Raw genomic sequence first — 144,179 nt, forward strand, 5'->3', positions numbered from 1 at the left:
GGATGCCATAGTGTTTCCCGACACAAACTTCTGTCACCTGCCCCATCTCATTTCCTAATAGCAGTTCAAGTATTGCACACTCTCTCACTGGGACTTCTAAATAGTGATGAAGGAAGCTTTTCTGAACACATTTGACAAACTCTATCCTATCTAGTCCTTTTAGAGGAGTCCCAGTCAATACATGGAAAGTTAAAAATCACCTACTATAGCAACCTTATGTTTCTTGCAACAATCTGTAATCTCTCTGCAAATTCATTCCTCTAAATCCCGCAGACTGTTGGATGGTATGTAATATAGCCACATTAATGTGGTCATACGTTTATTATTCCTCAGTTCCACCCATAAAGCCTCACTAGATGAGTTCTCCAGTCTGTCCTGATTGAGCACTGCCGTGACATTTTCCGACTAGTAATGCCTCCCCTCCTCCTTTAATCCTACCTACTCTGTCATGTCTAAAAGACCAGAGCTCTGGAATACTGAGCTTCCAGTCCTGCCCTTCTTGCAATCAAGTCTCATTAATGGCTGCAACATCATAATTCCATGTGTTGATCTATCCCGAGCTCATCTGCATTTGCTGCGATGGTTCTTGCATTGACATACACGCAACTCAGGACATTAGTTGCACCATGCTCAATCTTTTGATTATTGACCCAACTAATAAATCCCTTATCACCACAGCATGCCTCTTTTCCCCCCTTCCCTTCCGAGTCATAGAGCAAGAATCAGTGTCAGAGACCCGACTTCTGTAACTTTCCTCTCCTAGGTCATCACCAACAGTATCCAAAGCTGTGTAAGGGGATGGCCACAGGGGTACTCTGTACTGGCTGTTTAATCCCTTTCCTCTTCCTGTCACCCAGCTTCCTGCGTTCTGCACTTTGGGTATAACTACTTCAAAATGTCTATCACCCCCATCAGCCTCCCAAATGATCTAGAGTTCAACCAGTTCCAGCTCCAACTCCTTAACGCAGAGTGTAGGACTTTACAGCTAGATATACTTCTCATAGGGGTAGTTATCAAGTTACTGGAGGTCTCCCTGACTTCTCACAACCAGCAAGAGGAGCATTCAACTATCGTGTCGAGCATTCCTACTGCTCTAACTGAGCAAATGTAAAGAAGAAAAAATACAATAAATAAACTGTGGGGAAAGGAAAAAAAAACTACCTCCAGCCAACACACACAAAATGTTGGAGGAACTCAGCAGGCCAGGCAGCATCTATGGAAAAGAGTACAGTCAAAGTTTTGGGCCGAGACCAGCTTTTCACTTTCTTTGACTCAAGCCTCTCCTCACTGAAGACTCAAAGAGTTAATGCCTCAAAACTAGGGTTAATTAATCCTCTCCGCAAACATTGCCAGTAGAAGCATGCAATTCAAGAATTAAGGTTTTATGTATCTACCGAACTTAGCGCTTGGAATTTTTATTATATATAAAATCACTGGTTTGCCTTCAATTGAAGTTTGCCTTCATTTCCAAGTACCCACCCTTTGACCCTGGGCAGTGCAAGCACCCACACTTAGCCTCTGAATGGTGTGAGCACCCACCCTCGGCTTCTAAGAGGTATGTACCCACCCTCAACTCTTGAGCAGTGCGAGCACCCGCCCTTGGCCTCTGAGAGGTATACACACTCTTAGCTTTCGTATCTATGTTAATATTTATTTGTACCTCTGTGCAGAACGGTGTTTAAACAGGCACTTCATCCAATTTCTGAGCAGTTTAACATTATCTCTTGAAGTTTTGAATTTGATAACTTGCAAACTGATCCCCTGTGTTTTCTTTTCTTTTAACCTCATTAACCCACATCTCTACTTTTAGATAATCATCATCAATTTCCACCTAAGAGAACCATTAATTTAATTTCATGAATCCCACAGCATCAGCTCCAATCACTCCTGTAGAATGTTCCATTTGTATCTTTCAAGTTGTGCATATTGGGAAATATGTTTCTTCTAAGAACAGATCAAGAGGACCTTACAATACCTTCTCCATTGGCTCTGAGTGGTTAAGGACCGTCTCCTGACACTGCTTCCCTGTTGCCATTTCTTCTGTGATGATGGTCTCTTCTTCGACATGGGAAGTGGGGACCGTCAGAACTGAGGAAAGTACAGGATTTGGCAAACTTTTAACTCTATCATTAGGACACCATTCAAGTAAATCCACATGCACTGACTTGTCTTGTTTTCACTCGTACACTGATAACATCTAGTCCTCATCACCTTACTCCTCCCGCCAGTCTTCAGTCAACAGCCTGTGCAACTATCTGCTGATGGAGCAGATTGGGAAAGCTAATGCCATTGTTTTTGTCCCCATCATCAATTCCATGTACTAGCTACTGGCCGCCTTTCTGTGGATCTTCAAATACTTGGCTAGTTGAAGCTCGGCCAATCTAGAACCAAAACTGTTCGGGAATATGTACTCCCTCAGCACAAGTTTCTTCCTGTTAATATTTATTTGTGCAGCCTCTATACCTTTATTGTAAACAGTCTCCTAATCAAGTTCCTATTTAATCCCGTTTGTGATGCTGTGTAAGAAACTTCTGTCTACAAATCAGAACCATGCTTTAACATTTTAAATCTCCCCAACTCCAAGGCTCAGCTCATTACCCACTGAAATCGCCTGTTTCTTACTACCTCTAAGGCTGACATAGTCCTGGCCTGATCTCTCACATTCTGCCCTCAGTAAATGTGAGGGCACCAATATTCTGTTACCCTAATCCCAGCCTGTATCATCCAGTTCACTCACAGCCCTGTGTTCTAGGGATCCTGGTTAAGTTGTGCCTTATTGAAATGTTTACCCTTATCAAATCCTTGCCCTGCAATGTAACTTCCTCCATCTCGATAATCCTGTCAAGATATCGGTGCCCTTCCTGATTTTGGCTTCTTCAATACCGAGAGCACCGACTTTAATACTCCCAGGGAAGAACTACAAACCATGTATATTATCAGAAGGTAAATCAAGGCATGAGATTGTGATGAAACAGGGAACTGTCTTGTGCTTGGAGAACCAAAATGGTAATTTGTGTAAAGTGCTGAGCGTTCAATTATTCCCACAAACTGGGACAGTGCTCATTTCTCTGCAAGGTTGGCAGTTCCATGTATCCCAGCTTAGATAGAACAGCGAAGCAAAGGAGTGGCCCTTTATCACACCAGAGCTATGGACCTAGACCACCCCTCCCACCAAGATCCCTCTGTACCAATACTGTTAAGGGTCCTGCCATTAACTTTACAGATTCTTCTCCCAAAATACAACAATTCACACTGGGTGACAGCTGTGATACTGAGCTGGATAAACAACATAAGTGTGTAGCCTTAGCCCATTGCTAGAAAGTAATAACTGGTGCTCTCCAGTAAGAGAATGCGAAGGTTACAAATGGCATATTTAACTGACTGAAGTGGTTCAGAATCCCCACCCACACCAGTGAAACCCAGTCCTGAGCAGGATTCATTTGCAGCTTGAGCAGACCTACCTTGCTGCCCATCTTGCATGGTCACAATGAACGGCTGACCACTACTTAGGCCAGCCTGAAGGCTGCCCAGCTGTACGCCACCATCAGTCACTATGGTGATAACCCTCTGACCTCCACTCCCTACCACCTGTTGAATTGCAGAGTCGACAGAGTCTGTAGTTACAACCTCCTCTGTCACAGCTGAAATGAGAAAACAACAGATTAGTTATTACAGCAAACTGACAGAACAAAAAGCTAGCAACCAGAAATAAAATCCAACACTTAAAAAAGCACACTGGTAACAGTGCATCTCAAATTGCAGTAATCTCAAGTGAAAGACTAGATAAGCCTTAATACACCTATCCTCATTGAGGGATCAGCAGTAAAAAGGGTGAGCAGCTTCAGGTTCTTGTTCATCGACATCTCAGATTACCTATCCTGGGTCAAACACATTGATGCAATCATTAAAAGAAAGAATCATCAATGAGAGGTATGATCACATTAATGGAATTATATTTAGACCACTCAACAGTCTGCCAGATTTACAGGAGCAGATTTGTAGAAAGATCACAGACCGTTGCAAGAAACACAAGGTTGTGAAAGAAGGTGATTTTAACTTTCCACATATTGACTGGGACTCCCATAATGTAAAAGATTATGGGGTAAAAAGCAGGAAAGAGTTTATCAAATGTTTTCAGAGAAGTTTCCTTATTCAGTACATAAAAGTCCCAACTAGAAAGAGTGTGATACTTGATCTCCTATTAGGGAATGTGACAGGGCAGGTATCAGAAGTTTGTGTAGGGGAACACTTCGAATCTAGTGATCATTATGCCATTAGTTTCAAGGTAATGGATAATAGGTCTGGTCCTCGGGTTGAAATTCTAAATTGGAAAAAGTGGGGGTGAAGTGGGGAGGAGTGTGTGTTTATATATACACACTCTTGTATAGAATTGAAATTCACATGCAAGATTACTGTCAAATCACTTGCTTGCACAACTTACACAACTGGCCTCACTTTTGTCAAGCAGAATACTGACAATAGAACTTGTCCATCAATCCACATGGATCACATCAGCCATGAGTTTGGTTTTCCTTTTCCTAACCCAGGGAAAATGACTTATTCAATAACCATCAGCATCAATTGGAATTCAATAACTGCTTCTGATGCAAGTCCTTTTAAATAAAGTGTTACATTCATTTATTACCACATAAAGCATATATGTCAAACTCAAAGCCCGCGGGCCAAATCCGGCCCGCGGTGGAATTATCTTTGGCCCGCGAGATAATATCTAATTACTATTAAAGTTGGCCCCAGTAATCGAAGCGCCTATGGCGTATGATATGGCTAATGCTGAGTTTATTCAGGTATCAGGTTTTCAGGGTTTTTAGTGTTTATTCGGCAGTCTTCTTCATAAGAAACGGAATTTGTAAAGTGAAACACTTTGTAGTTATAGCAGAGACTGAGACACATGAGAGCAGGCTGAAAAAACGGAGGCAACGAAAGCTGTGTTTGCACGCATCCGACTGATCCGGCCCACATGAAGCTGCATTTGAGCTCAATCCGGCCCGTGACCTAAAATGAGTTTGACACCCCTGAAAAGTATCTGTAGAACTAAGCACTTGCCTCCATTTTAAAAAATTATTTCTTCCTCCTTTTACTGTATACGACTCTTGATAAGTTATTGCAGCAGTCTGTGGAAAGTTCTCCAATTACAGTAATGGGCTCACTGACCAACTGCAATCTGTGCACACGGTTTAGAATATATACCTATCACAGGAAGCTGAATGACATTAGCTAGAACTACACTGATGGAAAACAAATTCAGTGAATTTCATCTAAATGAGCACAAAGAGTCTAATGTACATACAAATAAATTAGCAATTGCCAGAGTGAAAACATTGCAGTGGAAGGAATTGTTTCACATTTGTTTATATTTAAGCTTGAAGCCAGAAGTTCCAGACAAATGGAAAGGCAATGATTCAGCAGTTATGAATTTGCAGTTACAGGTGCCTGTCAGGGATGGGGAAGAACGTTCATCATCATCTAGTTATTGAAATACAGCATGGAATAGGCCCCTTGAGCCATCCTGCCCAGCAACTCCCAATTTAACCCCAGCCTAATCACGGGAAAATTTACAACGACCAATTAACCTATCAGTGCATCTTTGGACTGAGGAAGGAAACCAGAGCACCCAGAGGAAACCCACGCATCCCATAGAGAGAACGAAAAAATTCCTTGCAGACGATTTTGGAATTGAACTCTGAACTCTGACACCCTGAGCTGTAATAGCGTCATGCTAACTGCTATGTGAACATGGCCAACATCCAGACAGTTGACGCATGGAAGGTAGCAGAACAGTTTGAGGGAAATTTATGGCATCTCAGGGTGATAATAATTATGAAATTTTAAGTAGGCACTACTACTACGTCGACTCAGGCCTAGGGGGACCAGGGGGCTGGTGTCGGGTATGATGATGGACTCTCCACTCCTCCCTCTCCCTCACCAGTGTTCAGTTTATCTACATTAGCCGCGCCGCTATCTTCTAGGAGCGTGTTGACCATAGTCTTGGGAAGGCGCCCAGCATTCATCTTCCCATGCTTGGGCTCCCATGTGATGACTAGGCTGGCAGGTGGCTCAGGGTGGCATAGGCAGTAGGCAGGAGACATTGGAATATGATATTCCAAGGAAGATAATTGCTATGGTGTTAGGGAGAACAGCAATTTAAATGGGATAAAAATGGTAGAACATGTGAATAGGTGGACAGCTTTGGTAAAAAGTCATGCAAGGTCTTCAATGCATTATCATTCTTTTTTGGAAAATTAAGATGCATTCTTGAAATAAATATACAGAGTGGAGTTTGATTCAATGAGAAAGGGATGGGTGATTGACATAGCGAGTCTGTGGGTTAGCCTCCAACTGCAACTTCAAAAATTTCACCAATTCACAGGGAACATTCCCTCTGCCAACGCTAAGATCAACAAGCTCGGCATGCCCTGGGCTGAAAACACAGTTATTATACAGACCAAGCCACCAAAGATGCAATTGTCCTTACAAAAACAACCCATCCACTGGAAAGCACTGGAATCCCACACTGCCCCATCAGGAAAATTGGGACCCATAACTTTCTTAAATAAGCCCTTCAAGCAGAAAGCACAAAAGTTCTATACAGACCTGAGGTTGTTTTGGTAGGTGCTGAAGAAACTAACCCAGTCAGATTCATTACCCCCGCTGGTGCGATGATGAACTGAGGGGTTGCGACGGCAACCGAGTTTGTCCTCTCTGGATTTGTGTTAACCTGATTCTGCATGGCTTCCTTCAAAGGAAACAAGGTGAACAATTACAATATTCAATGGCAGTGTGCTCACTTGCTGAGTACCTTCAGAGAGGCCTTCATGCTACAAATTCAAGTATTGGATAAGCAAAAACAGGTTATGTGAATGGAGTCCACAGTGCCCTGCAAGCAACCTTACACAGAAAGGGAGAACCAACTGTGGGAGTGTCACTGTGATTCATTACAATATGAGGGCTGAAACATATCAGAGACTCAAGATTTATGAATATGACCCTTTGGTGCATGAAAGGAATTCTGCAAAATTAGATTAGAGATGCTGAAACATGCAGGGTGAGCAATGTGGAGTATTCGATCCCAGAACCAATACCCTTCACCTCCATGACAACAGCAAAAGAAAATTTGGATTGAAACATAAACGTCAGTATTTATTCTCCAAGTGAGCAGTCTCCTCTATTTTCACCAGCAGATCTGAGATTCCTCATCGAGGGATCAGCAATGCAAAGTGGTTTCAAGTTCCCGGCTGTCAACATCTCTGAGGCTCTACCCTGGGTCCAACATATTGATGCAGTTACAATGAAGGCACAACAGTGGCTGTATTTCATTAGTTTGAGGAGACTTGTACGTCACCAAAGACTCTCACAAATTTCTACAGATATCCTATGGCGAGCACTCTAACCATCTGGTATACACTACTTTATTAGATATATATTTTTTCTTATTGTAATTTAGTTTTTTTCTATTACGTATTGCTCTGTACTGCTGCTACAAAGTAATGCATTTCATGACATTTGCTGGTTCTGATTCTATTTTCCCTCCTGTTTATTTAGCCTCCCCTTAACACAGCCTCAACCAATCTCTATGGGATATAGTTCCACTCTCCTCCCAATCTCTAGAGATGGAGGTTTCTCCTGAATTCCCTTGTGGACTAATCAATGCCGATCTTAAATTCATGCTTTCTGACTCAGTAAAAACAACTTCTCTAGGTCTCCCTGTAATTTTGAAGATTCCTATCAGAGCAGCCATCAGCCTTCTCTTATGAACCCTAGCCTGTTCTGCTTTTCTCGACTGACGAAACAGTGTTAGCATTGTTGAAATTCCGATTTGCCTTATTGTTAGAAAATTGTTTCATGTTTTTCTTCCTTCTTTGAAAACATGCGGTGATTACCAGGCTTACCAAAGATAACTGCTCCAAGTTCGTCATAGCCAGTGGGGTGGTACTGGGGAATAAGCTTCCACTACGTATTAAATGCTCCCAATGGCGTGCATCTCAAATAGCCTCTGACAACCAAGTCCAGCTCCTGCCATTCACATGTGGCTGAGCTACTAAGCCCTCCATATCATACTACCCAGGCATGCATACCACTAAGAGAGCTAGGATGCAATATCATGGTGACCCTGACCACTGTTCAACAATAGGGAAGGGGAGATTGTGAGCTAGGCTGCAAACATTAACACACCAGTTAGCTGTATAGCAATGCCACCAAACTGGGGTTGTTTTCAAAATACAGTCCAGCAGCACCCAAGAACAGCAATAATGCATGTCTTGATTCATTTTTGATTTTCTTGAATCTACACAGAACTTTGGAGCAACCAAAATACTCTCCACTTTCACCCATTTATTAGTCAGAATGGTGCAACTTCCAAACTTGAGTAAATTGAAACATTACTAAGCACGAGAACAAATCTACAGTGTAGTGAAACTTATCTCCACATACCTGCAACATTGCCACCAGATCAGGATTGTGCTTGTCAAGGGCGATGTCAAAGGCGTTTTTATCAAACTTGCTCAGAGCATGAACATCTGCTCCATATTTCAGTAAAATGTCCACCACCTCGCGATGGTTGTGCTCTACTGCCCAGTGTAGAGCTGTCATCTTCAACATGTCTTTAGCATTTATATCTGCATTGTTCTGTGTTGGAGAAGGACAGCACAAGACTAGTTGCACATACAAACAATTCCACAACAGATTAAATTTACAACACAGGAGTAGCAATGGGCCTTTTCTACCCTTTAAGCTGGATTAAAGAAGTAGATCAATTAACCAGAGTTACATACAGAAGATGCTGGAGGAACTCAGGTCAAGCAGCATCTATGGAAAGGAATAAATAGTCAACATTTTGGGCTGCGACACTTCCATCAGGAATGGAAAGGAAGGGGGAAGAAGCCGAAATAAGGTGGTGGGGCAGTGGAAGGGGGACAAGCTAGAAGATGATAGCTGAGGCCAGGTGGATGGGCGAGAGGGTGAAGTTAAAAACTGGGAGGTGAAGGGTGGAAAAGGCTGAAGAAAAAGGAGTTTTATAGGAAAGGAGAGTGGACCATAGAGGAAAAGGAAGGAGGTGGTTTTAGGCAGCTGAGGAGAAGAGACGAGATAAGAGGAAAGCTAGTAAGTAGGAGGAAAAATTACAGGAAGTTAGAGAAATCGATGTTCATGCCATCAGATTGGAGGCTACCCATACAAAATATGAGGTGCTGTTCTCTCCAACCTGAGAGTAGCCACAGACTGATGTGTTGGATTGGGAACAGGGATTGGAATTATTTTTATTTATTTTATTTTATTACTGTGTGAAACAGGCCCTCCAGCCCTTCAAGCCGCACAACCCACTGATTTAACCCTAGCCCAATAACGGGACAATTTCCAATGACCAATTAACTTACCTGTCTTTGGACTGTGGGAGGAAACTAGAATACCCAGAGGAAACCCACGTACACACAGGAAGGAATGGAACAACTTGCTTACAGAGACAGCTGGAATTGAACCCTGAACTCTGACACTGGATAGCATGATGCTAATCACACCGCTACTGTGGCTCATGAATCTTGTTTTGTCTTATTCTCATCAGCCTCTCCTGGAATCTATAGACTAGGAGCAATTTACAGTGGCCCATTGATCTGTCAACTGCAAGACTTTGGGACGTGATAAGAAAGGCACATGGAGCCACAGAGAGAACATGCCAACACCAAACAGACAGCACTCACAATCAGGTTTGAACCCAAGTCTCTGGTACAGAGGCAGCAACTTGACTAACTGTACCAGTACTGCCTAAAGAGGGCCATGCTGGAAGAAGTTGGTTACTAAATGACAGTAATAGGAATGAAAACTGAAAACTCTTCGGGGAGCATCATTGTAAGGATAAACAGAGATTCTGTCAGGTGTTACTGCCATTTTCTGATTTTAATTTGGATTAAAATGCTTAGCTACCAGAAATTCTTGCTTGTTATGGATGGAGCTGAGATGCTTGACAAAGCAGTCCCCCCAGTCCATGTCAGGTCTCACCAATGTAGAGGATGCTGCATCAGGAGCACCAGATACAGTATATGACCCTGACAGATTTGCCAGGTGAAGGACTGTTTGGGTCTCTGAATGGAAGTAAGGGAGGAGGTGAATAGCCGTGCTTGCAGGGATAAGTGCCAGGAGGGAAATTAATAGGGAGGGATGAATAATCAAGGGAATAATGGAGGGAATGATCCCTGTGGAAAGTGTAGAATTGTTTGGGGGAAGGTGGAGGTAAAGACATGTTTGGTGTTAACATCCCGTTAAAGATGCTGGATGCAGAGGCTCATGGGGTGGTAGGTAATGACAAGAGAAATTATATTCCTGTTAAGGCAGCAGGAGATGGGGTGAGCGCAGATGTCTGGGAAATTGAGGAGATGCGACTGAGGAAGGGGTGGAGGGAACCCCATACTTTGGAGGAGGAGGAAAATTTACCAATAGCCTTTGCATATTCCCACTCCATGTTCTCTGTGATTTTTACAAATGACTTGGAAGGCTGGGTTAGTAAGCTTACAGATGAAGACTAAGGGTGGTGGAGTGATGGATAGTACAGTAGGTTATCATAGGTCACAACAGGACATTGATAGAATGCAGAGCTGGGCAGAGAAATTGCAGATGGAATTCAATCTGGAACGTGAAATGATTACTTTGGAAGATCAAATTTTAAGGCAGAATACAGGATTAAAGGGAAGACTCTAAGAGGGTTCTAGGGATCCACCTCAGTTGATCACTCAAAGTTGCAGAGCAAGTTGAAGGGTGGTTAGAAACCACATGGTGTGTGGTTCATTAGTTAGGGGATTGAGTTAAAGAGCTACGAGGTAAAATTGCAGCTGTATAAAACTCTGGTTTGACCATACTTGGAGGTTGTGTTCAGTTGTGGTCACCTCATTATAGGAAGCATGTGGAAATTTTAGAGAAGACGCAGATGAAATTTATTAGAATGCTGCCTGCATTAGAGAACATGTCCTATAAGAAAAGGTTGAATGAGCTAAGACTTTTCTTTTTGGAGAGGAGGATGAGAAGCATAGATGATGAGGCATTGATAGAGTGGATAGCCAATGCCTTTTCCCCAGGGTTAAAATGGCTAAAACAAGGAGGCATAATTTTAAGGAGATTGGAGGAAAGTATAGTGGGGGAATATTAGAAGCAGGTATTTTTTTTTAAACGTAGAGTACTGAGTGTGTCAAAGGGTGGTAGATGCAGACACATTAGGAGCATTTAAGAGACTCTGTTGGGCATATGGATGAAAGAAAAATGGAGGCTATGTGGGGGGGGGAGGGATTAGACTGATCTGAGAGTAGGATAAAAGGTTGGCACAACATCATGGGCTGAAGGGCCTTTATTACACTGTTCTATGTTCAAGAAAATCCAAAGAAGTGCCTTATAGTAATTACTATAGAAAATAGTAATTCAGTCAGCGGCTGGCAGATTTCCATTAACAGTTGTGTGGATATCTCTGCTGAAAGACCTGGCACTAAGTTTGTTATGTTCTTTTCCTTGGTGGAAGCATGCCATTTCTCTATACCCTATCAAATCTATCAACAACCCACAACGTTCTTCTAAACTTGAGGAAACAGAAGCGGAATGAACACTTTGTAATTATATAATTTCTTAAACCACAGAAAATGTGTACTTCACACCCTAAAACACAACTTTCTCAGATATAAGGTCATAAACTCAATGGATTACAATAAATCTTTGTACCAGAATTATCTTCTTGCTTCTATTTTCAAATGCAAGATAACCAAAAAAAATCCACTAAACTTTTATTGTTTACATACATAAAATCTTCCACTATTTCCTCCTTCATAATTGTAATCTGTTCTTTTTCTCTTAGATCCAAAGATCTTTCTCAAAATGAAGTCCTTTCAAAGAAGTATAATACTGCCTTTGAGCAGGAATCTCAGTGTGACAATGCAGAATTTCAGAAAGTGACTGGGAAGGAAAGATACTAAAAATTAAATCTATTCTATAACAGAGAATCTCTTTTTATTGCCTCTTCCTGACTTTTGAATTAACTACATACAGGCTGTTATTTTTTTCAGCAGATCCATTACAGCATTTATAATCCATAAAATCCTTGAATCCCTTTTCACCGTGCCTTGTTAAGAGTTCATTCCATCATTTTCTCCTGTTCATTCAATATCTCATTATCTACACCTCTAGCATTTGTCTTAACTACTCCCTGTGGGCACAGATTTCTCAACAATTATTGAATAACGTGCTTTCTTCCAGGTTCCCTGTTAGACATATTGATGATCGTATCCTTGTTCTACTCTCAACTTCAGTGCATTAACTTTATCATATCTGAATCACAGGATCTCTATTACAAGAACCTTTGTTTAAAAAAGTGCAGCTTACTCATTATTTCCTGGATGTAACTGAACAGTTGTGGTAATATTCTAATAAATCTTCCTTTTTGTACCACTTTTTTTGTAATAGTTGATAGAGCAGGGTTGTAGAAGTAGTCTAATCAAGGTTCAATACATCTTCTCTGCTTATCAATTCTAGCGCTCATAAATGCTGAGGCTCACTTTTTTAATGTACTTTGCTATCATTTTTAATTTTAAGTATATCTGAACTTCAGATAATCCATTGAACATCTCTCTGTGAATGTACTGAGCACAAACATTCTACATAGGTAGGAAATACTCAGGAAGTGTCACTGAAGAGTGAAGTAATGTTAACATACTGAGCACAAGCACTCCACGCATATGGGAAGTACTTAGGCAGTGCCACTGAAGAGAGAAGTAATACTTACCTTTCAGATAAGGGACCTTTCAATAGTTCCAAATAAATATATTCAACATCAGGTTCCTTCTTCTACAGGCCTTTATCTTTCCCACCCATCTTGCTTCACCTTCTAGCTTGTCCTCCTTCCCCTCCCCCATCTTTTTATTCTGGGATCTTCTCCCTTCCATTCCAGTCCTGTCAACTGTTTACTCATTTCCATAGATGCTGCCTGAACTGCTGAGTTCTTTCAGCATTTTGTGTATGTTGATCTATTCTCTTAACTTTCACCATTGACTGTTTTCAGAAGATGTTCTCAAACAGAGAGAAGTGATTCTGTTCAATGGTTCAAATTAAAATGGAACCTACCTATTTACCTGCTGATTTACACTGGTACCTCATTTTTTAATAAAATCCCCTTCATCACTGTCTCTCCACTATTTCAAACTGTGCTGCACAGCAATGAAATTCAATTCAAAGCCTTTGTAAAAGCAGCAGGGAAATCTGGGTGTAGTGGGGAGTGAGATGGACACATCTGACAAAGAACTAACAGTTATACAAACTTAGTACTGGAAATTAGCAGCTGGGGTGAGCACATTGCTCTTCGACACAAAAAAACAGCATTACAACCACAGCAATGTGACTGAAAAATTAACAATCACAGCAGATGCTGGGAAACTGTAAACACAGAAAATGTTTAAAACACTGCTGCCTTTGTGGAAAGAGAAACACAAATAATATTTAAGTTCCTGCTGGTGGGTACTTTACATAAAATGTTACTTCTGCTTTTCTGCATTAGAACCTGCTCTCCTCGGTGTTTCCAGCATCTGCTGCTTTTATTACTACTTAAAATTAAAATTAAACACTGAGCTTCAGTGATTTCTGAGATTACCCTGATTAGCAGTTCTACAATGCTTGCATGGCCCTCCGCTGCTGCCATGTGTAGTGGTGTCCTGTCAACTTTGGTGCGAGCGTCTCGGCTAACTCCAGCTCTGAGAAGGACTTCTGCTGTGGAGTAATGGCCATATTGTGCAGCAAGGTGAAGAGGAGAGGTGCCGAGCTGGGGAGCAAAGAGAACGATACATCAGTGACTACTTCAGAGATACCCATGGCAACCCACATCTTAAACAGCAGTCACGGGAAACTATCAATGACAATACCTTGCCTCACGAGAAATCTCAGGGTTAAAAAGGTCCATTCTCCCTTCACCTTTCTTCCACCCTGCCTCCTCTTGAAAAATCACCATTATCCCCTGCACCATTCTGTCATTTGTCCATCTTCATGCATCACCCTAAACCACAATAGGCTGTGTACACAGTGTATTATCACACTTTCTGCGACCTCTTGTGAGATGTGAGAGATCCAGTGTTCCCGATTACTCACAGGAAGGGTGTCCAACAGCAGCTCCTCTCAGAACAAATTGGTTGGAGCAGCAGCTGGACTCATTGAGGAGGATACAAAGGGCAGGAAGTGTTACAGGCAGGGGTGTCAGAGATACAGTTATTCCAAAGGTTCAGTTAGATAGATGGGTGATCACTAGGAGAGGCAGGCAGGATTGTTCTGTGGCTGCTCATCGCTCAAACAAGTATACCATTTTGGATACTGTTGGGAAGGATCATCTCTCAAAGGGAAATAAGGTGCAGCCAGATCATTGGCATCTTGACCTGCTCTGTTGTACAGCAAGGTAGTGCAAAGACTACTTAAGTATTACTGATGGGGAACTCTATAGTCAGGTGCAAATACAAGCTGTGGCTGTAAGCAGGACTCCAGGATGATTTGGCAGATGAATATGTGGCTGAGGAACTGGTGCAGGGAACAAGGTTTCAAATTTCTGGATCATTGGGATCTCTTCTGGGGAAGGTATGACCTGTACAAAAAAAAAACACACACAAAATGTTGGAGGAACTCAGCAAGCTGGGCAGCACCAGTTGAGTTTCTCCAGCATTTTGTGTGGCCTGCTGAGTTCCTTCAGTGTTTTGTGTGCGTTGCTTGGATTTTCAGCATCTGCATATTTTCTCTTGTTTGTGATCTGTACAAAAAGGACAGTTTACACCTGACCCAAGGGCAACCAATATCCTTGTGGGCAGGTTTGCTAGAGCCGTAAGGGAGGGTTGAAGCTAATCTGGCAGGGGTTGGGAACCGGAGTGATATGGCAGTTGATATACAATTAGATGCACTGCATAGCGAGACTGTGAGGAAGGACTGGCAAATAATTGGGCAAAATTGCACTTAAGGGGATGAGTTAAAGCATAATATGGGGCCAAAATCAAAAGGGGTGATGGCTACAAGACAGAAGGTGGTGTATCTGAATGCACACTGTATACAGAATAAGGTAAAAGATCTTGCAGCAAAGTTAGAGACTATGATGGTGAGGGGATCTCCAAGACCTGGCTGAAAGAAGATCATAGTTGGGAGCTTAACATCCAAAAACATACATTGTATCAAAAGGACAAGTAGGTAGGCAGAAGGGGTGGAGTGGCTCTATTGGTAAAAATTGAAATTCTTAGAAAGAGGATTGGAAGATGTAGAATCCTTTCGGGTAGAGTGAAGGACCTGCATGTAAAAGGACCGATGGGAGCCAGGATGTGGGCTACAAATTAAAACGGGAGATATCAATTACACGTAATAAGGGCAATGTTACGCTAGTCACGAAGGATTTCAATATGCAAGTAGATTGAGAAAATCTGGTTGGTGCTGGATCCCAAGAGAGGGAATTGTAGAATGTCTATGAGATGGATTTTTAGAGCAGTTTGTGGTTGAGCTCACTTGGGAAAAGGCAACTTTGGATTGGGTGTTGTGTAATGAACCAGATTCGGTTAAGATAAAGGAACACTTAGAAAGTGGTGATCATATGATGATAGAATTCATCCTGCAGTTTGAGAAAGAGAAGAAAATTGAATGAATCAGTAATACAGTGAAGTAAAGGGAATTACAGAGGCATGAGAGAGAAGCTGGCCAAAGTTGATTGGAATGGAACACCAGTAGGGATGAAAGCAGTATAGGAATGGCTGGTGTTTCTAGGAGAAAGTTGGATGAAGCAAGTGAGATACATCCCAAAGATGAAGAAATACTCTTAAGGGAGGATGAGGCAACCGTGCCTTACAAAGGAAATCAAAGGCGGCATAAAAGCAAAAGACAGGGCATATAACACAGCAAAAATTAGTTGGAAGTTAGAGGATTGGGGAGCTTTTGAAAACAAATAGAAGACAACTAAAAAGTTATAAGGAGAGAAAAGATGAAATATGAAGGTGTTAATAATATAAATAAATCATGGCTGATTTATTTTCTCTCAGTCCCATTCTCCTGCCCTTTCCACATAAACTTTACCCTTACTAAATAATGTCTGGATCAACGTGACCCTGGAGAAACCCAACACAGGCACTGTTGAGCAGATTATTGGAAATGAAGTGCTGTGTGTTGATAAGGAGCAGCAAACCATCTCTTTAACTCTTTACCATCGTCTTGCTCCATTCCTACATGTGGGGTAGAGGTTTGCTGACTGCCCATTTTCTTCCTTTGGCCACTACAGTATGCAGATGTTCAATGCCACTCCTAACCGATCCAGTTTATTTCTTATGCCTCTGGTATTTGTGTCCCCTAGCCCATCCAATATACATACCCAATCCGTGGTGAAGGGAGCACCATTTGCCATCAGTGTCCGAACTTCATCATCCTGACCCTTTCGAGCTGCCTCCAACAACCTCTTCCCCAAATCCACCAGGGACATCTGAATGGATAAAAGGGTTAGAAATATTAGCAGGTCAGTCAATATCCAAATACAGGTGCATTTTCCTTAGGATATGAAATCCAAAGAACTGAAACTCAAACACTGTAGTCTTCTGGTTGCTGACATGTGCTTTAGTGAGGGTAAATCATATAACATTGTGTTTTCAATCACATTAACTGAATGCTGAGGACATTTTGGCCGCAATATTCAGGGTTAAATATATTCAAAATTATCAGCTCATCCAGTATCAGTTTCAGAGGCACTTGGACAGATACTTGAATGAGCAAAGCCTAGAGGGATATGAAATTAATGGAGGCATTGGGGTTAGGATAGAAAGGCATAAGGGATGGCATAGATGGAGTCGGCCAAATGTCTATGACTCAAGAAAGCAGAGGAACATATTGATGTATATCAGGAGGGTCCCAGGTTTGACTCAAAATCTATTCCAAGTTTATTTAACTTATTTACCATCACCATTCCTGGGCATGTACTGCCTCATTGGCAGGACAGAACTAGCAGAGGTGGTGGCACAGTGGTATAGAGTAGACAGGGAATTGCCCTGGCAACTCTCAACATCGACTCCGAACCCCATGAAGTCTCATGGCTCCAGGTTAAATATGGGCAAGGAAATCTTCTGCTGATTACCACAAACCATCCTCCCTCAGCTGATTTTTCAGTACTTCTCTATGTTGAGCAACACTTGGAGGAGGTATTGACAGTGGCAAGGGCACAGAATGTACTTTGGGTGGGGGACTTCAATGTCCATCACCTAGTGGCTTGGTAGTACCACCACAGACTGAGCTGGTTGAGTCGTACTGGACACAGCTACTAGACTCGGACTACTGCAGGTAGTAAGGGAACCAACAAGAGGGAAAAATACACTCAACCTCATTCTCACCAACCTGCCTGCCGTGGAAGCGTCTGTCCAAGACAGCATTGGTAGAAGTGACGACTTCACAGCATTTATGGAGACTAAATCCCATCTCCACATTGAAGAAACCCTCCACTGAGTTGTGTAGCACTACCACTGTGCTAAATGGGTTAGACTTTGAGCAGATCTAGCAGCCCAAGACTGGGCATCTATGAAGCTCTGTGGGCCATCAGCAGCATCAGAATTGTACTCAACTACAATCTATAACCTCATGGCCCGGCATATCCCCCACTCTAACATTACCACCAGGCCGGGGATCAACCCTGGTTCAATGAAGCGGGCAGGAGGGCATGCCTAGAACAATACTAGGCATACTTCAATATTAGGCATCACCCTGTTGAAGCCACAATACAGGACTACTTGCATGCCAAGCACCATAAGCAGCAAGTAACAGACAGAGATAAGTGGTCACATAACCAATGGATCAGATCTAAGTTATGTAGTCCTGCCATATTCAGCCGTGAATCGTGGTGGACAATCAATCAACTCACTGGATGAGGAGGCTCCACAAATATCCCCATCCTCAATGATAGAGGAGCCCAGCACCCTTGTGCTAAAGATAAGGCTGAGATATTTGCAACAATCTTCAGTCAGAAGTGCCGAGTATATGATCTAGCTCGGTCTCCTCCAGAAGTCCCCAGCATTCCAGATGTCAGTATGCAGCCAATCAGATTCACTCCATACGATATCAAGAAACGGCTGAAAACACTGGATACTGTGTAGGCTATAGACCCACACAAAATCCCAGCAATAGTCCTGAAGACTTGTGCTCCAGAACTTGCTGCGACACTATCCCAGCTGGTCCAGTACAGCTCCAACACTTACCCGGAAATGTGGAAAATTGCTCTCAATCATCAGCAAAGTAATGGAAGGGGACATCAGCAGTGCTGTCATGCAGCACCTACTGGGCAATAACCTGCTTGCGGATACCCAGTTTGGGTTCCATCAAGGCCACTCAGCTCCTGACCTCATCACCTCCTTGTTCCAAAAATGGAACAAAGAGCTAAATACCAGAGGTGAGGTGAGAGTGATAGCCCTCGACATCAAGGCAGCATTTGACCGAGTATGGCATCAAGGAGCCTGAGCTAAAATGGAGTCAATGGGATTTGGGGAGAAAACCTTCTGCTGGTTGGAATCATACCTGACACAAAGGAAGATGGTTGTGGTGGCTGGAGGTCAATCATCTCATCCTCAGGACATCACTGCAGGAGATCCTCAGGGAAGTGTCCTAGGTCCAATTAGCTTCAGCTGCTTCATCAGTGACCTTCTTCCATCATAAGGTCAGAATTGGGGATGTTCACAGATGGACTGCACAATGTTCTTCACCATTTGTGACCCCTCAGATAGTGAAGCAGTTCAGACCCAAATGCAGCAGGACCTCGACAATTTCCAGGCTTGGGTTGACAAGTGGCAAGTAACATTCAAGCCATGCAAGTGCCAGGCAAAGACCATCTCCAACAAAAGCTCTAACCATCATCCGTTAACATTCAGTGGCATCACCATCACTGAATCCCCTACTATCAGCATCCTGGGGGTTACCATTGACAGGAAACTGAAATGGTCTAGCCATATAAATACCCTGTCTACCAGAGCAGGTCAAAGGCTAGGAATCCTGTGCTGTGTAACTCATCTCCTGACTCCCCAAAGCCTGAGCACCATCTACAAGGATCAGGTCAGGAATGTAGTGGAATACTCACCACTTGTCTAGATGAGTGCAGCTCCATCAACACTCAAGAAGCCTGACACCACCCAGTACAAGGCAACTCACTTGATTGGTACCCCTTCCACAAGCATCCAATCCCTCCAACATCAGCGAACAATTGCAGCAGTGTGTACTGTCTACAAGGTGCACTGCAACAACACACCAAAGTTCCTAAGGCAGCACATTCCAGACCCATGATCACTACCATCTAGAAGCACGAGGACAGCAGATACCTGGGAACACCACCATTTGGAAATCCCCCTCCAAGTCACGCACCATCCTGACTTGGAAACATTATCACCATTCCTTTGTTGTCGCTGGGTCAAAATCATGGAATTCCCTCTCTAACAGCACTGTGGGTGTACCTACACCTCAGGGACTGCAGCAGTTCAAGGCGGCAGCTCATCACTATCTTCTCAAGGACAACTAGGGATGGGCAATAAATACTGGCTTAGCTGGCTGCCCACATGCCATAAATAATTTTTTAAAAATTATTTACAAATACAGCACGGTAACAGGCCCTTCCAGCCTAATAAGCCTGTGCCACCCAATTATACCCAGGTGACCAATTAACCTAATTTGTACATCTTTGGATTATGGGAAGACACGGGGGGAATGTACAAACTCCTTACAGACAGTACTGGGAATTGAACCATGTAGCTGGTGATGTACTACTGTTACACTAGCCAGTACACCACTCTGCTGCTCATATCATAAGAGTTAATCAATTGTCAATGCTGTTGAATGAAAGATGTCTTTACTCTTGCTGGTGAGAAATAAAAGATGACCTGTGCTGTGACGGAGTTTCGTCACCACATGAATTCTGTTCAGTCACTCAATGCATCAGGGCAAGCAACTGTAACAGAGCAAGTTAAGTCAACGTTTCTATCAGTTATAATGTTGGTCAAAAAGAGCTCTCTGACCACCCACTCCAATTCTTGTATTATCTGCAAACTTACAAGTCCCACCTTGCAGCACTTGGCACTGCTCTTTGAGTACACATTGAAATACCGTTTAAATGGAACAAGAGCTTCTGCTTCCACCATCCTTTCAGACACTATGTTCCACACCTCTCCCTTTGGGTGAGATATTTTCCTCACCGCTTCCCCTCCCCCACCCCCAGTAATCCTGTTACCAATTAAATCTGATTACCCTAGTATTTTGCAAGAAAATACAACACAGAAATGCGCCAGAGTCTTTCCCCGGGCAGGAGCATCTGGAACTAGAGGGCACAGGTTTAAAGTGAAAGGGAAGATATTTAAAGATCTGAGGAGGAAATTTTTCATACAGAAGATGGTGGTTATCTGAGATTATTCTGTCAGCAAGTGCATTCCAGATTTCAATCACCTACAGTTCTTCCCCACCATCAATGATGTCTGAAGGGATGAAGCCTCAGGAAGGAGATATCTACCATCAGAGACCCCCATGCAAACCTTGCCCTCTCCTTGATGCTGCCATTAGGCAGGAGGTACAGCAACCTGAAGATCCAACATTACAAGATTCAACAACACTTTCTTCCGCACTGCCATCAGGCTCTCAAACTGACCTGAAAAGCCTTAACATTACTTCCAACTAGATATTCTTTTTTCTCTCTGTGCTGTTATGTTTACTTTGTTGTGTTTGTAATGTACTCTGCTCCCACAAAAAAAACTCTCATGGCATTTATACCCTGTGTATGTATGTATGTTTATGCAAATTTACTTTCCTCAAATCCCTTTAACCTCTTACTCCTTACCTTAAATCTAGGCCTCTGAATATAAATCTTTCTCACTACATACCAATACTTTTCAATTTTGTCTAACTCAGTCTTCATCATGACTTTAAAAAAAAGATGGACAGTCACTTCAAAGAAAAACTGAATGAGGTGAAAAAGGATAGGATTGGACACTGTACTTACAAATTGTAATTAATATGTGTTGTTTTAGCTTTGGTTGAGGTAAAGATACTGTCTGGCTGTCCTAACAAATTTCTCCCAGATCATTACATATCGTTTTGCGAAATTCCATCTGTGGTACACCCTTCATTCCTCTTTCCCAAGACATTTTTCAGACATGTTGTTCTCCTTAAAACTAGGGGAGGAGCAATTGTGAAAAAAGAGCAAATTGCAAACATCACGAGGTTTAATGTTTTGTTCAGTAAAGCAGTTATGAAAATGCTATGGGAGAAATGAAACAAATGATCCACTTGCATGAGTCATAGCCTCTGCATGGTTTAGTGTAGCAATATGCCATTCTGCTCTTCCATCCCAGTCAGAGCTTCCACTCTTAAATAATTACTATCTTCACTTTTACTATTCAAGTACATTTTACACTTCCTAATTGAGTCTGTGTCAAAGAAAGATACAGCACAGGTCTATCAAATCCATACAACTAACTCCTACTTAATGGAATAAAAATGATTCACCATGTCACGATTCTGCAAAGTCAAAAGTTATAAATATGGTTTCCCCTGAAACTGAGAACAAGAGCCAGACTTATCTAGATGGGTACATTCCATCTATGTGCTTATTATTAACAACAGGAAAGATCAAAAATAATCAATTCTGCCCTTATAGTGAACATTTAGTTTTAAAGTGTCTTTTGAAAATCTTCAACACCAAAGAGTACAGGTATAGGTTTAACAAGCCCAACGATATAACATCTTTCTTTTCTTAACCTGGGGCCCATTGCAGGGAATTGCACAAGCTTTACATATTGAACCTGCAGCTGATACCAATTAATCTACTGCACCGTGCATCAAGGAGCATCCATTGACTGCAGTTGATTCTCAGAATGTAATTAGCTACGTAAAAGTTTTTGGGTCCCAGATGAAATAAAAGGCATTATTTCAACACCAGCTTTCTTTCACTTCTATCCTCCAATACATAAATCTGACTCAATAATCAGAATCAGGTTTAATATCACTGGCTTAAGTCATGAATTTTTGTATCAGTAGTACAGTAAAAATAAATAGTGCAAAAGAGGAATAACCAGGACCATTCAGAAATCTGATGGTAGAGGGAGGAAGCTGTTCCTAAAATGTTGAGTGAGGGTCTTCAAACTCATGTACCTTCTCCCTGAAGGTAGTAATAAGAAGAGGACATGCCCTGGATGGTGAGTGTCATCAATGATGGATGCTGTCTTCTTGAGGCATCGACTTTTGAAAAGTGGTGGGAAAGTGTATGCATGTGATGGTGAGGCAGAGTCTAAAATCCTCTACAGCTAGTTTTATCCTGCACATGGGAGTCTCCAATGCAGGCAGAACAAAGCAAAAGCAGCACTATAAACACTGAATTAAATGAACCATTTATGTATTTAAAAAGGTAAGTGGAATAAAACATGACCAGTAGTCTGTCAGTAAGACACTTAGGTCTGCATGGACAAGTTGGATTAAAGGGCCCACTTCTGAGCTGTATTTCATTATGTATAGTCCTATTACTGACCTCATCCTTTCATAGCCACGCCTTTGTTATTAGGAGATTAGACCAACAGTCTGAGCTGCAGACTGACTGCATTAAGGAACTGGTACTTGGCTCAGTGCATACCATAATCACCAGTCTTAGTGAGGTGGTCAGGTACATTAAGGAACTGGAGCTGGAGTTGGACATACTCAGGATCGTCCAGGATGCTGAGAACATCATAAAACATGAACCACTGTGCAGAAAGCAGATAGCTGGTGATCACCAGTACAGGTAGAGGGAGCAATCACTGCAAGATTGCCCTAAGGCCATTCCCCTCAGCAATAAACATTCCTCCTTGGTGAAAGTGGAGGTGGGGGGTGGGGGGTTTGACCTCATCCGGACACAGCAAAAATTGACACCAATTACATAGGTAGAAAGTGGGAAAAGATCTTGTGCAATGAACATAGGGAGTTAGGAAAGAGGCTGAAAAGAAGGACCTTGAAAGTAGGAATTTCAGAATTACCTCTGGTGCTTCATGATCCCAGAGGTTCCATGTTTTAGAAAAGACAGTGGGAGAGCTTGGGGTTGGGGTGGGGGGGCTGGTGGAGATATGTCTCTACCAAAGTCGATGTAAGGTGCTCCTTCCCTCTGCTAGCCTGCAGGGTCACCCTTGGGTAAGGCGTAGCACCTGCCCCCCACCCCCCACCCTCTGATCAGGGTCACATGAGCTGACGCATATCTTAAGCCCTGGTCATGTGACCACTGTCACCAGGCAGACAATTTCTGAAATATATTGATAAAGGCTGGGGTCACCCGTCTTGTAAAGGTAGCGGCAATGGCAAACCACTTCAGTAGAAAAATTGCCAACAATCATGGTCAAAAGACCATGATCATCCATGTCATACGACACAGCATGTGACGATGATGAATCATTCTGATGGGATTATATTACAGATAGCCACTGGGTCATTGAGGAACAGATACAGAAGCAGATGGGGGAAAAGTTGCAAAAGCAATTTCCCAAATTTAGACTGTGACCTTAGTGCAAGAGGTTTAGGCGGGGCAGAATTTAGGGTTAAGGTAGAACTATCCCGACGATTTAAATCAGGATGTTGATAGTTCAATTAGTAGAGCTGCTATTTGGAAATTGACCTGGCCAGATGGTCATCCTTTCAGTTGGAGAATACTTAGGAAAAAGTGATGGCAATTTCTTGTTATAAGATAGCTAAAAATAAGGATAAGTATGAATCCTGCAGGAAAATATGAAGTTGAATTAGGGTCGATTAAGCAATAACTGGGGAGAGTTCATTGGAAAAAGTTGCTTTTGGGCAAGTGCTTGCTTGTCTGACATTCGGATGGTATTTAAAGACCAAATGCACAGAGTATGGGGATGTTCCAGTAAGAAGGACTAGGACAGCAAGATGAGGCAGCTTTGCGTATCAAGAGAGATGGTGAATTTAGTTAAGAATGCAAAGGAAGCTAAAATCAAATAGAGGCTTTTATTATTATAAAGAAGCAAGAAAAGAATTCAAGAAGAGGGAACTTTAACTTGGAGGTGGAGAATATCCTAAATGAGAACTTTGCATTGGTACTTGCAAAGGAGAAGGACATGGAGGATAGTGAGACTTTGGGTCTCCAAAGTTTGATGGAACATACCCCAGGTTATTGAGACGGACAAGAGATGAAATTACTTGGAACTTAATCAAGATCTTCATCTCCTTTATAGGCCATAGCCAAGGTCCCAGAGGAATGCCAAGTAGCTAATATTATACACAAGATTCTGCAAATGCTGGAAATTCAGAGCAACATACATAACATGCTGGAAGAGCTCAGAAAGTCAGGCATCTATGGAGAGGAATAAACAGTCAGCTTTTTGGGCCAAGACCTTTCATCAGGACTTGATGATTTCTAGCTTAATTAGTGTGGCAACATACGGTGGGCCATACGGCCTGTTCCTATACTGTTTAGTTATTCCTACACACTTGCAGAGAGATACAAATACATTGAAATAAACCCTGCTGTTCAATGTCCTCCTCATCGATGGACCATTTTAGTTCCTAAACCACAATTCCACTCAGTAAACCTGAGGGAGTAAAAAGTAATTAAAAACAAAAATGACCAATGCCTGTTGACCTTTGACCCCATTAGTTTCCCAGAAATCTTTTAAGCAACTTCTGTTGTAGCACTAGTAAACCACTGTTTAGTACAAAAACTTGTTTGTTTTTGAAGTGGTGACAAATATAAACAAAACTGAAGGTACAGCAGTGGTTAAGTTGTATACGGATTTTAGAAAGACATTTAATAAGGTTCTTCTTGGTAGGCTCATCAAGAAAATGGTGAGGCATGGGATCTAGTAAAAGGTGGGAGTGTGGCTTCAGAACTGGCTTTCACACAGAAGGCACAGTGTGGCAGCAGATGCAAAGTGGAGGTTCTGGGACCCCTGCTATCTGTGATTTTTATAAATGACTTGGAGGGTGAAGGGTGGGTTAATAATTTTGACCCAAGGTTGGTGATGTTTTGGATAGTGTTGTCCTCAGTTGCCACTGGAACTAGATAGGATGCAAAGCTGGGCAGAGAAGTGGCAGACAGAGTTTAATCCAGAAAAGCATGAGCTAACTCACTATGGAACATCAAACTTTGAAGTGGAGTTCAGTGTTAATGGCAGGATTCTCAGCAGTGTGAAGGAAGAGGTATTTTGGAGTTCAAGTCCAAAGATCCCGCAAGGTTGCTGCACAAGTTATCAGGGTGGTTAAGAAGGTGTACAATGTGCTGGTCTTCATTAGCCAGGGAATTGAGTAATGTTGTAGCTCTAATACAGGCACATGAATGTAAGAAAAATGGAGGGTTATAGGCTATAAAGGAAGGAAGGACTAGATTCATCATGCAGGTTTATATAGGTCAACTAAACATTGTGGGACAAAGTTATTGTTCTAAGTTGTATACCACAAGGATTGGTGCTGGAACCTTTGTTTATAATAAACTACTTGGATAAGAATATATATGATCAACTTTGCTGACACCACCAGCATTAATGGATGGAGGGCAGAGAGGAATGTTCTCACAACCTATGGACTCACTTTCAAGGACTCTTCATCTTATGTTCTCAACATTTATTGCTTATGTATTTATTTATTATTATTTCTTGTATTTCCACAGCCTATCTTTTTGTGCATTGGTTGGTGTCTTGTCCTATTGTGTGGTCTTTCACAGATTCTATTGTTTCTTGTATTTACTGAAAATGCCCACAAGAAAACATATCTCCTGGGGCTGTCCTGAGACTACTATTACAGCATCCAGAAAAGTAAAGTACACTGGGCCTTCCTGCTTAAATCAATTAACAACAGGTTGCAATTTTACATCCCTGGTGGTGGTTTCCCCATTGAAATGCAATGCCACAATGCCCTATGTCTGTTATCAGCATAGGGATAAACTTCCACAATTTTCATACCATGCGAAGTCACGTGAACCATAAGTAATTTGTTGATGTGGTTAAAACAACACCAAAGACGTGCCTTATTCTGGGCTAAGCTTTGTGGTTCAGTCTAAACACTGCTATTCTAAAGATCAGCCCCACAATTCCCTTTCCATGTGTTATTTGAAATTATGAGGGGATTTTTGTCATACCACACAAACAAGCAGATGCACATTTCATGTAAAAACTGACAATGTAATAATTGCCCGAGCAATCCTGGACCAGCGGTAGAAACGGGGGTAACCAGGGGTCTCAACGGTGAGGTCTGAGGGGAAGAAAGAATCATTTCCCAGGGCCTGAAACTGAATCCAACAACACTGGTCCCCATGGAACTGAAGCTTTAACTAGTGAACAATACATTTCCCTCCTCGAGAGTGGGGGCTCTATTCCGACCCTGGGAAAGGAAGTCAGTCCCAGGTGGGGGAAAGAAAGATCAGCGTCTGGGTGGGTGAGAAATGTCCCTGTTTCTGAACACAGGGGCGGACAGGGGACACCGATAGGAGGGTGTGTGTCACCGCCACCCGATTCACGGGAGGTAGGGCTAGGGTTAACGTATCTGCCCGGGAGGCAGAGAGGAATCACTCCCCAGTCTTCAGCGGGGTGAGCCCAGTAAGTGAAGTGGGGGGGGGGGGGGCAGAAAGAAGGGTCACCGACACAGGGGTCCGAGGCGAGGGGAGTACATCGGGAGGCTCCCGGTAACTGCCCCAGCGAGAAATCGGGCGACGCGTTCCCGGTAAGGGGGGAGGGTGGGTCACGGACTGCCACCGACAAGGGGATGGAGCGGCGGCCCCGCGGACGATGGACACCCGGGACTGAGGGAGCGGCGGCGGCGGCAGCGGCCGGGCGGAGACAGGAAACGGGGCCTGGCGGCGGTTCCGGGGGAAGTCGCGGAATTTGCCGAGACTTCCACATCCGGTGGAGAAACCTGGAATTAAAACCCGCGCCGACATTTACCTCAGCGGCCACCGCCCGGCCTGGCTTCCGAGCCCGCGTTTTCTGCCGGCCCGCCCGATCGCCCAGCCGGCCGGTGCTCCGCCCCTCTCCCCACGCCCGCTCCGAGCCACCCGCTGCCGGCACCCGTTTTAAATTTTGTTTAAAAATAAAAGGCGCCCAAGATGGCGGCGACTGTTCGCCGGAAGTGGACGGCCCCGCGGAATGATACACGGGGAGGTGAGGCGGCTGACTGACGGTTAGCCGGCCCTCGCTCTCCCCGCCCGCTCGTCCAACCTTTCTCTAGGCTTTCCTTCCCCCCACCCCTCCTCCTCTTCCATTGAGTCTTTCGGTCTCCACGTTCAGGACCACGGCGTTTGGCCGCCCTCTCGGGATTCTATTTTTGCTCGGAGTTGTTGCCCGACCCGGGGGTGAAGCGGTCAAATGTAGATCCGGGCACCGATGTTTTGGCGCGCGGTTTGTGCCAAGTCCGGGGGGGGGGGGCGGGGTTAGCGGGGACTCCGGAGATAGAGTAGTACAGTGCGAGGACCGGGAGGTTCGGTGATGAAGGGACCCGCGGGTCGGAGAGTGCGGGAGGTTCGGGGATGAGGGACCCAAAGGTTGGGTGGACCAGGGTCTGGGGTCAGTTGGTCTAAGGGAGCTGGGAGTGGGAATTTAGGGACAAGGGACATTGTGGATCCATAGGATCTCAACCAAGGTGCAGGACTCAACATAGGATCTCAACCAAGGCATGGAGAGAGCTGGGGATGGATTGCACCTGGACAGGGAAAAGAGATATCAGTAGAATGAATGTTTAGCAATGCAGGATCTGAAGGTTAAAGAGAGCGGAGATTAGGCGCCCAGGTGTTGGAGAGTGGGGGTGGGGGCGATCTGAAGGACTAAGGGACCGGGATCATTAAGTGTTGGGGACCTGGGGGAGATTTCAGGGCCAGGGAGATGGGTCTGCAGGATCTCTACCAAGGTGATTTGTGTTTTGCTGTCAGATCCCTGAGGGTTGGAGAAGAGAGGGATGGCAGACAGGGCACAGTGGCAGGGCTCAATCCAGTACTGGGTACCACCTTCAGTCAATGATGGTGAAGCAATAGGCTGGGTTGCTGGTGATTGTAGTTGGAAGAATTTAGAGACAATAGTTATCAGCAGAAAGGTAGGATTAGGGAAGGAGTGTAGATCAATTGTTGGATGATGAAGGGCAGAGGTTGAGTGGGGAATGTGTGGGAATCAATGTACTGGAGTTCCAGGCTGTGCAATAGGAAATGAGGTTTTGTTGGGTCAGTGAAGGCATATGGGGAAAAAAGGCTGGTTTTTTAAAATTGATTTTTTAGATATGAATGTGATTGGGGTATGAACAATTTGTGGTGAATGTTTAACCCATAGAAACATCTGAGGAAACCCTTGGAAGCATTAATTTTATTCTGTGAGTGAAACACTATTTTAGACAAGACCAGAGTTTATTGCCCTTCCTTAAATGCCCTCAAGAAAGTGATGTGCTATCCACATCGCAGTGCTTGGGGTATATAAGTATCTTAAGGCACTGTCTCTGAAAGATCCCTCAAATTCCAGTAATCCAGTATCACTGCTCTCACACGTCAACATTCTCAGCCCTGAGATCCTATTTTTACTCTGCGTAGTGCTGAGCAGGTAGTGTTGGAATGTCTCAGAAAACAGGCCATTCTTAGCTGCTGTGGGAAGAATTTACCATTTAGAAAGCTGGCATAATCTGATAACTCAGAATGTAACTGATCCTTAACCATGAATGTGAAACCAGGGTGAGAGAGTCTGAATTAATGTTCCCCCTGCACTCAGTTAATATCTCCTGTGGTTATCGATCAATGACAGTTAACCAGTCTGCTTGCAACAAATAGGCAGGAAAAAGATGCAGTACACATTCTGCGCTGCTGTGATGAGAACAAATGTTAACTTCGTTGTCAGAAAATAACACCAAACTTGCACCATTTTTTTTTGTTTCCTAAATTCAATTTATTGTTCTGTGACATTTACAGGAAGCATCTACAGAGAGCAATAAGACATGACAATCTTTTAAATACTGCTTTCTTGGGATTGTTACAGTCAGAAATCAAATAAATTGAGTTGCACTTGATATGGGAGAAGAGAAGTGCTCCTCACACCCCAATGGGCTGAGGACATTTGGCTATGGGGAGAGGACTGCTGAGTGAGTCCGTTCAAGACCAATTTTGATAAAGTTATGAGGAGCAGGTAGGAAAGTACTGAAGGTAATTTCAATGTTGGAGCAGACCCAAAGTCTCAACAGTTTTTCCCTCCTGTTTGTATGCTTCTTACTGCTGGACTCGTGCCAAAATAGGTCCCATCTTGAATCCATTGCCAAGTCACAGCCCACCTTGCAATAAAATATCCATCTCTACCATTGGTTAATTTCAATAGTAGTGGGAGAGCTCATGTGGTTCTTTGTATGGCAAGATTTCCCCTTCAGTATTGGGCAGATGCCCATGGAAGTAGCTACACCCTTTATAAAAGTGTACTTGTAACTGGTAGTTAACTAGTGTTCTTTCCAGGAGAGAGGACACTACCTACCATGACCATCTGCCCTGATTTAAAAAGGGTAGGGTGTTGGAGCAACAGAACCCATATATAATGCAGTACCAGGGTTAGCTTCCTGATATCTATATTGATTGTACATGGGTTGGAGTTAATGAGGAAGCAGGAATCCAGAATATATCCTAACCTTATGTAACCAAAGGATGAGTCATTACAGAAAATCAGGGTTGGGTGAGAGAAGGAGGTGGACTAATCCACAAGTAGAAATGAATGGGTCACATGGCCTTGGCCCTCCTCCACCTTTCAATCTGACTGTCTCATTTTCCACATTTAAAATATATTGAATTGGTTTTGAGCTAATCAACAATTTACTAAAATTGAGGCTGAAAAAGTTTTCACCCCCTTTGTAATTAATACATTAACTTCCCTAAGTTGCAATACTGTATATTACCTTACCAACTCATCCCATTTGATGTAGAAAATTAAGAGATCACCTGAATAAATACCCTCTCTCTGAAAGGGCAAATGGTAGATTTTCAACAGCACAAACCAAAATGAAGACAAAAGTGCATTTAAGGCAAGTCATGGAAATGATAATAAGCACAAATCTGTGGAAGGGTACAAGGCCATCTCAAAGGTGCTGAACATTTGACGTAAAATCCATCGTGAAAAGTGAAAAAATATAAAACCACAGCCACACTGCCTAGGTCAGGCCACCTCTCTAAACTTAGTCATAAGAGTAGCACTTGTAAGAAAAGCTACTGTTACACCAACAGTCATAGAGTGAACTGCATAAGTCAATGGCTGCAACTGGAGATGAAGTTCATGGCTCCACAATCACTAAGGCCTTGCACAAAAAGTATTTATGGAAGAGTGGCAAATGGCCAGGGCCATTTTAGAAAACAGCATATCCTTGCCTGTAAAGATTTTGCAAAGCATCATTTTAGAGGATGCTATAAAGATGTGGAAGAAAATCTTGTGGTCGGTCGAGCCTAAAGTGGAACATTTTGGCCTCAACACTAAGCTGAATGTGTGTTGTAAATTAATACTGTGCATCAGCCAGATATCACCATCCCTACTGCAAAGTATGGTGTATGTAGCATTATGCTACGGGATGCTTTTCAGCAGCAGGGACTGGACATCTGGTCAGGATTGATGGGAGGATGAATGCTGCTAAATGTAGAGATCCTAGTCTCTGCCAGAAAGCTTAAACAGGTGACAAAGCTGTCTTAGCAGGACAGCAGCCCAAAGCACACTGCTAGAGCAACCATGGAACAACTTTGAATGAAGAAAATTAACATCCTTGAGTGGCTCAGGCAGAGTCCTGACCTTAACCCAATTAGACATCTAAGGCAAGACCTCAAGATTGCTTTCCAACTAATGTAGCAGTGAGCAATTTTGCAAGGAGGAATGGGCAAATCTTCTTCCATCATGTGTAAAGCCAACAGACATGCAAAGAGGACTACAGGTTGTAACAGCTGTGAGAGTGGTTCAAGTAAATATGAGCAAAGGGGGGGGGGGTCTGCTGAGATTTCAGTTTTTGAGTTTCTCATACTTTAATGATTTTCCCTGTTTTTTGGGGTCTACTGCAAGGGGGGAAAGCACGTGATTAATAAGTAAAAGAAAAATCACTGGTTGTAATACTTATTTATATGAACCAAGGGTTGGGGGCTGAATATTTTTATATGGTGCTGTATCCATTGGTTCCTTTGATCAAATATATATCAATCTGTCTTGAATCTAAAACCCAGGAAGTACTGAAAACACTCAACTGGTCAGATTGCATCTGTGAGAGAGAAACAGTTAATGCTCCACAGCTGTGACCTGACCCACTGAGAATTTGCATAATTAAATTTGTTAAATTTTCAGCATCTGTACTGTATTTTTCAATTTTTACTTTCTTAAATAAACAGGGTAATGAGCTTCCAAAATTATGTGGTAGAAAGTTCCAACCTCCGACCAACCATAAGCCTTTATTGCTTATTCTCCCCAAACCCAAAAGGATAGATCAATCTTCACCCATCCACTTCTCCACCTCACTGACCCAGATTACACGCCCAGCTGAAAGGAGACCTGGTGGGGCAACACACAATCTACTGGAAGTTTGGGAGCAAACAAATAATCCTGATCCAAAATATCGACTGGAAATCTTGACAGATCTGTTCCTCTCACAGATGTCCAACCCGCTGAGAGTTTGTTGCTTGTTGAAGTCAGTATCGGCTTGGGTTCTCACCCTCAGGGCTCGGACACTACAGGGACAAGAAGCGGGGTGTAGCCATTTGCTACACTAAGTTTCATTGGCACAATGCGGCGGCTGATATCTTAGTCTCACCCTAACACTGGGGGAATCCTTGCTTTACAAAGAACCAGGAAAGCTCTCTCACCTTCAATGAAATTAATTGATGCTACAGAAACTCTGGGGTTCCTGCCTCTCTGGCTCTTCATCCACTCGAGACCCACGAAAGACAAGGAAGGGGTGCCTGTCACCGAGGTTACCCCCTCTGCTCATCTCACCCCCGGACTTACCAGCGGGGCCTTGCGGGTAAGTAAATCGTTCACATACGCTTTAAATATTTACAAATAAATATAAATAAGTTAAATAAATAATTCATTTGAACTACACACATTTTAAAAAACGCACCGACCTCAACTCGCATTTGCTATTCGATACATTGGTAAGAGGCACGGCACCTTGTTTAACGGTTTTCAAATTCACATTTCATCTTTGGTTCTGGGTGGATCAGTGGATAAAGCTGAGCGAGGTAGGCCACGGGCGACAACTGCGGCGGCTTATTTCGAGCAGGGAGAATCCTCCAGAACACCGATGATGCAAACTTTAACATTTCAGAATTCAGCCCCCCTCCCACGTTTCTGCATGTGGCAGGTCCCCAGATCTGCAAACCAGACTACAGAATAGCCCCCAGCCTCAGCAGCGATGGCCCCGACAGCAGATGCCTGTCAAAAATTAACAGCAGACAAAGATAATGCAAATAATTAAGCCACACCAGGAGAGAATGTCAATCAGGCTGGTTGGCAAGACAACGGGGTCTGCATCGCGGGAACCTCCTTTGTTTTAGACATCCCAGATCTCTGTAGTCAGGTCCCCCATGGCCACTGCGACAGGGCGGGGCCGGTGGTTGCTCGGGGCTACCGTCAGTCAGTCCACAAACGGCCTCGGGGAGGCTTTCTAGCGGTTCTCGTGGGCAATCATGGCCACCCAACACCTTCTCTACTCCCGCGCACCTGTCCGCCCCATCTCAATTAAAATAGTTTGCACTGCGTGAATAAAGAACAGAGAGAGAAAAAAAAAAACCAAAACGCTGGTGGAACTCAGCGGGTCGGTTAGCAACTGTGAAGGCAAGTGGATGAAGGATGTCGAGCTGAAATGTCCACTCTTCATTTTCCTCCACTGAAGCTGCCTGACCCGCTGATTTTCTCCAGCAGTTTGCTGTCAGATTTCAGCATCTGCATTCTCTCGTCTCACATTCAGTCGGACAACGAGCAGACGAGAGACAAAATATAAAACGAAATTACAACATTAAAAGGAAATCCTTAAAATCGTAGCCAAGTGGTGCAATAAAGCACCTACACAGCTGTCGTTGGGGGACGGGAGAATAGAGACATGGATCTCGGTTCAGTAAACTGGGATCCAAAGGTAACGTGAACCACTGAGAAACTGAGTTCAGCTGCCAGTCATCCGAGGGATGCGGCTATCCACTCTCTACGATCGTTAATAGCAGAGGCAAGGCTAGGCAAGTATTCAAGCGAAAAATTGGGCACTGGGAGCAGTTTCAGTACTGACTTTCAAAAACAAAATGGTTAAACATTCGAAGGGGATTTGGTAATTGCGGAAAACGGGATAATTTGGGCGGCTGCTGAACCTGTTACTGCGTAGCATCCTCTGATTAGGAACCTCAAAGTAACTGCTAATCTGCAATGCAATGTGGAGAAGGGGATGTTACATTTAACAATTTACCTTGGTTTTGATCCGAAACGGTGTTGACCAACGAATCAGTATAACATAAGATGGAGCAGCTGAAGTAATTGGCTGTATTAGTACAAGAACATTTATAAAGCACTAACAGGTAAGCAACCCATTGGCGGAGACCTTAAAGCAGTTCCAGGTCTATTCCACTGAAGCTGGCGATGGGGGCTCTCCAGAAGTTGAAGGAGTTGTACTCAGCCAAAGTATCTTCCTCGTCTTCCGACACGTCCCGAGGCGTGAGGGATCTGGACTCTGCATTCTGACCTCCGGAGTTGGATTTCGTAATGTTCGGCACCAGAATCTCGATCTCGGCCAGGTCGACCACGGGGATTGGGGTCCTCCAGAACAGGAAGGAATCGTACTGGGTGCTGAGCAGGTCGAACATGTTAGCTGCAGAAGAGAATGCACAGACTGTTGCAAGTAACACCAGCCCGTTCGCCCCTACACGTCTCATCCAATGGCCCATGCACTCCTTCCTGGTAAAGCAGAGATTCACCTGAACTTCTAGTCTAGTACCCTCCAGAAAACTTAGACTGGGTCCCTGCTCTATGGAACAGCCCCACTTGGTCGCAAACGGCGACTCTGAGCTTGCTTTCACCTGGTCTTCACTCAGTTCTATCAGAGAGCACATGTTGCCATAGTAACAGTTTCTGTGATAGATCCCTTAGTTAGGTTTTCTTATCTGTGGAGCAGTGGAAATTTCTGCATGACTGAACTTGTCTTGGTGTGTTAAAATAGCTCAAACATCTGGTACTGTATATGTGGAGTTTGCAACCACCATTTTCACAGAGGGTGATGACATGGGTGGAAGAAGTGGTTGAGGCAGGTATAATTTAAGAAGCATTTGGATAGGTCCATAAAGGGGGCGTGGTGGGGTTCAGAGGGATATGGGCTGAATGCAGGGATTGTTGTTCTCAGCCAGAATTGATGATCGCAAATACTGTACAATAAGAATTGCCCAAATAAAAACACTGCTAATGAACCTGGGCAGTTCGTGTAACAGCGTACTTGTGGGAAGACACTATTCCCAGAACAAGCCCAGCATTGTTTTGAAAAGGTAAATAAAAGCTGTTACATATGTGCAAGGAAACACGCTGTCCAGTGCTGGCTCGCAAGAAAAGTGACGTGTGGTTTAAAAAAGATGTATCACCAGAGCTTGTTGAAATAAACAGAACATTGTAAAAATGAAATGAAATTAAGAGACATGCTGAAATGCTCACGTTTCCATCATTCTCATCACAGAAAAGGAGCAGCTGAAAACTCTAATAGAAGCATTCACATTGTTGCATGAGAAAGGGGCTAAGTTAACCAGACTGACACTGGGTGCACTATTGAACCAGGATGGATATGCAGCAGGGAGCAGAAAACTTTAAAAAAGCCACAGTCACTTCTGATAGCAGGTGAAAGGACTGAAGTACTTTGGAGTTGGTGATGTGATAGTGTAATATCAAAGACAAGTTAAAACATTATCACTAGAAGTTGCTCCAGTCTCCTGCCCAAACTGACTGAAAGAAATACTTGTATGTAGACTGGAGGAAAATCTGTCTTGCTGAAGGTGTGGGAAAATGTGGAGAGAATATCAATGATGAGTTGGGTCATCCAAGCCAAAATTCAAGTTCAATGTGAATTAAACCAAATTTGGAGATAGAAAATGACAGACCTCTCCATGAAACAACATTGGTCTGTTAAGTTTTCCAAAATACCATGTTAAGTGAGAATCCATAAGGAATTAACCATGTGGGATTTCTGTATTCCTTGGAGAGGATTTAATTCCTCTGGAGGGCAGTATCATCAATTCATTCCAAGGGATTAACTGAAAAGGTATTCAGATACATATAACCAATTACCCTACAGACTTTCAGCATTATCTGTTCAGAGGACAGTGGAGGGCTTGCTGTAGCACACTTCCTACTCTCACTGTCCTTACATTGATATCCTGGTTACCTGAGCCTTACGCAAAGAATTCTGCAGAATCAAGATGGCTGGAAAGGGCAAACTCACAGAGAGAAGGACTTTCTTGGCAAATGAAAATCCACACTGGGCATCCTCAGGACACTGAACTCTGCACCAAGTTGAAGGGACAATCAATGTTCCTGCTCTGGCTGATCTAACCCAATTTGGATTTGCTGAAATCTTCAAGTAGAGATGGGTTAAAGCTCAGGAAAAGGCAGCCGTTCACTGCCAAGAATTGTCACTGATGAATCAGACCACCATTCAACAGTAGAGAGACATCTATCACAACTGTGTCATCTCATCAGATGGAAGAATCCAAAAGACTGATGTATTTCTGTCCAGAACACTTAACAGTGATGAAAAGCTCCTCAGTGAACAAAGGAGGCTCAGTATTGGGATTTCTCCAAGAGAACCACAACCTTGTCATGGTTTGGAGGCTTGTGTGCCTTAATGTCCCGGAGATCTATGTCAGGGCTTTATGACTTGGCAGGTTCACCCATGTCAAACAGGTCAAAGTGTAGAGGCCAGGTTAGAGGCCTCAGCTCAGTATTATCAACCCTAACTAGACAAAAAACTGTTACAGAACAGCAATGAAGAATCCTTCTACATCTGTGTGCAACAGTATTCCTGAACCTCTTTCAGGACTTGCATGACGGACAGTAGTGAAAACTGAGCAACTGATACAACGCAGGAAGCCCTGAACACCATCAGAGATGGAGGACCTTCACTGTTGCTCTAAATGCCAGCGGTGGCAGGTAGCAAGTAAAATAAGCAAGCATTGTAATTGGTGTGTATCTGTCCTTAGATACAGGGACAACATGGCCATGGGAGAGGTGTAGAAGGTCCTGTTTCTGTACTGCACAGCTGGCACATTGGACATCACTTTACCATGAACTCCTGATTACCTTGTTCCAAGAATGGAAGGCTGAATCTCATGGTTCCCAATAACTTCAAAGATGGGATTTCATCTTGAAAACATATGAATATTGTTTCTAAGGCAGGGAAATTCCATGGAAATTGAAAATCATTTTCCAGTGTCAGAGACTAGTCAGGAAAGAATACTTGGCCATGTGCTGCTATCTGACGGGCTGAACAACACCTGTACATATGGTATAGTTCAGGGAACAGAAAAGCTCCTGTACTGCCTCCTGTGGGGGCAGGCAGCTCCACCTGAGATTTCCAGTGTGTTCAAACCTCAACCAGCTAAAGTGGTGTGGAAGTGGTGGTTTACTGTAGAGTGTATAACTCGTGTAGAGTTGATAGGAATTGTCTCAAAGCCTGTAAGGGGGGGGGGGGGGGGGGTCCTGGTGTGCTTAAGAGCTGAGATATAGTGGTTGTGAATCTGGCTGCTCTCTGCAATGACCATTTGAAGGTATGCATCCCGCATACTGGCTATAAACCTCACATCCCTCCCTCCTCCCAATCACTCAACTATCTTGCAAATAATCAATAAACAGTTCCTTAAGTCAGCTTTCCCCCAGTTCTCTACAGCATTTTTATGTTATTCAACCTCACTGCAGCACAAACCTCACCCAACCCAATCTCATTTCCCTCACCATGCCCACTTACCCCATTCCAACCCCTTCTCCAAATCCAGCCTAGCACAAAGCCTCATCAGAAACTCTCCCCATTCCAACCCCTTCTACAAATCAACCTAACACAGTTCCATCAGAAACCCCTTCTACAAATCAGCCTAGCACACAGCCCCATCAAAAACTCACCCCATTCCAACCGTTTCTCCAAATCCAGCATAGCACACAGCCTCATTGGAAACTCACCCTACTATTTACCCTCTACCCATGCCTCCCTCCAACATTCTGTGCCCTTATCTTCTCACACCCTACTCCCCTCTCTAACCCTTCCCACCTTCCCAAATCCTTTCTCTTCCAATCATCATCACCTATCCTGCCGATTCCCGCTCTCCTCCCTCAAATACTTTCCCGTCTCTGTTCACTACACTCAACCTCGTGCCCAGCTCTCCAGCCACCTCTGGGGCCCTATTGACACCACTCCCATTTTCCCCTTCCACCCTAATCATCCTTCTCTCTCTACACCACACCCAGCACCCCATCCCCAGACCCTTTTCACTCACCCTCTCTCCAGGTCTCCCCACCACACCCACGCCTCGGCACCCCTTATTCCATCTCCAACACCTTCGAGTCCCGGAATCCACACCTCACCCTTCCCCATCACCCTCCATCTTTATTTCCCCTGCATTCCACATTCTCACCATCATCCTCCCTCCTTTCTGTACAAATGCATTCACTCTCTTCCCAAACCCCCTTCACCTTTCCTAACCCCTCAGATCCCGGCTGCCTGATCTCTATCACCGCCCGCCTCATCCGACCGTTTGGGACGGGAAGCCACCGAAGGTTTGGGCGTGGGATCCCGGGCGTGTTGGGGCAGCTAACATCGAGAGCTGTGTCCCATCTCTTGCTCCCCGCCAGATGCTCCATTTAGACTGATACGCAATTCCCAAAATTAGCCACAGAGAAAATTCGAGACTCGACATCTAAAATAAACTGTGAAGAGACTGAGGTCCTCAAATCCCTAGCCCAAACCCCAGGTTATTTAAATCACAGGAACAGAGATCCCCGTGTTAACTGCGGGTTAGACCGGTTCTACCCGCAATGAACCATGTACAGTGTGCAGGACATTGACACTAGACAAGTCTGCAGTCAGTACCGGGGGGAAGACACGAGGAGACTGACCTGTGAGTGTGGAAAGCCGCTGCCGACCTGTGGAGTCCGGGTGGAGAGCCGCTGCAGACCTGCGGGGAGTCCTGGTCCGTTGAGCCGCTGTCGACCTGCGGTGAATCCTGGTCCGAAGAACCGCTGCTGTAGGTACCAGCTGATCTGCCGCAATGCAGCCGCCAGCTCTGGGTGTCACTCCTGAACTACTTGATAACCGTCGCGCAGCAACGTGTGTTCCTCCGCCTTTGTCCGACCACCCCCCTCCTCTACTCCCTCCCTCCTGCCTCCATCCCCACAGGGAGAACTTCTCCTGAAGCGCCTGTTGTCCATCACGGAGACGGTCTCCCTGTGGAGCGGGTTATTGTAAAGGATATAGTGCCGAAGGGCCGTAGTGGGAGAGTCACTGCACAGGGAGCGCCTGATTGTCTGTGAACAGGTGCTGAAGGAGCTCCTAAGTCTGAGGGAGCGTCCTTAATCAGTCTCTATTCCTCCGGTTCTGAATCACCCACGAACTCTGCCCTGAATTTACTGGTTTTTACAATGCCAGTTCTAGCCGGTCGGTGGCCGTGGTCCACGGAACATTTACTGGACTCCACAAGCTGAGGTCGCACCTAAATTATCTCGGCCCAGAACTTTTCTCATCACTTTCCTTGCTGAGGTTTTCATAGATAGGTTTACATTCCCTAGTTATGTCTGTACATTTCCTCAGTCTTACTTTAGAACATTCATAAACTTGTCATCAGAGATTAAACACAGATTATCTACAGGAATATCATCTACATTGAATCTCCAATACAGTGCACCATTACTTACTGTTGAGTCCCGCCCACTAAAATGTTGTCATGTGACTTGTCCTGTCAGGGGTGTGACATTGCCTCTCTAGTGATGTAAAATAATTCAAAATTTAAGATTTTGTAATGTTATTCCTGGTAAAGTGTAAAGGAGAACAAAATAATTGTTACTCCAGATCTGAAGCAGCACAATAAAAGTACAGTAAGATAAAGAACACAGTAATAAATAAAACACAATAAATATAAATACATAAAGTAGCTTATATGCATAGATTGATTGATGAGAGGCATTGATCTTGTGGATAGCCAGAGATTTTGCCCCAGGACTGAAATAGCTAACACCAGGGGGCATAGTTTAAAGGTGCTTGGAAGTAGGTACAGAGGGGATGTCAGGGGTAAGTTGTTCACACAGAGAGTGGTGTGTGTATGAGTGGAATGCACTGCTGGCAACAGTAGTGGAGGTGGATACAATGAGGTTTTTTAAGAGACTCAGGTAATGGAGCTTTAAAAAATAGAGGGCTACGCAGTAGGGAAATTCTAGGCAATTTCTAGAGTAGGTTACATGGTCGGCACAGCATTGTGGGATGAAGGACCTGTAATGTGCTGTAGATTTCTATGTTCTATGTACGTCCATAAAGTGTCTCTAGGCACAGGAGCAAACACGAGGAAACAGGCACAGGAGTGTCTGTAAATAAGGTGACTAACAGGAAATAATAAAGTAGTGGTGGTGGGGGGTTGTGGAGGGGTGGGTTTATGGGTAGAGGGGTTAATCAGCCTCATTGCTTGGGGAAAGTAACTATTTCTGAATCTAGCAGTCCTGGCGTGGATGCTACGTAGACTCCTCACTGATGGGAGTAGGACAAACAGTCCATGCTGTTACTGATGCTTTTCTGGCACCTTTCTGTATGTACATCCCTGATAGTGGGTAAGCTGGTACCAGTGTTGCTTTGGGTAACCCATTGTAGAGCCCTTCTGTCTGCTGCAGTGCAGTTTTTGTACTATGTAGCAATACAGCTTGTTAGGATGCTCTCTACTGCACATCTGTAGAATAATGTGAGTATAGATGTGCATAGTCCAGCTCTCTTCAGAAAGTAGCGGTGTTGGTGAGCTTTCCTGATTGTGTGGAATGAGAGGTTATATGAGATGTGCACTCCCAGGTGTTTGAAACCGCTTGCAGTTTCCACTGCAGTGCTGCTGATGTAAGGGGTGGTGGGTGGTGTGACTGGTGAGAGTTCTCCTTAAGTTGATAACCACTTCCTTTGTCTTGTTGAGGAAGATATTATTTGCAACACCAGCTCTTCCACCTCCTCTCTGTAGGCCATCTCATCGTTGTTGGTCATCTCATTGGTGAGCTGGGCAATGTGATAACTCAGGGGTTTGGCCATGCAGTCACATGTGGCAGAGCACACAGCCCTGGGAGGGGGAGGGGTTGTGAATGATTTCAGAATCCCTGGTTGTAATGCTCTTAAACTAAACCAGGCCATTCTCAGAGGCTTTTCAAACACATTGGAAATGTGAAAAGGCTGGGCCAAGTAAAGATGCTAGTCCTTGTTCAGGGGTCAGCAGTGGAAAGGGTGAGGAGCTTCAAGTTCTTGGGTGTTAACATCTCAGAGGATCTATCCTGAGCCCAACATACAATCATCACAAAGAAGGCACACCAGTGGCTGTACTTCATTAGGTGTTTTAGGGTATTTAGCATATCACCAAAGATGCTAGCACATTTCTACAGCTGTACATTCTGACTGGCTGCATCACTATATGGTCTGGAGATTCCAATGCACAGGATCAGAAAAAGCAGCAGAGGGCTGTAAGCTCAGCCAGCTTCATCAAAGGCACTAGCCTCCACACCATCAAGGACATGGAAGTTTGAGAAATCAATGTTCATTCCATCAGGTTGGAGGCTACCCAGACAGCATGATACCAGGTTGGAGGCAAAAGGCAGTGATTCAAGGCACTAAGGACCTTCACCACCAATACATGCCATCTTCTCATTACTATCATCAGGGAGGAGGTGCAGGAGCCTGAAAACCCACTTTCACCATCTTAGAAATAATTTCTTCCACTCTGTCATCAGATTTCTGAACAGTCCATGAATACTACCTTGTTTTTTTCCTCTTTTGCACTATTTATTTATTTTTCTCTCTATCTCTCTATTTATTTATTGTGATTTATAGTAATTTTTATGTGCACTCTACTGCTGCAACAAAACAACAAATTTCATGACTAACACACACGGAATTCTGGAGGAACTCAGCAGGTCAGGCAGCATCTATGGAAATGAATAAATAGTCAACATTGATAGATCTCAACAGGACTGGAAAGGAAGGAGAAAAGATCAGAATAAGAAGGTGGGGGGGAGGGGAAGTAGTACAAGCTAGAAGTTGATCGGTGAAGACAGGTAGGTGAGGGAGGATAGATGAAGAAAGAAGATGGGAGGTGACAGGTAGAAAAGGTAAAAGGCTAGAGAAGAAGAAATATGGAAGATGAAAGTGGACCACGGAACAGAGCAAAGGAAGAGAGGCACCAATGGAAGGCAAAACGCAGGTGAGGAGAAGAGAAGAGGTAAGAGAGGAGCTGAGTGGGGAATTGAAGAAGGAGAGGTAAAAAAATTACTGAGTGCATGGGGCCGGAGGCAAACCAGACAGCATACCATCAGGTTGGAGGTTACCCAGAGAGCATGCCATCAGATTAAGGACACCATGACTTATTATGTTAGTAAAAATAAGCCTGGTTTTATTTTTGAGATGTTCATTGAGGAATGCAGACACTGAGAAAAAGGAGACTGTTGTGAAGCTCAGAACAGGACAGAGCCCACATCTCATCACAATGGTGTACACATTTTGCCTCAGTGTAAATCTTGGCCCTTTCTCCATGTGTGCTTGTACTTTCCTACTTTGGTTAGAGTGAAGACTCAGGATGCAGCTGGATAAACATGTAGGGCAGAAGGGAAGAAGAGAAGATGAAGGTAGTGGGGTTGGAGTGTGGAGAGAGGCCAGACAAGGCTGGTGTACAACGTTCAGGAGCCATTGGCCTATTGATGCACCATCAATAACTCTCTGAGACGTGAGATGAGATATCGGCTTTTATTGACTGGAAGAAAGAACAAGCAGCAATTGGCTCAGGCCCCAATCGCCTTTATACTGGGGTCTGTGGAAGGAGCCACGGTCAGTGGGAGGAGCCACAGGAGCAGTCAGCAGGGGGGGCATGTCCAGACAGGTATATGTAGTTCACTACACCTATCCTCTGTAATGTGCTCCATTCTTTTTCTGTCTCATTGTGAATGCTCTTTGTGGAGGAGCTGGTTTATTTGTGACTTGACCCAGTTTCAGTTCCTAACCTGAGAAACTCAGCCAGGCCAGATGCACCAGACCACAAGAGCCCAAAGGCCATTCTTGCCATGCACTCTGCTTGAGTGAGTAGTGCCCTGAGGGAAATGACCTTTTCAAATGTCTCAGTCTTATAGACAATAGACAATAGGTGCAGAAGTAGACCATTCGGCCCTTCGAGCCTGCACCGCCATTTTGAGATCATGGCTGATCAATTCCTATCAATACCCGGTTCCTGCCTTGTCCCCATATCCCTTGATTCCCCTATCCATAATATACCTATCTAGCTCCTTCTTGAAAGCATCCAGAGAATTGGCCTCCACTACCTTCCGAGGCAGTGCATTCCAGACCCCCACAACTCACTGGGAGAAGAAGTTTTTCTTTAACTCTGTCCTAAATGACCTACCCCTTATTCTCAAACCATGCCCTCTGGTACTGGACTCTCCCAGCATCTGGAACATATTTCCTGCCTCTATCTTGTCCAATCCCTTAATAATCTTATATGTTTCAATCAGAGCCCCTCTTAATCTCCTTAATTCCAGCATGTACAAGCCCAGTCTCTCTAACCTCTCTGCGTAAGACAGTCCAGACATCCCAGGAATTAACCTCGTGAATCTACTCTGCACTTCCTCTACAGCCAGGATGTCCTTCCTTAACCCTGGAGACCAAAACTGTACACAATACTCCAGGTGTGGTCTCACCAGGGCTCTGTACAAATGCAAGAGGATTTCCTTGCTCTTGTACTCAATTCCCTTTGTAATAAAGGCCAACATTCCATTAGCCTTCTTCACTGCCTGCTGCACTTGCTCATTCACCTTCAGTGACTGATGAACAAGGACTCCGAGATCTCTTTGTATTACTCCCTTACCCAACTCTATACCGTTCAGATAATAATCTGTCTTCCTGTTCTTACTCCCAAAGTGGATAACCTCACACTTATTCACATTAAACACCATCTGCCAAGTATCTGCCCAAGTATCTTCTGTTCACCCAGCTCCAATGTATCCAATGCTGTCCTTTACTAATGTCAGAACTCACCAATGTGGTGAGTAGAACTCAGGTTATATCATAGGTCTCCAAATAGCCAGTGGAAGATTAAGGAACAAATATATAGGCAAAGTAACACACACAAAATGCTGGAGGAAATCAGCAGGTCAGGTAGCATCTCTGGAAAAGGATAATGAGTTGACGTTTTGGTCCAAGACCCTTCACCAGGACCGGAAGGAAATGGGAAGGTGGAATAGGAAGGTGGAGGGAGGGGATGAAGTACAAGTTGGAAGGTGATAGGTGAAGCCAGGTGAGAGGATGAGGGAGGGTGGATGAAGTGAGAAGCTGGGAGGTGATAGTCAGAAAAAGTAATGGGCTGAAGAAGAAGGAATCCGATAGGAGAGGAGAGAGGACCTTAGGAGAAAGGAAGAAAGAGGGGGATTAAAGGGAGGTGATAGACAAGTGAGAAAAAAGATGTAAGAGGGCAGCCAGCATGAGAAGCGGAAGAAGAGAGTAGGTGGCAGAGGAGAAATTACCGGCAATTAGAGAAATCAATGCTCATAGAGGCTACCCATATGAAATATGAAGTGTTATTCCTCCATCCTGAGAGTGGCCTCATCATGGCAGCAGAGGACGCCATTACATGTCGTAATGGGAATGCAGATTGTAATTAAATTGGGAAATCTTGTTTGTTATGAATGGATCGAAAGTGCTTGACAAAGCAATCCCCCAATCTACATTGGGTTTCACCAGTGAAGAGGAGGCCGCATCAGGAGGAACAGATACAGCAGATGATCCCAACAGATTTTCAGGTAAAGTGTGGCCTCACCTAAAAGGACTGCTTGGAGCCCTGAATGTAGGTAAGGGAGGAGATGAATGGGCAGGGGTAGCACTTCTTCCACTTTCAGGGTTGAGTGCTAGGAGAGAGATCTGTGTGGAGGGACGAATGGACAAGGGAATCACAGAGAGAGTGATCCCTGATGAATGTGGAGAGTAGAGGAAGGTAAAGGTGTGTATGGTGATTGGATCCCATTGAAGTTGTGGAGAATGACATGATAGATGTAGGGGTTCATGAGGTGGTAGGTAAGGACAAGAACAGTTCTAACCCTGTTAAGGCAGCAGAAAGGTGGGGTGAATGGGGAGATCTGGAAAACGGAGAAGATGTGAGTGAGGGCAGCATCAATGGTAGAGGAATGGAAACAGTGTTCTTTGAAGAAAGAGAACATCTCTGATGTTCTGAAAATGAAAGCCACATCCTGGCAACAGATGTTGTGGAGATGGAGAAAAGGGACTTGGTGAGAAGAAATATAGTCAAGATAGCTGTCAGTTTATAAAAGATATCAGTAGACAATCTGTCTCCAGAAATGGAGGCAGAGAGGTTGTCAAAGGGGAGAGATGTCAGAAATAGACCAAGTGAAATTGAGGCAAAGTTGGTGAAATTGACGAGCCCAGCATGAGTGCATGAAACAGCATCAATGAAGTTTGTAATGCAGTGGAGGAAGAGATGGGGTGCATTATCAGGGGAGGCTAGAAACATGGACTGTTCTATGTAGCCAAGGAAACTTGGAGCCAAAAGGGAAATTGTTGATGGTGAGGACCAGTTCTGCTAGATGGAGGAAGGTGGTTGTGAAAGAGCACTGGTTAGGTCTGCTGTTGAGAAAGAAGCAGGGAGCTTTAAGGCCTTCTCAATGGGGAATAGTGGTATACAGGGACTGGAACACCATGGTGAAAATGAAACAATCAGGGCCAGGGAACTGGAAGTTGTTGAAGAGATCTACAGCATGTGAAGCGCCACAGATGTAGGTGGGAAGGGACTGAACTAAGGGGGATAGAATGGAGTCAAGGTTTGTGGATATGAGTTCAGTGGGGCAGGAGCAGGCAGAAACAACAGGCCCACCCAGATAGTCAGATTTGTAGGTAGATCATGGAAAGATATAAAAGCAACATAGTTGTTATAGTGGGTGACCTTAATTTCCACAAAATTAACTGGGCTTTCTTAGTGGCTTACTTAGATTGATTAGAATTAATTAGGTGCATATTTTTGACATGGTATGTCAATAGTACAATTTTGAAATGGGCCATTCTAGTCCTTATATTTTAAATGAGGTAGTGATCAGAGTCTTAGTGTGAGAGTATTTTGGGAACAATGATCATAACTCCATGAGTTTTCAGATAGTTAAGGATAAGGATAAGAGTGGACCTCAGGTGAAAGTGCTGATTATACCAGTATTATGTAGGAGCTGGGAGAGTAGATTGGGAGCAGTTGTTACTGTGCAAGTCTACACCTGACATGTGGGAGTTGTTTAAAGGCTGGCTAGTCAGAAATCAGGACCGACATATTCCTGTGAAGAAGAGAGACAAGGATGGCAAGGTTTGAGCAATTAGATGGTAAGAGATGTTGCAAATTTAGTCAAAAAAGAAAGGGAAGCATATACATGGTTTAGAAGGACTGGCCCTTGAGGAATATAAAGGAAACAGGAGAGAAACAGGGAATCAGGAAGGTTAGAAAGGGGATATAAAATGTTCCAGGTGAGTCGGATTAAAGAGAATCTCAACAAGAGGGTAACTAGGGAGAGGGTAGGGCTAATCAAGAACAAAGTATAGAATTGATGCCTGGAGCCAGAGAAGGTGGGCAAAGTAGAAAATGTACACCACATCAGTATTCACTCTGAAGAAGGATATGATGAGTGAGAAGGCTGTGCTGATTTCTAGGCCAGGAGGAAGCATTGGGATTTTGAAGAATATTAAAGTAGAGGAGTCCCTAGGCCTGACAGGATTATTCCAGGTTATTGAGAGAGGCAAGAGAGGAGATCAACAATCTTCCCTTTTGCCCCTCTCAATAACCTGGAAGAGAATGTTGTGTCCTTTTCAGTCAGAGTCAAAGTCCGAGAGCAGCCATCACACACAGAACACGAGAGGAACTCAACAAGTCAGGAACATCTATTGAGGGAAATAAACGGTCAATGTTTCAGGTTGAGATGATGCCTGACCTGCTATGTTCCTCCAGCATTTTGTGTATGTTGCTCAAGATTTCCAGCATCTGCAGAATCTCTCATGTCATGCAGCTAATGTTGTTCTGCTATTTGAAAAGGCAATAGGCTCAATCCAAGAAATTATAGGCCAGTGAGCCTTACGTCAGTGGTAGAGAAATTATTGGAGAAAACATCTACTCCCATCTGGAAAAGCAAAGATATTCGGGATAGCCAGCAAGGCTGTGTGCAGAGGAGGTCATATTTTACCAACCTGATTGATTTTTCAGAGAGTTGACAGGGATGATTGAGGAGGGTGGGCAGTAGATGTTGTCTACATGGACTTTCAACAAGGTTCCTTGTGTACAGTTCTAGTTGCGTTGCTGTAGGAAAGATGTCATTAAACTGGAAATATTGCAAAATCTTTATAAGGATGTTACTGGGACTGAAGGGCTTTAGTTGTAAGGGGGCTGGACAGTTTTTGACCTTTTTTTAACTATGGAGCATAAGAGGCTGAAGGGTGATATTATAGACATTTATAAAATCACAAGATGCATAGATAAGGTAGATGGTCACAGCTCCAATGCTATATTTAAATTTGCTGGTGACACCACTGTTGTTGGCTGAATCAAAGGTGTTGATGAATCAGCACATAGGAGGGAGATTGGAAATCTGGCTGAATGGTGCCACAACAACAATCTCTCACTCAATGTCAGCAAGACCAAGGAGCTGATTACTGATGTCAGGAGGAGGAAACCAGAGGAGGATCAGATCTCAAGAGGGTCAGCAACTTTAAAATCCTTGGCGTAATCATTTCAAAGGATCTGTCCTGAGTCCAGTACTACTGTGCTACTATGAGGAAAGCACAGCAGTGCCTCTACTTTCTTAGAAGTTTGCAAAGATTTCACGTCTCTAAAACTTCAATACGTTTCTATAGATGTGCAGTGATGAGTATACTAACTGGTCGCATCACAGCCTGGTATGGAACCACCAATGTCATTGAAAAAAAACTACAAAAAGTAGTGTATACAGCCCAGTCCATCATGGTTAAGGCCCTCCCCACCATTGAATACATCTACATAGAGCGCTGTTGCAGGAAAGCAGCTTCCATCTTTAAGGACCCCCACCATTCAGTCTATGCTGTCTGCTCACCGCCACCATCAAGAAATAACTACATTTCAGTCTCACCAGCACTGAACTGTTCCCACAATCTGTAGACTCACTTTCAAAGACTCTTCATCTCATGCTCTCGATATTTATTTTTTATTTATTTGATATTATTATTTTTTTCTTTCTTCTTATATTTGCATAGTTTGTTATCTTTTGTACATTGGATGTTTGTCCTGTTGGGTGGGTCTTCCATTGATTTTATTGCTCTTCTTGTACTTACTGTGAACGCCTGCAAGAAATTGAATCTCAGGATTGCATATGGTGACATTATGTACTTTGATAATAAATTTACTTTGAGCTTTTTCCCAGAATAGGGGAGCCTAGCATTAGTGGGCACAGGTTTAAGGTGTGAGAAAGTGCAGGTACAATTACAATGTTTAAAATATATTTGGATAGGTATATGGACAGGAAAGGTTTAGCGGGATTTGGGTCAAATGCAGGCAAATGAGACTAGCATGGACGAGTTGGGCCGAAGGGTCTTTTCCAGTGCTGTATAATTCATAACTCTGAATTATGAGTGTCTTTTCTCTCACACGTTTCTGCGGAGAACTGTATTGATAACTTGTGTAAATGCATGCATTACTGTAGTGAGGAAGACTGCGCGCGCACACACTCATATGTGCTCACCTTTCAGACGGGTGTTATTCGCTGGCTGTGCACCAGTTGTACCCAGAGGTGGCGTTCTGTACTTTCTCTACTCCTGGGAAATAGAGCAGAACAAGGTCGGCCCACTGACTCACTCGCAGCGAGTTACAGCCACACCTCAGCACACAAGGAAGACTTCGGCCGAGGAAGTTCAAATGGCTTCGCTTTAAACTTGCTGATCCTTACGTCAAAACGACCTTGACTTCACCTACTTGGACCCAGAGCACACAGTAAAAGGGTAAGAGAAAAGAAAAGTTGAAATCATTTCCCTTTCGTTCTTGCTTTAACGAAACCGCTTCATTGCTGAGAGTAGGCTGTCCTGTTGCCAGAGCTCGGAGTGATCATTTAGTGCCGGCACTTGAAATGAACCTTCGGGTGTGTTAGGGAAACCGAGGCGAGAAAGGGGAAGACCGGCAAAAGTGACCTCTTAAAGTTTATATCTTCCGTTAATATTAATACGCTGGTGTTGCTTCCTTATGGACATAATTTTACAAAACACGAACAAAGTTGTAGATTTAAAGACGGGTCCTATCACTTTAAAAAAAATTGAACGGTAAATTTAATTTAAAATTGCGCTCATGTGAGAGGGCGAGAGAAACAGAGAGCCCTTGAACAGCGGCTGTCGCTGGGAAGAGGAGACTTTTTGGGCCACTGAGTGAAGGCGACCCACCCAGGTCGGCGAGCGGTTTACTGCTTCGTGGGGACTTTTAGTTTGCGTCGCTGCATGGCGTCTGGAGTGATTGACGATTCAGAAGCGGAGTGCCCCGCTCAGAGAGGCTAAGCTTGTTAATCTTACAAGGGTGCCGGGGGCAGCGGTTGAGCAACAGCCTTGTTATAAGATTTCGGGCTTGCTGCTTTGCAACTCTTGCTCCTTCCCCTTTTTCTCAGCGATACCTCCTCGATTGTGGCTTGATTGCTTTCGTACTCAAAGCCGAGCTTGTTTTTTTGTTGCTTCTCTAAGCTGTTCTGAAAGCCAAGGTGCCTCTCCCCTTCCTGCTTACTGTGCCTACACTTCTCTAGCGCTATTTACAACAGCTGGACGGCCCAAACACTGTCCAGAGGTATGTGTAAAAGATCATACACCTAATCAGTTAGTGTACTGCGAGCTCCATCAAGCAGCAAATGTGCTGACAGCCGAGTTAACCAGTTCTATGCCCATGTTAAATATCCCCAGGTCATTGGAGAGAAATGCCCCGAATCTCTACAGTTCGCTTAGTTTCTGTGATTTTGGGATTTTTCCAGAGCAGAGGATGCTAAGGCCTGACTTTATAGAAAGAACTTAATAAAACAGGAGGGGAGCAGATAGGGTGGATATCTCATCCTTTTTTTAAATCTCAGAAGGCCTCAAACAAGATGGTATAGATTTAAGGTGAGAGGAGACCTGAGGGTCAGGTTTGTTTTCTAGAGAGTGTTGTACATGGAACCAGCTGCCAGAGGAAATGGTGGAGGTCGGTACATTTACAATATTTCAAAGACATTTGGACAGGTGCATGCATAGGAAAAGTTTAGAGGGATATGGACTAAGTGTGGGCAATTGGTCAGAATAGGCTGAGGAGCCTGTTTCTGTGTGGTGTTAAATGCAGGGCAAGGATAAAGTGCTGTTTCTTTGCTCCTGTTCTGCTGACTGTTTAATGCTCCCACCATAAATAGATGACAGGTCCCTTTGTCAGAATTCTTATTTGTTATTTCTTTGCTATTTCTTATGGTTCCATTTATTATCAGATATGTATACAATATACAGCCCGAAATATTTAGTTTTCGCAGACATCCATGGAAAACAGAACTCCAAAATAATGAATGACAGAAAAACGTTAGAATCCCAAAGCCCCTTCTCCCCCTCCCACGCACACAGCAGCAAAGCATCAACCTCCCCACCCATTTCAGCAAAAAGCATTAGTGCCCACCACACAACAAGCAATAGCAAAGCCCCCAAAACTCTGATTTACAGTCAACAAAAACAATCGTTTACCTGACAGTTGACATGCCAGAGGCTCTTTCTTGCATGAACAAGGGGCAGAGATGTCACCCATTTCACAGTGAAAGGGGAGACGAATGGTTGCTGTTACGATGTTACAGTCTGCTATATTGCTTTTATTTGTAGTTTCTCCAACTCGAGAATAGGTAGCAAACTCTCCCCACCGAGAGAAAGAGAGACCGAGCGCAGTCACTTGACTACAGAGACCTCCCGTTGCAGCATCCGCCACCATGAAATCCTTACGTTCCTTCTTCTGTGACCTCTCAGTCAATGGCACCGGCCTGGAATTGGTCAGCCAGAGGCCGTGCAAAATTTGTAGATTTTGTGAGAATATGTGAGTGACCATTTCAAGCTTTCCAATTGCCTCAGAGTTTTGGACATTAATATCAGGCACTACTCTTTCCTAGAGCTTTCAGGAGCTCCAGGCATGAAGTATTTGACAACCAATTACTGACATTACAAGTTGATTTACTGTTAAAAGAATATGCAGGCAAGGCCACGGACAATTAGTGCAGAGGCTGCTTCCACAAACAGCATAAGCTAATCAGATGCTCACCATGGGGAAGTTCTCCTGACCGCAAGTTCTCTAGATTTATTGGAGGAGGCGACTGAAAGGCAATGTTATATTTCCCTCAGTATTGCACTGCAGCTGTCAGCTTGGCCAATGGTGTGCTCTCCCCACAGTCAGTAGATTCATGGTAAATGAATAGGTTGGATTCAGGATTTGGGCACTGAATGGATTTTATGTTTGAGTGTTCTGACCCTTCACCCTTAGCTGTAGAACACTGAGTGTTAGCTCAGAGCTGAGAAGAGGTGGTGTTTTTTCTCAGTCCCCTTTACATGTCTTCTTGTCACGTAGGATGTAACAGCCAAAAATTTGCTATCAGTGAATCTAGCCTCTTTATGATTTCCCAGTCATGAAGCTGTATGGCACAGACAGAGGCCCTTCCACACCTACATTAACCCTATCTGCCCAAACAAGGTCCATGTTCTTCTCTACCTATGTAAGTGGGGAAGGCCATTGAGCCCATCCTGTCTATGCCAGGTAATTGAAAGAGATCTCCAACTGAATGTGGAGTAAAGCAGCAAATGCATGGTTGTTAAAAAGATAGGATGAAAGGGAAATAACACGCACAGAATGCTGGATGAATTCAGCAAGGCAGCATCTCTGGAGATGAATAAACAGTTAAAAGTTTTTTAACAGTTAAAAATTTGAGCTGAGTATACCACCTTCTCTTCACCAACATTCTCATTCTGGCTTCCGCATTCTTGCTTTCCAGTCCAGATGAAGGGTCTCAGCCCAAAAGGTCAACTATTTATTTCCCTCCAGAGGTGTTACCTGACTTGCTGAGTTCCTCCAGCATTTTGTGTGTGTTGCTCAAGATTTCCAATATCTGCAGAATCTCTTGTGTTTAGGATGAAAAGGAAGATGTGAAGACAACAGATAGGATAAGTAAGTGGGCAAAGATCTGATAAATGGAATATTTTTTAACAAAGAGCTATTAATACATGGAACTCTATGCCAGTGGAGATGATGGAGTCAGATACAATCTTTGAACATTTAGACAGTCTCTTACATAAAGGTATGAAAGGCTACCATCTAGTGTGGAGGGATTTGGGTTTCAGCAGGAAGTTCAGAAAGCTAACAGTGCCATTATTGATTACATATGAAGGTATTGAGGATGTACTTTAGTCACACAGGCCACTAGTGAGACCACATCTGGCCAGTGGGTACTAAGGAAGGATGTCAATGAAATGGAAACAATTAAAAAAAAAGTTTACTAGATTCATTCAAATAAAAAAAACTGCAGATGTAATTTGAAATGAAAGTAGTGAACGGTGGCAGCATCTGTAAAGAAAACCAGAGTGAACGTTTTGGCTTATAGATGCCTCATCAAAGCTTCTGCCAAAGTGTTTCACCCACCCACCCCGCCTGGAATAGCAACTCCTGTTTTAGTTCTACTGCTTGTCTTGCTAAATATTTCCACAGTCAGTTTAGTGATGGTCAGAATGGCCAATGAGATTCTTTATAAAAAAGGAGATGAATAGGAATGTTTAACTGGGCATGGCCATCTGATTGCAACCTCAAGTTATAGTTTACAGTGTAAGGGAAAAGATTTAAAGCGGTTCTGAGGGGCAAGTTTTCCACACACAGTATATGGAACAAACTGTCAGAGGAGATACTAGGAGAAGGTACGATTATGATGTTTGAAAGACAGTTGGACAGGTACATGGGCAGGAAAGATTTAGAGGGATATACTGTAGGTCATATGCAGGCAAATTGGACTTACTAGATGGGTTTCTTGATTGGCATAAAAGAGTGAACTGAAGAACCTGCATCTGTGCTATGTAAACGATCTCAGATGTTTATTAAGTTCCCCTTTTAAAGTTCCTATTATATCTGCTTCCATCTTACAGTCTTTCCCATACTCTTGTTGTTTAAATAACTGTCATCCTGTCTTGAATTTATTTATTCAATGAGATACAGTGCAGAGTAGGCCCTTCTGGTCTTTTGAGCTATGCCGCCCAGCAATCCCCTGATTTGAATCTACTCTAATCATGGGACAATCCACAATGTCCTATTAACCTACCAATGTGTACATCTTTGGACTGTGGGAGGAAACTGGTACACCCAGGGGAAACCCATGCAGTCACGGGGGAATGTACAAACTCCGTACAGACGGTGATGGGAATTGAACCTGGGTTGTTGGTTCTGCTAAGCACTACACTACGGTGCTGCTCTTCTGGCAGAAAGGATTAGATTACTTTGATATTTAATTACTAGTTTAATTAGTTTGGCATGACATCATGGGCCGAAGGGCCTGTTCCTGTGCTGTAACTGTTCTATAATATTCAGTGATTCTACCTCCATAGCTGTCTAGGATACCCACCCTAGTTCTAGTAAACCCATGAGGGAAATATCCTCTTGACATGCACCCTTTGGAGAAGATCATGCCACATAATCCAGAACTAGTTTCATCTCTCCACTTTATAGTCATTATTCTTGTGTGTTTTGATGTTCATTACAATACTATGGAGGTATAATTATCGTATTGGGTGATTTCTGAGGATAAAACCAACTTAAGAACATCTGTACAAATGGAACACATTCATTAACTGGGAACAGCCTGTATTAGAGTCATAGAAATTACAACACAGAAACAGGCCTTTCAGCCCATCCTGTCTGTGCTGAACTGTTATCCTGCCTAGTCTCATTGATCTGCACCTGGACGATAGCCCTCCATACCCCTCCCATGTATCTATTCAAACTTCTCTGGAATTTTGAAATCGACCTTGCATTCATCTCTTCTGCTGGCAGTTCATTCAACACTCTAACCACCCTCTGAGTGAAGAAGTTCCCCCTCATGTTTCCTTTAAACATTTCACCTTTCACCCTTAACCCATGACCTCTAGTTCTAGTCTCACTCAACCTCAATGGAGAAAACTTACTTGCATTCATCCTAGCTATACCCGTCATAATTTTGTGTACCTCCATCAAGTCTCCTCTCATTCTTCTACACTCTAGGGAATAAAGTCCTACCCCTTCAATCTTCCCCTATAACTCAGGTCCTCAAGTCCTGGCAACATCCTAGTAAATTGTCTCTGTATTCTTTCAATCTTAATGACATTTTATTTCTGTTTTTGCACTACATATTTTAACTTAACTATTCATTTTTTTCTATACTGACCATGTATTGCATTGTACTGCTGCTAAGTTAAAAAAATTTCATGACATAATGCCAGTGATATTCAACCTGATTTTTATTCTGATCTTTCAGGTAGAGAGGTGAACAAAACTGGACACAATACTCCAAATTAGGCCTCACCAATGTCTTATACAATGTCAACATAACATCCCAACTCCTGTACTTGGTACTCTGATCTGATTTACGAAGGCCAAAAGCTGCCTTTATGAATCTGTGATGCCACTTTCAATGAATTATGGATCTGTATTCCCAGGTCCCTCTATTCTACTAGACTCCTCAGTGTCCTTCTGTTCACCATGTAGGTCCTACCCTGATTTGTCCTCCCAAAAAACAACACCCCAACTTGTCTGTATTAAATTCCAACTGCCATTTTTTGCCCATTTTTAAAAACTGGCCCAGATCCCATTGCAAGCACTGTCCACTACACCCCCAGTCTTGGTGTCATTCACAAATTTGTTCTTCCAGATCGTTGCTATAGATGACAAACCACAATGGATCTGGCATCAATATGCTCACCAGTAGTCACAGGCCTCCAGTCAGAGAGGCAACCGTCTATGATCACTCTCTGGTTTTTACTGCAGAGCCAATACCTAATTCAATTTACTACCTCATAATTAATGCCAAATGACTGAAACTTCTTGACCAACCTCCCGTACAGGACCTTGCCAAAGGCTCTGCTAAAGTCCGTGTAGATGAGGGAAGGGCAATGGGCAGTCAGAGCAGGTTTCTCCTGTGGCCATTCCCCTCAACAACAAGTATACCAATTTGGATACTGTTGTGGGGCAGGGGATGACTTACCTGGGACAAGCTGTGGCAACCAGATCTCTGGCACTGAGTCCGGTTCTGCAGTTCAGAAGGGAGGGTGAAGAAGAGGAGAGCGGTAGTGATAGGTGACTCAATAGTAAGAGGTACAGACAAGAGGTTCTGTGGTCATGACAGAGACTCCCGGATGGTTTGTTGCCTCCCAGGCGCCAGGGTCAGGGATGTCTCTGATCGCGTGCACAGCATTCTGAAATGGGAGGGTAAGCAGTCAGATATCATGGTACACATCGGTACCAATGACATAGTATAGTACAGCACAATACAGGCCCTTCAGCCCACAATGTTGTGCCGACCCTCAAGCCCTGCCTCCCATATAACCCCCACAAAATTTTTTCTTTCTCTCTTAATTTAAGATCTTTTTCGCTCCCCTCAGCCTCCCTCCACCTCCAGTTGCTCCTGCTCCCATTCACTGGCCCTCGAGCCAGTGAAGGAAGAAAGTGTGAGAAGGTCTTGAAGAGTGAGTATAGAGAGCTTGGTAGGAAGTTAAAAAGCAGGACCTCGGGTAGTAATCTCAGGATTGCTACCTGTGCCACGTGCCAGTGAAGGTAAGAGTGGGATGCTCTGGAGGATGAACATGTGGCTGAGGAACTGGTGTAGGAAGCAGGGTTTCAGATTTCAGGATCATTGGGACCTCTTCTGGGGCAGGTGGGACCTGTACAAGAGAGACAGGTTACACCTGAACTACAAGAGGACCAATATCTTGTAGGGAGGTTTGTAAGTGCTATTGCAGGTGGGGGGGTTTAAACTAGATTTGCAGGGGGTGGGAACCAGAGTGCCAGAGCAGATAGTGGAGTGGGGGTGAAAATAAATGATGTTAAAGGTTCATGCAAAGTCACAAATAGAAGGGTTGTGTGTGGTGGTAATAATCTTCTGAGGTGTGTCTGTTTCAATGTGAGGAGTATTGTGGGGAAGGCACGAGCTGAGGGCGTGGATTGACTCGTGGAATTATGACATTGTAGCTATTAGTGAAACTTGGCTACAGGAGGGGCAGGACTGGCAGCTTAATGATCCAGGGTTCCGATGTTTCAGACATCACAGAGGCAGAGGGATGAAGGGTGGGAGGGGTGGCATTGCTAGTCAGGGAAAATGTTATAGCAGTGCTCAGGCAGGACAGATTTGAGGGCTTGTCTACCGAGGCCATGTGGGTGGAGCTGAGAAATAGGAAAGGTATGACCACATTAATGGGGTTGTATTCTAGACCACCCAAGAGTCAGCGAGAATTGGAGGAGCAAATCTGCAGAGAGATAGCAGACAACTGCAGGAAACATAAAGTTGTGATAGTAGGGGATTTTAATTTTCCACATATCGATTAGGACTCCCATACTGTTAAAGGTCTAGATGGGTTAGAGTTTGTAAAATGTGTTCAGGGAAGTTTTCTAAATCAATATATAGAGGTACCGACTAGAGAGGATGCAATATTAGATCTACAGGTTGTTCTCTGGCAAGGATGTCATTGGTAAGTGGGAGGCCTTCAATAGAGAAATTTTGAGAGTGCAGAGTTTGTATGTTCCTGTCAGGATTAAAGGTAAAGTGAATAAGAATAAGGAACCTTGGTTCTCGAGGGATATTGGAACTCTGACAAAGAAGAAGAGAGAGATGTATGACATGTATATGAAACGGAGCAAATAAGGTGCTTGAGAAGTATAAAAAGTGCAAAAAAAAAGCTTAAGAAATCAGGAGGGTTAAAAGAAGACATGAGGTAGCTTTGGCAGTCAAGGTGAAGGATAATCCAAAGAGTTTCTACAGGTATATTAAGAGCAAAAGGATAGTAAGGGATAAAATTGGTTCTCTTGAAGATCAGTGTGGTCGGCTGTGTATGGAATCAAAAGAAATGGGGGAGATCTTAAATGGGTTTTTTTTTGCGTCTGTATTTACTAAGGAAACTGGCATGGAGTCAAGGGAAATAAGGCAAACAAGTAGTGAGGTCATGGAACCTACACAGATTGAAGAGGAGGCGGTGCTTGCTATCTTGAGGCAGATTAGAGTAGATGTCCCCAGGACCTGACAGGGTATTCCATCGGACCTTGAAGGAGACTAGTGTTGAAATTGCAGGGGCCCTGGCAGATATATTTAAAATGTCAGTATCTACGGGTGAGGTGCCGGAGGATTGGAGGATAGCTCATGTTGTTCCGTTGTTTAAAAAAGGCTCTAACAGTATTCCGGGAAATTATTGGCAGGTAAGTTTGACATCAGTAGTAGGTAAATTATTGGAAGGAGTACTAAGAAATAGGATCTACAAGTATTTAGATAGACAGGGACTTATTAGGGAGAGTCAACACGGCTTTGTGCGTGGTAGGTCATGTTTAACAAATCTATTAGAGTTTTTCGAGGAAGTTACCAGGAAAGTGGATGAAGGGAAGGCAGTGGATGTTGTCTACATGGACTTCAATAAGGCCTTTGACAAGGTCCCGCATGGGAGGTTAGTTAGGAAGATTCAGTCGCTAGGTATACATGGTGAGGTAGTAAATTGGATTAGTCATTGGCTCAATGGGAGAAGTCAGAGAGTGGTATTGGAGGATTGCTTCTCTGAGTGAAGGCCTGTGAATAGTGGTGTGCCACAGGGATCAGTGCTGGGGCCATTGTTATTTGTCATCTATATCAATGATCTGGATGATAATGTGGTAAATTGGATCAGCAAATTTGCTGATGATATGAAGACTGGAGGTGTAGTGGACAGTGAGGAAGGTTTTCAAAGCTTGCAGAGGGATTTGGACCAGCTGGAAAAATGGCAGATGGAGTTTAATACAGACAAGCGTGAGGTATTGTACTTTGGAAGGACAAACCAAGGTAGAACATACAAGGTAAATTGTAGGGCACTGAGGAGTGCCGTAGAACAGAGGGATCTGGGAATACAAATACAAAATTCCCTAAAAGTGGCATCACAGGTAGATAGGGTAGTAAAGAGAGCTTTTGGTACATTGGCCTTTATAAATCAAAGTATTGAGTATAAGAGTTGGAATGTTATGGTGAGGTTGTATAAGACATTGATGAGGCTGAATTTGGAGTATTGTGTGCAGTTTTGGTCACTGAATTACAGGAAGGATATTAATAAGGTTGGAAGAGTGTAGAGAAGGTTTACAAGGATGTTGCCAGGACTTGAGAAACTGAGTTACAGAGAAAGATTTAATAGGTTAGGACTTTATTCCCTGGAGTGTAGAAGAATGAGGGGAGATTTGATAGAGGTATATAAAATTATGATAGGTGTAGTGAATGCAAGCAGGCTTTTTCCACTGAGGCTAGGGGAGAAAAAAACCAGAGGACATGGGTTAAGGGTGAAGGGGGAAAAGTTTAAAAGGAACATTAGTGGGGGGGCTTCTTTATAGGGGAGTGTGGAATGAGCTGCCAGATGAAGTGGTAAATGCGGGCTCACTTTTAACATTTAAGAAAAACTTGGACAGGTACATGGATGAGAGGTGTATGGAGGGATGTGGTTCAGGTGCAGGTCAGTGGGACTAGGCAGAAAAATGGTTCGGCACGGGCCAAAAGGTCTGCTTCTGTGCTGTAATGTTCTATAGTTCTATGGTAGACAACATGCACTGCATTGCCTTTGTCAGCTTTCCTGGTAACTTCCTTTAAAAACTCTATAAAATTGGTTTGACATGATGTACTGTACCACACACAAAGCCATGTTGACTATGCCCAATCAGTCTCTGTTTATCCAAATACTTACAAAGCCAGTCCCTAAGAATACCTTCCAATAATTTACCCACTACTGATATCAGGCTCACCAGCCTATAATATCTTACAGCCTTTCTTAGACAATGGAACAACATTAGCTGTCCTCCTATCCTTTGGCACCTCAGCTGTTGTTAAGGACATTTTAAATATCTCTGCTAGGATCCCTGCAATTTCTGCACTAGGCTCCCACAGGGTCCAAGGGAACATCTTGTCAAGCCATAGAGATTTATCTGCCTCAACCACAGAAAACACTACTTTTTCTGTAACCTGTCTAGGGTCCATAATCTTGCATTGCCTCACATCTGTAGACTTCGTGTCTGTCTCTTTTGGCATGTGTAGATCATAATTCTGATCTTCAAGAGGGCCAAATTTGTCCTTTGCTATCTTTTTGCTTTTACTATATCTGTAGAAGCCCTTGGGATTCTCCTTTATCTTGTCTGCTAGAGCAAACTTATGCCTTCTTTTAACATTCCTAATTTCCTTTGTAGGTGTTCTCTTGCATTTTTTATACTCTTCATGTACCTCATTTGTCCTTTGCTGATATGCACCTCCTTCTTAATTGGGGCCTCAATATCTTTCAAAAACCAAGGTTCTTTAAACCTGTTATCCTTCCCTTTTATTCTGACAGGATCATACAAATTCTGTACTCTCAAAATTTCACTTTTGAAGGCCTCCCACTTACCAAGTACACGTTTGCCAGAAAACAACTGGCCATGATCCACACTTGCCAGATCCTTTCTAATACAAGCCATATTGGACTTTCTCCAATTTAGAATCTCAGCTGGAGGACCAGAACTATCATTCTCCAGAATTATCTTGAAAATAACGGCTTTATGATTACTAGATCCAAAGTGTTCCCCTACTAAAACTTCTGTCACCTGCCCTATCCCATTCCCTAATAGGAGATCTAGTATCACATTCTCTCTAGTTGGGACTTCTATGAGCTGATTAAGGAAGCCCTCCTGAACACATTTAATGAACTTTTTCCCATCCAGTCCTCTTATGGTACGGGAGTCCCATTCAATATGTAGAAGGTCAAAATAACCTATGTTGTATTCTTGCAACAGTCTGCGATCTGTCTATAAATTGGTCATTAACTTGGTCATATCTTTCTCATTTCTACCCATAAAGCCTCATGAGACAAGCTCTCCAGTCTATCCCGACTGAGCACTGTCATGATATTTTCCCTGACTAGTAATGCTATCCCTCCCCCTTAACCCCTCCCACTCTATCACATCTAAAACAACAGAACCTCAGAACATTGAACTGCTAGTCCTGTCCCTCTTGCAACAAGTCTCACTAATGGCTACAATATCATAATTTCCCTCACTGATCCATGCCCTAAGCTCATTCATCTTTCCTACAATACTCCTTGCATTGAAATATACACAACTCAGAACATTAGTCCCACCATACTTAACATTTGAATTTCTGACTTTGCATGTAGGCTTAATAAAATCTTTCTCCTCAACCATTCCACTATCGGCTCTTGTTTCCATCCGCTTGCAACTCCAGGTTAAACCCAGCTGTTTAGTACTAGCAAATGTTTCTGCAAGAATGTTAGTCCACCTCCGGTTTAGATGCAAATTGTCTTTTTTGTACAGATTCTACTTTCCCTGGAAGAGAGACCAATGATCCTATAATCTGATGCTCTTCCTCCTGCACCATTTCTTTAACTGCCTAATTCTGGCCTCACTGGAATGTGGAATGGGTAGAAATCTTGAGATCACAACCCTGGAGGTACTGTCCTTTACCTTAGGACCTAACTTCTGAACTCACTTTGCAGGATGTCATCTTCCCTCTTACCAATGTCATTGGTACCGACATGGACCACAACCTCTGGCTACTCACCATCCCATTTAAGAATGCTCTATATTTGATCTGAGATGTCCCTGACCCTGGCACCTGGGGCACAACATACCATCCAAGTATCTCATTCTCATCCATAGAACCTCTTGTCTGTTCTCCTAACCATTGAATCTGCTATGACTACAGCTTGTCTCTTCTCCACACTTCCCTTCTGAGTCAAAGAGCCAGAGAACTGATTGTTGTGACCTTTCTCTACCAGGTCATTCCCACCCTCACCCAGCTACAGGGGTACTCTGCACTGGTTGTCTATCCCCTCCCCCCCACCCGTGACCCGATTGTTAACATCATTGGAACAAAAACTATATACTATGTACTCCAGATCTGGTCTTGCCAGCATCCTATAAAGTTGCATCAAAATGTCCCTACTTTTAATAGCTATACTAAGTGTTCTCAATGTATTTGATGCCATGGACCAAAATCATTAAGCAAGGAGTCTGTGGACCCAAGATTGGGAATCCTTGCTCTCTACTCCTGTAATAAAGGCCGTTACTTGCTGTCTGCATGCTACCTTTTGTGTGTCATGTAGGAGCACTCCAAGGTCACTTTGTATCAATGCATAGTACTTTCACAGCCTTTAAAATGCTTTTTGATTTTCTCTTCCAAAGTGAAGAACTTCAGATTTTCCCACACTTATTCCATCTACCATATTCTTGTCCACTCACGTAATCTAACCCTTCGCAGGATCCTTGGAACTTGCTAACCAACCTATCTTTATAACGTCAGTAATCTTTTCTATATACACTTGGATAGTAATCTGTTCTTAGTATAATTTACTAATAGTTGAAAGCTCAGCTCCGATCTCAATGGTGCCCTATGGTTACTGATTTCTAATCCACGTGTGATCTATTTATCACAATTCTTGTGTTACATTTATTTCTTTGTGAAAGGGCTGTCAGCAATTGGTTAGGAGACACAGAGTGGAGGAGGTGAGGATTTCTGAGGTAGAGTTAAAAATTCACTTCACTCTGTTCTGCCATTCTGTCTTAAAAACATAGGAAACAGAAACAATATTCTTTTCAGTCCCTTGTGTCTGTTTCAACACTCAGTAGGATCATACCTGATTAGTTTTTTAAAACTCAGCATAATTTCCTACCTCTTTTGTGAATATAATTAGTGACTGAACCCTGGGAAGAGAATTTCAAAGATCCATTCTTCTCTGGGTGATAAAATTCCTTTTCATAGTTGCCCTAAAAAAATGACCCTATATGTTGAGGCTCTGTCTGCAGGTTCTAGACAATCCAGATCAGAGAAATATCCCTGTCAAGTTCCATAAATTCAGTTTGCTTCATCAATATCTCATCATATTCTTGAATGTGCTGTACCTGGACACCATCCAATTGCAGACCTCAGGGCAGCTCATAAGCCGTGGAAAAATTTTCTCTTGCAGATTTAGTTTGTCTTTAACATAGACGTCATGCAACAAACTGGTCTGACTGCCTTCCTCTTTGGGTGTGGTATCAAGAAATATCATCTTCCACCAATATTGTCTTGAAGAAGTTTATAGTCAGTTTTGTACCTGCCCTATAACCATTAGCTATGTGTATCAACTGTTGTTTTTGCGATCTTGCTGTTCACACCATGTGTCGTGTTTCCCACAACACTATCTGCACTTTAGATTAGATTAGCTCTGTTTGTCACATCTATGTTGATACAGTGAAATGTGTTGTTTGTGTCACCAACCAACGAAGTCCAAGGATGTGCTGGGGGCAGCATGCAAGTGTCACCGTGCTTCTGCTGCCAACATTGCATGCCCACAAATTACTAAAGCTAACACTTATGTCTTTGAAATGTGAGAGGAAATGGGATCATCTGGAGGAAACCCAAATGATTATCAGAAAAACATACAAACTCCTTTCAGACAGCAGCAGAAATTGAACCCCGGTTGCTGGGGCTGCAAAACGTTATGCTTACTGCTATGTTACCCTGCCATCCCATGACCTTGGTGGCCAGAATGTGCTTTGGAACCTCTTTAGGGTGTGGCAGCTAAGATAAAAAAGGTCGATCTGAATTTGCTAAGGCATCTGTGACATCTAGTTCTCTTTGATCCTAAATACTTTGCAGCCAATTGCAGTTCCTGCTACTCTTTAAGATGAAAGACAACTAGTTTGTGTTCAACTGCCTTGTAAGAATGGGCAGACAATCTGTTCATTAATAATATTAGCTCAAGGATAAATATTGGCCCTGGACTTTAGGAATGTAGTGAACTCTCCTTTGAAACAGTGAGCAGATGATCCTTGTCCATGTAGCTTAGGGAACAGATGGAGTCTTTGTTTAAAGTCCCTCTTTAAGGGTGGCCCTCCAAGCTAGGTGTTTTGCTTGCTCAGTGCCAACCCCTTTGGCAACTGCTGAATCTGTACTTGGGCTACTGAAGTGGGGATTGGGCCTTGAATCCCTGATTCTTGGACATCAGCGTAGGAGGTTCAATTAGTAGGTCTGCACATGACAAGAAAACTATCGTTGTTGATGGGGTGAAGGTTATTTTTAACCTGCCAAGGACACTGGCAGATGCAAGGTAGTTCTGGAAAGTGCAAGGTCATGCTTAGGACAGATACCATTCATTGGGAGAATTAAGCTAAAAATGAATTTTGGTGTAGAGGTCTATAGGTGTCATAGAACCTTGACATAGAACACCTAACTGTATAGCACTAGATAGGCCATTTGGCCCACAATGTTATGCTTATCTTGATGCCAATTTATATGAAATGCCCTTCGTCTGTGTATCTTCCATTTATATTCCCTTCATATTCATGTGTCTCTCAAACTCCATCAGACTGTCTGAATCCACCACTAACTCTGGTAACCTGTTCCAGGCATCTACTATTGTCCACATAATATAAAAAAATAACAAAACTTGTGTCTCAGCCACCTTTAAGCTCCTAAACCCTCCCCCCCAAAAAATTAAAACCATGTCTTCTGGTGTTTGATATTTCTACCCATTAGATTCTGTATGTCTAATGTATCTGAATATGCCTCTCATAATTTTAAAAGCCTCTACCAGATCTCCCCTTGCCCTTCAATGCTCTAGGCTAGGGGTTCCCAACCCTCTTTATGTCATGGACCCCAAACATTAGCTGAGGAATCCGTGGACCCCAGGTTGGGAACCCTTCTCTAGTGTGACCAACCCAAGTTTATCCAATGTCTCCTTTTAGCTCAGACCCTCTTATCTAGCCTAGTGTACCATTCAATATATTTATGGATGATCTACCCAAGGGCTCAACTACTTGATTGCCAAAACCCTCAATTTTTCGATCTTTCAAAGATGTGTCTATGTTCCACAATTCCCTAGGACAGAGAATTCCAAAGCTGTTCTGTTCTCTGTAAAAAGTAATTCCTACGTAGCTTGGTTTTAAATCACCAGCTTCTTGTCATGAAGCTAAATCCACTCATCGAGACGCTCACATAAGCTAAAACAATTTAACAACTACCTTGTTATTTGCCCATGCCAGAGGACAGATGAGGTGTAAGAGATTATGAGGAGATCTACTGAAGAATTTTTTCACCTGAGTGTGGTTGGAAGCTGGAATACAGTGCTAGGTAATATGGTGGAGGCAAATGCACTCACAACATTTAAGAAGCATCCGGATGAGTATTTGAATTGCTGAGACATGGTAGGCTACTGACCAAATGGGAATTTATCAACAGTGATTGGTGTGGAAATAGAAACAGAACCTTCAGCCCCCTGTGCTCAAGGCAGGGCACTGATTCTTGGTGAAGGCCTTCCATTGCTGACTCATGCTGTCCTCTTGGGTTGATGAGAATTTATTTGCTTGCATTGCATTAAAGAATGGGAGATGCCTGAGTGCAATTTCTTTAAACTTGGGGTGGCTGTTGCACACCAACTGCCCTCTGGTCTTAACAGTGTGATGTCTTGATCCAGTGGAGATGTAGTGTCTAAACCTAGGCCAGGCCATTTCTCAGCTGCTCTCAGTGGACTTTACAGCCATAGCTGGCTGACATCAGCCAACACTGGGCAGTCAGTTTATAACTGCTCTAGAATGTGTGGCTGGCCTCAGTACAACTCCCTGTAAATAACATGATAAAAGGCTCCCTGACCCATGGTGGTTACTGATCTTGTTATACCTTTGCTTTTTGCTTAGCCTCATTCAAAATTCCTCCATGATCCCTCTGATTCCTGTTTACCTCCAGCTCTACAACCATCTGAGAGCTCTCAACCTTCATACCATAGAGATGCACCTTTCCTCTTTTCAGCCCACCAAATCTGTCTTTTTACCGTTCTGTTATTTAGACTAATGGCAGCTGTGCCTTCAGCTGGCTAGGCCTAAGTTATGGAACTCCCTATATAAACCAATCTGCTCAATCCCTGGCTGCTTGTTTTAAGGCACTCCTTAAAGACTTCCTCTTTTCCTCCTGATGTGGCTTAGTATCAAATGCAGTTTGATAACATTCCTTTGAAGTACTTTGGAATGTTTACATTTAGAGGCAAGCTGTTGTTGGTGAGACCTAAGATCCCAAGAGGAAAAGATATTTCTACTTTAAAAAAAATACTAAAACATGCAGTTGGAGAAGGTATTTCTACTTAAAAAATATTGAAACATGCATTCGGAGTGAGTATTTCACTGGGATTGTATTACAGTCCATGGCATTTAGAGGAGCAAATTTGTAGAGATTACAGACTGTTCAAGAAACGTAAGGTTATTACATAAGGTTGAAACATAAGAGCAGGTGATTTTAACTTGCCACATGTTAACTGAGACATATTTTAAAACGGCTGGATAGGAAAGTTTGCCAATATGTTCAGGAAAGTTTCCTTAATCCCAACTAGAGAGTGTGATTTTGATGCTAGATCTCCTACTAGGGAGTGAGACAGAAGTTTGTGTAGGGAGACATTTTGCAACTAGTGATCATACTGCCATTAACTTCACGATAATTATGGAAAAGTTAGCTTTGGTTATCAGGTTGAGTTTCTGAATTGGAGAAAGGGCAATTTTGATGGTATTGGAAAGGATCTGGCATGTACAGATTGGGATAGGTTGTTCTTTGGCAAAGAACTTGGTACTTGGTAAGTGGGAGGCCTTCAAAAGTGAAATTTTAAGATTTCAGAGTTTGCATGTTCCTGTCACAATAAAAGGCTCAGATAACGGGTTTATGGAACTTTGGACTTTGAGAGATATTGAGGTCCTGATTCAGTAAAAGAAAGTGTAGTACGTAGAGGTAGGCAGTAACAAACGAGGTACTTAAGTATAAGAGATTCAAGAGAACACTTAAGGAAATCAGGAGGGTTAAAAGAAGACATGAGGTTGCTTTATGGACAAGTTGAAGGGGAATCCCAAGGAATTCTACAGATGTATTAAGAGCAAAAGGATAGCAAGGGACAAAATTGGTCCTCTTGATGATCAGTTGTAATCTATGCTTGGAGTTGAAAGAGATGGAGAAGATCATGAATGGATAGTTTGCACCTGCATTTGCTTGGGAAATGGACACAGTGTCTATGAAGTGGGACAAAGCAGGGGCAACATCATGGACCCTGTACAGATTATAGAGGAGTTATTTGCAGTCTTGAAGCAAATTTGGGTGGATAAATCCCCAGGGCCTGTTGGAGGCTTGTGCAGAAATTGCAGGGGCCTTAGCAGAGACTATTAAATGTCTTTAGCCACAGGAAATTTGATGGAGGTGTACAAAATTATTAGAGGTATAGATAGGGTAAATGCAAGCAGGCTTTTTTCATTATGGTTTTGGTGAGATGACAACTAGAGGTCATGGGTTAAGGGAGAAAGAAAAATGTTTAAGGGAACTATGAGGGGAAGCGTCTTCTCTCAAAGGGTGGAGCGAGTGTAGAATAAGCTACTAGTGCAAGTGGCGGATGCTTTGGAGGGCTATGGTTTGGGTGCAGGCCGATAGGACTAGGCAGGTTAATGGTTCAGCACACACTTGATGGGGTGATGGTTCTGTTTTTGTGCTGTAGTGCCCAATGACTCTATGGCCTGCCATTGGGTTTACCTGAAATTTTCAATAAAGACATGCTTGTGTTCCTTGTAAAAATCTTGTCACAGGTAACACATGTAAACTTAAGCTGAGATTTGCTGCTGAGGAAGTGAACCAATGTCAGCAGTACTGAGTTGAACTGAACAGTGCTGAGTGTGTTATTTTCCTATTGTTATTCAGTCTGCTGTCAAAATGAGATCCAGATCAATAGTTTTAATATAGTGTCATCAACACTGAGGAAGCACACACCTTCAGAGGGATGACAGTGAGTGTGCTGCACTGCTTAATGGTCTTTCTGAGGGAGAGAGCTTCAGGAAAATCATTAAATTACCATGCATTAGGCTTACCCTAACCTTAATGCACCTCTAATACTTAGTTGTGAGATGATTTGGAAATACAACATTTGACAAATTTCAGTGAAGAACTGAGGCCTGATTGATTTGACCATGATGTGGTCTATTGTTGTCCTTGATCAGAGGTGTTTTATTGTTCCTTGGGTATATGAATTCTGCCTTAGGGTTTGTTTCCAACACTTGCAGCTTGCCTTTCCTGCAATCAGTCAGATGGCCACTGGTCAGACCTAGGTCTATCTCTGACTGAACTTGCTAACTTGCCTTGACTTGTACAAAGCAACAATGGGCTTTAGTAGTACGCTAGTAAAGTCCCACCACTGCAAGTGGAAAATTTAAACTTGAATTTTTAAATAAATCAAATTAAAAGTAGTGTCATTGATGGTAATCATGAAACCAGTAGATTGTTGTAAAAAGAAAGGAATTTGCTCTCCATATCTGGCACTGTCTATATGTGAGGAGCAATTGGGGATGGACAATAAATCCTGGTAGTCCAGTCTCAAATACTGGGATAAGAATGACAGTTCACAACTCCTGTTCATTTCTCTCCATTCTTGGGCCATCTTTGTAGAGCTCCCCGAGGTTGTTCAATATCATGGTTGATCTCCCCTTATTGGTCCACATTCTGTAATCTTCCTACCCAAAAGAAATGCACAGACCTTGACTTGGAGACTTCTGATGATTCCACAAGCTTCACAATAACTTTAAGATGACAGGCGGAAAGAAAAAGCCAGGGGGATGTTATGTAAATGTATGCTTCTTTACGCAAAGTAGTAGGTGCTTTGAATGCCCTGCCAGTGGTGGTGGTAGAGGCAGATACATTAGGGGCATTTAAGAAGCTCATAAATAGGCACATGGATGATGGGAAAATGGAGGGTTATACAGGATGAAAGGGTTGGATGGATCTTTTAATAGGTTAAAAGGTCAGCACAACATCATTGGCCAAATAATCTGTACTTGCTGTTACATCAGTCATTTGGAGTGGTAAGAATATCATGATCCACCCCACTGCACCCTTTTTATGATTTTTTTCCTGATAGCTCCTCATGAATCTTGCTCTAGTTTTGAGGTTATAATTCTTTGATTTTAATTCCCTCTCCCAACCCCAAAGCCAGTTAAATCTAAATTTTTAAAAAAATTAAACCCTTTCAAAACATATCCATCAAAATGTATATGGATTAACTTGAGATTGATTGTATGCAATGGTCAAAAAGCCCTCAAAAATCAGCTGAAGAAGAGCTTAGCGGAGCAGGAATGTGATACGGGATTCACTGGATGGAAGGAATATTAATCTGGCATCCCTTCCCTTCAATGAGGCACTGGGACTTGTAGAACTCTGCAAACGTTATACCATCAGAGTGAAATGTCCCAAGGTGCTTCACAGGTGATCAGATAACTTAACATTGATCAAAGGAAGGATCTGAGTTCTGTATGATGGGGGACCAGAACACTCTCGTTTGGGTTTTCATTGCAACCATGCAAAATATTTTTGCTCCATTATTTCGGAAGTTAATGGGGCGGGGGGATATCTGTGAGGAAATACTTGCTGGAGAACTGGGAGAGAGGGTTTAAGGCTGTTCCTAATCTCTTAGCCCCCCCATCCAAATTCCTTGAGATGACTGTATAAACCTATTACAGTTCTGTATAAATTTATCATACCTAACACCAGTCGAGGCTCAGGTCAAATCCAGCTCTGTATCTCTCTCATGTTCTATCTCAGACAGATGGGACACTGAGGATGGGGGAAGTCGGGTGCAAATAAAGTAATCATATTGCTACTGAATAACCCACTGGCATGTGTCCTTTTTGGGCAGAGTGGGAGTTGGCAGAGTTTGTGTGACTGCTGTAATGCTATCAAGATTGACATGCTTGAATCAGATGTCCTATTATAGATTCACAGAGCAATACAGCAGGTCCTTGCTGACCATAGTGTCCACCCATATTCCATTTTCTCTCTGGGCCATGTTCCACTGTGTAATTATCCAACTGCATCTTAAATACTGTTGTACCTGCCTCAGCCACTTGCTATGGCACCTCACAACAGCAATCTGCTACTCTGAGTCCATACCTTAGAAGATATTGGCTAGGTAAGACCATAAGACAAAGGAGCAGAAGTCAGCCATTTGGCCCATCGAGTCTGCTCCACCATTTTATCATGAGCTGATCCATTCTCCCATTTAGTCCCACTCTCCCATCTTCTCACCATGACCTTTGATGCCCTGGCTACTCAGATACTTATCAATCTCTGCCTTAAATACACCCAATGACTTGGCCTCCACTGCCACCCATGGCAACAAATTCACCACCCTCTGGCTAAAAAAAATTCTTTGCGTCTCTGTTCTAAATGAGCACCCTTCAATCCTTAAGTCATGCCCTCTCGTACTAGACTCCCCCACCATGGGAAACAACTTTACCACATCCACTCTGTCCATGCCTTTCAACATTCGAAATGTTTCTATGAGGTCCCCCCTCATTCTTCTAAACTCCAAGGAGTACAGTCCAAGAGCGGTCAAACGTTCCTTATATGTTAACCCTCTCATTCCCGGAATCATTCTAGTGTATCTTCTCTGAACCCTCTCCAATGTCAGCACATCCTTTCTTAAATAAGGAGCCCAAAACTGCACACATACTGCAACTGGAATCTTACCAGTGCCTTACAGAGCCTCAACATCACATCCCTGGTCCTATACTCTATTCCTCTAGAAATGAATGCCAACATTGCATTTGCCGCCTTCACCACCGACTCAACCTGGAGGTTAACCTTAAGGGTATCCTGCATGAGGACTCCCAAGTCCCATTGCATCTCAGAACTTTGAATTCTCTCCCCATTTAAATAATAGTCTGCCTGTTTATTTCTTCTACCAAAGTGCATGACCATACACTTTCCAACATTGTATTTCATTTGCAACTTCTTTTCCATTTTCCCAATCTATCCAAGTCTCTCTGCAGACTCCCTGTTTCCTCAGCACTACCGGCCCCTCTACCTATCTTTGTATCATCAGCAAACTTAGCCACAAAGCCCTTTATTCCCACTCTCTGTTTCCTGCCAATCAGCCAACGCTCTATCCACGTATGTAACTTTCCCATAATTCCATGGGCTCTTATCTTGTTTAGCAGCCTCATGTACGGCACCTTGTCAAAGGCCTTCTGAAAATCCAAATACACAACATCCACTGCATCTCCCTTGTCTAGCTTACTTGTAATTTCCTCAAAAAATTGCAATAGGTTTGTCAGGCAGGATTTTCCTTTAAGGAAACCATGCTGAGTTCTGCCTATCTTGTCATATGCCTCCAGGTACTCTGTAACCTCATCCTTGACAATTGACTCCAACAACCTCCCAACCACCAATGTCAAGCTAACAGGTCTATAATTTCCTTTTTGCTTCCATGCCCCCTTCTTAAATAGTGGAGTGACATTTGCAATCTTCCAGTTCTCTGGAACCATGCCAGAATCTATTGACTTTTGAAAGGTCATTGCTAATGCCTCCACAATCTCCACAGCTACTTCCTTCAAAACACGAGGGTGCATTCCATCTGGTCCAGGAGATTTATCTACCCTTAGACTATTCAGCTTCCTCATTACTTTCTTCATCGTAATTGTGACTGCACACACTTCTCTTCCCTGACACCCTTGAGTGTCCGGTATACTGCTGATGTCTTCCTCAGTGAAGACTGGTGCAAAATACTCGTTTAGTTCCTCTGCCATCTCCTTATCTCCCATTACAATTTCTCTAGCTTTATTTTCTATCGGTCCTATATCTGCTCTCACCTGTCTTTTACTCTTTATATACTTGAAAAAGCTTTTAGTATCCTCTTTGATATTATTTACTAGCTTCCTTTCATAGTTCATCTTTTCCCTCTTAATGACCTTCTTAGTTTCCTTTTATAAGTTTTTAAAAACTTCCCAATCCTCTGTCTTCCCACTACTTTTTGCTTCCTTGTTATGCCCTCTGCTTTGCTTTTACTTTGGCTTTGACTTCTCTTGTCAGCCACGGTTGCATCCTTTTTCCATTCAAAAATTTCTTCTTCTTTGGAATATATCTGTCTTGCACCTTCCTTGCTTCTCACATAAACTCTGCTGTCCTTCCTGCTAGTGTCCCTTTCCAGTCAACTTCGGCCAGTTCCTCTCTCATGCCACTGTAATTTCCTTTACTCCATTGAAATACCGACACATCGGATTTCGGCTTCTCTTTCTCAAATTTGACAGTGAACTCAATCATGTTGTGATCACTGCCTCCTAAGGGTTCCTTCACTTCCATCTCTCTAATCACCTCTGGTTCATTACACAATACCCGATCCAGTACAGCCGATCCCCTAGTGGGCTCAACAACAAGCTGTTCTAAAAAGCCATCTTGTAGACATTCTACAAATACTCTCTCAAGATCCAGTGCCGACCTGATTTTCCCAATCCACTTGCATGTTAAAATCCCCCACAATTATCATTACACTGTCCTCCTTGCAAGCTTTTTCTATTTCCTGTTGTAATTTGTAGTTCATATCACTGCAGCTGTTAGGAGGCCTGTATATAACTGCCATCAAGGTCCTTTTACCCCTGCGATTTCTTAGCTCAACCCATAAAGATTCTGCACCTTCCGATCCTATGTCACCTCTTTCTAATGATTTAATATAATTTCTTACCAATAAAGTCACGCCATCCCCTCTGTCTGCCTGCCTATCCTTCCGATACACCGTGTATCCTTGGACGTTCAGCTCCCAGAGACATGCATCCTTTAGCCACGTCTCAGTGAAGGCCACAATATCATACCTGTCAATCTGTAGTTGTACGACAAGATCATCCACCTTATTCCTTATGCTGCGTGCATTTAAGTACAACAGGGAAGAAAAGAGACTTTACTGTGCTACCAATGAACTATCCATTCTCACAAGAGCTAAATGCCTCCAATTTCAGATAGGGATGGCACAGTAGCATAGTGGTTAGCACATCGCTTTACAGTACCAGTGGCCGGGGTTCAATTCCTGCTACTGCATGTAAGGAGTTTGTACATTCTCCCCGAGACGGCATTGGTTTCCGTCGGGGGCTCCAGTTTCCTCCTACAGTCCAAAGACATACCAGTTTATAGTTTATTGGTCATTGTAAATTACCCGTGATTAGGCTAGGATTAAACTGGGGGTTGCTGGGCAGTGCAGCTAGAAGGTCCTCCGGGGTACTTTCTGCACTGTATCTTAAAATCAAATTCTCTTTTCTAATTTCCTGTGCAGCATTATTTATTGAGCTTGAGTTACTAACTATCTTCTCCTTAAAACAGGTTTGGATCCAAGTACAAAAGGAAAATTTGAGGTTCCAGGAGACAGACTACCCGAATTTTGATTTCAGCAGCTGTGGACTCCTGCTATCAGTGAAGCCTGCCCCCCTTGCTTGAGTGTGGGCAGAGGGGGGTGAACATTGTGTTGCCCAGTTTAAAAAAAAAAATCAGTTTTGTGAGAAGAGTCTGTGAAAGCCAGGAGAAATGAGTGAATTCTGGTTGTGTTTTGGCTGCTCAGAAGTGGAGAAGGCGCAACCGGTAGGTCTAATGTGGAATCGTTCTATGTACTACTTTAATATTTTGCTATTAACTTTGGATAAGAAGTCTATAAACATTGCAAAATAATTTATCAAAACTGTTGAATAGTAGAAGTGAAACAATTTTGTGTACAAGTGCCGCTCAGTATGAAAGTGACAAAATAAATTTATTCTCATGTAATGTTTAAAGGGTAAATATTTCCTTGTGTCACTAGGGAGCACAACCCTCTCAAGTGTAGATCCTTAATGGCCACCAGAGAGGGCTAAATTCAACTTGGACATAGGATAGACAATGAGCCAACAACATGGTTACATTACTAGGACCTGTAATATCTTTTGTGTCAGATTGAGATTTCAACCAATGATCTTCTGCCTTGGGTCTGACTGCAACCCATGCCTGACTTTATTGCTGTCTAATATATGCTGTTGAGCTGTTAGCATGGCACACACTTACACTTAACCTTGGTGTGGGAGTGGCATGGCAGCTGGCCATATTTGTGCTTAGCTGCTTGCAATGTCACCTCTGAAAGCCCTTCAGTGTAAGTGATTAAACATTGAAGATTTAAAGCTACCTCATGTGCCAGATGTAGCTCAGTGATATGTACTCTGGGTCAGAAGGTTTTAGTGAGATGAGAATATTAAGTTCTAGTGCAGGTATGAGGATGTGTTGCAGCACTGCATTGTCACATCTGTTTGTGAATAAGATATTAACTGAGGCCCCACTTGACCTCTGGGTGTGTGTATTCCATTTTGTTTTTTTTCCTAATCTCTAACCTGTGATTCGGACAAACATTCAGACTAATAAAGTGCACACAGTGTATCTGGTATTGGGAGCCATGAAAAATGCACGTGCATTCTCCTCCTGAAGTGGAACAGTGTACAGAGAGTAATATATAAGACCTTAAAATATAGGAGCAGAAGTAGGCCATTTGGCCTATCAAGTGCTCCACCATTTAATCATGGGCTGATCCAATTCTTCCAGTCATTCTCAATCCCCTGCCTTCTCCCCATACCCTTTGATGCCCTGGCTAATCAAGAACCTATCAATTTCTGCCTTGAATGCACCCAATGACTTGCCTCCACAGCCGCTCATGGCAACAAATTCCACAGATTTACCACCCTCTGACTAAAGTAATTTCTCCGCATCTCTGTTCTAAATGGACGTCCTTCAATCCTGAAGTCGTGCCCTCTTGTCCTAGACTCCCCTACCATGGGGAAAAAAACTTTGCCATCTCTAATCTGTTCAGGTCTTTTAACATTCAGAATGTTTCAATGAGATTCCCCCTCATTCTCCTGAACTCCAGGGAATACAGCCCAAGAGTTACCAGATGTTCGTCATATGGTAACCCTTTCACTCCTGCAAGTCCATTAAGTCTAATGGGCAATACTCCAGTTAATGGTTTAGATTGGTGGATATCTGTTCAAACTCACAATTGCTTGCTTATTCCTGCTCTACTCTCTCTACACCCATGATAGTGTGACTAGGCACAGCTTAAAAGTCAACTTTTGTTGGCAGAATTTCAGGTGGTGATGAGGAGGTGTATGGGAATGAGATAAACCTGCTGATTGAGTGGTTTTGCAACAGCCTTGCACTCAATATCAGTAAGACCAATGAATTGATTGTAGACTTCAGGAAGGGGAAGTTGAGGGAACACACACCAGTCTTTATCAAGGGATCAGTAGTGTTAGGGTTTAAAATTCCTGGGTGTCAACATCTCTGAAGATCTACCCTGGGCCCAATATATTGTTGTGAATACAAAGAAAGCACGACAGCAGCTATATTTCATTAGGAGTTTGAGGATCTGGTGTGTTAGCAAAGACACTTGCAATTTTCTACTGATGTACTGCAGAGAGCATTCTAACTGGCTGCATCACTGTCGGGTATGGAGGGGCTATTGCACAGGATCAGAGAAAGCTGCAGAAAGTTGTGAACTCAGCCAGCTCAGACATCATGGGCTCTAGCGTCCCCAGCATCAAGGAAAACTTCAAAAAGTGATCCATCAAAAAGGTGGCATCTATCATTAAAGATTTCCATCTCCCAGGACATGCCCTCTTCTCATTACTACCGTAAAGGAAGAGGTACAGAAGTCTGAAGACATACACTCAATGCTTCAGGAACAGCTTCTTCCCTTCTGCCATCATGTCTCTGAATGGACAATGAATCCATGTCCACCACATCGCTAATTGTGGTGCTCTCATTCTGTGCTACTTATTTGATTTATTTTTAAATGTACTTCCTATTGTAATTTATAGTTTATTTTTATTATGCATTGCAATGTATCACTGCCACAAAACAACAAGTTTCATGACATATTCCAGTGACGTTAAACCTGATTCTGGTAGTTTGAGTTCGGGTGTGCAGTTAGCTCCAAAGCAGGAAATTCTCTGAGTATGTGCTTGGAGATCAAGCCTTTTACCAATAGTTGGTGTTGATGAGGGTGAGAGGACACGAGCAATCCATTGTAGGGTTGGAAGTTAATGTAGAGTGCTGTTCCAGTTTAAATGTAGAAAAAGCTGACAAGAGATTTCAGTCCTTTCCACATGCAGTAATGAACAAAGCCTGACTACCAGGCTGTGGAAACTGGAAGTCAATGGGAGTAGATATATTTGTTAGATGTGTATGGAGATATATTGGAGCTAAAAGGGGGTGAAAATTTTAGATAAAGGCCGTGTAATCGTACCAAATAATAGACTAAAGTTTATTCACAGTTGTAGTCTAAATGTAGATTTCAGTAAAATTCAGATTAAAAATAATGGATAATGAGGACAAATATTAGCCCAAGGCATCAGACAAGAACTCTCTTATAGAAGCGCCTTGGGATCTTCTACATTCAACAAGAGGAGAAGATGGACCCTCAATTTAACATTGCTTTCAAAATGCCTTAAATGGATCAAGAATTTGTTGGTATGGCCCTAGACTGTAGAGACTCTGCTCGGTTCAGCCAGTGAGTTTAAATGCTTCTTTCAACATAAAAAAAAATTAAAAAACAGATTGCCTGGCAACTACACCACTATTTCAGTTTTGATTGTGAGATTTGATGTCTATAAATTGGTGTCCATTTTTTCTGTATTTAAAACTGTAAAAGCAAGTCACAAACAGAGCAACATACACAAAGAGCTGAAGGAACTCAGTAGGTCGGGCAGCATCTGTGGAAATGAACAAACAATTCATGTTTTGGGCCAAGACCCTTCTTCAGGGAGAGAGTGCCACAATAAAAAGGTCCGGGAAGGGGAAGGAGGCTAGCTAGAAGGTGATAGGTGAAGCCAGGTTTTAAAATGCCTTAAATGGATCAAGAATTTATTGGTACTGCCCTAAATTGTAAGAAACTAAAATGCCTTAAACCAATCAAAAATTTATTGGTACTGCCCTAGATTGTTAGAGACTGTGCACCCCCTTTTAGCTCCAATATACCACCATACTCATCTAACAAATCTGCCTACTCCTGTTGACTTCCAGTTCATTGAGCAAGGGTTGTTGGGTAAGGTCAAGGACTGGAGAAGGAGGAATCTGATAGGAGAGGAGCGTGGACCGAAGGAGAAATGGAAGGAGGAGGGGACACAGGGGATCTAATAGGCAGGTGAGAAGAGGTAAAAGGTCAAGATGGGGAAGAGGGGAAAAACAAAGTTGTTCTCCCCACTCCCTCCAGGCTGTAATTTCATTTTGAGATAATGTGGGGTGGTGAAAAAAACTCCATTTTGTTTCTCTGTCTAGTAACCTGATGTAGATTGGCTCATATAGAATTGACCAGCGAGTTGATTCCTAAGGCATTCTGCTTTCCAGAGCCCTCCTTTTCCCCATTCTAACAAATACTCACTATCTAAGTTCATTGACAGACATGTGTATGGCAAGTAGCCATGTCAGATTTGCTTGAGCTGTTGGGGAAGGTTTAAACTAATTTGGAAAAAGGATGGGAACCAGAGTGATAGGGCTGAGGATGGGGCACTTCATATACAACTAAATGCAGTATGCAGTGAGACTGTCAGGAAATGATAGATGAAAGGCTGATGACAGGGCAGAACTCCAGTCAGTGAGATGAGTGAGAATCTAAAAAGGCTGATGAATATGACTGAGGGTCATATTTAAATACATGCAGTATACGGAATATATAGAGGGTGGTAAATTCGCTGCCACAGGCGGCTATGGAGGCCAGGTCATTGGGTGTACTTCAGGTGGAGATTGATAGCTTCTTGATAAGCAAGGGCATGAAAGGTAACAGTGTGAAAACCTCAGACTTGCCTGCTGCTGCAGACCAGGTGCAGGACGTAGAAGCATTTACAGCATGGTGTCTGAGCTCGGCTAGGGCCTCGCCTCTTCCAGCAGTGCTGTCATCCTGTAGAACATCATGCTGGATTGTGTGCATCTGCACACTGCTGGGTGACTGCACCATCGATTGCCGGACATTGTCGCTTAGGGTCTTGGACTATCTCAATATTTTGATTATATTACTCACTATTTTTGTATGTTTGCTTGTTATTTTGAATGTTTTGCACCTTGGCCCCAGAAGTACACTGCCTCGTTCAGCAGTAACTAGTGTATGGTTTGAATGATAATTAGACTTGATTTGATGAGGACTAACTAGTCATTATCAGAATACATAAGACGGGATAATAAAAAACTGAAGACTGATACAGATACTTAGTTCTGGGCAGGGTCCCCTAGCAATAGTCCTAGTAGGGTAGGGAGGGGTATAATTAACTACAAACAACAGTGTGCATATTTTCAAGGTAATCCTACAATCATATTGGGTGTACCTGGATCAGCTTGGTGAAAGACCTTGGGGGTGAGGCTTTCAGTTGCGAATTGTTGAGTGTTTTGCATAAGACTTTAAAGAATGGAAAGAGAGAGAAACAACTTTGTCAAGGCTTGTTTTCTGTGTGCTTTCTGTAAGTACGTGTATGAGCTGCTTGCAAGCTCAAGTTGTGCTGTGTGCTTGTCAGTAGGTATGTAGAGATAACAGTTTGTACATAAATCTGCAGGAGTGGATATTTGTCTGTGATAATGCAAATAAATGAAGCTGAATAAGAGAAAGAAAGGCAGGAGAGAAAAACAATTTTGGCACTAGTAGATACAAAACACTATAGTTGCTGGAAATCCTAAATAAGAGTTATTTGATGTGCTCAGCAATTGTGAACAGAGTGAAACAGTTAACATTAGATTGTTAATTTAAGGTCAAGTGCTGAAGGCTCATCACTGAAGGTTCCACTTGCGTACATTGGGGTTAAGTAGAAATTAGAGCTCAAAATCAGTGATGAAGTAATATCAAGTCAAGGAAGTTGAAGCTCTGAGTCATCTTTGCAGAGGGAATAAAATGGTTATGCAAGATGGTCACTCAGTGTAGATGATACCACATTGTGAATACATCAAATTGGAACGATTAGAGTTTGGGTTTCTGGATGAAATGCATGGAAGCAGTAAAAGGACAGGTGTTGTCTCTCCTGTGTTTATATAGAAGGTACAATAGGAAAGCAAATGAATGTTGGAGATATACAGAGTGAACCAGGGCACCATGGAGGAAGTAGACCCATTGGAATACTAAGAGGAGGAGGTCATCATTGTGTCATTGCATTGTAGATGGTTGAACTCTACTAAGTACAATTTTAGAAGGGTTCCTGCCATGCATATTTCCATCAATCAGAGAGAAAGAAATCCATTCCACTCCAATAATGACTCCTCACAGAGTCCTTTAATGCATTGAAATGCTTGCTGTAATTGCAGAACATCCTTGGGGGAGCAGTTTGGAAGTTAACATACAAGTGCTGAAAGGGGTTGAAATTGTACCTGTGCCTAGAAACAGATTAAAGAGTTGTGTCAGTCTGAATATCCTCTTGATATATTCTGGTCAGGATGTTCTGTGGAAATAATGACGAGAGAGGAAAATCCAACAGTCTCTATTTTGCTTTCTGTATTTACTGAGGAATAGTACCTCTGGCTCTGTCGTTGATCCAAATCTCAGTTCTATGGCTTAAGCACAACACCTCAGTGTTCTGAAAGGGGTAGCTGAAGAGAGTTCGGTTTAAAGAATTACTTGATTCTGGAATGATTCCAGAGGACTGAAATATTGAAAATGTCATTCCACTCATTCGGAAAGGAGGGAGGCAGAAAAGAGGGAATTGTAGGCTCATTAATCTGACTACAGTGGTTGGGAAGATGTTGTAATCCATTATTAAGGATGACATTTAGGGGTACTTGGAGGTGCATAAAGTGAGCCAAAGTCAGCATTGTTTCCTTAAGGGGAAATCTTGCCTGACAAATCTGTTGAAACTCTGAGGAAATAACAGGCAGGATAGTTAAAGAAAAGTTGGTGGATGTTGTTTACTTGGGTCTTCAGAAGGCCTTTGACAAGGTGCCGCACATGAAGCTACTTGACAAGAGGAAAGATGCTAGCATGGACAGGACATTGGCTGACTGGCAGTAGGCAAAGAATAGGAATAAAGGTGGCCTTTTCTGGTTGGCTGCTGATGACTAGATGTACTCCACAGGGGTTGGTGTTGGGACCACTTCTTTTCACGTTATATGTCAATGATGGAATTGATGGCTTTGAAGCCAAGTTTGCAGATGATATGAAGATTAAGTGGAGGGGCAAGTAATGTTGAGGAAAGAGCGAGTCTACAAAAGGACAAACAGATTAGGAGAATGGGAAAAGAAGTGGCAGATGGAAATAGGGTCTTGCACTTTGGTAGAAGGAATAAAGGCATGGGATATTTTGTAAATGGGGAGAAAATTCAAAAATCAAGGTGCAGAGGGGCTTGGGAGTCTTCTTGCAGGGTCCCATAAAGATTAACTTGCAGGTTGAGTTGCTGGTAATGAAAGCAAATGCCATGTTAGCATTTGTTTCAAGAAGACTGGAATATAAAAGCAAGGCTGTAATGCTGAGACCACATTTGGAATATTGTGATCTGATTTGGGGTCCTTATCTAAGAAGATCTGTGCTGGCATTGGAGAGGGTCCAGAGGATGTTAATGAGATTGATCCCGGGAAATGAAAGATTAAATGTATGAGGAGTGCTTGATTACTCTTGTCCTGTACTCATTGGAGTTTAAAATATAAAGAGGGCCTCCTCAGATGGAGAGATGTTGCCCCGCCCACACATGCGCAATGGCTTAACGACATTATGGCCTGCTTGGACCTTGAAAAAATTCATTATTCAGTTCTTAATTTGGATCTAAAGTTCCATAAGGTCTGGGGACCTTTTATCGAGTACTTTCATAACCTTCCTCTTGACTAGGGTTTTTTTTTCTCTTTTCTTTTTTTTTCTTCTTTTCGGTCCCTTGCTTTCAGCTCCCTTTTTTTTCCTGGTGGTAGGCATTATTATCCTCTGTTACTAAGTGTATTCACAGTCTGGGAGTTTGACTGTCCTGACTTATACTCTCTATATTGTGTGGTGGTTGGTCTGGAGTTGTTTTTTTCTTGTGTTGTGGGGATTGGGGAGGACACTAAGCTCACTTGTCTTTAATTTAGGTGCTTTTTTGTTAAATTCTCTTCGTTTGTAGCATATTGTTATTGTATGCGTAATCTTGCACTGTATTAATGCTCCCCACTGGGATTTGGGGTTTTTAATTTTGTAAAATGTTTTGAAAAACTAATAAAAAAATTTAAAAATATATATATAAAGAGGGGTTCTCATTGAAATCTGTCAAATACTGAAACACCTAGACAGAGTTATTAATTAAGACTAATAAAGAATCTAACAGGCTTTAAAAATATTCAGTGACGTGGCCTCCACAGCATTACCACCCTGTGGCTCAAGAAATTCCTCCTCAACTCTGTTCTAAGTTCATGTCCCTCTATTCTGAGGCTGTACTCTCGGGTCCCAGATTCCCACAGTATAGGAAATATCCTCTCCACATCCACTCGATCTAGGCTTCAATAAGATAATGAGATCTCTCCTTATTCTTCTAAATCTAGCTCACAATACTCTTAAGTCCCTTTGCACCTCTAATTTTTGAATTTTCTCCCCATTTACAAAATAGTTCACGCCTTTATTCCTTCCACTAAAGTGCATGACCTTACACTTCTCTACCCTATATTCCATCTGCCACTTCTTTGCCCATTTTTCTAATCTGTCTTAAGTCCTTCTCTCTGCTTCCTCAACATTACTGGCTTCTCCACCTATCTTTGTATCATCTGCAAACTTTGCAATAAAACCATCAATTCCTTCATCCAAATCATTGACATATAACATGAAAAGAAGTTGTTCCAACACTGACCCCTGTGGTACAGCACGAATCACCAGCAGCCTACCAGAAAATGTTCCCTTTATTCTAAACCTTTGCCTCCTGCCAATCAGCCAATCTTCTATCCATGCTAGTATCTTTTCTGTAAACCATGGGCTCTTATCTTGTTAAACAGCCTCATGTGCGGCACCTTGTCAAAGGCCTTCTGAAGATCCAAGTAAACAATATCCACTAACTCTTTATCTATCCTGTCTGTTACTTCCTCATAGTTTCAACAGATTTGTCAGGCAAGATTTCCCTTAAGGAAATGATGCTGACATTGGCTCACTTAATGCACCTCCAAGTACCCTGAAATCTCATCCTTAATAATTGTCTCCAACATCTTTTCAATCTCTGTAGTTCTCCTAAAGGAAACCATGCTCCGTTTGGCCTATTTTGTCAAGAAGAGAGATGATGTTTCCTATAAGTGGGGAATTCTGGGACCAGAGGACACAGCCTCAGAATTGAGGAACATCCATTTAGAACAGAGATAAGGAGGAATTTCTCTGGCTAGACAAATTGTGGAGGCCAAGTCATTGGGTATATTTAAAGTGGGGGTTGATTAGTCAATGTGTCAAAGGTTACGGGGAGAAGGCAGGAAAATGGGGTTGAAACGGTTAATAAATTAACCATGGTGGAATGACTAAGCAGACTTGTTGGGCTGAATGGCCTAATCCTGTTTCTCTATCTAATTGTCTTATGGTTTCAGAAACATAGTTAATTGGTCTCTGTGATGTGGAGTCCACTGAGGCTGCAGTGCTTACGCATAAAATGCAGCCTGATGCTCCTGTGCTGTGGAGGTGACAAAGCAAAACTCCACCTGCCTCCTCAGTGGCAACTGATTGTAGCATTTGGCCCTGGTAACCTGTCATCGATGTTTACTTCTCAACGGAAGTAATTTAAAGCAAGAACAGATAATCTGGTCATCATTGCATTTCTGTTTGTGAAAGCTGGTTATACACAAGCTTGCTGTTTCCAACACTGTGAATGTAACCACACAAAATATCTTGGAAACAGCAACTTACATTTGTATAGTTTTTCCAATGTCCCAAGGTCATCTTCTGGAACAAGATTCACCAAAATCCCTAAATATTTGCAGCCCAACTCAGAAGAAATTGTTCATTCTCCCCAATCCTAGTTACAGACTAGAAGAAATAGACTCTTGACATTTAGAGTTGTAGAGTCAGAACACTACAGCACAGAAACAGGCCCTTAGCCCATCTACTCCATGGCAAATCATTAATCTGCTGAGTCCCATCAACCTGCACGTGGACCATAGTTTTCCATACCCCTCCCATCTGTGTGTCTATCCAGATTTCTCTGAAATGTAGAAATTGACCTCCCATCCACCACTTCTGCTGGCAGCTAGTTCTACATTCCCACCACGCTCTGAGTGAAGAATTTATCCATCATGTTCCCGTTAAACATTTCATCCTTACCCTAAGCCCATGGCTTCTTGTCTCACTCAACCTTAATGCCTGCTTGTATATACCCTATCTATACCCCTCATAATTTTGTTTATCTTTATCAAAGCTTCCCCCAATCTTTTACGTTCTAGGGAATAAAGTCCTAATCTATTCAACCTTTCTCTATATCTCCGTTCCTCAAGTCCTGCCAACATCCTTGTAAATTTTCTCTGCACTCTTTCGATTTTATTTACATCTTTTCCTATAGGTAGATGACCAAAACTACACACAATACTCCAAATTAGGCCTCACAAACGTCATAAACAATTTCAACATAATATACCAACTCCTGCCTTCAATATATTGACGTATGAAGCTTTTGTGCCAAAAGCTTTCTTTACAACCCTATCTACCTGTGATACCACTTTCAAGTAATTATGGATTTGTATTCCCAGATCCCTGTTTACCACATTCCTCAGTGCCCTATTGCTCAACGTGTTAGACCTACCCTGGTTAGTCCTCCTAAAGTGCAACACCTCACACTTGTCTGCTATAAATTCCATCTGCCATTTTCAGCCCATTTTTTCCTAGCTGATCCAGATCCCACTGCAAGATTTGATGGTCGTCTTTGCTGTCCACTACACCCCCCAAACATGGTGTCATCTGCAAATTTGCTGATCTGGTTTACCACATTATCATCCAGATTGTTGATGTAGATGACAAACAACAATGGACTGAGCACCTATCCCTGCGGTACCCCACTAGTCACAGGCACCAGTCAGAGAGGGAACCATCTACTACAACTCTGGCTTCTCCTGCGAAGCAAGTGTTTAATCTTACTTACTACGTTGTGTTGAAGCCACGTGACTGAACCTACTTGACCAGCCTCCCATGTAGGATCTTGTCAAAGGTCATGTAGATGACATGCACTAAATCTACTTCCTTGCCTTCATTGATTTTCTAGAAAAACTCTGTAAGATTGGTTAAACATGACCTACCATGCACAAAGCCATGTTGACTATCCCCAATCAGCTCCATCTATGCAAATACTTACAGTGCCTATAAAAAGTATTCACCCCCACCCCCCACCAGAAGTTTTCATCTTTTATTGTTTTACAACATTGAATCACAATGGATTTAATTTGGCTTTTTTGACACTGATCAATGGAAAAATATTCTTTTGTGTCAAAGTGAAAATAGATCTCTACAAAATGATCTAAATTAATTGCATATATTAAAAATAATAATTGATTGCATAAGTATCCTCCCCCTTCAAATCTATATTTAGTAGATGCACCTTTGACAGCAATTACAGCATTGAGTCTGTGTGGATAGGTCTCTATCAACTTTGCACATCTGGCACTGCAATTTTTCCTCATTCTTTACAAAACTGTTCAAGCTCTGTCAGATTGCATGGGGATTGTGTGCAAACAGCCTTTTTCAAGTCCAGCCACACATTCTTAATTGGATTGAGGTCTGGACTGTGACTTAGCTGCTTCAGGACATTAACTTTGTTGTTTTTAAACCATTCCCGTGTAGCCTTTGCTTTATGTCATTGTCTTCTGGAAAACCTCCTCTCCCAAGCAGTTCTCTTGCGAACTGCATCAGATTTTCCTCAAGGATTTCCCTGTATTTTGCTGCATTCATTTTACTCTCTATCTTCACAAGATCTCCAGGGTCTGCTTCAGTGAAGTATCCCCACAGCATGATGCAGCCACCACCATAGGAATGATGTTTTTTTTTGATAATGTTTGGCTTACACCAAACATAGCATTTAGTCTGATGGCCAAAAACCTCAATTTTGGTTTCATCAAACCATAGAACGTTCTTCCATCTGACTTCAGAGTCTCCCACATGCATTCTGGCAAACTCTAGCTGAGATTTCATGTGAGTTTTTTTTTTCAACAGTGGCTTTCTCTTTGCCACTAACCCATAAAGCTGCGACTGGTGAAGCACCTGGGCAATAGTTGTTGTATGTGCAGTCTCTCCCATCTCAGCCACTGAAGCTTGTAACTCCTCTAGTGGCCTCCTTCACCAGTCCCTTTCTTGCATGATCACTCAGGTTTTGAGGACAGCCTGCTCTAGGCAGATTTACAGCTGTGCCATATTCTTACATTCATCTTTTGACTTGTGCTTTTCAATAACCTTTTGCACGGAGTTGCTTGGAGTGTTCTTTTGACTTCATGGTGTAGTTTTTGCCAGGATACTGACTCCCCAGCAGATGGACCTTCCAGATACAGGTGTATTTTTACTACAATCATTGAAACACCTTCACTGCACGCAGGTCTCCAAAAACAGATCTCCATTTAACTAATGATTTGGTGTGTCATATTAAAGGGGGAGGGGGGGGCGGGTGTGAATGCTTATGCAATCAATTATTTTGTGTTTTATATTTGTAATTAATTTTGAGCACTTTGTAGAGATCTATTTTCACTTTGACATGACTTTTTCTGTTGATCAGTGTCAAAAAAGCCTATGTGATTTAATGCTGTAAAACAATAAAACATTATTTCCAAGGGGGGGGGGAATATTTTTTGTAGGCATTGTATAGATCCAGTCCCTTAGAATACCTTCCTATAACTTTCTCACTATTGGCATCAAGCTCACTGACCTACAATTTCCTGGCTTATTCTTAGAGCCTTTCTTAAACAACAGGACAACATTAGCTGTCCTCCAATCTTCTGGCACCTCACCTGTGGCTAAGGATGTTTTAAATATCTAAGCTAAGGCCCCCGCAATTTCTGCACTAGCCTCCCACAGGGTCCAAGGTAATACATTGTCAGATGCAAAAAAAATGCATTTTAGATCTTCCCAGCTCCAAGTACAGATTATCACACTGATTTCCAGAGAACCAATTTTGTCCCTTGCTATCCTCTTGCTCTTAATATACAGTATCTGTAGAAGCTCTTAGGATTCTTATTCACCTTGTCTGCCAGAGCAACCCCGTGTCTTCTTTTAGCCCTCTGATTTCCATCTTGAGCTGGTATGCCTTGTGCTCTCTAGTATCTCACTTGTTCCTGCCTCCCTATGCATGCTACGCAGCTCATTTTTCTTAACCTGGGCCTCAACTTCTCTCGAAAACTAAGGCTCTCTAAACCTGTTATCCTTGTCTTTTATTCTGACAGGTAGATGCAAGCTTTATCCTCTCAAAATTCACATTTGAAGGCTTCCACTTTCCAACTACACCTTTGCCAGAAAACGTGTCCCAGTCCACACTTGCCAGATCCTTTCTGATACCAGCAAAATTGGTCTTTCTCCAATTTAGAATCTCAGCCTGAGAAGCTTGCAACAGTTTGCGATCTACAATTTACCAGCAGTGCCTCCAGTGAGGGTATTCTGGAACTCAGTACCTAGGTGGCTGAAGGCCTGGTACCAACGGAGATTGGGTATATGTAGGAAGACAGACTGGAAATCAGGGATGGACATGATAGAAGATAATAGACATAATAGCAGAGTAGCAGGCTGGACCTGGAGGAGCATAGTGAACTGTTTTCAACCTGGTGAAGATTTAATTAAGTACGAGAGAGCTAGGTTTCAGCAAATACACTCATCATACAGGGTCACTGTTAACCTGGTTTCTTGTATTACAGAAAAAACGGAAACGGATTGACAGAAGCATGATTGGTGAACCCATGAACTTCGTACACTTAACGCATGTTGGTTCAGGAGATATGACAAGCCAAGGATTTTCAATGGTGAGATGGATGTGGTTTTGATCTAGCATAACTTCCAACTGTTTCAGCAAAAAATGAAGAATGAACTTCTTGATAGCCTCTGGATCTTAAAAGGAGAAGTGTTGGATGAGAGGAAGAGGGATAGAGGGGACCAAGGACACATTTCTACTCTCTTATTATCACCACCTCCTCTTCTGGTACATCTTTCTGTCCATTATGTTTTCAAGAATACCCAACAGCTCCATCTTGGATCCTCAACCCAGTAAAATGCCAAACTACAACACAAGAACATAGAAATTAGAAGTAGGCAATCTGGTCTTTTGATCCTGCCCTGTGATTCATTAAGATTATGGTTGATCTTCTACTTTGGCTCAATTGTCTAGCACTGTCCCCTGATTCCCTTAATACCCAGGTACCTATCTATCTGTGTTTTGACTGAACTTAGCAATTGGGTCTCCACAATCCTCAGGAGTAAAGAATCATTTAGGACAGGCACCACTACCTCTTAAGGTAGATCTTGAAATTGTTTAAAGGAGGGAATAAATCATTTGTTACTGCTTGCAGCTGCGCAAGGAGGGCATTTGCTTATGGCCTCCACCTTGAGTCAATTGTCCCATGTACTCATGACTTGGGCACCAGTTGTCCACAGGATTTTTGGACAGGGAAGATAGAAATCAGCTGGCTTTCCAGATGCTGGACATCACCTGTACAAGGCATGGGATTAATGTCAGCAGAGGATAGCATTAGATCACACGATAAAGGAGCAGTATTGGGTAATTCAGCCCATTGAGTCTGTTCCGTCATTCAATCATGACTGATTTATTACCCCTCTCAACCCATTGATGGCCTGCATAGTCGTTTGTGGCAATGAATTCATAGATTTACCTTGCTCTGACTTCAGAAATTTTTCCCCATCTCTGTGGACATCCCACAATTTTGAAGCTGTGTCCTCTGGTGCTAGACTCCCCCTCTATGGGAAACATCCTCTCCACATCCACTTTGTCCAGACCTTTCAGTTAGATCCCCCTCATTCTTCTAAACTCCAGTGGAGACAGGCCTAGATCTATCAAATGTTCCTCGTATGTTAACCCTTTCATTCCTGGGATCATTCTTGTGAACCTTCTCTGGATCCTCTCCAAAGCCAGCACATATTTTCTTAGATAACAATACTTAAAGTGCAGTCTGATCAATTCATTATAAATCCTCAGCATTACATCCTTGCTCTGGTCCTCTCAAAATGAATGCTAATTTGTCTTCCTTACCACTGACTCAACCTGCAAACTAACCTTCAGGGAATCCTGCACAAGGACTCCCAAATTGCTCTGCACCTGATTTTTGATTTTTCTCCCTGTTTAGAAAATAGTCTATGTTTTATTCCTTTTGCCAAAGTACATGATACACGACCTACATTATATTTCATCTGCCACTCTTTGCCCATTCTCTTAACCTGTCTTAAGACCTTCTGCAGACACCCTGCTTCCTATCTTTGTATCATCCACAAACTTGGCCACAAAGCCATCAATGCCTTCATCCAAATCATTAACATACAATGTGAAAAGAAGTGGTCTCAACACCAATACCTGCGACACACCACTAGTCACTGCAGCCAACCAGAAAGTGCCCTCTTTATTCCCACTTTTTGCATCCTGACAGTCAGCCAATCTTCTATCTATGCTAGTAACTTTCCTGTAATACAATGGGCTCTTATCCTGTTAAGCAGCCTCATGTGCAGCACTTTGGGAAAGGCCTTTGGCACAATCAAAGTACACAACATCCACTGAGTTTCCTTGTCTGTAATTTCCTCAAAGGATTCCAACAGATTTGTCAGGCAAGATTTCCCCTTTAGAAAGCTATGCTGACTTTGGCCTATTATTTGCCTCCAAGTACCCTGAAACCTCATCCTTAATAATGGACTCCAGCATATTTCCAACCACTGATGTCAGGATAACTGGAATATAATTTCTTTTTTTTTTAAACTTTTTTTTATTGTTTTCAAATAGTTACAGAATAAATGTGCATGGAAAAAAAAAAGTGTTACCCAGCCCCCCTCCCCTTAACCCCTCCCCCCTAACATCCCTATTAAAAAAATAAGAAAGAAAAAAAAAGGAATGCCTGGATGTTGGAAGATCCCCACATGCTCCACGGAGTTCTCATTTTTTTTTTTAAATATATGTTAAAATTCTTTTTCTTTTTACTGGCCCATTAAGCCCATTAACATTAAAACTTAAAAAATTTAGTAGATTAGTCATTATTTTTTTTATATTACTCCAATCTATAATAATACCTAATCTTTCCACTTTCGTGGTATCCTGGGAAATCTTTATAAAAATCTCCATGTTGCTATATGTGTCCCCACCAATCATCCAGGCAAAAAGATAGAAAAAAATTAAAATATAAAGGAAAAAAAAATACCTCCCTACTAATGTTGTGGAAAAAAGACACAACATTACCCCCCTCTGTTGTACGGGTCATGGCAACCGCCATGATTACACATGTGAATCCCGCAGTAACCGATCCACAGCCTCCCAGCCCCCCCGCAACATAAAAAAGTATATGTATAAGAAGAGAAAAAAAAATAATACTATTCTCATTTAGTATTTCTAAAATTTTGCTTTTCTCTTCTATAATATCCATAAATGTCCATCACTTCTGTTCCTTGGGTCTATCTTCATCTTTAATCCATTACGTTTGGAAGCCTCTATGTGTAATTAGCGAATAGATGGAAGTTATTGTACAAACTCCTCCGCTTTTCGATAATCGGAAAAAAAAATTTTTCCCTCCTCCAAAAAAATTAACAGTGTTGCTGGATGACGCATTGTAAATTTATAACCCTTTTCCCATAAGGCTTTTTTTGCTGGGTTAAATTCCTTCTTTCTCTTCAACAGGTTGTAACTTATATCAGGATAAAAAAGAATTGGTTTCCCTTCTATCATCAGTGGCCCGTTTCTATTTTTGGCACTTTGGGCAGTGGCCTTCAGGATCTTTTCTTTGTCTTGGTATCGTGAGCATTTTATCAAAATTGATCGTGGGTTTTGATCAGCTCGAGGTCTTGACCTTAAAGATCTATGCACCCTTTCAATCTCAATTGGAGTTTCTCTTTCCATTTCCAATTTTTCAGGAATCCATTTTTGAAAAAAATTTATTGGATCTTCTCCTTCTATATCTTCTTTAAGTCCAACAATTTTAATATTATTTCATCTACTGAGATTTTCAAGCTTATCAATTTTTTCCATAAATTGTTTTCTTTCTGATGTCCAAGCAGTATTTTCCTTTTCCATTTTGTCCATTCTTTCAACCATGTCTTCTGTTGTAGTTTCCAAGTCCGTAATTCTTTTTTCCATTTTTTCCTGTCTCTTTGTCATTTTATCAAGCATAATCTCCATATTGGTCATTTTTTTTTCGAGTATTTTTTGATTATTTTTAATTACTTTTAATGTGTCTAATTTACGCATTATTTGCCTCAAAGTCTTTTCTATATTTCTAGAAGGACTTTTACCTCTTTCTTCATCTGATCTTTCCGAGAGATTTGACTGTCCCTCCGATTCGCTATCACTTTCAGTTGCAGTAGTAGCTGGGCTTTGTAGTTCTTGTTGCTCCCGTTTGCGCATACTCCATCCTTCGCGTTTGCGCAGTTCACGATGGTTTTTTCCTTTGGAAGTGGCCAGTGTTGCCACAATCTCCTGTTCCGTATCGCCGGTGATATAATGTACCTGAGACCGCGGTTCCTCAGTAGACGTGGGCCTTGTTCTTGTTCCAACTTGCGTAGTCTTCCCGGTATTAGTTTTCTTCATCTTCCTTCCTTGAGGCATAGCTTGACACAGTCCGGAGTAGTTTATAAGTAACTTTTAGAAAGTATTAACTAACTTTTCTTCATTTAAACATTAATTTATTAACTTTTTACGGGAGAGCTGGGTCCCTGCGTCTTGATCCTACGTCATCACGTGATGTCCCCCCATAATTTCTTTTCTTGTGCCTCCATCCCTTTTTAAAGAGTGGAATGACTTTTGCAATTTTCCAGTCCTCAGGAACCACTCTAGAATCTAGAGATTCTTGAAGGGTCATGCCTCCACTATCTCTTCACCTACCTCTTTCAGTGCAGTCCATTTGCTCCAGGTGACTTACTCATCTTCAGGTTTTTCAGCTTCCCAAGCACTTCTCACTTTGTTCCCAAGCAATGCTATGCACTCTCTTCAAATCTCTGCATTCTGCTAATGTCTTCCACAGTGAAAACTGACTCAAAATACTTATTAAGTTCCTCCACCATTTCTTCATCATTTTCCAGCAGTCTGTTATCCACCGTCATCTCTCTTTTACTCTATCTGAAAAAATCTTTTTATATCCTATTTTTTAATATTGGCTAGTTTACTATTGGCCATGTTTTTCTTGCTTATTGCTTTTCTAGTTGCCTTCTATTGGTTTTTAAAAGCTTCCCAATCCTCAGCATTCCCACTAATATTAGCTATATTACATGCCCTCTATTTTGCTTTTATGCTGTCTTTGACTTCCCTTGTCAGGCACAGTTGCCTCATCCTCCCTTCAGAATACTTCTTCATCTTTGAGATGTAATTTTACTGCGCCTTCTGAAATTCCCACATAAACAACAGCAATTATTCTGCTGTGATTCCTGCTACTGTCCCCTTTCAATCAACTTTATGTTTGTAATTCCCTTTACTCCACTGTAAAACTGATCAATTTAATTTTATCTTCTCAAACTGTAGGGAGAATTCTATCATATTATGATCTCTGCCTCCTAAGGGTTCCTTTATCTTAGGTTTCCTAATCAAATCTGGGTCATTACATAACACTCATTCCAGAATGGCCATTCGCCTCATAGGCTGAATCACAAACTGCTCTAAAAGGCCATCTTGTAGGCATTCTATAAATTCACTCTTTTGGGATCTAGCACCAACCTGATTTTCCCAATCTGTTTAGAGGCATGTATGTACCTCCCATCAGGATTTTCTCAACCTTGTAGTTGCTTAACTCTATCCACAAGGATTCTACATCTTCTGATCCCATGTCACCTCAATCCAAGGATTTGATTTCATTTTTTTACAAATAGAGCCACCCCACCCACTTCACCTACCTGCTTGTCTTTTCAATACAACCTGTATCCTTGGATGTTAAGTTTCCAACTATGATTTTCTTTCAGCCTCAGCTCAGTGATGCCCACAACATCATACCTGTCAACCTCTAATTGTGCCACAAGATCATCTACCTTATTCTGTATACTGCGTGCATTCAAATATAACATCTCCGGTCCTGTATTCATCACCTTTTTTGATTTTGGCCCACTGTTATACTCTAATTCATCCCTCTGACTGCAATTTTGCCCTATCATCTGCCTGTCCTTCCTCACAGCCTCACTACACACTGCATCTAGTTGTATACAAACTGTTCCATCTTCAGTCCTATCACTCTAGTTCCATCCCCTTGCCAAATTAGATTAAACCCTTCCTAACAGCTCTGGAAAACTTACCAAGAAGGATATTGGTCCACCATAGGTTCAGGTGTAACCCATCTTTTTTTGTACAGGTCATATCTTCCCCAGAATCTGAAACCCTGCCTCCTGCATCAATTTCTCAGCCATGTATTCAACTGCCAAGTGTTCCTAATCTTACCCTCATTGACATGTGGCACAGGCAGCAATCTAGAGATTACTACCCTGGAGGGTCCTGCTTTTCAGCTTTCTGCCCAATTCCCTATATTCAGCACCTGCTCCCTTTTCTTACCTTTGTTGGTGCCATTATGTTCCACGACTTGCGTTTGTTCACCCTCCCCCCTTTAGTATGCCGTGGACCCGATCCCAGACATCCCTGACCCTGGCACCTTGGAGGCAACATACCATTTGGCTGTCTCTTTCCCGTCCACAGAATCTGCTTTCTGCTCCTCTAGTTATGGAATCCCCTACTACTACTGCACTCATCTTCTTGCCCCCATCTTTCCTTCTGAGCCACAGAGCCAGAGACCTTGTTGCTGTGGCTTTCCCCAGGATTGTTGTATCCCCCAATGATATCTAAAAAATGGTGTATTTATTATTGAGGGGTTTGGCCACAGGGGTACACTGCACTGGCTGCCTATTCCCTTACCCCCTCCTGACAGTTACCTTCTGCAACTTAGGGGTGATTACCTCCCTGTAGCTTGTATCCATCACCTCCTCATTTTCCGGTTTGAGCTGCAGTTCCTTAATATAATCTCTAAGGAGCTGCAGCTGAATGCACTTCATGCAGATGTAATTATCAGGAACACAAGGAATATCCAACTAACCATGGACCCATTCTCAGCACACTAGTTATGTACTAACAGCAAAATTCTTACTAAGAACCTTATTAATTAGAACCTCCACCTGTGTTTACCTTAGCCGTTGAGCCAAAGCCAGTCACTCCCAACAATGGCCACTCTGCTTATACCTTTCCTTTTATTGGCCCTGTGCTGATTTAAGCCTTTGAAAGAAAGCTGAAAGCTCCTGAGTTCTTTAAACTTCATGCTGCACCAGCAAAGAGCAACCCCTTGCACCGATTTCAGCGGCTGCAAGCAGATTTGAATCAATTAGAATCAGATTAGAATCCCTCTAATTTGTAATGACCTGTGTGTGCAAAAATCTTGTGCTGAGCAATTTTTTGCCCAGTGACAACAACATGTGCTTACTGAATAATTTCTTCAGCAAAAATGGTATATATAAGCTAGTTCTAAAACCTACACACAAATCATCGCGGACTCTATATTGTCAACACCGTCCACATAAGAAACTGGAAAAAGAAATGTGATTGTTTATGATCATGAAATGTACTTAACATGCCATCGAGGTAGAGGGTGACAACCTTCTGTGTGCCATTTAAATTCCTTTGTGCACTAGTAGCAAAAGATGTGTGCACCTGCACATGCACATAACCTAGAGGGAACGTAGATTAGAATATCTGCGCCACTCTCTAAACTGGAATGAGAAAAAGTGGAAAGAAAGATTTTCGTACTTCCAAGCACCTAAATGACATTGGGTCCTCACAGTGTACAGATGACAAAATACATCTGTAATGAAATCACTGTTGAGGTACTTGACAAAATGCTCTGTTATTCAATAATCTTGTGATACATTCAGGCTTGTCTGAAGAACTCTCTTGCTCTCAAGTACCTCCAAAAGTGTATCGCATCTTCCGTACCAATATTGGAACTGAAAGTAAAAGCCTACCTCTGCAAATCCCGCTCCATTCCTGCTGTGCTTAAAGAGTTACTTCACCTATCCCTATAAGCATGTGTGTGTATAGTTAGCTTGTGTTTGAAGGCTATTCAGAAGTGGCTTTTTGACCCTTGGAGAAAGAGATTAGCCAGCACCACCCTTTACCAATATCATTCTTACAAACAAAAATCCCAAAGAATTTAGTGCTCTCATTCTTTGGGAGGTCTGATCAGGCTTCTCTGCTGGTATCATCATTCCCATCTTCTCAGCTCTAGACTCGGGGAATATTTAAAAAAATTTTAATTAGTTTTTCAAAACATTTTACAAAATTAAAAACCCCAAATCCCAATGAGGAGCATTAATACAGTGCAAGATTAAGCATACAATAACAATATGCTACAAAGGAAGAGAATTTAACAAAAAAGCACCTAAATTAAAGACAAGTGAGCTTAGTGTCCTCCCCAAGCCCCACAACACAAGAAAAAAACAACAACAACTCCAGACCAGCCACCACACAGTATAAAGAGTATAAGTCCGGACAGTCAAACTCCCAGACTGTGAATACACTTAGCAACAGAGGATAATAATGCCTACTACCAGGAAAAAAAAGGGAGCTGAAAGCAAGAGACCGAAAAGAAGAAAAAAAAATGGGAAAAAAAACCCTAGTCAAGAGGAAGGTTATGAAAGTACTCGATAAAAGGTCCCCAGACCTTATGGAACTTTAGATCCGAATTAAGAACTGAATAATGAATTTTTTCGAGGTCCAAGCAGGCCATAATGTCGTTAAGCCATTGTGCATGAGTGGGCGGGGCAACATCTCTCCATCTAAGGAGGATCAAGTGTCTCGCCAGGAGAGAGGCAAAGGATAGTATTCGGCATTTGGTCGGACCCAGACATAAATCTGTCTCGCCCCAAAAACCGAACAGAGCAATTAAGGGGTTAGGTTCTAGGCGCTGATTCAGAATACCCGATAATGTAGTGAAGCCATCTTTCCAGAATTTCTCCAAGCTAGGACAGAACCAGTACATATGGATGAGAGAGGCCACGCCCCTCTTGCATTTATCACAGAGCGGACTAATGCCAGGGTAGAATCGAGATAGTTTAGATTTAGACATATGGGCTCTATGAACAATCTTAAACTGTAAGAGGCAATGGCGAGCACAAAGGGAGGTTGAGTTAACCGATTTGAGAACTGAGTCCCAGCTCTCCTCGGATAAGGAGATATTTAAATCCTGCTCCCAGGCCATTTTAATTTTATCCACAGGGGCCCGTCGTAAGGCTGCTAGTTTATCTCGGATAATTGAAATTAAACCTTTACCTAGTGGATTGATGGAAAGAAATAGGTCCATAGCATTTTTCGCAGGCATTTCAGGAAAGTTAGGAATTAAAGGAGCAGTAAAGTGTCGGATTTGGAGATATCTGAAAAAGTGAGCGTTAGGCAGGTTGAACTTAATGGAGAGCTGCTGAAAAGAAGCGAAGCGATTATCAATGAGAGATCTTCAAAATGTCTAATGCCCTTCCTGTACCAAACATGGAATGCTGAATCGTACGTAGTAGGTAAAAAAAGGTGATTATGTGCGACAGGGCTAGAAACGGAAAACCCCTGGAAACCATAGCATTTCCTGAACTGAGCCCATATACGACTCGGGGAATATTACAAGGTAATTTATTATCAAAGTATACAACTGAGATTCTTCTTTAGATAGACACAAAAATAGGTTTTAAAAAAAGGACGGGAACATGATCATCAACCCCCCCCCCCCCCAAACTGTCCTTACCTTGCACAAAAAGTATTAAGAACACCAGTCCCCAAAACCCCTCCCTCCGCACGAAAAGCATCAGGAACATCAAGCCTCCAAATCCCCCCTCTCCGAACAAAGAAACTAACAAAATAAAAGGCAACAGAACACTGACCCCAGACCCCCCTGCTCAAAACGCCACAAGAATATTGACCCCCCCTAATCCCCCTCCCCAGCACAAAACACTACAAGGACATCAATCCCCAAATCCCTGCACAAAAAAAAAGAGAAAGAACGGGTGAAAACACAATATAAAAAAACTATGACTGAAAAAAGTCCATAGACCATAGTCCAGATCCATATTCATATCCAAAATGCAGAAAACCTTGGTAACATCCTCTGGGCACAGCAAATAGGCCACACAGGCTCCCCTCTCTGGCAGCTGGGTGATCTCTCCAGCAATCAGAAGGCAGGCAGCCAGCGCTTGCCTTCTGCATTTGCCTTGATGTTTTAATTTCCCTTGTCACTTCAATCAAGAACAATAGAAGCTTTAATCGGCGAAGTGGAGTCGAACATTGGCTTGCATCCCCCACAGCCTCCTCAGCTCGAGGCTTGCCGCCTTCTGGGATCCTCTCAGAGACAACAGCTTTGGATCACCAAAACGACCTCCAAACTACAAATCACAGGCTTCAACAATTCCAGAAACACGTTCAAGATGGAAAAACAGGCGTAAAAGATATAAAAGAAGTGAAATATAATCTTTCATGGTCTATCCAGAATATGGTTACATTTATTGGGTGGAGTTCACAAAATCATTTCAGGGGTACAGTTTGGATGTCTAGAATGGTGGGGTAGGGCTATAAAATCAGTGCCAGGCCATACAGGAATGCTGTCAGAGTGCAGTTATTAATACAAAGTTGTGGGAAATCTGCAACACTTTCTTTGCCCCCAAGAAAGCTAAAGTTAAATAGAAGAGTCAGAACTACTCGGTAGGGGTATGAAAACATTGCTTTGATGGAAACATGATAGGAAGGGGGATGTTCCTGATTCTATATCAGGTGAGCCCTTCACCTGATCACTTCAATAAGTAAAATGTTCCACTAACTAAAGTGATGGATGTTCTTAGTTAGTCTTTACTGTCTGTATTATGGATGTTCCTGGTTAGCCTGTGCTGCCTGTATTATGGATGTTCCTGGTTAGTCTGTGCTGCCTGTATTATGGATGTTCTTAGTTAGCCTGTGCTGCCTGTATTATAGATGTTCCTGGTTAGCCTGTGCTGCCTGTATTATGGATGTTCCTGGTTAGTCTGTGCTGCCTGTATTATGGATGTTCCTGGTTAGCCTGTGCTGCCTGTATTATGGATGTTCCTGGTTAGCCTGTGCTGCCTGTATTATGGATGTTCCTGGTTAGTCTGTGCTGCCTGTATTATGGATGTTCCTGGTTAGCCTGTGCTGCCTGTATTATGGATGTTCTTAGTTAGCCTGTGCTGTCTGTATGTTTCCTCATTAACCAATGTCTATCAAAGTACATCAGTGCAATACTGTGCTTATTTTTGAATGGAACCACATCTTTGAGATTCTCTGAGGGGGAAGGGAGATGTTGCTGGCATGTCAAATGATCAGAATGACAATGACTGCTTTGATTGTTGGGAGATATCTCTCTTTGTATTTAATCTTGTGATTCCATCTCATGTCACAGGCTGGTCTCAATATATTACACTATACTTTGACAGGAAATGAGTTGGCATGTGCCCATAATAACTCAATGAATAAATGGCCAGAAGTTCTTCCACTAATCATATGGGCTCAACCCTAATTATGTGCTCCTGACAACTTGGTTGAAACATATTAAGTTTTTAAAATGATTTAAACTCTGAGTTCTTGGCACCACTCTCCCCTTTAAAGAAAGGGGTTGCAGGTTTCAATCTCAATACAGAGTTGTAAAACCATCAGTGCGGTGCTGGGAAATGCTGCCACCTTATTTAAATCTAAATCAAGGAAGGCCTAGCTAATCATATCGAAAGGCAAAATGCAATCAAACCATAACTTTATGAACAGGAAGTCATTTAACACATTTGTTGGAATTTGAATGTTTAACAAGTAGAGTTTTTTGATATTTAGCGGGCATTCAATAAAGTGTCACATAAAAGGCAGATGCACAGCTCAGCTGAAAAAGAATCCAGACCTCTGCTCTTTGTCATGTATATAAATGGATCGGTATTATGATCTATGCTCTTTGTGACATATATAAATAACCTAGATGAAAGTGTAGATGGGTGGGCTAGTAAGTTTGCAAGTAATACAAGGATTGGTGGTGTTGTGGATAGCATAGAAGATTGATCTATATCCCGCTGTATTCTTAGCCATTTGCAGATATGGGCAGAGAAATGGCAGATGTTCAACCCAGAAAATGTGAAGCATTGCACCTTGGTAGGTCAAACATCAAGAGATAGTACACTAAGAGCAAGATCCTTAACACTGTTAATGAGCAGGGGAATCTTGGGGTCCAAATTTATTGCTCACTCATAGTGACGGTTAAGAAGGCATATGGCATTCATGTGTTTATAGTTGAGGCAATGTGTTCAAAAGTCAGGAAGTTTATGTTGTGGTTTTATAAAACTCTAGTTAAGCCACATCTGGAGTACTGCATACATTTCTGGTCACCCCATTGTAGGAAAGATGTTGCTTTGGAGAAAGTGCAGAAGAGTTTTACTAGGATGTTTACTGGATTAGAGGGCATGTACAATAACAAAAGGTTGGACAAATTTATGTTGTTTTTTTCTGGAGCAGTACAGGTTGTGGGGAGATCTGATAGAAGTTCATAAGATTATGAGAGGCATAGATAGGGATAGACATTTCTCAGCATTGAAATGTCTAATGCCAGAGGGCATGCATTTTAGGTGAGAGGGAGTATGTTCAAAGGAGATGTGAGGAGCAAGTTTTGTTACACTGAGAATGGTGGATGTCTGGAATGTGCTGTCTGGGGAGGTGGTAGAGGCAGATACATTAGGGATTTTTAAGAGGTTTAGATTAGCACATGAATGTGAGAGGAAAGAAAGGATATATATTCGTTGTACAGGCAGAAACAATTACTGTAGTTAGGGAAATGGAGAGTTAGTCTGCCACAATCCTGGCTGGATCCTTATCGAAGGTGGACGGGTTTTGCAGTGTTTGTAGATGAGTTACTTACTGCAGGATTCCTAGTGTCTCACCTGTTCTAGTAACCATATTGTGTACATGGATACTCCAGTTCTGTTTCTGGCTGGTGGTAACCCCAAGTTATTTATTGGGGGGGACGGTTTCAGTGATGGTAATGCCACTGAATGTTAGGACACAATAGGTGCATTTTCTCTTGTTGGATATTGTCATTGTCTGGAATTTGCATGGCATGAATATTACTTGCCACCTGTCAGCCCAGAGTCTGGCTATCATCCAGGTTTTGTGCATTCTGGTTGTGGACTACTTCATTATGCAAGAAGTCATGAATAGTGCCGAACATTGTGCAATCATCAGCGACCATTCCTACTTCTGGTCTTGTGACTGAAGGAAGGTCATTGATGAAGAAGATGGTTGAGACACTACACTGAGGGACTCTTGCAGAAATGTTCTCCATCTGAGAATGCAATCTTCCACATTTCCAGATAGATGGCTACAATGGAAGGGCTTGGCCAAGGGTGCAGCAAGTTCTGGAGCTATTGCCAAAATATTATTGGGGAGATGGCTTTTGCTGTGCCCAATATCTTTTGCCATTCCTTTATATTATATGGAGTGACAGGAGAGAGACTGCAGAATTCTGTAAATCTGGAGCTCTGCAAGTCAGGCAGCATCTATGGAAGGAAAAGAACGATCAATATTTCAGATCAGGAAGAAGGCAGAAGTCAGAATAAAGTGGTGTGGGGAGAGTAGGAGCAGATGAAAGGGTCAATTAGGGGTGTGTGTGTGGTAGGGGAGTGGGAATAATGTGAGAAGCTGGGAGGTGATAGGTGGAAGAGACAAAGGGGCAAATAAGATGGCATGTGACCAGCGACCAATCCAGACATCGGAAGGAAGGGATTTCACTTAGGTCCACTGTTCATGTAGAAAAGCCAGCAGCAGGTCACTATAGTGAAGAAGAGCTTTGACCAATGACCAATTGCATTTGGGATTGATTAGCAAGAGCAAATTAAAGGAAGGCAGGATGAGGGCAGCAGCCGCCGTCTAAGTGGACAATGTCAGAGTGGTGATCTTGATGCTTTAGCTCTTTGAGGCTTCAGAGAAGTGAGGGCTCAGTCACAGAAAAGAAAAGCTCTAGGGTAAGTTTTGTTTTTCCCTTCCCTTCTTTATATTGCTTAGCCAGGACAGTAGAGATGCCAGGCAGGATAGTTGAATGTTCCTCTTGAGGGATGTGGGAAGACAGGGAGACCTCCAGTGTCACTGATGACTACAACTGCAAGAAATGCATCCTGCTTCAGCTTCCAACAATCTGTGTTAAGGAGTTGGAGCTGGAAATACTCCCCAATGCCATTAGGCTTTACAATTCTACCGCCAGGACTTAAGAACTTTTTTTAAAAGCTATTATTAATGCTTTTTGAGATAGTGATTTAGATGCATATCATATTCTTTACTGAGTTAAGTATTGTATGTAATTAGTTTTGCTACAACAAGTGTATGGGACATTGGAAAAAAGTTGAATTTCCCCATGGGGATGAATAAAGTATCTATCTATCTATCTAATGGATGAACACCGGATCTTACGGGAGGCTAAGGAGGTGATAGATATAGAGATGTAGTTACATTCAAGTTGCAGGACACAGGAGTCTGGGTGACAGTCAGAAAGGGGAAAGGGTTAAGGAGCCAGTGCAGAGTACCCCTGTAGCCATCAGACTCAACAACTGGTACATCACTTTGGAATGTTGTTGAGGGGAGTGTGGGTAATGACCTAACAGAAGAAAGTCAGTGGTCAGGTCTCTGGCACTGAGTCTGCCTCTGTAACTCAGAAGGGAAGGGGGTGAGAGGAAGCATGCTCTGGTGATAGGGGATTTGTTAGTTAGGGAAATGGATATGAGGTTCTGTGGGTGAGAACAAGATTGCCAGATGGTTTGTTGCCTCCCAGGTGCCAGGGTCTGGGATATTTCAGATTGAGCCTTCAGCATTCTTAAGTGGGAGGGTGGACAGCCAGAAGTCATGGTCCATGTAGGTACCAATGACATGGGTAGGACAAATGACAAAGCTCTGCATAGAGTCAGAGTATTAGGTGCAATGTTAAAGGTCAAGACTTCCAGGGTTGTGATCTCAGGATTGCTACCTGTGCCATGTGCAACTGAGGCCAGAAGTAGGAAGATTAGACACTTCACCATGTGGCTAAGGAGTTGGTGTAGGAGGGAGGGCTTTTTGGATTATTGGGCTGTCTTACAGGGAAGGTGGAAACTGTACAGAGGGGACAGTTTGCACCTGAACTGGAGAGGGACTAATATCCTAGTGGAAGGCTTGTTAATGGGTTTAAACTAGAGTTGCAGGGGGATGGGAACCAGAGTGCCAGAACAGTTAGTGGAGAGGTTGTGGAGGCAGATGTGGTAAGACCTCAGACAAGGTTAGGAATCAAAATGGTTGAGCATGGTGCAACTAGTGTCCTGATTTGCACACATTTCAGTGCAAGAAGTATCATAGAAAATGTGGATGATAGTACTGAAGATGAGGCAGTTAGCTTACAAACAGAGGCAATATGTAGAGAGGAGAGACTGTTGAGAGAGTAAAATTGCAGTTAACATGATAGCTTGTAACGTAAAAGACGGACAAATTTGAAAAAGGTGAATACGCAACTGGAGATGTTATATTTAAACGCGTGCAGTATACAGAATAAGGTAGATGAACTTGCAGCACAGTTACAGATTGTCATGTATGATGTCGTAGGCATCACTGAATCATGGCTGTGAAAGAAGATTATAGCTGGGAGCTTAATGTCTAAGGATACACATTGTATCAAAAGGACAGGCAGGAAGGCAGAGGGATTTGTGTCGCTCTGTTGGTAAAAAATGAAATCAAATTGTTAGAAGTAGGTGACATAGGTGTTGAATCATTGTGGATAGAGTTAAGGAACTGCAAGGGTAAAAAGATCCTGATGTGAGTTGTATACAGATCCCCAAACAATAAGGATGTGGTCTACAAATTACAACAGGAGATAGTAAATGCATACCAAAGGGCAATGTTACAATAGTCATGGTGGATTTCAAAAAGCAGGTAGATTGGGAAAATCAGGTTGGTGGCAGATACCAGGAGGGGAGCTTCTAGAGTGTGTAGCTCTACAGGATCTACAGTTGAACCCACTACAGGATCTGTATTGATTCTGGATTGGATGTTGTGCAATGGACTGGAATTGATCAGAGAGCTAAAGGTAAAAAGAACCCTTGGGGGAAAAATCATTATTGGCCAGAATTGATGGAAAAGAACACTGGCAGGGATAATGGCAGAGCAGCAATGGCTGGAATTTCTGGAAGCAATTTGGAAGGCACGGGATATATACATCCCAAAGAGGAAGAAGTATCTAAAGGCAAAATGCCTCAACCATTGCTAACAAAAGAAAACAAAGCTAACATAAAAGCAAAAGCGAGAACATATAATAGACCAAAAAATAGTAGAAAGTCAGAGGATTAGGAAGCTTTTAAGAACCAACAGAAGGCAAATAAAAAAGTCATTAAGAAGGTAAAGATGGGAAACAAAGGTAAACTAGCCAATACTATTAAGAGGATACCTAAAGTTTCTTCAAAAAAGTAAAGTGTAAAAGAGAGGTGAGAGTGGATATCGGACCACTGGAAAATGATGCTAGAGAGGTCGTAATGGGGACAAGAAAATGGCGGATGAAGTGAATGAGTATTTTGCATCAGTCTTCACCGTGGAAGACACTAGCACTATGGTGGAAGTTCCAGGTGTCAGGGGTCATGAAGTGTGTGAAGATACCATCATTAGAGAGAAGATTCTTGGAAAACCATAAGGTTTGAAGTTGCCTGGATCAAATGGTGTACTGAAAGAGGAGGCTGAAGAGATTGTGGAGGAATTAGTAATGGGTCTTTCAAGAATCACTAGATTCTGGAATGGTCACTCCACTCTTCAAGAAGGGAGAGATGCAGAAGAAAAGAAACTTTAAGCTAGATAGTCTGATCTCAGCGATTAGGAAGATGTTGAGTCAATTATTAAGGATGAGGTCTCTGGGTACTTAGAGGTACATGATAAAATAGGCCATAGTCAGCATGGTTTCCTCAAGGGAAAATCTTGCCTGGCAAATCTGTTGGAATTCTTTGAAGAAATAACAAACAGTATAGACAAAGGAGAACCTGTTGATGTGTACTTGAATTCTCAGAAGACCTTTAACAAGGTGCCACACATGAGGCTGCTTAACAAGCTACAAAGATGCAAGCTTGAATACGGCAGTGCTGATTGGCAGGAGGCAAATAGTGGGAATAATGGGAGCCTCTTCTGGTTGACTGCTGGTGACTAGTGGTGTTCCTCAGGGGGTCTGTGCTGGGACTGATTCTTTTTACATTATATGTCAATGATTTGTATGATGGAATTGTTGGCTTTGTTGAAGAGTTCGCAGACGATCAGAAGATGGGTGGAGGGGTAGGTAGTTTTGAGGAAGTAGAGAAGCTACAGAAAGATTTGGATTAGAATGAGCAAAGAAATGGCATATGGAATACAGTTGTCAGTAAGCGTATGGTCATGCACTTTAGATGGAAAAAAAGGGTTGACTGTTTTCTAAATGGAGAGAAAATACACACTTGGGAATTCTTGTGCAGGATTTCCTAATGGTTAATATGCAGATTGAGGTCTGTGGTGAGGAAGGAAATGCAATGTTAGCAATCATTTCAAGAGAACGAGAATATAAAAGCAAGGATGTAATGTTGAGACTTTATAAAGTACTGATGAGGCCTCGCTTGGAGTATTGTGAGCAGTTTTGGGCACCTTATGTTAGAAAGGATGTGCTGAAACTGGAGAGGGTTCAAAGGAGGTTCACGAAAATGACTCCAGATTAGACGACTTGTCATATGAAGAGCATTTGATGGCTCTGACTTGTATTCACTAGAATTAAGAAGAATGGGGGGTGACCTCAAAGGCCTTGATAGAGTGGATGTGGAGATGATGTTTCCTATGATAGGAGAGTCTAAGACCAGAGGGCATGGCCTCAGAATAGAGAAGTGTCCTTTTAGTCAAGTCGTCACTTTTATTGTCATTTTGACCATAACTGCTGGTACAGTATGTAGTAAAAATGAGACAACGTTTTTCAGGACCATGCTGTTACATGACACAGTACAAAAACTAGACTGAACTATAAAAAAACAACACAGAGAAAGCTACGCTAGACTACAGACCTACACAAGACTGCGTAAAGTGCACAAAAACAGTGCAGGCATTACAATAAATAATAAACAGGACAATAGGGCAAGGTGTCCTAGAACGGTTTAGAATGGAGATGGGGAGGAATTTCTTTAGCCAGAGAGTGGTGACTTTGGAATTCTTTGCCACAGGCAGCTGTGGAGACCTTGATAGATTCTTGATTGGTCAGGGCATGAAGGGATACAGGGAGTAGAAGGCAGGAGATTGGGGCTGAGTGGAAAATTGTATCAGCCATGGTGAAATAGCAGACTCGATAAGCCTAATGGCCTAATTCTACTCCTATATCTTATGGTCTTATGCTGATGGGAGAGGACAGTAGAGCATGAAATGAAGGGAAAGAGGTGGGGAACTAGATGGAGGAAGGTGAGGGTGGACAGATTATGAGGATGGAGCAGGGGAAAACGGGTAAAGGGGCTAGATGCAGGGTTTCCCAAACTGGGGTCCATTGGGCCCTCAATTAATGGAAGATTCCATGGCATAAAAAAGGTTGAGAACCCCTGGGCTAGAGGGATGTGAAAACAATAGTGGGGGAGGCAGAGGAGAATGGTTAACGGAAGTCAGAGAAATACACTTTGATGCCATCAGGTTGGAGACTACCACCATCTTCAACAGGATCTCACCACTAGGCACATCTTTTTCTCCCTTCCCATCTCCACTTTACACATTTCTGATAGCACTGCAGTTCCTTGATACCTGCAGTTTTCAGCCAGAATTCGCACACTTAAAATGTGTGTGGGGATTTGAACAAGCAGACTTCCTATTACTCCAATTACTACAGATGAGCCATAACTTTAATTTCAGTCAACTGTAAAGAGAAAAGCCAGAATAGAGAATGAAAAAAAAACTGGAAATCAGACATCAGTGGTGGAAAGAATCAACAATTAGCATTTTAGGTGGAAAGCACGTCATTGGAAAAAGGATATTTGACCTGATCTGTCTTCTGCCAGCTTGTACTCCTTCCCCTCCCTCCAATCCATTATAGCTCAGGGCATCGGAGTTCATTTTTGACATACTCTAAACAAATTTTTAAGTTCCTTCCAAGGGCTTGTGGATTTCCTCTAGGTGCTCCAGTTTCCTCCCATAGTCCAAAGACTTACCAGTTAGTAGGTTAATTGGTCTTTGTAAATTGTCCTGTGATTAGAGATACACACTCTATTGACCAGTGTCAATCGTGGGTATTGCATCCTAGTTGAGAGCAAGCTGCTGCCCATGCACCAGACTCCCCCTTCCACACAGATGATGGATCCAAAGGAACAGCAGAGATCGAAACAATTTACCTGAGGTTTTGCTGGAGTTGCCATTCAGCATTGAAATCAATGTAAGACTGTCTTGGGGACTTTAGCTCAGGACTTACTTTTCCTCAGGACTTACTCCCAAAGCCTTCCCCATGAGTGGCTATGTCCGCAAGGCTACGAAGACTTGAAATCAGAGTTTTCCTTCGCCTAGATGTACTGCCAACCACGGCTGACGAGCTCCATCTGCCCAAAGTAATTGGCATTAAGGCACCTGTGCCCCTTCTCCTGTCAGTAGAAGTGGTTCTGCCAGGCTTAGTAGCTAAGCCACACATGAGGGCCAGGAGCTGGACTTGTTTATCAGAGGCTATTGGAGACATACCATCAGGAGCATTAAATAGATACTGGAAGCTTAAGGAACTGTCCTGTGATTAAGCTGGGGTTAAATCGATGGGTTGCTGGAACTGCATGGCTTGCAATGCCAGAAGCGACTGTTCCATGCTGTATTTATTGATAAATAAAATACATATTCTGGCTTTTTCTTCATTCCTTTCTCGTCCTACTAAAGGATTTCAACTACTTATTCATTTACATAGATGCTGCCTGACCTTCTGAGTTCCTCCAGCATTTTGCTCTAGATTTTAGCATCTGCAGAATCTCTTGAGTTCATGGAATACTGTATTGTAACAAGACAGTGGTAGATAGGAAAGAACCCATAACCCACCATTTATAGGAGCAGTTAAGTTATCCCTCAACCACACACAGGTTATTTCACATTCTATTTCTATTTGTGGGAGCTTGCTGTGCCTTACTGCACTGTTACATTTTCTTCAGTGCAACAGAGTTTGCACCTTAAATGCACTTTATTTACACTGAATTATTTTGATAGGACTAGAATAATATAAAAATTCAACTTTCTTACTCCTTTATAAAGAGATTGACTTTAGTTGTTCTGCTAGTGATTGACATATAGGAAGTGAGTACTAGAATGAGCTGCCAGAGGAAGTGGCCAAGATGGGTACAATTGCAATATTTAAGAGCCATTTAGATAGGTTCATGGAAGGGTGGAGCTTGAAGGGTTATGGGCTGAATAAGGCAATTGGGGCTAACAGGGAGGATGCTTTATCCAGATGTGGTCGGCATGGACCAGTTGGGACAAAGAGCTTGTGTCCATAATGTATTTCTCTCTGACTCAAAGAGTTGAGCCCATTGGACTGATCAAAGATCTAGCCATACTGGATTATGTATGTGTTGAAACTGGTGTAGCTCAGGTGCCAGCATGGATATTAATAGACATTGTGGTGACAGATCAAGTGGGCAGGGACGATGTTGATGGAGCTAAAATTCCTGTTCAAATCACTGTGGAGGATCATGTCTTGGAGGGGTTTAAATAGGATGGGATGATAGCATGGTGACATAGGAGTTGGAAAGGAAAAATATTCCGAATCCTTTGCAAATCTGCAGTAATAGTTTATGCATTCTGGGATCTGTAGGGGGTATTAGTGAAATGTCTAAGTCAGATAAGTTGGGACAGATTTGGAAATGATCAGTACATGTGCTTTGGATTGAAGCCTTGGGTATTTGCCACATAGCCCAGGGTAACACAGTCTGGGTGTGGCCATAGACAGTTGCTGTCATTTCCTCCAACAGAAGGTCTTCTGTTGGCAAACACACTACTTCTCTTGACACATGGGGCATAATGCCGGCCAGATGTAGGTATTATTGACACCATATTGCCTAACAGATGTAGTCATTATTCACACTGACTGAGAAGGGTTAGGAAGGGGGAAGGGATGACACTTGTTTAAAGTTTTTGTCAAATGTAATCAAAAATGGGGACTTCCGGTAAGATGGCGATTGCTTAGCTGCTCCGAACTTTTGTTTCGTTACAGTCGCTATCTTTGCACTAAATGTCTCCATTTTTTAAACCTTAATTAGGAACTTTTTCGGTATCTCTTACTTGCCTGTGAACACATTTAACTTACAATGTCTAGCAAGAGTTCTAAATCCGGGAGAAAGGAAGCTACGGCTCTCTCAGACGAGACCCTGGCTGCGCTCGGACATCTCCGAGACGAAATTTTAAAGGAATTCAAAACCGCTTTCAAACAGTTGGAAGACAAACTGGATCGGATCAACGATAAAGTGGACAAACATGCTGAACACTTATCTCGCATCGATTCGACTTCTGAAGATTTAGAAAGTCGTGTTCGATACTTGGAGACTCTCTGTTCCAGCTTAGAGGAAAAATGTAATAAACTCCTTTCCAAAATGGTGGATCTCGAAAATCGCAGCAGACGCTGCAATCTTAGAATTCTTGGATTACCAGAGGCCACCGAACAGGGATCAACAGTGAAGTTTTTCGCCGAGTTTCTCTGTGAGATATTCGGGAAAGATTTGCTTCCGAACCCGCCCGAGCTCGAACGGGCACACAGAGTTTACGTTCCCCCCGGAATTCTGGGCTCCCGCCCGCGACCAGTAATTTTGTGCTTCCATCAATACCAGGTAAAACACAGTCTGATTGTGGGAGGCACATCGCAGAGGTTCTTTTACTTTCCAGGATACAACCATTCGCTTTGTGGAAGATTTTGCACTCCAGACCTTAAAGATGCGCGCTGAGTTTAAAGGCGCAATGAAGGTGCTTTTTGATCGTGGTTTTAAACCCTCTCTTCGTACTCCTGCTGATCTATGAATCAAGCTTAATACTGGAAAATACAAGTGGTTTAAATCAGCGAAGGAAGCTGAAGCATTTGTGGCAAGTCTTCCGGCTATCCAGTCATCTTCGGAACCCGATCGGACCTCCTAAAACGGTGGATAAGTACTTCTCATAGTAAAATTACTTTTTCTGGACTCAGACTTTACGTGAATCACTCAGACATTATTCATTGAAACTCTAAGGGCTGTTGACAATCTCTCCCTGGATTTGGTGTGTGTGTAATCTATTTTATTCTTGTATAACTTTATCTACAGAGTTCTACAACTGACTCTAACTTGTTTTGGAGGATTGAAGTCTTCAGTGAAGGCCTCCCTGTTTGCTGGTTCACAGTTTAATTGCTGATTTATTTTTCCTTTTCTTTATATTTATTTTTTTTTCTTCACCCCTTTTTTCTAATCTCTGAATTTTTTTCTCTCCTCTGTAAATGGTTGATAAATACTCGTCTTGAATTTATAATTTTCCCTTTCTTTTTTTTTACCTTTTTTTTCCCCTTTCTCTTACTTTATTCTTCTATAATTTTTCGCGGGTAGGTTAGTTTTGGTTTTCTCCCGATTTTGTTTGTATTAAGTTTTATATTTCTGCAGAAGGTGTTCTAATCTGTAGTTACGTTTTCTAGTGCGTAAACTAGTTACTATTTGCTATAGTATTTATACGGAACTGCTGTTAATGACACAGATCTGGAAGTTGTATTTGGGTTAATTTTTTTGGTAGAGCTAGCTACTTGTTTTGGTAGCCGTCTAGTTTTGGGTTGTGTGGGTGGGGTGGGTTTTCCAGTTCCAACATCACTCACTGTATTTATTGTTTCTCTTTATTGCTCAGGACACGTATATGTTTTGACTTTACGAATCTATGTTTACATCTCTGCTCCCAGACTGCTACTGTACTGCTTGACTTTTTATATGCCTGCTGCCTTTTATGCATTAGTAATTGATAATGGCTAGTGCACTTAAATTCGTGAGCTGGAATGTAAAGGGATTGAATCACCCTGTTAAAAGGAGGAAGGTATTCTCACATATCAAACAACTCAAAGCTGACATTGCTTTCCTTCAAGAAACTCATATTCGTTGTTTTGATAACTCCCGGCTTCTGTCAAAGTGGGCGGGTCAGCATTTTCATTCATCCTTTGCCGCTAAAGCTAGGGGAGTCTCCATTCTTATTAACTCAAATATTCCTTTTGAACTCCTAAATAAAATTTCTGATACAAATGGCCGTTTTATTATTGTTTCTGGTAAACTATATAACATTAAAGTTGCACTAGCAAACCTGTATGCCCCCAACTTTGATGATGTTAACTTTTTTAAACGGTTTTTTCCCTCACTACCAGATTTAAACTCATACTCTCTTATACTGGGTGGTGACTTCAACTGTTGGTTGGATCCTAATCTGGATCGATCGTCCTCTGTTACCAGATCACCTACTAAATCTGCCTTAGCTATCCAATCGTTTCTCTCTAATTTTGGTATCTCTGATATATGGCGTTTCCTTCATCCTACGGAGAGAGATTATTCTTTTTTCTCACGTTCACCATACCTTCACTAGAATTGACTACTTCTTACTCGATAACCAACTTATTCCATTTGCCCACTCTTGTGACTATCAGAGTATACTGATTTCTGACCATGCCCCAATTACTCTCTCTCTGAACTTTCCTGGTCTCCCTCTGAGGAATAAACACTGGCGGTTTGATTCAACTTTATTATCGGATGATGATTTTTAAAAATTCATTAAGGATCAGATAACCTTTTATTTTAACATTAATACATCACCTGAAGTGCCATCCCAGATTGTCTGGGATGCCATGAAAGCATATCTGAGGGGTCAAATAATCTCTTACACAGCAAATCTCAACAGAAGATCCCATGCAGATCGATTAGACCTCATTAACCAGATTAAAGAATTGGATCAAATATATGCCCAAACTAAGAACCCTGAATTATACAAGAAGCGCGTTGAACTCCAAACTAAATTTAACCTTCTGTCCACTCAACCTATCGAACGCCAACTTCTCGAAAGCAAGAGTCGCTTTTACATTCATGGGGATAAGTCTGGTAAACTCCTAGCCAATCAGTTGAGGCGTTCCAAAGCCAAACAACATATTACAAAGATCCGGAAGGAGAACGGAGACTTTACATCGGATCATTTAGAAATTAATGACGCATTTAAAAATTTTTATTCTCGGCTTTATTCCTCTGAATCTCTGAATGACAATATTTCTGTTGATCAATTTTTACAGAATCTGAATATACCCTCACTTTCATCTGATTTCAAAGCCAAACTCAATGCGCCTATATCATCAGAAGAAATATTTTTTGCAATTTCTGCACTGACCTCAGGGAAATCTCCTGGACCTGATAGGTTCCCGGTAGAATTTTATAAATCATTCTCTTCACTTCTTTCTCCTCAGTTACTTTCAGTATTATCTGACTCGTTTAATTACGGCAAATTGCCACCCTCTTTCAATGAGGCATCTATTATTCTTCTTTTAAAAAAGGGCAAAGACCCAACAGAGTGTTCCTCGTATAGGCCGATCTCTCTGCTCAATATTGATGTAAAGATCTTAGCTAAAGTTTTGGCTCATAGACTAGAAACCGTTATTCCCTCCATTATCTCTGATGACCAAACAGGCTTTATTAAAAACCATCTCCCTTTTTTAAACATTCGGCGTTAATTTCCTGAATGTGTTATTTCCCTCGATGCGGAGAAAGCATTTGATCGTATAGAGTGGAACTACCTTTTTGCAGTCTTAGAAAAATTTGACCGGCCAAAGTTTCATCTCCTGGATCCAATTGCTGTACCTGTGTCCTACTGCTTCTGTGTTAACTAATTTTCAGAAATCCCAAGTATTTAATCTCAAACATGGCACCCGTCAGGGATGCCCCTTAAGTCCCTTTCTCTTTGATTTGGCTATAGAACCTCTGGTGATAGCATTTCGAAACTGTCCTGAATTGACCGGGATTTGGAGAGGGGGTTTTGAGCATAAAGTTTCTCTCTATGCTGATGACTTATTACTCTTTCTCTCAAATCCGTCTACATCCTTACCTCTGATGTTTTCACTTCTTGACCAGTTTAGCCAGATCTCTGGCTATAAACTTAATTTACATAAGAGTGAACTTTTCCCAATTAATAAAGAAGCACAAGAACTAACATTTCGTGATCTCCCTTTTAAAGTAGTCCATAATCAATTTACTTATCTTGGAATTACAATCACAAGGAAGTTTAAAGATCTCTTTCGTGAAAACGTTGCCAATCTTTCATATGCTATAAAACAGAATCTGGTACAATGGTCACCTCTATCTATGTCTTTGGTAGGTCGTATTAATGTTGTTAAAATGTATGTTCTCCCCAAATTTTTATACTTATTTCAATCTATCCCAATTTTTATTCCTAAATCTTTTTTTGATTCCTTAGATTCTATTATTTTGTCATATCTGTGGCAGAATAAGCGCTCTAGAATTAATAAAATCCATCTCCAAAAATCTAAAAAAGAGGGTGGCATGGCTTTACCTAACTTTCGTTTATATTATTGGGCAGCTAATATACGTTGTGCTACCTTTTGGTCTTTCTTCCACGGCCAACCCGAGTGCCCTAACTGGGTGGCAATGGAGTTGAGTTCCACTAAAGAATTATCTATCTCTGCACAGCCTAGTAGTCTGCCCAGATCAATAACTAATCCTCTTGTTAGACACACTTTGCGTATATGGGCTCAGTTCAGGAAATGCTATGGCTTCCAGGGGTTTTCCGTTTCCAGCCCTGTCGCACATAATCACCTTTTTTTTACCTACTACGTACGATTCAGCATTCCATGTTTGGTATAGGAAGGGCATTAGACATTTTGAAGTTCTTTTCATTGATAATCGCTTCGCCTCTTTTCAGCAGCTCTCTGTTAAGTTCAATCTGCCTAACGCTCATTTTTTCAGATATCTCCAAATCTGACACTTTATTGCTCCTTTAATTCCTAACTTTCCTGAAATGCCTGCGAAAAATGCTATGGACCTATTTCTTTCCATCAATCCACTAGGTAAAGGTTTAATATCAATTATCCGAGATAAACTAGCAGCCTTACGACGGGCCCCTGTGGATAAAATTTAAATGGCCTGGGAGCAGGATTTAAATATCTCCTTATCCGAGGAGAGCTGGGACTCAGTTCTCAAATCGGTTAACTCAACCTCTCTTTGTGCTTGCCATTGCCTTTTACAGTTTAAGATTGTTCATAGAGCCCATATGTCTAAATCTAAACTATATCGATTCTACCCTGGCATTAGTCCGCTCTGTGATAAATGCAAGAGGGGCATGGCCTCTCTCATCCATATGTACTGGTTCTGTCCTAGCTTGGAGAAATTCTGGAAAGATGTCTTCACTACATTATCGGATATTCTGAATCAGCACCTAGAACCTAACCCCTTAATTGCTCTGTTCGGTTTTTGGGGCGAGACAGATTTATGTCTGGGTCCGACCAAATGCCGAATATTATCCTTTGCCTCTCTCCTGGCTAGACGCTTGATCCTCCTTAGATGGAGAGATGTTGCCCCGCCCACTCATGCGCAATGGCTTAACGACATTATGGCCTGCTTGGACCTCGAAAAAATTCATTATTCAGTTCTTAATTCGGATCTAAAGTTCCATAAGGTCTGGGGACCTTTTATTGAGTACTTTCATAACCTTCCTCTTGACTAGGGGTTTTGGTTTTTTTTCTTTTTCTTTTCGGTCCCTTGCTTTCAGCTCCCTTTTTTTTCTGGTAGTAGGCATTATTATCCTCTGTTGCTAAGTGTATTCACAGTCTGGGAGTTTGACTGTTCTGACTTATACTCTCTATATTGTGTTGTGGTTGGTCTGGAGTTGTTGTTTTTTCTTGTGTTGTGGGGCTTGGGGAGGATACTAAGCTTACTTGTCTTTAATTTAGGAGCTTTTTTGTTAATTCTCTTCCTTTGTAGCATATTGTTATTGTATGCTTAATTTTGCACTGTATTAATGTTCCTCATTGGGATTTGGAGTTTTTAATTTGTAAAATGTTTTGAAAAACTAATAAAAAAACTAATTAAAAAAAGTAATCAAAAATGCAAGATACCCTGTCTGCTAAATTAATTTAGATGAGGTAAAAAAGTTAAAAGTTATTCAATGTTATTCAGTACATATTTAAAGCAAAATCAAAGTATTCAGATAAAGTTAATGTGGTACCACGGACCGGGACTGGGGCTCCGCACATTAATGTTCACATTAATGATGGGGACTGGTGCTAAATTTGCTGGTGACACAAAGGTAGGTAGGAAATGAAATTGTGAGAAGGCCTAAGGAGGCTATCGAAAGCATTATGGATAATACTAAATGACTGGGGAAAGCTCTATCAAAGGAGATGGGATATTATCAATATTGACAGGAAAAATAAAAATTTCTAAATAATGAAGGATTAAAACCCTTTGCCCAGTACAGAAATTGTTCAGAAGACTTGCACAGTAGTACATTGAGGAGTGTGGGATAACACAGGGATCTGGGAAACCTTGAAACTAGTGTCACAGGTAGATAGGGTCATAAGGAGAGCCTTTAGCATATTGGCCTCCAAAAATTAGAATTTTGAGTACAGGAGTAGAGATGTTCTACAAGATATTGATGAGGCCAAATTTGGAGTATTGTGTGCTGTTTATATTACCTACCTACAGGGAAGATGTAAATAAGATTGAAAGAAAGAGCCTGTTTCTGTGCTGTTGTATTCTATGACTCGATCCTGTTTACTCTTCTGTAGTTTTTCAGCATTATCTCCAGATCTTCTAAATCCCTCAATATTTGGAAGTAATGTGACCTCTTTTCTGAGTGAACATATGACTGTGCCTCTATGGTCCTATGCAGTTTAGAATTCCAATAATTCATTATTCTTTGGATAAATTTCTTATTTCAGTCTATACAGTCCATCCCTATTCTGAAACCATTTCCTCTGGTCTTCTCAGCCAATGAAAACATCCTCCATCCTTCCATCTTATCAAACCTTTGAAAAAATGTTGTATACCAATAAAATCTCTGCTGATTCATAACACTAGAGAATACAGACCTAGTCTGCTCAGTATTTCCTCATCTGGGAAATTCATCATCTCTGCAACAAACCTTGTTGGCCAGCCTCTGTGTAGGACCTTCTCAAATGTCTACCAAAAAAATCATAATAAACCACATCCATGGTTCTCCCTTTTCAATTCTACTAGATACATCCTCAAATAACTTCAGATTAATCAATCTATTTTTTCTTTTGCAAATCAATGTTGCCTTTGCTCAGTACTATTATCTTTTTCTGTTTTTCATTACATCCTTCATTCTTGATGCCAGCTTTTTCCCTTTTTTTACTAAGGCTAACAGGTCAACAATTTGCTATTTATCTTTCTCTGTATCTCTAGTGCAGTCATATTTGATCATCTCAAATGTGCCTTACCTTTCTTTAGTAAGTTCCGGAGCTTTTACAGAGTTCTAAAAACATTTTTTTGTAATTTATTTCCTATTGAAGTTCATCATCAAACAAACATTTCCATAAGATGTATTTCAGACATTGTACATATATATGATATGATCATATATATCACAAATCGCCACAAAGTATTTATCTGAGGTATACACAAAGTTCTAAAAACTTTTTAGTTCCCAATCATCATACCCAATGTTTCTAACAACTTTATATGCCTAATCTTTAGATCTAACACTAATTTTTTTTGTCATACATAGATGAATCTATTTTCTGTGTGTGAATATGGGGACGAATGTAGATTAGTGTAAATGGGTGGTTTACAGATGGTCAGGATTCAGTGGGTGGAGAGGCTTGATTCCACATTGTATCTGTCTGAGAGCTACAGTATGTTTAATGAAAGGTTTTGCTCTTCTTGAGATGAAGACTTGAAACAAACTTCCCAGAGAAAGGCAGGAAGCAACAATCCATTTCCTGTCCATAGAAACAGCCTGACTCAGATCACCTAACATTGTCAAAGAGTTAACTAGTTATCTAATTTCAGTTCACAATTTTTTTAATATCCAGTTTGGCTGCTGCTGATACCCGTGAGGAGTAACTGCACTTCCCCTGTTTGTGTGGTGTTTTGTATCAGTTCTGTGGATTTGAAAGGTGCCATATAATTAGAGGTTTTATTTTTGATTCTAATTCTTTATTGGTCCTGGTGATGCAGGAGTAATTTTTTTTGTCTGTTTTTCTCTCCACAGTCAGGATCTGTTCAAGAACGGATGAAGTCTAAAAGTGGAGTAGTCACAAATTCTACTACAGACACAAAACGACTGTAGCAAAGTCCAAAATGTCATTGCAGTAAGTCCTGTACAAACTGTTTTTCCACAATAATCACTGCAATTTAAAGCTAGTTCGTTTGCTGCTAATTGCTTTCAAAAGTCTCGAAGGGTACTTTGGAGATGTATTTTATTTCTCATAATGGGGCAGCCTTGATGAAATATGAAAAATATTAAAATGTTTGGATAGAATAGTATAGTAGTAGAACATGCAGTCATAAACAAATTGTGAAAACAAATTTTGGATGCACAAGGAAACACCCTCTAGGCATCAGATGGACCAATGATTTCCAAGCTAGTATCCAGATACCAGTGATGACATGCTGGGCAAGCTAGAATATTGGAAAGAAGAAGATTCATTGAAGGGTGGGTACTTGAGATTTGAGCTTCAAGATTCAAATTTATTTAATGTCATTTCCTGTACCCAAATGTAAAGGAGAATTAAATAATTATTACTCTGGATCTGATGCAGCACAAAAGATAACAAGATAAAGACATAATAATAAATAAAAACACAACAAATATAAATACATAAGATAGCTTGTATACATAGAGAGATTTTATCTGCATAAAGTGACGCTAGGCACAGGAATATCTGTAAATAAGGTGACTGATGGAAATGATAGAGGAACTTTCTAATAATGTCCTTGACCTGGTACAGCATAGAAATCATTATATTTATCTTGTACTAGTCCTATTTTCCTGCATTTAGCCCATAACCTTCTATGCTTGATGATTCAAATGCTTGTTCAACTGTGACTATATTTGTTCCACCTCTCAGTATGTTGCAACTCTGGCTTTTACATGGAACTTTTATAATATGTAATCCTCTGAATAGAAACTTGAGCTATAATTTTTGAGAGTCCCTATGGTTAAAGAGGTTATTTATATAGGCCAAGAAGATTTTGATTTGTCTCCTGATCTGCAATAAGTTTAGCATCATTGCCCCTTGAATATTCAGGGTTCCAAAGCCTCTCATACTTAGATTTCAAATGTGGACATATTTAGCTGCTAATATTGGCCATTTCCAATGTTGATAATACTCATGGGTAAGGTAATGCAGAAGGAAGAATAAGTCATGGTCAACAAATCTTGTTTTGGATTGTTAGCTCCCTTTAACATGAGTCTCCTCTCAATTTAAACCACTTGTGTCTATGCAGTGTCCCCTTGCCAATATTTTGAAATGTATTCACTTCAACGCCTCCTTGTAAATTAACTTTGATATTTTATTGCTCTCTAAGGAGAGAACTTACTCCAGTATTTCAAATGGAATGTGTTTGCTTATTGAATTTACATATGGAAGACTTCTCCAGTATTGGATTTAGTATGTACTGAACTTGGTGTTAACATATCCAAATGCCTCTTTCCAATGGTTTGTTTTCCAGGTGATAGCCTGCTAATGAATCAAGATGAACTTTTGTCTGCCAAAATAGGACTGCTCCTTACAAGAAGCCACCTTCTGATGGTTTGGACTAATTTATACTTGGGCCTTCTGCGTTTCATCCTGTTCAAGAAATCTGCACTAATGGTTCTTTGGTTTTCCTTATGAACTTAAATTCTACAATCTCCTAAACAAGGAAGGGATGCTGGGCTGCTGAATCTCTGCGACTGCTTTTCAGAAGTTTTAAAAAATTTGTCCCTTTACAATTCTATTCAGATTTCAGGTCATGTTGTTAAGTATGCAGTGTGTTTAAAGTGTGAAATACAGATTAGTGCTTATGGGATAATTTTTTGGCTGAGAATGGAGAGAGTTTCTGGTGCTCTCAATGAATACCAACTAAATTAGGATGATGTTGGTGAGGGTGAACGAGTAATTTGGATGGGGATTCAACAAGAAGCTTGAAACTTTTAGATTGAATAATTGAACACTTGTTAACATTTGGGAACTTCTGGAAAATTTCCCATTGCAAAACAAATGGCTCTTAACATTCTAATTACACAGATGCAAATCCCATGAGACTAAACTGAAGGTTCACACAAGCTGTAATTCATTCACAAGCAAGCTGGACTTGTGAGTTAGGAACCCAGTATCTGTAATAGTTCCTAATCAAACAGAAGTAATTTTAAAAATATTTTTCCACTTTCCAAGAGAACATCTATTGAAGCTTCTGCATGCAAATACTTTGTGGTATGAAAGCTGATATAGAAGGAGGGAGAAAAATAACCAGATCTCTAGCATTCATCTTTGCACTTTTCTGGTGGTGTGTAAAGTGCACCATTGATCTCATTTCTAGTTGGCTTCATGAAATTTGTATTTATTACAGAACAAAGAAGATCAGTCTCATTGTTCAGAGGAAAGGGCATAGTCTCCCAGTGCTTTACATGCACTGCCAGGGGAAAATGGAAACCTGTATGGCCCAAGTTCTTCCTAGCTAAATAGGCTTAAGACTAAGTTTTCCTCATGATCTATGAGGGAGGAGGAAACTTTGTCTTGATTGATATTCAAGGGTGAGAATTAAAAATTGTTTAACTAATAATTATCTTGATTTGTGAATTTCCCTAGAGGCCAAATGTTGTATGGTCTTATCATGTAAAATCATTATTGGTTAAAATCCACAAATAGAAAGTGGGAGGGTGCTCAGTCAATCATTGACACAAAGCAGCAGACAACCTTCCCCATATGGCAGGATGTCCTGGCAAGAGTGACTCGTACATTTTAGCACAATATTGTGTTGTGCATTACAGCAATTTTTTGTTTTTGTTTTGCAACATGACCAGCTTCTCCCTCTCCTCTCAATGTAGTACATAGCTGTGGGTTGCAAAACTGGCTTAAGCCAAAAACTATTGGTCAAACCTTGGCACTTTCTGAGAGCATATTCATTAGACTGCTATAATCCATGGTTAACTACAATGTGACATTTTCTATTGGTACATGGACCATTTTTGTCTACCCTCATTGGGACCTTACAATTAATATTCTGGAGCTAGTAACTGTCATTTTAGAAAGGGGGCAAGGTATTTTTTTTCAATGTGATATTTTGCATTAAATAGCTTAATTTTTAATCCTGAAAGTTAATCCTTTGTTTCCTTTGGATTCAGTGTAAGTACTAATCAAATGAAGTTCTTGGTTTCTGTTTATAGGAGGGTTTCCCAACCTGGGGTCCATGGTTAATGGCAGGGGTCGATGGCATAAAAAAAAGTTGGAAACCTCTGGTTTATAGAATGCTTGACAAACTCTTTCATCAGTACCTCACAGCCCAATGTGATTGCAGAAATTGGCGGAAAATGTAATAAATAGGATTTGCAACAAGCTATGCAATCCAACTATCCAAGTCTTTGTAATCCACGTCAGTTTTCTCATTCATTTAGTTTCTTCTATCACTTTTTCCCAAAGAAAGTTCGCATGTGCCAATTGCAGATGAAAGCTCTGAACTCTGCAACTTGTTTGAATTAAGCATCCACCCACATTCCACCCACTCTGCCATCATCTCTTTGTACTAAGGAGTAGTGTTATTTTCCAGTTTCATCTGTCCAAATGAAACATCAAGTTATTCTGAATGGGCAATTCGGTTAGAAAAGTCCTATTACATTTCAAACTGAATGTGGCAGAAAACAATTTCAGCATTCTGTTTATTGATGAAAATATAAAAATATTGCTGGACCACAAATTGGGATGTTTCATTCGTAAAGAACCAAAGAACTGTCTATTGGGAATGTTTCCAAAATGATTCCAAGACTGTGCAGAACCTGTACATTCTGGTTCAATCTTTCACCAAACTCTGGACTCCACTTTCTTTGCTGTAGCCTTCAGATACCATCTGAACTATCTATTGTAACTGCTTAGTCTCATCATAGGTCATTAGTAAATACAGGGTTCTTGGGGCATCCCTGTGTTTCTTAACTGGCTTTTCCGAAGACACAGACACCAGTTTGATTTATATCCTGTCCACAGCCTATTCAAATGAACAGTATCATATAACTATTTCAGAAATGGATTGCAAGGGAGTAAGTGGGTGAATGAGATTGAAGATATTGCTCTGTGAGCCTGCATAGACTTTTATGGGATAAATGTCCTCCTCCTATGTCATTATGAAATATGAATGATTTGGGTGTTAGCATTATCCCAATCTGAAGTCAGGTAACTCAGAACAAATTTGGGTTCTGAATCTAGTTCAATTTGTCAAGTCCTAAACGTCAACAACTTCATTATTTCAAAAGATCAAGTGGCAATTTACTCATATATAATTTGGAAAAAAACTTACTTTGAAGTCAAGTGTTTGTGCATATAGAAATAACTGAGCACAGTGACTGCTCAAACCTAGCTACTGTTATTTGGTATTTCACTGATTCTCTGGGGAATGATTATCCATAAAACCTGCTTCAGTAATCTTAATTCACCTTTGTGCTTCTCAATACAGAGTTTTCTTCAGGCTGTTTCCTCCCACAGGACATTGCCTATAGCAATCATTGGAATCTACCTAAGAAAGGGAGGGAGCCATCAGCTAATGATCTTGTCCCTGGGCCTCTGAGATCTCTCTATCTCTCTCTCTCGCATTCTATCTCTTTCTCTCTCTATATCTCAATTCATATGATACAAGTTGGAGTATAAATTATGCAGCTGTATTAATAGCTGGCTAAATTTGCCAGCACTCAGGACAGCTTCCCCAAGAGAGCCATTTTAACCCTGGTGTAATAGTGAAGGTTGGATGTGTTCTGTATCTAAATTGTACTCTTGTTGTCTGCCTCACATGCCGTGGTGGTGAGAAATAAACAACTTATTTCCAGATGAATGTCAGAATCTAGGATATCTTGAATCTATTAGGCCTAAAAGTTAACATAAAATTACAGTATTGAATTGTCTCATGCAGTCTGTTATATTTGTGCTTGATATTTGTTAGAGCCACCGCCACCACAGTTAATGAGACTTGGTTACATGACTGATGGCTGTTAAGCCACTGTGCCATTCCTATCACAAAAACCTGTTGTCCTGCTAATGCCATTTTGTGGTTTTTGTCCCCTTATGTCAGTAAGGGCAATTTGAGGTCTCTTGATGTATTGTTCCAAACAATATCGCCTACTTTTCACTTAAGGTTGCAACTCAGCTTCTCTTAAACTGTAAAATTTTAATGAAGACTGCAATTTCTTAATGAAAATGCTAAAGTCAGTCATTTTATTTTAACCTTTTCATGTTGTGCCTGTATCTCCCATGTTGCAATTTTGCTAAATCTACTTGAGATGTAATGTAACACACAAGTGAAGCTGTGTGTAGGAGAAATACTAAATACTAAATCTGCACTTAACATTTCTTTGTATAATTCATATTTAAGTTCCCCAATTGTTACCATTAAGTCACAGAATTTGGACAAACCACAAATTAAAAGAGCTAGAGGCCATTCAACCTTGATCTATTGCAGAATCCAACAATCCCTTTATATCCATTCAGAATATTTTCCTGTTAATGGGAAAAACATTCTATACAGAAAGACTTATAGGAAAGCCTATTGGTCTACTAATGATGCCATTATCATTGACCCCAACAACTTGCTACCCAATTAGAATTGAAGTAGAAACAATTGCTGGCCATATGTAGATGAGAATGAAATGCCAAGCTCTCTTGTATTGATCTTAGGTTTGGTGCCTCGAAGTCCCCATCTCCATGTTTAGTAAACTGATTTCTAGGTATAAAAGCCTGGTATTCTCAGGATCGATTTGGCCTTTGCTGATGGAACCAAATGGTATCTGTGCAACTCAGAAAGCATGAGTTCTGGCTTTGTTCCACTTTTTCACTAGGATCCACGGAGAGGGTATATTATTTGTGTCTTATCTCAGAAACATACATTCTATAATCTTTTTTTGTTTCACAAGTCTTCTCCCACTTCCTGACCTTTTGAGTATCTAAATTGTGTTTAGACATAATGGTGAGCAGGTGGGATTAAACAAAACCTAATCCTATTTTTCAGCCATTGTCTCACCAGGAATCTTTGAATAATAAACAGTGATCTGAATTTATTTTGATTTTCCTTCAAGATGTGCCAAAAGCAGCTCTCCTGCACTGGCTGACTTAACACAACCAGGAAACGTAACTTGGGAAAATTACAGGATATTTTCCCTAGTAAGTCACTATGGAAAAGCTGCCTGCCTTTTATTTTAAAGGAAAACCTAAAATGTCTGCATTTGCCTGTGCTGGGATGCAATGGCCGATACTATATTGTTCACATGCTCAACAGTGAGACAACAACTTACTGAAACCTAGCTAAACCCAATTGATGGGATTATCCACAAATAATACTGTTTTACAACTTTGACCAAGTAAAACAATTATTTCACATTTCAAGTGTACATGCCTGTGTGTTTTTGGCAGCTGGGCTGTCCAAATTAAAACCCATACAGCTAAATACCTTTTTACAATGTCTACTGACAGATAGCTGGGCTATTTCTTGTCTGAGTCTCTAGTATAACAATTTCCTGGCCCAAATTGTTGATAATACAATTACATTTTTATATGTAATGTGGTAATGCCTAGACTGGTCTACCAAAGGAATTGAATTCTACACTGAGGAAACAAAGATAACAAGCAAAATTGATTGAGTACTGCCTTAAAAATTTGAAATGGTATTTTGAAATAGCTGGTGTGTAACTAAATAATGGATTAATTACTGGATCGTTGAGATAAAAGTGTAGAAAATTTCTGGCATTTGAAATAAATGTTGATTATTTTGTTCCTAAACTTGCATGTTGACTAGCTGTGTTACACACATTGCAATATTAATGTTTCTTATTCAACTGTAATTAGAAGTCATTTATGTTCCAATGAATAAGTATCGGTGGAATAGCTATTGTAAATGTTGCCTCTATTCTATGAGCACTTGCCCTATTTTAATGTATACAATTAGTGAGTATCATTAGGACATAGCACCTCTTAGAGTTCTATGAAATGAGGTAGTGATATAAAAATTATTATTTTTATAATAATCCTTTCCTAATGGTATAGTTCCACACCCACCAAGTCTCTTGTTTGATTAATGCATTCTCTTAGAGGAATTTTCATCTTAGCTCAGCTTAGCCTCTGATATTAAAGCACATTTTCATGATGGAGAGAGTACAGACTGATTTCTTAAGCAGCTTAGCAGTGCTAAATCCAGTCACAGTGTCCTCACTGCTGCTTTGGTTAATATCAATGAATACAGACAAGTGTTGTATGGCTTTCAGCAAATGGTTCCACTTTCATTAGGTACTGTAATGATGAATGGCTATGTGTACAATAACATAAAACAAGAGCAAATGGTTTAAACATGGAAATGGTTGAGGGTGAGAGGAACAAATCATAACCTGACAAACTTTATCTAGATTTAGCTTCTTTTGTTCATCAACACATTAACAATATCTTTCCCTATTGCCTCTCTATTCTTCTCCAAAGTTACATCTAATATCTAGATTTGCAAAATAGACAAAATGTACCGAAGATTCCTTGTGCAACAATTTACTGAGACATCAAACCTCTAATCCATCTGATATATTCTAACTGGACATCCTTCCGTTAGAGTCCTCAAAACCATTAGCACATAGCTACTGCACAGTGGTCATGGGATAACTAATTCCATCAGATAATGAAAAATGAATATTTTTCAAAAATATTTTACCCGTCAGCTATAAATTTTAGTTAATAAAATTCTATTACACTTTACATTACTTTTGAAATAATTAGCATCCTGTTGTCTTCCCTCTTCATTCTCTGAACCCTTTCCCTCCTCTTGTTTTTTCCCACCATTCCATTATTTACCCTTCCTTCCTACCACTTCCTCGCCCCTTCTATCCTTTCCTCAAATCTTTTCCCCAATCTCTCATTTTTTTCTACGATCTTCCTCTTTTCTCCCCTTACTTCCTTCTATTCCACATTCTCTGTTTTACTGGGGAGCTGCTGTAACTTTGAGATAAATGAAAATCTTGGCCACAGTCCAGATCATGTTGGGATCATTCATTTCCCTCACAATAATAAGATATATTGTGACGTGGAAGGAAAAGAGAAATTGGTGCTGAAGAGGTCATTAAAACCGACACCACTAATAAACCATGCCATAAAGGTTTAATTTTACAAATGTTTACCAGAATAATGATGACAAACATGAAATTATTTGTGCTTAATTTATACAACAATGCAAAAAATCACTCTGAATCACAGCAGTAAAGTTCTGCAGAATATTTGTGACAGCCCATTGCATTCTCCTGTTATTGATGTTGCTTATTGATCCTGTTGGAAATTTGAGATAAGGAATATAAAGTAATAACTCAGGCAGTATTTGAACTGGGGGAAGTCAACACAGTTTACATATCATATTAAGCAAATAACCAGAATAGGAATGTGCAATTCTTACATTTTTCATATGCTTTGTCAATTCAAATTATTAGAGCAGCTGTCACATAATGATGTTCTTTTATTTCCATTCTTGCCTCCTCCCCCTCCACTGGTGCCTCTATCATTTTCAATGTGTATGAGCTTCAACACTGAATGCTATAAATTATGTGACAGTAGAGGGCACACTACCTTGTTGCAGATCTCTATTTCCTCACAGCTGTTCCTCTGCTGCAGTTTCCACAGCAACAATCAGTTTCACAACAATGTTCTTATTAAGAAAACTCAGGCTGTGATGAAGTGTTAGCTCAGATTCTGTGGACGTGAAAGATGGTATGTTGCTTCCCAGGTGCCTGGGTCAGAATGTCTCAGATCAGGTCCACAGTATTCTAACCGGGAGGGTGAGCAGCCAGAAATCTTAGTGCATATTGGCACCAATGACATAGGTAGGAAAAGGAAGGAGGGTCTGAATAGACAATACAGGGAATTAGGCAGAAAGCTGAAAAGCAGGACATTCCTGGCTAGTAGTCTCTGTATTGCTGCCTGTACCATGCACCAGTGAGGGTCAGAAAAGGATGATTTGGCAGATTAATGCACAGCTGAAGTATTGATGCAGGGTTTTAGATTTTTTTTAAATTTTTAAATGCCTTTACCAATATGTATTAAACACAAAATATTCAAACTATATACACCCATATATGTTCAACAGAAAAAACTAGAAGTCAATACAATGTCCCCTTTGTTCCCAGTCTCCATAGCGGGTGGGCTCTGGACCTCTTGGTCTGTCCTTATCCTTTGTAACTGGCTTGATGTCATCAGGAAACCTTTCCAGGGAATCTCCTCCCAAAGGATCATATTGTGGATGATCAAAGCGACCAACAGGTGTTTCGGGCTTTTTTAAAGGCTTCTTTTACAGATTCTCTTGACGTCCAGTTTTGGAGCTGGATGATCTCCAGGAGTTCCAGAAGACAAAACCCTGCTGTGACACGACACTACGCCATACCGCTACCACAGTCCCCAAAACCTGATGCCCCGACATTGCGAACGACCTGTGGGACTGGGCCTTTGAGGGGGCGTAGATTTCTAGATCATTGGGATCTCTTCATGGGAAGGTATGACCTGTATAAAAAGAGCGGGTTTCCCCTGATTGTGAAGGGGACCAATATCCTTGCGGGCAGGGTTGCTAGAAGCTTAAGCTAATTTGTGGATGGGAACCAGAGTGGTAGGGTTAAAGATGAGCCAGTTGGTATACAACTGTATGTAGTGTGCAGTGAGACTGTGAGGAAGGACAGGCACATGGAGATCAGCAGGAATGTTGTGAATATCACTGAGTCATGGCTGAAAGAAGATCATAGTTGGGAGCTTAACATTCGACGATGCACATTTTATAAAAAGGACAGGGAAGTAGTTAGATGGGATGGAATGGCTGTGTTGATTTTTAAAAAAAAATGAAGTCAAATCCTTAGAGGAGAGTGTGCTGATAGAGGATGTGCTGGTAAGGGGTGGGTGCATCAGTATTCCTCAGTAAGTATCAATACCTGCTCCCTCTCATCATAGTAATCCCTTCAGCCTACATGATATACTTATTCCTCCATTCTCTGCATATTCATGTGCCTGTCTGGGAGTCTCTTAAGCACCTCCACTTTCATGCCTGGCAGCATATTCCATGCACCCACCACTCACCATGTCAAAGTCTTGAGCTGCACATCTTTGAAATTGCCCCTTTTTGCTTTAAATTGCCCTCTATTATTAGACCTTTCAACCTAGCTCCATTGCTACTGATGAGGCCTCTTGGGTGATATTCCTCTTCATTGTTTCAGGGACTTCACTTCAAGCACTCAATGTCCTGTAGTCAAAGGTACTAGGAAAAAGATATTGGCTGTTTATCTATGCCTCTCAATCTAACAAACCTGTTAGCATTAGAGATGTCTAGCACAATGAGATGTCCTTGAGGAAATGCTGTCAACTGGCACATTCCAGACTCGAGGACCACGTGCTGAGCGATGCACTAAAGCTTGGTGCAGCCGTGAAAGTCTCTGGGAAAGGACCACGTTCTAGTCTCCTTGCACAGCAGGTCATTGAGGGTCTGAGTCAGGTGATGAAGTCCCTCAAACAATGGTGTATCACCTAAGGGGCCGCATCACTAGCAATGGTGCTATGATTTAAAAAAAAATTGAATATGACTGAATGTATTGAATGTTTCAATGTATTGAAAGTTCTATCAAGTCTCCTCAGCTTCTGCCACTCCAGAGAAAACAACCGAAGTCTATCCAACCTTTCTTTATAGTTCATGCCCTCTAATCCAGAGGCATTGTGGTAACCACTTATGTACCCTCTCCAGAGCTTCCACATCCTTTTTATAATGGGGCAACCAGTACTGTATGCTGTACTGCAGATGCAAAGACAGCAGAAAAGCAAAAGAGAAGGCATATAATATCATGGGAAAAATCGTGGGAAACTTTTTAAAAACCAACAGAAGACAACTAAAACACCAGGAAGAGAGAAAAGATGAAATATAAAGGTAAGCTAGCTAATAACATAGAACAGGATACAAAATTTTCTAAAGATATATCAAGAGTAAAATAGACTAGAGTGGATAACAGACTGCTGGCAAATGATGCTGGAGAGGTAGCAATGGGGGACAAAGAAATGGAGGATGAACTTAATAAGTATTTTGATTAATTATTTTCTGTAGAAGACACCAGCAGAACTCCAGAAATGTGAGTGTGTCATAGAACCATAGAACACTACAGCACAGTACAGGCCCTTCAGCCCTCCATGTTGTGCCGGCCCATATAATCCTTCAAAAAAAAGTACTAAACCCACACACAAATCTTCCAAGAGGCTGTCCAAGAGGCTCTTAAATACCTCTAATGTTTTAGCCTCCACCACCATCCCTGGCAAGTCATTCCAGGCACTCACAACCCTCTGTGTAAAAAAAACTTACCCCTGATCTCCCCCCTAAACTTCCCTCCCTTAATTTTGTACATATGCCTTCTGGTGTTTGCTATTGGTGCCCTGGGAAACAGGTACTGACTATTCACCCTATCTATGCCTCTCATAATCTTGTAGACCTCTATCAAGTCCCCTCTCATTCTTCTACGCTCCAAAGAGAAAAGTCCCAGCTCTGCTAACCTTGCTTCATATGACTTGTCTCCAATCCAGGCAACATCCTGGTAAATCTCCTCTGCACCCTCTCCATAAGTTCCACATCCTTCCTATAATGAGTGACCAGAATTGAACACAATACTCTAAATGCGGTCTCACCAGAGATTTGTAGAGTTGCAACATGACCTCTCTGCTCTTGAAGTCAATCCCCCTGTTAATGAAGCCTAGCCTTCTTAACTACCCTATCAACCTGTGCAGTGACCTTGAGGGATGTATGGATTTGAACCCCAAGGTCCCTTTGTTCATCCACACTCTTAAGTAATTGACCATTAATCCTGTACTCAGTTTGTCCTTCCAAAATGCATCACCTCACACTTGTCTGGATTGAACTCCATCTGCCTTTTTTCTGCCCAACTCTGCAGTCTGTCTATATCCTCTTGTAACCTCCGACCACCTACAGCTCCATCCACAACTCCTCCAATCTTCATGTCATCTGCAAACTTACTCACCCATCCTTCCACCTCTACATCCAGGTCATTTATAAAAATAACAAATAGCAGGGGTCCTAGGACAGATCCCTGCGGCACTCCACCAGTCACCGACCTCCAGGCAGAATACTTCCCTTCCACAACTACCCTCTGCTTTCTTCCTTTAAGCCAATTTTTTATCCAAACAGCCAAGGTTCCACTTATCCCATGCCTCATGACTTTCTGGATGAGTCTCTCATGAGGGACCTTGTAAGATGCTTTGCTAAAGTCCATGTAGACCACATCCACTGCCCTACTCTCATCAATTTCTTTTGTTACCTCTTCAAAAAACTTGATCAGGCTCGTGAGGCACGATCTTCCCTTCACAAAGCCATGTTGACTATCATGAGTAGACTGTACTTCTCTAAATGCTCATAGATCCTATCCTTAAGAATCCTTTCTAGTAATTTGCATACCACTGATATAAGACTCACCGGTCTATAGTTCCCAGGTTTCTCCCTATTACCTTTTTTAAACAAGGGAACTACATTTGCCATTCTCCAGTCCTCCGGCACTTTCCCTGCAGCCAAAGAGGATTCAAAGATCATGGCTAATGCTCCTGCGATCTCTTCTCAATTCCCACAACAACCTGGGGTGTATCATATTCGGCTTTGGGGATTTATCAATCTTAATGTTTTTAAGAAGATCCAGCACTACTTCTTCCTTAATCTCCACACTGTCCAGCACACAGACCTGCTCTACTTCGACCTCATCCTGATCAAGATCCTTTTCATTTGTGAATACTGAAGCAAAGTATTCATTTAGGTCCTCCCCAACCTCCTCCACCTCCAGGCACATGTTGCCCTCTTTATCCTTTAGCAGTCCCACCTTTGTTCTCGTCAACCTCCTATTCTTCACATATGCATAGAATGCCTTGGTGTTCTCCTTAATCCTACATGCCAAGGCCTTCTCATGCCCCCTTCGAGCTCTCCTAAGTTCTTTCTTTAGCTCCTTCCTGGCTACCCTATATTTCTCATGAGCCCCTCCTACTTCCTGTTTCTTATATCTAACACATGCTTCCTTTTTCCTCTTGACGAGTTGCCTCACATGTTTTGTCAGCCACGGTTCCCTTTCCCTACCATTCTTTCCTTGCCTCAGTGGGACAAACCTATCCTGAACACAGCTCAAGTGGTCCCTAAACTTCTCCCACATTACTTCTGTGCTTTCCCCTTTGAACATCTGTTTCCAATTTACTCTCGCTAGTTCCTGCCTCATCCCTTCAAAGTTGGCTCTTCCACAGTTAAGCACTTTACCATTTCATCTGATTTTATCCCTTTCCATAGCTATGCTGAAGCTAAGAGAGTTGTCACTCTCACCAAAATGCTCCCCCACCAAGAGGTCTGTCACCTGGCCAGGTTCATTACCCAGAACTAGATCCAGTATAGCCTCTCCTCTCGTCGGCCGGTCCACATACTGTGTCAGGAATCCTTCTTGAACACACCTGACAAATTCAGCCCCATCTATCCCCCTTGCACTCAGGAGGTGCCAGTGAATATGAGGAAAGTTGAAATCACCCATAACTACTACCCTGTATTTCCTGCTCCATTCTAAAATCTGCCTGCTTATCTGCTCCTCGGTGTCCCGAGGGCTATTTGGGGGCCTATAGACTACTCCCAGCACAGTGATCGATCCTTCCCTATTTCTGACTTCCACCCAGACTGACTCCGTGGACACTCCTTCTGCAGCGTCCTCGCTTTCTATAGCCGTGATACTATCCCTGACCAGCAATGCCACTCCCCCCCCACCTTTTCTACCTCCCATCCTATTCCTTTTAAAACACCTGAACCCCGGGACCTGCATCATCCAATCCTGCCCTTCCTCCAACCAAGTTTCAGTAACGGCCACAGCATTGTAGTTCCACGTACTAATCCATGCTCTAAATTCATTCTCCTTGTTCCTAATACTCCTAGTGTTGAAATAGACACATTTCAACCCCTTTAACTGGCTACAATTATGTTCTGTCCCCTGCCTGTCCTTCCTCATCAACTCAGAACTCTTAGCATCATGCCCTTGTCCTTCTACCTTAATCCGTGCACTCACATTCTGATTCCCACCCCCCCCCCCCCCGCCAAACTAGTTTAAACCCTCCCCAACAGCTCTATCAAACCTGCCCGCCAGGATATTGGTCCCCCTGGGATTCAAGTGAAACCCGCCCTTTTTGTACAGGTCACACCCGCCCCAAAAGAGGTCCCAATGATCCAGAAATCTGAATCCCTGCCCCCTGCTCCAATCCCTTAGCCACGCATTTATCCTCCACCTCATTCTATTCCTATTCTCACTGTCACGTGGCACAGGCAGTAATCCCGAGATTACTACCTTTGAGGTCCTGCTTTTCAACTTCCTTCCTAACTCCCTGTAGTCTTCTTTCAGGACCTCTTCCCTTTTCCTACCTATGTCATTGGTACCAATATGTACCACGACCTCTGGCTGTTCTCCCTCCCTCCGCAGGATATCTTGGACACGATCAGAAACATCCTGGACCCTGGCACCCGGGAGGCAAACTACCATCTGAGTTTCTTTCCTGCGTCCACAGAATCGCCTGTCTGAACCCCTAACTATAGAGTCCCCTATCACTACTGCCTTCCTCTTCCTTTCCCTACCCTTCTGAGCCACAGGGAGCAGATGTGAATGTTGTTGCTAAGAAGGTACTTGGGAAACTGAGGTTTGAAGATTGATGAGATACCTGGACCAGATAGCTACACCCCAGGGTTCTGAAAGAGCTAACTGAAGAGATTGTTGAAGCACTTGTAATGATCTTTCAACAGTCACTAGATTTTGGAATGGTTCTGGAGGACTGAAAAACTGCAAATGTTACTCCACTCTGTAAGAAAGGAGGGAGGCAGAGAAAAGGGCATTATAGGCCAGTTAGCCTGACTTCAATGGATGGAAAGATGTTGGAGTCTATTATTAAGGATCACGTTTCTGTGTAATTGGAGACACATGACAAAATAGCCACAGTCAGCATGGTTTCCTTGAGGGGAAATTTTGCCTGACAAATTTATTGGAAGTCTTTGAGGAAAATAACAGGCAAGATAGACAAAAGGAGTCAGTGGATGTTATTTACTTGGATTTTCAGAAGGTCTTTAACAAGGTGCGGCACATGAGACTGCTTAAAAAGGTAGTAAAAGAGACTAGCACAGATGGAAGATTGGCTGACTGGCAGGAGGCAAAGAGTCTGAATAAATGGGGCTTTTTCTGTTTGGATGCCGGTGACTCGTGTTGTGAAGCAGGGGTTGGTGTGGGGAACTCTTTTTAAATTATGTGTCAATGGAGATGAAGGAAATGATGGCTTTGCAGCCAAGATTGTGGATGATACAAATGATAGGTGGAGAGGCAGGTAGTGCTGAGGAAGCAGGGTGTCTGCAGAAGCACTTGGACAGATTGGGAGATTGGGCAAAGAAGTTACAAATGGAATATAGTGTAGGGAAGTGCACGGTGATGCACTTTAGTAGAAGGAATGAAGGTGTGGACTACTTTTTAAATGGGGGGAAAAATTCTAAAATTAGAGGTGGAAAGGGACTTGGCATTTCTCGTGCAGCATTCCCTAAAAGTTCACTTACAGTTGGTGGTAAGGAAGGCAAATGCAATGTTAGCATTCATTTCTAGAGGACTAGGATACATAAGCAAGGATGTAATGCTTGGGCTTTACAGGGCATTGGTCAGACCATACATGGAATATAGTGAGCTGTTTTGGGCTCCTTATCTAAGAAGAGATAAGCTGGCATTGGAGAAGGTCCAGAGGAGGTTCACAGGAATAATTCCAGGAATGAAAAGGTTAACATTTGAAGAATGTTCGATGGTCCTGGGCCTGTGCTCATTGGAGTTTAGAAGAATGGGGGTGGGGGGGGGGGGTGGGAGAGAGATCTCATTGAAATCTATAGGACATTGAAAGGCCTAGATAGAGTGTATGTTCCCTATAGTGGGGGAGATTAGGACCAGAGGTCATAGCCTCAGAATAGAGGGACATCCATTTAGAACAGAGATGAAGAAACATTTCTTAAGCCAGAGGGCGATGAATCAGTGGAATTCATTGCTGTAGATGGATAAGCAGGTCAAGTCATTCAGTGTACATATAAGGTGGAGGTTGATTGGTTCTTGGTTAATCAGGCCATTGTAGGTTATGGGGAGAAGGCAGGAGAATGGGTTTGAAAGGAATAATAAATCAGCCATGATGGAATGGCAGAGCAGACTCAATAAGATGAATGGCCAAATTCTGCTCCTATATTTTATAGTCTTATAAGACATAGGAGCAGAATTCGATCATTTGGCCCATCGAATCTACTCTGCCATTCAATCATGGCTGATCCATTTTCCCCTTCTCAGCCCCATTCCCCAGCCTTCTCCCCGTAACCTTTGATGCCGTGTCCAGTCAAGAACCTATCAATCTCTGCCTTAAATACATCCAATGACCTGGCCTCCACAGCTGCCTATGGTAACAAATTCCACAAATTCACCACCCTCTGGCTAAAGAAAATTCTCTGCATCTCTGTTACAAATGGACACCCATCTACCCTGAGTCTGCATCCTCTTGTCCAAGACTCCCCACAATGGAAACATCCTTTCCCTATCTACTCTGTCTAGGACTTTCAACATTCAAATAGTTTCAATGAGATCGCCCCATCATCCTTCCAAATTTCAGCAAGTACAGACCCAGAGCCATCAAAAATTCCTTGTACGATAACCCTTTCATTCCTGGAATCATCCTTATGAACTGTCTCTGGACCATCTCCAATGTCAGAACATTATTTCTTAAATGAGCCCAAAACTGTTCACAATACTCAAGGTGAGGCCTCACCAGTGCCTTATAACGCCTCAGCATCACATCACTGTTTTTGTATTCAAGACCTCTTGAAATGAATGCTAACATTGCATTCGCCTTCCTCACCACTGACTCAACTTGCAAGTTAATCTTTAGAGTGTTCTGCACAAGGACTCCCAAGTCCCTTTGCATCTCAGATTTTCTGGATTTTCACCCCATTTAGAAAATAGTCTACACATTTATTTCTGCTACCAAAGTGCATGACCATGCATTTTTGAATATTATATTTCATTTGCCACTTCCTTGCCCATTCTCCTAATCTGTCTTAAGTCCTTCTGCAGCCTACTTGTTTCCTCAACATTACCTGTCCCTCCACCAATCATCATATCATCTGCAAACTTGACAAAAAAACCATCTATTCCATCATAGAAAATCATTGATATACAGCACAAAAAGCAGTCCCAATACAGCCCTGCAGAACACCACTAGTCAATGACAGCCAACTAGACAAGAATCACTTTATTCCCACTCACTGCCTCCTACCAATCAGCCAATGCTCTAACCATATTAGAACCTGTAATACCACAGGCTCTTAATATGGTAAGCAGCTTCATGTGTGGCAGCTTGTCAAAAGCCTTTTGAAAGTCTATGTATACAACATCCACTTCAACCCCATTATCTATCCTACTTGTAATCTCCTAAAAGAATTCCAACAGGTTCATTGGGCAAGATTCTCCTTTAAGGAAACCATGCTGACTTTGTCCTATCAACACACACAAAATGCTGGAGGAACTCAGCAGGACAGGCAGCATCTATGGAAAAAAGTACAGTTGACATTTCAAGCCGAATCCCTTTGGCAGGACTTTGCCCTATTTTGTCCTGTGTCACCTAGTACTCCATAATCTCATCGTCAATAATTGACTCCCAACATCTTCCCAACCACCGAGGTCAAGCTAACTGGTGAATCATTTCCTCTCTGCTGCCTTCCCCCTTTCTTAAAGAGTGGAGTGACATTTGTAATTTTCCAGTCCTCTGGCACCATGCCAGAGTCCAATGATTTTTGAAAGAGCATTGCTAATGCCTTCACAATCTCTAACACTACCTCTTTCAAAACTCTAGGGTGCAGTTCATCTGGTCCAGGTGACTTATGTACCCTTAGGTCTTTCATCTTGTAATAGTAACTGCACTCACCTCTCTTCCTTCACACACTACAGCATCTGGCACATTGCTAGTGTCTTCCACAGTTGAAGACTGATGCAAAATACTCATTTAGTTCATTCATCTCCTTGTCTGCATTATTATTTCTCTGGTCTCATTTTCTAGCAGTCCTATATCCACTCTCATCTCACTTTTATTTTTGCATACTTGAAAAAGCTTTTACTATCCACTTTGATATTTTTTGCTAGCTTGCTTTCATATTTCATCTTTTCTCTTCTAATGATACTTTTAGTTGCTCTCTGTAGGTTTTTAAAAGCTTCAAAATCCTCTATCTTCCTGCTAATTTTTGCTTTGTTGTACACCCTCTCTTTTGTTTTTACATTAGTTTTTACTTACCTTGTCAGCCATGGTTGTACTATTTTGCCATTTGAGTATGAGAGGAGACATGATAGAGGTGTACAAGATATTAAGAAGAATAGACAGAGTGGACAGCTAGCGCCTCTTCCCCAGGGCACCACTGCTCAGTACAAGAGGACATGGCTTTAAGGTAAGGGGAGGGAAGTTCAAGGGGGATATTAGAGGAAGGTTTTTCACTCAGAGAGTGGTTGGTGCGTGGAATGCACTGCCTGAGTCAGTGGTGGAGGCAGATACACTAGTGAAGTTTAAGAGACTACTAGACAGATATATGGAGGAATTTAAGGTGGGGGGGTATATGGGAGGCAGGGTTTGAGGGTTGGCATAACATTGTGAGCCGAAGGGCCTGTAATGTGCTGTACTATTCTATGTTCTATTTCTTGCACCTTCCTTGTTTTTCCCAGAAACTCACGCCATTTCTGCTCTACTGTCATCCCTGCCAGCAGCTCCTAATTTATTTCAGCTAATTCCTTTCTCATACCAATGTGATTTCCTTTAATCCACTGAAATACTGCTATGTCAGACTTTACTTTTCCTTATCAAATTTCAAGTTGAACTCAATCATATTGTGATCACTGGTTCCTAAGGGCTCTTTTACCTTAAACTCCCTAATCATCTCTGGTTCATTATGTAACACCCAATACAGCTGATCCCTTAGTAGACTCAACTACAAACTGTTCTAAAAAGCCATCTCAGGCATTCAACAAACTCACTCTCTTGAGATCCATTATCAACCTGATTTTCCCAAACGACCTGCATGTTAAAATCTCCCATGACTATAACGTTGCCCTTTTGACACGCCTTTTCTATTTCCTGCTGTAATCTGTGGTCCACATTCCTGCTACTGTTGGAAGGTCTATGTATAACAGCAATCAGGGTCCTTTTATCCTTGAAGTTTCTTAACTCAACCCACAAGGATTCAACATTTTCTGATTATTTGTCATATCTTTCTACTGATTTAATGTCATTCTTCACCAGCAGAGCAATGGTATCCCCTCTGCCTACCCTATCCCTCTAATACAATGTGTAACCTTGGACATTCAGCTCCCAACTATAACCATCCTTCAGCCACAATTCAGTGATGGCTACATCATACCTGTTGATCTGTAATAGTGCAACAAGATCATCTACCTTATTTCTTATACTCCATGCATTGAGATATAACTCTTTGAGTGCTGTATTTGCTACCCTTTTTGGTTTTGCATCCCTCATGCACTATTACTCACCCTGCTGGCTGCAATTTTGTCCTATCCTCTACCTACCCTTCTTGACAGTCTCACTACATGCTATCTTTGCTTTTTTACCACCTGTCCTATCCTGGGTCTCTTCATTCCAGTTCCCACCCCTCTGTCAAATGTTTAAACTTTCCCAATAGTTCTAACAAACCTGCCCACAAGAATATTGGTCCCCATTGGGATCAGGTGCAATCAGTCCCTTTTGTACAGATCATACCTCCCCCATCTCATGTCATGACCATCTTGTGGTCTCATTGGTCTCTGGTAACCAAGCAATGTTAATAAATGGTACCCAAAGACAATATGCAATTTCAAATCATGTTCTGGATTCATAAGAATTTGTTAGCAGGACCAGAATAAGATACATTAATGTAATAGTATAGATAATGCTTTTCAGTTACTTTCAGTGACATGTTCAGCATAGAAACACATAATTTAATCTAACAAATCCTTCCGTGTTTATATTCCTCATGCTTTAGATACATATATTTTCATACTTTAGATACCCATCTATTACTGAAGGTGTCTAAAAAATGAACCAAATGGTGGTTGTCCCTCGGGGTCCGAGGAAGACTAAATATTGTGCAATCATCTGTGGATACGCATGTGGCCTTGGAGGCCGAAGGCCGAAGCACACATGTGGTTGCAGGTTGGACACGGAATGGCAGTTGTTGGAACAGGTGCATACACAGCATTGTGGCGTCCGTCTTGTGCTGCTGCAAGGCGCTGATTTCGGTCATCCTCAAAGTCAGATGCAGCTTTTCTGGTCAGGGCGGACCACGCAGCCCTGTTGGCTGCGGACTCCTCAAGTTGCCAAGGCTGGAGGTCTGCCCATTTGAAGTACAATTTCAAATTATCTTTGTGTTTTTTTTTGGGTGGCCCTGATTGCGACTGCCATGCTCAAGCTCACCGTAGAGCAGCTGCCTGGGGATTCCTGTTTCACCCATGTGGATTACATAGCCACGTCCAGCGTAGCTGGGCCTGGAGGATCCTTGCTTTAATGCTTGTGCTGTTGGCTCTCTCAAGGACTTCTTGGTTAGTGATTTGGTCCTGCCATCGAATCGTCATGATTGACCACAGAGAGCACATGTGAAACTGCTCCAACTGTTTGATGTGCCTGCAGTACAGGGTCCAGGTTTCGCAGCTGTACAGGAGAGAGGTGAGGACCACAGCCTTGTACACCTTGAGCTTGGTTGAAAGCTGAATGTCCTTGTGCTCCAGAACTTTGACATGGAGTTTCCCGAGTGCCTGGCTGGCTTTCTGGATCCTTGCTATGATCTCTTTGTGAAGGGATCCATCACTGGAGATGGTGCTTCCTAGATACTTGAAGCTCTCTACATTCTTCAGGACAGTGCCGTCGATGGTTTGCTGAGGAAAGTGACTGATAGAGGTTGTAGAACTTCTGTCTTACCCAGGCTGATTGTCAGGCCAAACATCTTTGAGGCTGTGGAGAACTTGTCAACAATTGTCTGCAGGTGGTTCTCCTGGTGGGCCATGAGGGCACAGTCATCAGCAAACAGGGCTTCAGTGAGCCTCCTCAACATTTTGGTCTTTGCAGCAAGGCATCTCAGGTCAAACATTGATCCGTCTAGGCAATATCTTATGTAAATACCTCACAACTCACAACTAAAGAGATCCTTCACAGAACAGGCTAATGAAGTCCTTCTAAATACCTCAGATGCAATGTTTTAATATAGGCAGGATGTAGGTTCATCTCATTGCAAATAAGAGTACAAAGCTGGACTTGGGTAAACAGGATTTTAATGAAGAGAAGAATGACATGATGCTTTAATAACAAACATTAATAGCAGTGTCAGATTAAATGGAGCTTAATGCAGATATGTAGCACTCAGGTCATTCACAATCTGGCTATTTGGAAATCCCAGTGGTTTGTCATCTAGCTAACCAATTAATGTGCTCCCTATGTGCTAACTATGTGCTCCCTTGCCATAGGTGAGAGCCTCAGTTCTCCCACTTGGTTGGAAGCCCTGAGTTCTGCACTACTTTTCTGTTGCTGAGGCAGTTTTCTGAGCTGCATTCTGACCTGCCAGCATCACCCTGTCCTGTGTCCCTGCTCACTTGCCCAGTGGATCCTGTGGACCCTGCTCTCTTGTACTGTGGATCCTGTGGTCTCTGCTCCAATTTCCTTTGGCCCTCCACTCTTGCCCATTGGTCCTTGCTCTTTTATCTTGTTGTCTCTGCTCTAATTTCTCATCATCCCTGCCCTCCTGCCTAGTCCCTGTGGTCCCTGCACTCTTGCCCAGCAGATCCTGTGGTTCCTGTAGTCTCTGCTCTCCATAAGACCATAAAATACAGGAGCAGATCTAGGCCATTTGGCCTATCAAGTCTGCTCCACCATTTCATCATGGCTGATCCATTTCCCTGTCAGCCTCAATCTCCTGCCTTCTCCCTGTAACCCCTTTTGCCCTGAATAATTGAGAATCTATCAACCTCTGCCTTAAATGTACCCAATGACTTGGCCTCCACAGCCCCTGTGGCAACGAATTCCACAGATTCACCGCTCTCTGGCTGAAGAAATTCCTCCTCATCTCCATTCTAAATGGACATCCCTCTATTTTGAGTCTGTCCTCTATTCCTAGACTCCTCACCATACGCAACATCCTCTCCACATCCAGTGTATCGATGCCTCTCAACATTTGATAGGTTTCAATGAGATTATCCCTCACTCTTCTGAATTGCAGTATGGTTTCTGGCATGGTTGGGAGTTTGAATTATGCCCAATCAGTGATTGGGAGTGCAACAAAAAGAAGCAACTTCACACAGGTCTGCGATCGAAGATTTAAAAAAAACAGAGCTTTGCAGCAGATTTCAGAGTTTGCACTGCGCCCAATCAGTGAATGGGATTCATTAGCAAAAGTGAATAAAAATAAGGCAGGAGCAAGTGGAGCGACCATTGTGTGAGTGGGGCAATGTTAGAGTCGGGAGGCTTTGGCAGGGTAAGTATCTGGTAAGTTTCTTCATTATTCTTCATTCCTCATCTGTAAGGGTACAGTTAGTGCTGCGAGAACGGTTCCAGCAACTGTGTTGCGTTCTGATGTGAGATGAGAGAATTCTGGGAGACCTCCAGCCTCCCAGATAATCGTATCTACACCAGGTGCACCAAACTGCAGCTCCTTAGAGACCATGTTAAGGAACTGGAGCTGCCATCTGATGATCTTCGGATCATTCAGGAGACTGAAGAAGTGGTAGATAAGAGCTATAGGGAAGGAGTGACCCCGAGGTTACAGGGGGCAGGTAACTGGGTGACATCGGGAAAAGAAAAGGCCAGTAATAGATGGCCAGTGATAGCACCCTTATGGCTGTTGCCCTCAATAAGTATACTGTTTTGGATACTGTTGAAGGGGATGAGCTGCTGGGGGGTGGGGTGGGGAAGGGAAGTGGGGGGGGCTGCAGCAACTGGGTCTCTGGCACTGTGGCTCAGAAGAGCTGAAGAGGACTGCAGGAGTGATGGGAGACTCCATAGATAGAGGAACAGAGACAAGATTCTGTGGATGCAATAGAGACATCCGGATGGCATGATGCCTCCTAGGTGCCAGGATTAGAGATGTCTTGGAAAGGATCCATGGCACTCTAAAGGGGGAGGGTAAGCAGCCAGAAATCTTGGTACATATTGGCATCAATGTCATAGGCAGGAGAGGTGAAGAGGTCCTGAAGAGAGATTTTAAGGAGCTAGGTAGAAAGTTGAAAAGCAGGACCTCCAGGGTAGTAATTATTGGACTGCTGCCTGTGCCACACACCAGTGATGGTAAGAACAGGATGATTTGGCAGATAAATGCATTCCCGAGGAACTGATGCAGGGAGCAGGGGTTCATATTTCTGGATCATTAGGATCTCTTTTGGGGAAGGTACAACCTGTACAAAAGAATGGGTTACACCTAAACCTGAGCGAGATCAATATCCTTTGCTGGGGCTGTTTGGGAGGATTGAAACTAATTTGGCAGGGAGATGGAAACAGGAGTGAGTCAGCTAAGGATGGGACAGTTGGTTTACAAACAGAGGCAGTGTGTAGCGAGACTGCATGTAAGGACAGGCTGATGATAGACAATAGACAATAGGTGCAGAAGTAGACCATTCGGCCCTTTGAGCCTGCACCACCATTTTGAGATCATGGCTGATCAATTCCTATCAATACCCGGTTCCTGCCTTGTCCCCATATCTCTTGATTCCCCTATCCATAAGATACCTATCTAGCTCCTTCTTGAAAGCATCCAGAGAATTGGCCTCCACTACCTTCCGAGGCAGTGCATTCCAGACCCCCACAACTCTCTGGGAGAAGAAGTTTTTCCTTAACTCTGTCCTAAATGACTTACCCCTTATTCTCAAACCATGCCCTCTGGTACTGGACTCTCCCAGCATCTGGAACATATTTCCTGCCTCTATCTTGTCCAATCCCTTAATAATCTTATATGTTTCAATCAGATCCCCTCTCAATCTCCTTAATTCCAGCGTGTACAAGCCCAGTCTCTCTAACCTCTCTACGTAAGACAGTCCAGACATCCCAGGAATAAACCTCGTGAATCTAAGCTGCACTTCCTCTACAGCCAGGATGTCCTTCTTTAACCCTGGAGACCAAAACTGTACACAATACTCCAGGTGTGGTCTCACCAGGGCTCTGTACAAATGCAAGAGGATTTCCTTGCTCTTGTACTCAATTCCCTTTGTAATAAAGGCCAACATTCCATTAGCCTTCTTCACTGCCTGCTGCACTTGCTCATTCACCTTCAGTGACTGATGAACAAGGACTCCGAGATCTCTTTGTATTACTCCCTTACCCAACTCTATACCATTCAGATAATAATCTGCCTTCCTGTTCTTACTCCCAAAGTGGATAACCTCACACTTATTCACATTAAATGCCATCTGCCAAGTATCTGCCCACTCACCCAGCCTATCCAAGTCACCCTGAATTCTCCTAACATCCTCATCACATGTCACACTGCCACCCAGCTTAGTATCATCAGCAAATTTGCTGATGTTATTTTCTATGCCTTCATCCAAATCGTTAACGTAAATGGTAAACAGCTGTGGTCCCAATACCGAGCCCTGTGGCACCCCACTAGTCACCACCTGCCATTCCGAGAAACACCCATTCACCGCTACCCTTTGCTTTCTATCTGCCAACCAGTTTTCTATCCATGTCAATGCCTTCCCCCCGATGCCCTGTGCTTTGATTTTACCCACCATCTTCTACGTGGGACCTTATCAAATGCCTTCTGAAAATCGAGGTACACTACATCCACTGGATCTCCCCCGTCTAACTTCCTGGTTACATCCTCGAAAAACTCCAACAGATTAGTCAAGCATGATTTACCCTTGGTAAATCCATGCTGGCTCGGCCCAATCCTATCACTGCTATCTAGATATGCCACTATTTCATCCTTAATAATGGACTCTAGCATCTTTCCCACCACTGATGTCAGGCTGACAGGTCGATAGTTCTCTGTTTTCTCCCTCCCTCCTTTCTTAAAAAGTGGGATAACATTAGCCATTCTCCAATCCTCAGGAACTGATCCTGAATCTAAGGAACATTGGAAAATGATTACCAATGCATCCGCAATTTCCAGGGCCACTTCCTTTAGTACCCTAGGGTGCAGACCATCTGGACCTGGGAATTTGTCAGCCTTCAGTCCCATCAGTCTTCTCATCACTGTTTCCTTCCGAATGTCAATCTGTTTCATTTCCTCTGTTACCCTATGTCCTTGGCCCATCCATACATCTGGGAGATTGCTTGTGTCTTCCTTAGTGAAAACAGATCTAAAGTACTCATTAAATTCTTCTGCCATTTCTCTGTTTCCCTTAACAATTTCACCCAATTCATTCTTCAAGGGCAAAACGGGCTGAGTTTCAATGTAAAAGGGGAGTACAAAATCAAAAAATGCAATGAATACAGGACTGAAGGTATTTAAATGCACACAGTGTATAGAATAAGGTAGATGAACTTGCAGCACAGAGAGAGATTGGCACGTATGACGTTGTGGGCATCACTGGATCATGGCTGAAATAAGATTAAAGTTGGGAGCTTAATATCCAAAAATATACATTGTATCAAAAAGCATGGCAGGGAAGCAGAGGGGATGGGGTGGCTCTGTTGGGGAAAAAAAATGAAATCAAATCGTTAGAAAGAGGTAAGGTAGTGTGGCGAGCATTTGATCCATAATGATACACGAGGAAGCTCTTTTACTCAACGACGGTTTTATTGTGATAGACACAAAACAGACCGGGCACCATGACCTGTAGAGTGAACCCCACCAGTCTCACACTGACAGGGGAGGTGACCATCACACACCCCGGTTACAGTTAGGGTCATCTACAAATACACAAGCAAGTACTGTAACTGTATAACCCAAGCTAAGATGTAACAATAAACGAACTGGAACTTCCCACCATAATCCCACAAAAGCATTTTAACACAAGAACAATGAACAGTACTGGTCATTAGAAACGTCCCCACCCAAAACATCACAATAGGATTGGAGGGTGTAGAATCATGTATAGAGCTAAGAAACTGCAAGAGTAAAAAGACCGGATGGGAGTTACAGACCTCTGAACAGTAGCAAAATTGAGTGAAGTTACCATTACTAGGCAACAAATTACAACAGAAGATAGAAAATGGATGTCATAAGGGCAAGGTTTAGTTAGTCATTGGGGATTTAAATATATAAGTAGATTGGAAATATCCAGATTGGTACTGGGTCCCAAGAGGGGGAATTTCTAGAATGCTCCTCTGGCATTTCAGAGGAGCTTGTGGTTGAGCCCACTAGGGGATCAGCTCTTCTGGATTGGGTGTTGTGCAATGAACCGGAATTGATTAAGGGAGTTTAAGATAAAGGAACCTAGGCAACAGTGATCAAACTATGATAGAAATTATCCTGTAATTTGCGAGGGAGAAACTAAAGTTAGATGTAGTAGTATGATAGTGGAGTAAAGGGAATTACAGAGGCATGAGAGTGTTGCTGGCTAAAGTTAATTGGAAGGGACACTAGCAGGGCTGACAGCAGAGTAGCAATGGCTGGAACCAATTTGGAAGGCACAGCTTTGATACACTCCAAAGAAAATGTAGTATTCTAAAGGCAGAATGATGCAACTGTGGCTGACAAGAAAAGTCAAAGCAAACATAAAAGTCGAAGGGAGTGCACAGAATAGAACAAAAATTAGCGGGAAGATTGGGAACAGATGGCAACTAAAAAAGAAAAGTCATAGAGAGAGAAAAGATGGAATATGAGAGTAACCAGGCCAATAATATTAGAGATGATACCAAAAGTTTCTTCAGATATATAAAGAGTAAAAGAGAGGTAAGAGTAGATATTGGACTGCTGAAAATAATGCTGAAGAGGTAATAATTGGGGAAAAGGAAATGGTGGACGAACAGAATAAGTGTATTGCATCAGTTTTCATTGTGAAAGACACTAGCAGTATATCAGAAGTTCCAGATTGTCAGGGGGCAGAATTGAGTGAACTTACCATTACTAGGTAGAAGATGCTTCAGAAACTGAAGGGTCTCAGGTAGATACAGTGCCCACAAAAAGTATTCAACTCCCCACCCCTGGAATTACAGTTGATTTAATTTGGCTTTTACTTTCACAACGATCAACAGAAAAAGACTTTTGTGTCAAAGTGAAAACAGATCTCTACAAAGCGATCTATATTAATTACAAATATAAAACACAATAATTGATTGCATAAGTATTCACTCCCTTTAATATGACACACCAAATCAGCACTGGTGCAGCCAATTGGTATTAGAAGTCACATAATTAGATAAATGGAGAACATTTGTGTGCAGTCAAGGTGATTCTTTTGATTGTAGTAAAACTACACCTGTATCTGGCAGGTCCAACTACTTCACGAGTCAGTATCCTGGCAAAAACTATGCACAGCTGTAAATCTGCCAGGCGAAGACTGTTCTCAAAAAATGAGTGACTGTGCAAGAAGAGGATGAGTAAGGGAGGCCTCCAAGAGACTGATGGCAACTTGGGGGGAGTTGCAAGCTTCGGTGGCTGAGATGGGAGAGACTGCGCATACAACAACTGTTACCTGGGTGCTTCACCAGTTGCAACTTTAAGGAAGAGTGGCAAAGACAAAGCCAAAGCCTCTGTTGAAAAGAAACTCACATGAAATCTTGGCCAGAGTTTGCCAGAAGGCATGTGGGAGACACTGAGTCAGCTGGAAGAAGTTTCTATGGTCTGGTGAAACCAAAATTGAGCTTTTTGGCCATCAGACTAAACACCATGTTTGGTGTAAGCCAAACACCGCACATCATCAAAATCACACGATCCTGACCGTGAAGCATGGTGCTGGCTACATCATGCTGTTGGGATGCTTCATGTTAGCAGGCCCTGGAAGGCTTGTGAAGGTAGAGGGTAAAATTATTGCAACAAAATGCAGGGAAATCCTGATGCCCATGCACCCCGCTCTTTAGCCCAGTGCCTATGCTACCCCCAACCCCAGCCCAGTATCCGTGCTCTCCCCTTTTTTGCCCCTTACCTGTGCCCTCCCCTCTCATGCCCAGGCCCCCTTGGCTTATTCCTGTGGTCCCAGCTCCTTTCCTGGACCCCTTCAACCCCCACTCATCTCTGGTCCTCCCTGAATTGCCCAGTCTCTATGCTTCCCATTCTCTCGAAAGATCCGTGTGGCCCTTGCTCTCTTACTTCATACCCTTGCTCCCCACCATACCACTCTGAGCCCGTCCTCCCCGCCCAGTGGCCCTCCTGCCCAGTCCCCCACTTTCTTGCCGCATCCACTTCTTCCACCACCCTCTTGCCCCGACCCACTCTCTCACACCCCATTGCTCTCTTGCCTGTTCCCCCTCTTGCCGGCTCTCTTGCACCATACTGCTCTTCCCCGCTCCCGTGCCCGGTCCCCACAACCTTCCCCAATCCCGTGCCCGGTCCCCACAACCTCCCCCGTTCCCGTGCCCGGTCCCCACAACCTCCCCCGATCCCGTGCCCGGTCCCCACAACCTCCCCCGATCCCGTGCCCGGTCCCCACAACCTTCCCCCGATCCCGTGCCCGGTCCCCACAACCTTCCCCCGATCCCGTGCCCGGTCCCCACAACCTCCCCCGATCCCGTGCCCGGTCCCCACAACCTTCCCCCGATCCCGTGCCCGGTCCCCACAACCTCCCCCGATCCCGTGCCCGGTCCCCACAACCTCCCCCGATCCCGTGCCCGGTCCCCACAACCTCCCCCGATCCCGTGCCCGGTCCCCACAACCTTCCCCGATCCCGTGCCCGGTCCCCACAACCTTCCCCGATCCCGTGCCCGGTCCCCACAACCTTCCCCCGATCCCGTGCCCGGTCCCCACAACCTTCCCCGATCCCGTGCCCGGTCCCCACAACCTTCCCCGATCCCGTGCCCGGTCCCCACAACCTTCCCCCGATCCCGTGCCCGGTCCCCACAACCTTCCCCCGATCCCGTGCCCGGTCCCCACAACCTCCCCCGATCCCGTGCCCGGTCCCCACAACCTTCCCCGATCCCGTGCCCGGTCCCCACAACCTCCCCCGATCCCGTGCCCGGTCCCCACAACCTTCCCCGATCCCGTGCCCGGTCCCCACAACCTTCCCCAATCCCGTGCCCGGTCCCCCCAACCTCCCCCACCCCTGTGCCTGGTCCCTCCCAACCATCCCCGCTCTCATGCCTGGTCCCCACAACATGCCCGCTCCCGTGCTTGGTCCCCGCAACCTTCCCCGCTCCCCGTAACCTCCCCTGCTCCCGTGCCCGGTCCTCACTACCCCTCCCGCTCCTGTGCCCGGTCTCTGCAACCTTCCCCACCCTCTTGCCGGGTCCCAACATCCCCTGCCCTGTTGCCCGGTCCCAACCTTCCCCTCTTGCCCCAACCCTGTGGACTGTGCTCTCTTGGCTTGTTCCTGCTCCTTTACCACCCCCTGTCTTTCCTGGACCCTTTGCCCCCCCCCCCCCCATACAACCGAAATGCATAGTACTCTCTGCTCTTCTCCCTAGGGCTGTGCTGCCTTGCCTGGTCTCAATGCTCACTGCTCCTGTTCCAGATCCCTGTGGTACTCGCTTCCTTGCTGGTTCCCGGTGCCCCCACACTCCCTTGCCTGGTTCCTCTCTTCCCACTCTCTTGTCTTGACCCATTAGTCTCCTCTCTTGCCTGGTCTTTGTGATCTTTGCTCTCTTGGGCTGACCTGCACTGCCTTGTCACACACCAACACAGACTGATCCTTTGCCCTCTTGCCCCTCAGTTGTACCCTGGTATTCGGGCTCTCTAGCCACCCGTGTTGCTCCATTTTCCATATTCTCTTCCACTTCTCAAAACTCCAGTTCTCGCACTTCCTTCCCACTCATCTGTGTCTTGTTTCCCATGTATTTAAAGTACCCAGGTTCTGTTTTCAGCAGTCCCATTACTTTAAGTTTCCCAGTGATCTCTTTAGTTCAATATTGTGTAGCATTTAAAACAAGAACTAAATAAGTTTTTTGGTGTGAAAAGTAATAGCATCTAAGTAATTGAGAAAACCTGCTAGCTTGGCATCATTATATTCTGAAGTACAGCATACCACCCCAATATTACAGCAGGTCTCTTAACTTAAATTCACCATTATGCAATTCACAAATCACTATCGAAAAATTTGAGAATAAAAAAATTATTCATTGAATTGTTATAGAAATAAATATGTAAATAATGGAGCACAAGTGTATTTTGTGAACTGAATTTGTTTACCAAGGACACAAATCATAGGCTGCCAGTTCACAGTAGAAGGTTATTTAAGGTATTTGCTTTGGAAACTGACAATGCAATCTCTTGTTGATACATGTACAGTGATACATTATCAATCCATTTCTAGTTAATTAAAACAACTCTTTCTCCTTTGCCTCAAATAGAATCAGAATTCCCTTGCTTATATAGACTCATCTACAGCAGCATTCCAATTGAGAGAAAAATCTCTTATTGGATTACGTACTTATCTACATAAAATGGGATTCAATGGAAAAGAATGTTCATATTATGGAAAATATCTATATAGTAGATATTTGTCTTGGAAAACCACTCTTCAGTAATGGACCATGACCCATTGCCTCAATTTACTCACTCATCCTTGGCCTCATGCATTCAAATTAGGCTACTATCCAGGA

General features: G+C 42.4%; 3 protein-coding genes and 1 pseudogene across 3 annotated transcripts in view; 1 reads left to right on the forward strand and 3 right to left on the reverse strand.

The window, feature by feature from the left end:
* Positions 1 to 27,088, reverse strand: part of gabpb2b (GA binding protein transcription factor subunit beta 2b) — a 36,804-nt gene extending 9,716 nt beyond the window's left edge. Inside the window, exons 1-7 of the mRNA XM_073061442.1 lie at positions 26,901 to 27,088; positions 16,355 to 16,462; positions 13,628 to 13,795; positions 8,449 to 8,643; positions 6,613 to 6,754; positions 3,462 to 3,641; positions 1,976 to 2,088 (exon numbers count right to left, since the gene is read on the reverse strand). Of these exons, the coding sequence (XP_072917543.1) occupies positions 1,976 to 2,088; positions 3,462 to 3,641; positions 6,613 to 6,754; positions 8,449 to 8,643; positions 13,628 to 13,795; positions 16,355 to 16,462 (906 nt within the window). The 5' untranslated portion in view covers positions 26,901 to 27,088. The remainder of the gene's footprint in view (positions 1 to 1,975; positions 2,089 to 3,461; positions 3,642 to 6,612; positions 6,755 to 8,448; positions 8,644 to 13,627; positions 13,796 to 16,354; positions 16,463 to 26,900) is intronic.
* A 1,761-nt stretch (positions 27,089 to 28,849) lies between these two features.
* Positions 28,850 to 38,292, reverse strand: mllt11 (MLLT11 transcription factor 7 cofactor). The gene is made up of 2 exons (XM_073061443.1): positions 38,061 to 38,292; positions 28,850 to 33,786 (listed from the first exon to the last, which is right to left on the reverse strand). The coding sequence occupies exon 2, from the start codon at positions 33,779 to 33,781 to the stop codon at positions 33,521 to 33,523; it is 261 nt and encodes an 86-aa protein (XP_072917544.1). The 5' UTR covers positions 33,782 to 33,786; positions 38,061 to 38,292; the 3' UTR covers positions 28,850 to 33,520.
* Positions 38,293 to 47,945: 9,653 nt separating this feature from the next.
* Positions 47,946 to 120,242, forward strand: LOC140735877 (CDC42 small effector protein 1-B-like). Its single transcript, XM_073061444.1, has 5 exons — positions 47,946 to 48,168; positions 71,541 to 71,795; positions 85,005 to 85,109; positions 113,498 to 113,597; positions 114,961 to 120,242. The coding sequence occupies exons 2-4, from the start codon at positions 71,742 to 71,744 to the stop codon at positions 113,573 to 113,575; spliced, it is 237 nt and encodes a 78-aa protein (XP_072917545.1). The 5' UTR covers positions 47,946 to 48,168; positions 71,541 to 71,741; the 3' UTR covers positions 113,576 to 113,597; positions 114,961 to 120,242.
* A 2,338-nt stretch (positions 120,243 to 122,580) lies between these two features.
* On the reverse strand, positions 122,581 to 122,904 carry LOC140736373 (succinate dehydrogenase assembly factor 4, mitochondrial pseudogene; annotated as a pseudogene).
* Between the last annotated feature and the right edge of the window lie 21,275 nt (positions 122,905 to 144,179).

This window comes from Hemitrygon akajei, chromosome 11 (assembly GCF_048418815.1).
Source record: "Hemitrygon akajei chromosome 11, sHemAka1.3, whole genome shotgun sequence".
NCBI classification, from domain to species: Eukaryota; Metazoa; Chordata; class Chondrichthyes; order Myliobatiformes; family Dasyatidae; genus Hemitrygon; species Hemitrygon akajei.

Bases quoted from the DNA above. Each gene is read 5' to 3' on its own strand.
- mllt11 (XM_073061443.1), bottom strand. From the start codon at position 33,781: ATGTTCGACCTGCTCAGCACCCAGTACGATTCCTTCCTGTTCTGGAGG.
- LOC140735877 (XM_073061444.1), top strand. From the start codon at position 71,742: ATGAGTGAATTCTGGTTGTGTTTTGGCTGCTCAGAAGTGGAGAAGGCG. The intron at 71,796-85,004 runs GTAGGTCTAATG...CTTGTATTACAG, and splicing joins AAGTGGAGAAGGCGCAACCG to AAAAAACGGAAACGGATTGA. The intron at 85,110-113,497 runs GTGAGATGGATG...TTCTCTCCACAG, and splicing joins CAAGCCAAGGATTTTCAATG to TCAGGATCTGTTCAAGAACG.